This window comes from Scyliorhinus canicula, chromosome 3 (genome assembly GCF_902713615.1).
Source record: "Scyliorhinus canicula chromosome 3, sScyCan1.1, whole genome shotgun sequence".
Taxonomy (NCBI): domain Eukaryota; kingdom Metazoa; phylum Chordata; class Chondrichthyes; order Carcharhiniformes; family Scyliorhinidae; genus Scyliorhinus; species Scyliorhinus canicula.
Genome location: NC_052148.1, coordinates 259,814,452 through 259,939,994, shown reverse-complemented (window position 1 = coordinate 259,939,994; position 125,543 = coordinate 259,814,452). Strand labels below are relative to the sequence as shown.

Sequence of the window (125,543 nt, the reverse complement as noted above, 5' to 3'; positions counted from 1 at the left end):
GAGATAGTGGTGGCGTTGGACGCGGAGAAGGCCTTTGATAGGGTTGAGTGGGGGTAGCTGTGGGAGGTACTGGAAAGGTTTGGGTTTGGGGAGGGGTTTGTCAGGTGGGTGAGGCTGTTATATGAGGCCCCGATGGCGAGCGTGGTCATAAATAGGAGGAGGTCGGAGTATTTCCAGTTACACCGAGGGACGAGGCAGGGTGTCCCTTGTGCCCCCTGCTTTTTGTGCTTGCAATTGAACCCCTGGCCATGGTGTTGAGGGAGTTGAGGAACTGGAGGGGGCTGGTGCGGGGTGGGGAGGAACACCGAGTGTCGCTCTACACGGACGACCTATTGCTCTATGTGGCGGACCCGGTAGGGGGAATGCCGGAGGTGATGAGGATTCTCTGGGAATTTGGGGATTTCTCAGGATACAAGCTCAACCTGGGTAAGAGCGAGCTGTTCGTTGTACACCCAGTGGACCAGGAGGGGGGGATCGGTAGGCTCCTACTAAAAAGGACGGAGAGGAGCTTCAGGTACTTGGGGGTCCAGGTGGCCAGGAACTGGGGGGCCTTGCATAAGCTTAACCTCACGAGGCTGGTGGAGCAAATGGAGGAGGAGTTTAAGAGGTGGGATTTGCTGCCGCTGTCTCTGGCGGGTAGGGTGCAGTCAGTCAAGATGACGGTGCTCCCGAGATTTCTGTTCCTGTTCCAGTGCCTCCCCATCCTTATCCTGAAGGCCTTTTTCAGGTGGGTTAACAGGAGCATTATGGGATTTGTGTGGGCGCACGGGGCCCCGAGGGTGAGAAGGGTGTTTCTGGAGCGGGGCAGGGATGGGGGGGGGCTGGCGCTGCCCAACCTCTGCGGGTATTATTGGGCTGCCAACGCAGTGATGGTGCGTAAGTGGGTGATGGACGGGGAAGGGGCAGCATGGAAGAGGATGGAGATGGCGTCCTGTGTGGGCACGAGCCTGGGGGCGCTGGTAACGGCGCCGCTGCCGCTCCCTCCAATGAGGTATACCACGAGCCCGGTGGTGGCGGCTACCCTCAAAATTTGGGGGCAATGGAGACAGCACGGGGGAGTTGGGGGCCTCAATGGGATCCCCGATATGGGGGAACCACTGGTTCGTCCCGGGAGAATTGATGGCGGGTTCCTGAGCTGGCACAGGGCAGGTGTTAGGAGGTTGAGGGACCTGTTTGTAGACGGGAAGTTTGCAAGCCTGGGTGAGCTGGAACGGAAGTTTGGGCTCCCCCAGGGGAACACCTTTAGGTACATGCAGGTAAGGGTGTTTGTCAGGCGGCAGGTGGCGGAGTTCCCTCTGTTGCCGCCACGTGGGGTCCAGGACAGGGTGCTCTTGGGGGTGTGGGTTGGAGAGGGGAGGATCTCGGCAACGTACCAAGTGATGCAGGAGTTAGACGAGGCCTCGGTGGAGGAGCTGAAGGGTAAATGGGAGGAGGAACTGGGTGAGGAGATTGAGGAGGGGACGTGGGCGGACACCCTAGGAAGGGTGAACTCCTCTTCTTGTGCGAGGCTTAGCCTCATACAGTTTAAGGTGCTGCATAGGGCTCACATGACCGGGACAAGGATGAGCCGGTTTTTTGGGAACGAGGACAGGTGTATTAGGTGCTCAGGGATGCCCATATGTTCTGGGCATGCCCAGCGCGGGGGGAATTTTGGAAGGGCGTAGCAAGGACGGTGTCGAGGGTGGTAGGATCCAGGGTCAAACCGGGTTGAGGGCTCGCAATATTTGGAGTTGCAGAGGTGCTGGGAGTGCAGGAGGCGAAAGAGGCCGGCATTCTGGCCTTTGCGTCCCTAGTAACCCGGCGGAGGATTCTTCATCAGTGGAAGGATGCGAGACCCCAAAGCATGGAGGCCTGGATCAACGATATCACGGGGTTTATTAAATTGGAGAGGGTGAAATTTGCCAAAAGGGGGTCAGTGCAGGGGTTCTTCAAGAGATGGCAACCATTCCTAGATCTCCTGGCAGAACGGTAGAAAAATGCCAGAAGCAGCGGCAACCCGGGGGGTGAGGGAGGAGGGGGGGCGGGGATGTTTTCTTTGTTTTGGACTGAAGGGACGTGTATACTTGTTCTTTGTTAATGACGGGCATTAATTTATTTTTCTTCTTTGTATACATGGGCGGGGGGGGGGTTTGTTCTTTCTTTTCTTGATATATTTTGATATTTTGTGAAAATTTGAATTAAAATTATTTTTTAAAAAAAGGTTAGGTGGATTGGCCATGCTAATATTTCCTTAGTGACCAAAAAGGTTAGGAGGGGTTATTGGGTTACGGGGATAGGGTGGAAGTGAGGGCTTAAGTGGGTCAGTGCAGACTCAATGGGCCGAATGGCCTCCTTCTGCACTGTAAGTGTAAGTTCTATGTTCTATGAACCCCATCGCCCCCTCCATTCCAACCTCAATCCTCTCCTCATTCCATCCCTCCAACCACCTTCCACAGTTCGGCCATTTGTCCCCCTGTCTCAGCCCCCCCCCCCCCCACCCCCCCATCCTCCCTCTCTCAGGTCCAGCATTTTCTGTTTTTATTTCTGATAGCGAACATCTGTCGTGTTTTGCTTTGGTATTCAGGATGATCTAAAAACTTGGCCAAAATAGTGAGATTGAATTGAAGGAGTTAATGGAGACTGGGATGGGTCTGAGCTAAGGGATTTACAGACAGTGGGATCAAGGTGGCTGAAGGCATAACCACTGATGGGGTGAATGGGGGAGATGTACAAGAGGTTGAAGTTAAAGGACTGTGTTAAAGTTAAAGGATATGCATCACTGTAAATACACAAGGGGTTAATACTAGAGTTAATACTAAGTTAAAACTAGAGGGAGCACCGGAGATGTCATGACATACAGCTAATGAACACATAGAATAGGACACGACCAATGGGAAGTCAAGACACCCAGAGGTGACACTACCACAAGGGGGCTACCCATATATATATATATATATATATATATAAAAGGACAGGGCACACATGCTCTTTCTCTTTCCACAGGCGACACTTAGAGAGAAGGACGGGCAGATCAGAAGCATCACACCCACCACGTGGCTTAGAGCAGACTGGTTAGTTAGACTGAGTTACTACAGCAAGATTAGCAGGAGAGTCGAACTCATAGACAATGTGCTAATGGTTCAATAAATCACATTGAACTTACTTCAACGTCTGGAGTATCTTTTGGTCAAAGCTGCATCAAGTTGCAGCCTGTGTTATCCCAGTGTACGTAACACATCAGACTGGAGAGCTTGTTGGGAGGTGGGCGTGCTGTAAGTGCAGTGGAAGTTACAGAGATAGAGAGCGTCAAGGCCTTCCATTTCAAAGCTCCATCTCAGCCAATAATCTCTCAATTTAACAAAAAAAAGTATTTTCCCTATGTATACTATGATGTAGGTGTGTGTGTGTGCAAGATTCATAATAATCCTTGTGGCAGCCATTCACAAACACAATTCAACAATTCAGGAAGCCTTAATCAAGTGTGCAGACGTTCACTTCCTGTTTTTTCCTTACTGTGTGGGCTGCTTAATCCATACACCCGTGAGGTGTAGCCCTGAATGGATGTAATAATGTGTACCAGTGATGTTTCTCACCTATGTCTCAGAAATTCAATGCATTAAACAAAAGTGATTGATTACGGAAGTGTAACATAAAGAGACTATAATTTAAACATGCGCGCAGTTTGATGGATTTTAGGGATGCCATTTAATGAGCTGTCCTTCATTTGTCATCTGTGTTCTAACACAACTGCTCCTCAATTACTAATAGCCAAACTGGTAACTCGCTCAAAACGTGGCTTTTCCCCACCTTGCACCTGGTCAAAAATATCTTTCTCTGCTGTTATCTTCAAAGAGGTACCCAAAAGGATGTTACATTCACACGAGGATTTGATTTAATTCTGCTTTAAGTTAGCACAACAGCTATTTTGTTAATGGTCTTGTTTTCAACTCTGCAGCTGGCTGTCGAATAAGTTCTTTTGTGATGACAGAACAGGTATCAGAAATCAGATACCCCATATGTTCCCAAAACATTGCTGTTTGAAAGGCAAAATGGGTTTATTGTTCTCAAAGTTTTTGTATTGTGCCTTTCCAGCATTTCTCTGCCAAAGAAACTACACTTTTGAAGTGTACCTCCAGTTCTAAATGCAGATGAAATCTGCAACCAATTTGCACACAGCAAGGGCCCACAAGCAGCAATGATATGAATGACCCAGCAATCTGCTTTAATGTTGGTGCTGAAATAGTTGTCGGGTCAGGCTGGAGAAACTCTCTGTCCTTCTGAAAATCACGTCATGGGATTTACTGCATCCATCTGAGATAGCAGACAGGGGGCGGGATTCTCCGATAATGGGGCAAAGTGTTGGCGCCATTGTAAATCCCGGAGCGTTTTACGACAGCGTTTTACGAGCGCTTCACGCTGCTCCAGCTGCCGATACGAGCCCCAGCACGGGTGGCGCGGGTCCGCGCATGCGCGCCACGGGCGGTGCGGGTCTGTGCATGTGCGCGGGTTGCCCTCTCCGCGCCGGCCCCCACACAACATGGCGGAGCCCTACAGGGGCCCGGCACGGAGGAACATAGGCCCCCCCCCCCTCCCCAGAATTAGCCCGGCCACCGATCGGTAGCCCCCAATTGAGGTCCTGGCCACCGGGGAAGCCCCCCCCGGAGTTGGATCCCCCCCTCACCCCCCCCCACCAGGACAGCCCCCGCAGCCAGAACACCGAGGTCCGGCCGGGTAGGACCACACGTGAACAATGCCGGCGGGACTCAGCGGGCACTTGGCCCGTCGAGCGCGGAAAATCGCCGGGGGGGGTGGGCTGCAGTTGGCGGCCCGGCATTGGAACGACGTCATGGGATTCACACCCCCATCCGGCGATTCTCCGAACCGGCGCGGGATTGACAATCCCGCCCAGGATCTTAAATTATTCATGCCCGTCTTTCGCCTGCTGCAATTCTCCAGTGAAGCCCTTCGCAAGCTGGAGGAGCAGCATCTCATATTCCAGTTGGGCACATTGCAGCCACCGAGACTCAACCTTAACCTTTCTCTTCCACCTTTACAAAAATATTCCATACATGTATTGCCTCAATGCAGAACTCCCCCTCCTCACAGCAGACCATCTGTCTTTGTTCTTAAAGTTGTTACTTTTTGTCGCAGTTTCCCTCCTTTCAGTTCTGATGAAGAGCCTATCTACTCGAAACATTAAGTCTGTTTCTCTCCCGTTCAATGCTGGCAGACTGTGAGTTTTTCCAGCTTTCTCTGTTCCTGTCTCAAATTACTTATTGTCTGAAGACACCATCTTCAACAAGACAGCACATCCACAGTACTGCATTATAATGTTAGCTGAGATCAGCGTTCGCCAATGGAAATGCTGGCCAGCTGCAAATATGGATACCATGACCCTGTTTTAGCTGCGTGCACTAATTTTGTTAGGAACTGCTTGCCTGTAAGTGTACAACACGGGTAACTATACTTCACATGCATCTTTTCCCAAGAATCATCCACCAGCATTCAGTAACCATGGAAGCAAAACACTCACAATGATGAAGAAACATTTGCTGCCTCTGTTTTTTTGTTGTACCATTTTATTAATGAATGCACACAAAACGTACACGTACACATGTGTCTGTCGTGCGATTGAGTATCGAACTCATATTTTAAAAATTCATTCATGAGCTGTGGGCTTCGCTGGCTAGGCCAACTATTATTGTCCATCCCTAACATGCCCAACAATGGTGTCAAATATTAATACATAATGGCACGTCACAGGAGAACAGGTAGAAACCAGTCACTGGGCAATTAGAATTTAAAACAAAAAATCAGATTTTGACAAATCAATTTTGCTGAGCAACAAACAATTAACCTCGAGTTGATCCCATCATGTTATTATCTACAACAACTCCCTGCAGGGCCTTCCTGAACATAGGATCAGAGGCTACGTTTTCAAGGTCCTGCGCTGATATCCCAATGGAGCGCCCTTGTTGGATGTCCTGCGATTGGAAATTAATACCAATTCCGAGTGAATTGAAATGAAAATGAAATGAAAATCGCTTATTGTCACGAGTAGGCTTCAAATGAAGTTACTGTGAAAAGCCCCTAGTCGCCACATTCCGGCGCCTGTCCGGGGAGGCTGGTACAGGAATTGAACCGTGCTGCTGGCCTGCATGGTCTGCTTTAAAAGCCAGCGATTTAGCTGAGTGAGCTAAACCAGCCCCTATTCCCAGCCCATATGAGGTATGGTGCAAAAAGCTGCAGTAAGGGGCTATACTGGACTGTAATATGCATTACAAAAAACTACAAATATATTTTAGACTTGGTTCAGAATGTATGAAAAAATAAATGGCGAGCTGGATTTAAGGGATGACAGCCCCCTTTATCTCTGCAGATGACAGTTCAGCAGCATGCCTGCGAGATGATGACAGCCACGGTCAATCTGTGCGCATTTGGAACATTATGCTTGAAGATTCGCACGGTGGCACAGTGGTTAGCACTGTTGCTTCACAGCACCAGGGTCCAGGTTCGATTCCAGGCTTGGGCCACTGTCTGTGTGGAGTCTGCACCTTCTCCCCGTGTCTCCGTGGGTTTCCCCCGGGTGCTCCGGTTTCCTCCCACAAGTCCTGAAAGACGTGCTTGTTAGGTGAATTGGACATTCTGAATTCTCCCTCTGTGTGCCCGAACAGGCGCTGGAATGTGGCGACGAGGGGATTTTCACAGTAACTCCATTGCAGTGTTAATGTAAGCCTACTTGTGACAATAAAGATTATTAATTAATTATTATTAAGATCCCGCAACTACAAGAAGCCGCTGAAGTAAAATTAAGTGTGATTTATTCGGTCAGCGCCATGAACGTGCATGCCACAGAGTGTTGCCCGCCGACTTCTTTCTCCTTCAATTGTGGCCCATGACATAACCCTACTGGTGTTTGGTTGTTCCTTCTACTTCAGCAAGGCACACAATCGAACGACAGCCCACAACCAACACCCTTGGGAGACCTCCATCTTCTGAGGGCTTCATGCATGAAAACAGAGCAGTGTGGCCTGCTTACATGCTGCATCATCAATAAATGTCACCATTGAATAGGCTGCAGGAGGACCACACACATCCGCCACTAATAACTCTTCAGCTTTGGGAAATGTGCCACTCTGCTGTTGCTACTCAGTAAGGAGAGGAGATGGTAGTACTGTCCCCATTGGCCTAGGGACCAGTCCACTACTTGATAAATGTACGGGGCAGCATAGCGATTAAGCCTGCAGTTCATGTATTAGACTGGTCAAGGCAGAAGTCAAACCAATGAGGGAGATAGTGATCCTGCTACTTGTAGTGCTGGTCCTCTGGTATAGTGGTACTGTAGATATTGTCCTTACAGATATTGCCACAAGTTTCCAACTATCCCAACTAGCCTGGGAAGCCAGTTCATCGTGATCTCTGTCCAGTAGGTGTTCCAGGACTAGTTGCTGTCATTGGTTGTCGGCACTCTAACGCCAAGTGCCAGCTGATCTCCATGACAATGCCCACTTTCACTATGTAGCACTTCAACAACGAGGCCTTTGGAGACTTCAACAATAATCCCTGTTATTCATTTCATCTTGACTTGCCAATCTCCGCCTCTGCTAAATAGCCAAGTCCCTGTTCAACCAGTGAAGCAAGAAGTCCTGGGGTAAAGAACTCCACCCCTAACACAGGTCTTTTCCCAGCATTGCTGATCTTGCAGGGGGTGGAGGGGGAGGGGGGAGGGGGGGAGAATTAAATGTTCTTGCCCCCTCCAAGCCCAACCTTGAAACACTGGATTTGGCAGGCACCTGTCACAATAAGGGTTTGGCCAGCGCCCATTGACAGCTGAAGACGGGGTGAATGCCATTCTTCCTGCAAAAGGCACATTCAATATTGGTGGTGAGTTCTTGACTGTCAGATTGGGACCTGTGCATTGCTAAAACACAGGCAGTGGAAGAAAATCTGCATTTACAACGAGACTGATAACTATTTTTCTCAATCAACGTAAAATAAGTAATTCGAAGTAACACATGTACAAAATGACTTTAATTTGAAGTTACTGCTTTGTTGAAACCTGGGAGGGAATCCATTTTCTGGGCAGTGAGAATCGACTGACGAACTAACCCCAAATGTGACGGCTAATAAAGCGGGAGGCATTTTGCATACCAAAGTGTCAAATTGTATCAAGAGCTGTTTCTCACTTGTCGTATCACATCGTTGAGTCACAGACCAAAGGACTGCAATTTTTCCTTAACTGTAGGGGGTATTGTCCAGCATTGCTTATTAAAAAAACTCGTCTTCTGCTAACAAGATAACGCTCAAAATGTTTAGGCTGGTTTTGCTGCACAGTCTGTAGCTACATTGAATGTGTCATTCCTTTGTTCATGCATTAATGGTTTGTGGGCTAAGGGCTGGGGACATCTGAATATATTTCGCGTCAAATTATCACTGAGAGAATGAGGAGCGAGATTAAAAAGTAATTTCTTTGTGCGGAGGGTTGCTAGAGCATGGAATGCTATGCCACAGGGAGTGGTTTGGGCAGAGATCATTGCATCTTCCATGGGAAATTGGATCAACATTTCAAGCAAAGGAAAATACAAGATTGGAGTCGCAGGCAAGTGTAGCTAGTTCCTGACTGCTTTAACCAGCCCATGACACCATGGCTGACAGGCCTCTTACGAGTTTGTAAACTTCGGTTAAATGAAATCTCATACTGTAAAAAAAGCATTGATTTTTGGAGAGGGGAGTTATAGATGCGATAGTAATGGATAGAGAAGATGCACTAAAAAGATTAGTGAAACTGAATGTTGGTAAATCACCTGGTTCAGGTAGAATGTATTCAAGGTTGTTGAAGGAAGCAAAGGTAGAAGTAGCGAGGGGCTTCGACCACCATCTGTCACTGCTCACTAGATAGGTGAGTAGTGCCAGAGGACCGGGGAGCTGCTAATGTTTTACCACTGTTTAAGGGGTGAGGGATGAACTGGGAAACTGCAGACTGATCATCTGAGCTTCAGTAGTGGAGAAGATATTGTTCATTATTGGGCACATACATTTGGAAAAACATGGGTTAACTAAGGAGAACCAGCATGGAGTAGTTAAAGGCAAATTGTGTCTGACTAACTTGATTAAATTTTTTGATGAGGCAACAGAGAAGGTGGATCAATGCAATGTAGTAAATGTTGCATATATGGACTTTCAGAAGGCCGCACAGGAGGTTTAATAAGAAGAAAATGGTGGTATGCATCGATAAAAAATTGGCCCAGTGACAGGGATCAAAGGATGATAGTGGATGGATGTTTTTCGGACTTTCTACATGGCTCAGACTCAGACCAGGAAGCAACATTGTAGAGATTGCAGATGGAACAAAACTTGGAAAAGTAGTAGATCATGATGATTGTAGACCTTATAATAGAAACATGGAAACTAGGAGCAGGAGTAGACCATTTGGCCCTTCGAGTCTCATCTGCTGGTCATTATGATCATGACTGATCTTCTTTGGGCAGCACGGTGGCCTAGTGGTTAGCACAACCGCCTCACGGCGCTGAGGTCCCAGGTTCGATCCCGGCTCTGGGTCACTGTCCCTGTGGAGTTTGCACATTCTCCCCGTGTCTGCGTGGGTTTTGCCCCCACAACCCAAAAATGTGCAGAGTAGGTGGATTGGCCACGCTAAATTGCCCCTTAATTAGAAAAAATAATTGGCTAATCTAAATTTATAAAAAAAAAAATGACTGATCTTCTTTCTCAGTGCCATATTCCCACTTTCTCCCTATAACTCTTGATGCCATTCAAATATTAACCGGGGGATCTGCTACCTACTGAAGTCCAGGTCTGAGGCGTTCAAGACAGGTGATCCTGACCTATACAAGAAACCTAGGTACGACCTCCACAAAGCCATTAGGGATGCTAAGAGACAATACTAGAGTCCCAGACTAACGACACAAACGCTCGTTGTGGATGAGGATCTTGAGGATGAGGATTCTTACAGTTACGGTAAAAGAACAGAAATATTGGACGAAATGTGACTGCTCTTTCAAAGAACCAGCAGAGGTGCGACAGGCTCAATGGTCCCCTCCTATCCTGTAATTTTCTATGATGTGGTGATGCCGGCATTGGGCTGGGGTGAGCACAGTAAGAAGTCTTACAACACCAGGTTAAAGTCCAACAGTTTTATTTGAAATAAAGTCAACTGATGAGGGAGCTACGCTCTGAAAGCTCGTGATTCCAAATAAACCTGTCGGACTTTAACCTGGTGTTGTAAGACCTCTTACTGTAATTTTCTATGATCGAATAATTTTTTTCCCTGGAGCATGTCATCTATCCCAATAGTCTGGTTCAACCACTGAGAAAGTCCTGCACTAGCCTTGAAATTAGACAAGAAGCCAGGTCTGGGCTCTCAGATAAAGGATTCTGTGGTGTTTTTCACAGAAGAAGTGGAAGGGGGGGGGGGGGGTAGTCTTTGGTGTCCTAGCCAATATTTATCTGTCAACTAATATCACTAACAAAAAAGATGATCCAGTCACGATCACATTGCTATTTGTGGGACTTTGCGCAAATTGTCTTTCGTGCTTCCTACATAAAAACAAGGGCTCCACCTGATAAAGCAATTAATTGGCTGTGAAATGATTGGGGCATGCTAGGGTCATGAAGGGCGACATTTAAATGCAGGTTCTTTGTTTTTCAGGGCAAATCTAGCTATGATCTGGAAAATAGTTACCCAGTGGTCCTACCAGCTGGGAAACTACGGTTGTGATAAGGGTGGGGGGAGCAGAAGTTTTAAAATATTAGGTCGCACAGTGGTTAGCATTGTTCCTTCACAGCACCACAGTCCCAGGTTCGATTCCCGGCTTGGGTCACTGTGCGGAGTCTGTGCGTTCTCCCCGTGTCTGCGTGGGTTTCCTCCGGGCGCTCTGGTTTCCTCCCACAAGCCCCAAAAGATGTGCTTGTTAGGTGAATTGGACATTCTGAATTCTCCCTCAGTGTACCCGGAGTGTGGCGACGAGGGGATTTTCACAGTAACTTCATTGTAGTGTTAATGTAAGCCTACTTGTGACACTAGTAAAGATTATTATTATATTTTAAAGAATCAACAGAACCCTGCATGTTCAAAATGCACTTTTAAAATTAATAGTAAATGTTGCCTAAATCGTAAAAGTTGGATCACTCAAGATTGCCGAATCCAGACTCAGTATCTAAACGATTGCCGTCACAGTCCATTTCATTCACTTTCTCAAGAGCATGCCTCCACTTAAATCAAAACCGCACACTCCATCCACGGGTTATTCATTATTACCTGCATGTTGATTCACTCACGGTTAGGCAATTAAATTCCTTTCGATAGGTTTAGCAACGGGCAGCCAGTGCACAGATCCGCTGACCTCCCACACAAGCCTTCAGGGTGCAGCCGTGACTCACGTTCCCGCCAATGGTGCTTTTGTGGGAATCACATTCCAGCGCAGGATAACGTACATGCACTCTGTGGGATTGGCCTGGCCCTTCCCATGAGAATGGGTGCCAAGAATTCCTTAGCATGTTAAAACCTATTCTGCATGTGTGGAATGTTATTAGGCACAGTGGAGAGTCGAACAAGGGATTACTTCTGAATGTGTCATCAAATGGAACAAAACCAAATTTATCTTTGAGCAATGTAACACTGTGGGTTACAGGCCATGATTTTCAACACTTGGAAGCACTGTGCAAATCTCAATAGTCATTTAGAAAGGCTTTTTAAGTTTTACTTATCATTATGACTTTTATTATTTACTTACTATGAAAGCAAAAGCACCTAGGAACAGAAGTTGGCCATTCAACCCCTCGAGTCTAGTCTGTTATTCTTTGAGCACAGTAAGAAGTCTTACAACACCAGGTTAAAATCCAACAGGTTTGTTTCGAATCACTAGCTTTCGGAGCACAGCTCCTTCCTCAGGTGAATGAGGCATCTCCACATCATGGTTACTCTTTGAGATCACGGTTGTCGGTTCTACAACCCCAGTCACCCCCCCTGCTTTGCACCATATTTCCTTATTTAGAAATAAATCAATCCCTGCCTGAAAGATTTCCATGGATTTATTTTCCACAGCCTTTTGTGGGGTGAGAGTCCCAGATTTCCATTATCCTTTGAGGAAGAGCGTGCTTCCTGACAGTATCAGCCAATTTACACATAGCAAGGTTTCATGTCCAGCCATTGAATAAATGACCACATGATGTGATATTGGTTGAGGGCCGAAAATTGGCCAGTCCAGCGGGAGAACTCACATATTCATCATAACATAATGCCGTGTACGAGATCTTCCACGTCCATTTCAGAAAGCAGGCCTCTCGAAGATGGTACCCGCCTCCCAACAGTGCTGCACTCTCTAGCCCGCACTGAATTGTGCACCTAAGTTATGGGCTCGAATCTTTGGAGCGAGGCTGTGGAAGCATGTTTGGACCGTTCAAAATATTTTTGCAATGTGTGTTAAACGCTGCACTTGGCACGTAAAGTAGTACATGGTCAAGAGTGGGATGTTGACTTTGTTTTCACAAGAGAAAGCCTGTTCCTGATTTAGAGACAACTCCTACGTTTCTGTTGACTTTTCTAAGTAAAGCAGATGTCAGGGTCATGAACTTTGTTGTTCATTACATTGCAATTTTCCACATTCATGTCCATTATAATGTACTTGTCTCTTCCTTTCATTTTGGGAGCTGTAATTTGTCTCCTTTTGTCTCCAGCTTGACAGTGATGACCTTTGTAGATGGTTAATGTTGAGCAAGTGCTGCACTGGAGGAGATGCTGTCTATCAGATGTTACGTTAAGGCAGGGCCCTGTTTGCCCTCATAGGTCGATGTAGAAGATCCCATGGCTCTATTCAAAGAAGAGCAGGAGAGTTCTCCCCATTGCTCTGACTAATGTTTATTACTCCACCAATATCATTAAATAAGATGACCTGATCATCTGTCTTCTTGCCGTTTATGGGGGCTTGCTGTGCAGAAGCTGACTGATAACTTTTGCTACATTACAACAGTAATGTAAGTTAATTATCATGGGGGTATCATAGGGTAATTATGGCTCAGACAGATTAAGAGATTCAGGCTTAACTATAGGTCGAACAGGTGGCACAATGTTTGCTTTGGCCTGATTTAGCAAGGTCAAACGTGGTGGTGGGGGGGGGGGGGGGGGGGGGGAAGGGAAAAGAATATTTAGCTGGAGCTGAATAATGTGCCATCATCTGTCCCAAGATTGGATTGGAGAATGTTTTGACTCCATAGTAACTTAACGCCAGAAAGAGAGATTGATAAACCAAAACTGAATTGGAGAACAAACCGAGCAGTCGGTTAACGAGGGCTCCATCTTACCTGGTACATCCTATATCCTTAAACAATTAATTCCTTGATGCGAGGCCTCAGCAGAGAGCTGTGCCTAATTCACTCTGGGTTACTCTCACTTTCAGAGTCCCTGCCCAATGTTTCACTCCCCTTCACCCCCTCAGTGCCTGTAACTCGGGAACACGGCATTGCTCGAAAAGTATAGAATTCTTCATGGCACCAGATCTAAATGTTTAAATAATTATTCAATTAACATCGCTCTGTAATAAGCTCAGGATCATAGCTTTCCTTCATCCAGTAGGTGCTGCTAAAGCTTCAGTAAACCACTGGGGAATGTAAAGAACGGGTTTTGCAATATAAATCCGTTAAAATGAACAATTATATTGCCACATGTAGAGCTGTGCTTATTATTTATTCTACAGAGAACCTTTTTGTTCTCATTTGTAATCTGTGTAGACTGTATTGAAGAAAAACTGACGCTTTTTTATACGTCTAAGTTCTGATTCAGTCACAAAATTATGACCTATTCTTTGTGAGGAGATATTAAATTGAGGCTTTGTTTGCAAAAGATCCACAATACAAATTGAAGAAGAGTGGGGAGAGCTCTCCGAGTGTCTTGGCCAATAATTATCCTACAGACGCAAGTTGCATAAGCTCAACCTATCCCGACTGGTGGAACGAGTGAGGGAGGAGGTCCGGAGGTGGGATGCGCTCCCGCTGTCATCGGCGGGGAGGGTGCAGACTGTTAAGATGACGATTCGCCCGCGGTTCTTGTTTGTTTTTCAGTGTCTCCCCATCTTTATTCCGCGGTCCTTCTTTAAGAGGCTGAATAAAATTATTCTGGGATTTGTATGGGCAGGGAGGTCCCTGCAGGTGAAGAGGGTGATGCTTGAAAGGAATCAGAGGATTAGATAGAGTGGACAGTGAGAGCTTTTTTCCTCGGATGTCTAGCACGAGGGGACATAGCTTTAAATTGAGGGGAGATAGGTATAGGACAGATGTCAGAGGTAGGGGGCGAGATTCTCCGCAAATGTGGAGAATCGTAAAGGCTGCCGTGGGACAGGCTGTGACCCACGGCAGCCTTCACGCCCACTTCCGGGGCCGATTCTCCCCCCCCTGGGCGGGACTAGGAGCGCGGCACCGTGCGTCACGGCGGCGCGACCTTGACGACGGTCGTCAAGGCCGCACGTCAAGCGTCACGCCGGCTGACGCGGCCGATTACGTCAGCCGCGCATGCGCAGGTTGGACAACGCCAATCCGCGCATGCGCAGTTGGCGTCTTTTCCCTCAGCCGCCCCGCAAGACATGGCGGCTTGATCTTGCGGGGCTGCGGTGGGCACCGATCGCGGGCCTATGCCCCCCTTGGCACGGCCGTGGTACTGCCATGCCAAATGGGCCTCCAGATGCCCCAAACTGGCATCTGGCACCCGTTTCATGACAGCAGTGAGCAGGTGTGTTTGCTGCTGTGTTGAAACGGGCGTGAAGGCCTGGCTGCTCGGCCCATCGGCCTCGGAGAATCACCGCTCGCCGTAAAAAACGGCGAGCGGCGATTCGTGGCGTGGGTCGGGCGTGGGGGGGGGGGGTGAGAATAGCGGGAGGGCGTGAAAAATGTCGGGAGGCCCTCCCGCTATTCTCCCACCCAGCGTGGGGGGCGGAGAATCACACCCAGGTTCTTTACTCAGAGAGTAGTAAGGGCGTGGAATGCCCTGCCTGCAACAGTAGTGGACTCGCCAACACTAAGAGTATTCAAATGGTCATTGGATAGACATATGGATGATAAGGGAATAGTGTAGATGGGCTTTAGAGGGGTTTCACAGGACGGCGCAACATCGAGGGCCGAAGGGCCTGTACTGCGCTGTAATGTTCTATGTTTAACAGAGAAGAAGGGGGACTGGCATTGCCGAACTTCAGCAACTATTCGGCCAACATAGCGATGATAAGGAAATGGATGGTGGGTCGGGGTCGGTTCGGGAGTGGATAGAGGCTGCTTCGTGCAGGGGCACTAGCTTAGCAGCCCTGGTCACGGCGCCTCTGCCACTTCCGCCGGCACGGTACTCCACCAGCCCAATAGTGGTGGCGGCTCTTCGGATCTGGGGCCAGTGGAGGAGGCATGTAGGGGAGGCAACCACCGATTTGCCCCTGGGAACATGGACGGGGGTATCGACTGTGGAGGAGTGCGAGGATTATGAGGATGGGGGATCTGTTCCTGGAAGGGAGCTTTCCGAGCATGAGGGCGCTGGAGGAGAAGTTTGGGCTGGCGAGAAGGAACAACTTTAGATACTTACAGGTGAGGATTTTGTACGCAGACTGGTGCCGTCCTTCCCACGTCTCCCGCCGAAGGGGAGGCATGACATGGTAGTTTCTAGGGGAGAGGTGGGAGAGGGTAGAGTCTCAGACATATACAAGGAACTAATGGGAGCTGAGGATACGCAGACCGAGGACCTGAAGCTTAAGTGGGAAGAAGAGCTCGGGGGGAGGGGGGGGGGGAGGGGGAGAGGGGGAAAGGGGGGGTGGGTGGAGAGAGATGGAGGATGGTATCTGGGCAGAAGCCCTGAGCAGAGTAAACACAACCGCAACATGCGCCAGGCTCAGCCTGATCCAGTTTGAGGTCGTGCACCAGGCTCACATGACAGGGGCCCGGATGAGCAGATTCTTCGGGCTGGAGGACAAGTGTGCTAAGGCTGGCTAACAATGTACACCTGTTCTGGTCGTGCCCTAAACTCAGGGGGTATTGGCAGGGATTCACAGATGTCATGTCCCAGGTATTGAAAACTGGGGTGGTAATGAGCCCTGAGGTGGCAATCTTTGGGGTTTCGGAGGGCCCGAGAGTCCAGGAAGAGACAGAGAGGCCGATGTTCTGGTCTTTGCTTCCCTGGTAGCCCGGCGACGAATATTGTTTGCATGGAGGGACTCAAAGCCTCCGAAGGCTGAGGTGTGGCTATCGGACATGGCGAGCTTTCTTGGCCTAGAGAAAGTGAAGTTCGCCTTGAAAGGTTCGCTATTAGGGTTCGCCCAAAGGTGGCAGCCATTTATTGACTTCTTGGCAGAGGAGTAAGCGTCAGCAAGGGGGGGGGGGGGGGGGGGGGGCCTAGGGTAGAGTAGAGTAAAGTAGGGGGATATTGAGGCAGGTCCGTGCATGAACAGAGCCGTGGTTTGCACTATGTTTAATTTGTGTCTTGGCTTTTTTTTCTTGTACTGTACAATGTCACTTTTTCTATATGCCTAAATTACCTCAATAAAATTGTTTGTTGAAAAAAAAATTATTATCCTACAGCCATCACCTAAAGGAGATTATAGGCTATTTGCCCCATTTGCAGGAATTTGCTTTGCGTAGATTGACTGCCCTGTTTTTTTTAATACATTAATGGGACTGGCTGTACTAGAACTTAGTACCCATCCCTCATTGCCCTTGAGTCACATCGGGGCCAGACCAGGTGAGGGTGGCATGTTTCCTTCCCTCAAGGTCATTAGACTTTTAATTCCAGATTTTAATTCAAATTTCACCGCCTGCCGTGGTCAGCTTCGAACCAGGGTCCCAGAGCTTTACCCTGGGTCTCTGGATTAGTAGTTGATGAGCCATCAATTGCACGTGAGACGAGTTGCTGTACAAAAGTTAGGCTTTAATAAGCTAGAACTTAGCCCTGCGGTTGACTACAATAAATGGATACCGCCGAGCGTTCTGACTATTTATACCTCGGTATGGAGGCGTGGTTAACTCAGCCTCTCGACCAGGACCAATTGTAAGCCGGTGTTCTGCACCAATGGCAGACAGCTATGCAAATCATACCACTACAGTAGTCCAGTGATAATATCACTACACCATTCACTCCCCTATGCCTTCATTATAACAGGGGCTACTCTTCAAAAGTAACTGGCTGTGAAGCGCTTTGAGGTGTCCTGAGGATGTGCCAGGTGTTATATAAATACAAATATTTCTTTCTTTCCAATGTATGCAGTTCTCACTTTATAAATAGTATTTAATATCTTGGCGCCCAGCATGCTGGGCCACCAAGCATGAACTTTGGGGTCTAGCATCTGGAACCCTGCTCGTCCTCCGCCAAATAACTGGTCAGCAAACTTGACTGAGCTGTTTTTGGGCCAAGTGGATTAAGGGATAGATTTTGGCCACGTTCAGGGAGGAAGAGATCACATGAGGTTGCCTTATCACCTTCTGAATTGCCTCATAACATTGTCATCTCAGCAGCCAGGAGCAGTCCTTTAGCCATTACACTATGTCCCAGAGGAAGGAAAAGAAAGCAGTTAAATTCTTGTAAGATGAAAGATACCTTTTCACTACCTCCCATTCTGTACTTTCTTTCTCTCATTCCATCCCAACCGCGCCTGCTGGTCAGTAATCTCTGTGTTTAGCAGTCAGAGCAGATTTAGATGCAATCCTTGGCATTCTTTAGTTGGCCTGTCAAAAGAAATGCTGAAACAATCTATCCTGTCCCTAACTCACTCCATAACTTGGTTAAGACCAGTAAAATGACCCACATAGGCGAACAGCCAGTGTGAATTTTAGTGTCTTAGTTATATGTAGTCCATGTTCCTGATGAATTAAACTCCATCGAAGACTGAGATCAGATCAGGAGGAATTCACACTTTATGTTACTGCAAAATGGAGAAAGAGTGTAGATAGATGACATTGTACTTGACGGAAATATTACGGTTAGAGGCTCTAAAGGGTGGGACTGTCAGAAATCTTAAGGTCTCGGAAGTATAACTGGTGAGGGATATGTTGATACTTGTCCTGTACTGGTGCCAAAAACATTTGAGATAATGGAGACAAGGTAATACAAGAATCAGTAACTAAATTATTGGCTCAAATTATCTCAACATCTGGGATTGTGCGGATTTTTTTTAACCCATTAACCAACAAACATTATTGTGTTTGGCTAAGGCTGAATTGATTACTTGCTACCAGAAGAAATGAGAGGCATATTGAGATGTAAAACACTGGCTTGGTCTGGCTGCGGACATAAACAAAAAAAAAAATCACAGTGTCGCTTAGATCCAAAAGTTAATTTAACAGTTTGAAACTATTTGAAATAAGGTAAAACTAAACAGAAATGTGCTGAACTCAATATTCCAGCTGCTGAATTGCTGGTATTTGCCCCCTTGCCCCTCGTGTGGTGATCCTCAGGTTAAATCACCACCAGTCAGCTCTCCCCCTCAAAGGGGAAATCAGCCGATGGTCACCTGGGTCTACGATGACTTTACCTGAAGATGGTACATTTTTTTATTTATTTGTTTGTCTGTTTTTTTTTCTTTTTAAATTTAAAATATCCCTGATTCTTTTTTTTAACCAATTAAGGGGCAATTTAGCGTGGCCAATCCACCCAACCTGCACATTTTTGGATTGTGGGGTGAAACCCACGCAAATACGGGGAGAATGTGCAAACTCCACACAGACAGTGACCCGGGGTCGGGATCGAACCCGGGAACTCAGCGCCGTGAGGCAATAGTGGTAACCATTGATCCACCGTGCCGCCCCGGGTCTGTGATGTACAATAATAATAATCTTTATTATTGTTGCAAGTAGGCTTGCATTAACAGCGCAATGAAGTTACTGTGAAAATCCCCTTGGCGCCTGTTTGGGTACACAGACGGAGAATTCAGAATGTCCAATTCACCTCATTACAACCTTTATTAATATCGGAGGTTTATTCAAGGTCCGATGTAATTTTAGTTCAATTCCCTTCAACTTCAGTCAGAAGGAGCTGGACCCAAGTACAAATAATTGGGTTACGAACCCTGCTTGGTCTCTGAATGAAGGATTAGAATTAATCAAAATTAGTACTTTTTAAAAATCTCTCAAATAGGTTGTAATTTCTCAGACATTATAAGGGCCTGGGTGAAACCCCTCAGAAAATGTTCTCTCACTACAGGAGAACTGGAGTGGGAGCTTTGTGAACTTTTGATTTGGAAATCTAAATGTGACGATTAAAGTTCTAAGCGCACAGACATTTATTCTAATAGGAAAGCACGTCATTGGGGTAGTTATACCAAAGGTATAAATTGCAATCTAGATAAATCGCAAAAAGAAAAGATCATTATTTCTTATTTCTATAAGAGAATCCTAGATTTAGACTCTACTTGTGACAGATACAGCATTTCAAAGAAAGCAAGAATATCCATCCAATATTAAAGTAATATCACCTTCATCCCTGATTAAGTTTATTGATGGGATGTGGGGGATGCTGGCTGGGCCAGCATTTATTGCTGATCCCTAACTGTCCTTGAACTGAACGGCTTGTTAGGCCATGTGTGAGTCAAATAAAATGAAAATCGCTTATTGTCACAAGTAGGCTTTAAATGAAGTTACTGTGAAAAGCCCCTGGAGTAGCCGTACCTATTAAGAGCAGCCCCCAAGAGCTGCCGGATAATCAGCGTCCCAAGAGCCTCAGCTGGGCCAGCAGGAGTGGTGACTACTGCTCGGATCCAAACCTTGAAGAGGAGGATGGAATGTACAGATAGTGTCATCGCAGCCAGGTAAGTGGAACCTGGGGGCACTGGGACCAGTCAGGAGGGCCATCATCGCCCCTCCATGGGCCAAAGCGTGCCCGGGCGTGAGGGTGCCCCACTCCTGAGCCTGTAGGTAAGCTGTTAGGTTTCACCGGAGTGTCTCCACACTTGGTGAGGGTAAAATGTCGATGGCGGGGGGGGGGGGGGAAAGGTCTTTAATTGGACACTTAGGTGACCTCTGACTACCACCTACCTTGCCACTGGCAGGAAGACAACATTCGTGCCACCCCTGCACCCCCCCCCCCCCCCCCCCCCCCCCCCCCCCACCCACATTACCTTTCCATGCCGAATTACAAGCTTGTCCTCGCAGCCCATCCCCAAGAGGCCGCCCACATTTATTGCCCACCCCTCGCTGCACAGAGACATTAACGGTGGTGGGTTTCCTTCTTGAACCCAAGTAGCTTACCATGGCCTCAATAATTAACGATAACGTAGTATGATTGGGATCAAGTATAGGACGGAGAAATTAAAGGTTTCAGGTTTGCTTTCATTGTTTTAACATTTAGAGTACCAATTCATGTTTTTCAATTAAGGGGCAATTTAGCGCGTCCAATCCACCTACCCTGCACATCTTTTGGGCTGTGGGAGTGAAACCCACACAAACACGGGGAGAATGTGCAAACTCCACACGGATAGTGACCCGGGATCGAACCTGGAACCTCGGCGCCGTGAGACTGCAGTGCTAACCACTGCGCACCGTGCTGCCCTCAGGTGTGTTTTCGTGCGGATCATTAGTGAAACATGTTACATTTTTACAATTCAGTAAATGCCATGATCATTGTCCGGTGCCACTCCAGAATTCTACTGAATTCAGTTTTACTTGGAATGACATTATTTGACCTTCTGAATGTTGGGTTGCCGTTATAACTATTCCAATACCTTACCCACAAGCTGTGACTACATTGTGTAAGGATTCTCGTGTAAATCCTTGTCTGTCCCATGTTTTCCTTTGTAGTTTCTGTTCCTTTTGGCTTTTATAGTTTTCGCACCTCGACGGCTACTGGAGCCTCTACTTTTAAGATGGATTTCTCCTTTACTTCAAAAAGGAAACCGCTGGAAAGATGTGGGGCGCGATTCTCCGATGCCGCCGGGCATCGGGAAAGCCGTCGTGAACTCGGCCGAGTTTCACGACGGCGTCGGACGCCGCTCCTCACCCCCTATTCTTCCCCGGGGGCTAGGAGCAGCATTTCGTGAAACTCGGCCGGCGGGCCTTGACGCTGGCCTTAGTGAGGGCAGCCGCGCATGCACAGTTGTCGTCTTCCCCTCCGCTGCCCCGCAAGACGTGACGGCTTGATCTTGCGGGGCGGCGGAAGGGGAAAGACCGGCCCGACGATTGGTGTCCACCGATCGCGGGCCAGTCCCCTCCTGAGCACGGCCGTGGTGCTCGATCCCCTCTCCACCCCCCACAGGCCCCAAACTTACCTTTCGCGCTATGTTCACGCCGGCAGCGGCCAGGTGTGGTTGCCGCCGGCGTGAACAGGCCGGGAACGGCAGGCCGCTCGGCCCATCCGGGCCGGATAATCGGGGGTCGCTGTGAAAAACGGCGACCCGCGATTCTCCGAGCGGCGTGTTGAAAAACGCAACACTCCATTTTTGGGGGGGGTGGGAGAATCGCGGGGGGTGCCAGGGCGGCGTGTCGTGATTTGCCCGGCCCTCCCGCGATTCTCCCACACTGCGTGGGAGCGGAGAATCGCGGCCGTGCTGTTTGATCTGGCCTCAGGAAACCCCCAGTATGGGCAGCACGGTGGCACAGTGGTTAGCACTGCTGCCTCACGGAGCCGAGGTCCCAGGTTCGATCCCGGCTCTGCGTCACTGTGGATTGGCCACGCTAAATTGCCCCTTAATTGGTAAGATAAAATGAATTGGGTACTGTGAAATTAAAGAAAAAAGGAGACCCCTGGTAAGGTGTGCTGTTTGGTCTGGCCTCAGGAAGCCCCGGTAAGGTGTGCTGTTTGGTCTGGCCTCAGGAAACCCCCGGTAAGGTGTGCTGTTTGGTCTGGCCTCAGGAAACCCCCGGTAAGGTGTGTTGTTTGGTCTGATCTGAGCGATGACTCATTTTGATGGACTTGGCTCGATGACTCTAATTTCCATGCCTTTGTAATTTTGTGTTTCCATCTACACTGATTGCAATGCCGCCTATCGCCGTGTCATTGGGAAACTATGTGGTTTTCTGGTTCACTATCCAGAATGTTAATAAACAGGGTGAATAGTTATGGTACTAACACAGGCCCTCGCAGTACACCACTAATCTGTCAATTAGAGTATGGGACCATTATCCCAACTCTCTGCCTCATGCTTTCCTTTTCCCAACTGGGTCAGTTCTCTGTGCTACGACATCCTGGGCTAGTGCACGATCAATTCCAGACCCACTTTACCTGGAGTCTCAACATAAGTGAATTAACCAATGATTCTGAGAAAAATATCCCAACTTTCTGGCTGCCTCATAATTACAGTCATCAGGTTTGTAAGTTTAAGCACAATCACTTTTTACTTGCCCCCACCCTCTACTCACACACCAGCACAAACAAACATAGAGGGGGAAGAAAGGGGTAAAAATAAGAAATAAAATAAAAACAGTTTTTGTTTCACAGCAAGCATGACGGTTCAAGTCTCGGGTTTGCAGCCTATGCTGGTCTTCTCTGTAGATTCATTCATTCAGGTTCTCTGCAGCTTCAGAAATAGAACAGTTCTACGGCATTCCTGGAAAAAACGCGAAGGAGAGAGAGTGAGCAGGTCCTTATCTCTGCGTGTCTCGGTCTCAACTGTTCCCTGAGGTCTCTGAGACTCATCCCACTGGGGTAGGATCCAATCACCTCAGGGCAGAGCATGGCCTTTTGGCCAATTCATTGGCCACCAGCCAAGCAATCAAACCGAGTTCCATCCCATCTTCCTGTCTTTGGTGCTGAAAAGTCTGAAACTCCCATTCAAACTAGCAGAGACGAGCAGAGTGTTCGCTCCTGTAACTTCTGAAATCATCATTCTCTCTGCTGCTTGACTTAAAGATACATGTCCACTCATCATCCATGGATCAAAAATGATAACAGAAAAGTAAAGGAAAAGGGAAATAAGGGAATAAATAGGAAGAACCCTTACATCAGCCTTCAATTCTATGAACTTCAACTAACAATCTCTTAGGAGGAACATTATCACCTGCCTTCTGGAAGTCCATATAAATAACATCCATAGTTATTCCCCTGTCAATGCCTTCTTTCATCTCTTTAAAAAATTTGATAGGATCATTGGGAATGATCTCCCATTTACAAATTCTTAATGTCATTTTGACAGCAAGACAGCAATCAATAGCTGCCATGGTCATTGTTTTCTACAATTGTTGTAGATGGTATGATGTACAATATCATTATTTTTACAAATCCATTCTGTCTCTCTTGGCCGTGTGCTGCATTTGGTAGTGTTCTTACCTCTGAGCCAGAAGTTTCAGGTTCAAGTCTAACTCCAGGGCTTGATGGCCATGGAAGGTACATTCATAACATGACCAAACAAACTAATCCTTCCATTAGGCCCGTGCTTTTAACAGATGGTAAGAATGGGAGAGTCTCCTGGTCAGCTATGTTTGATGTGGAGTTGTACCCCGCATAGCATCTGGCAACAAGCTTGTGACCTGCTGCAGGAAAAGACTAGCTATGAAAAAAAAATAAGCATGTGCTTTTTCAGCCTCATACACTGCTAGACCCAGGAAACTTCGAAGTATGGGTACATGCAATTCGGACAAAATGTGTACGGGAGAGGAAGTGTATTTGAGATTGAGCACATCGTCAAGAAACCTCTCTGACCTCAAAAGCTCACAATGAACGTGGTTACATTTGCAGCAACACAATTGATGCTTCGGGGGTAGATCCAGACTGATGATGCCAGCAAAGGACAGGGATGATGAAGGTAATTTAATCGTAAAGATCAAGAAGGCCAACATGACTGGTACATTTATCAATTGCACAATAACTTGTAGCTGCAAATCCAGCAGAAAAGTCACACCCTGCAAATGTTGAAGCAGATCATACTGAACAGTTGACCGAAATGATGTTCCTCTTGAGACTAAAGACCAATAACATTTCCAAGATGAACTGTCTGTTCAAGAAGAGACCGAGAAAGCTGAGGGATTGTCCCTCGCGGCAAGAGGACAGAGATGATACAGAAAATCTACTCTGGTCATATTGGTATTTAAGGATGTTCTCTGTGAAGACAGGGAGATTATATACTGGCTTTTCATGAAATCATAGACTCCAAGGCTGAGTCCCGACTGTGTGCTATTATCTCATGCTCCAAATCTACAAGAATTCTTTGAGTTGGTGCAACATACCTGGCATTTCGATTGCCCACGTTATGTATTGTGAGTGCGTTTACAATCTTTAGTGCTCATTAAAAATGGCTGCAAAGGACAATCATTTGCAAGAATTAATGACCATTTGGTGAGTGCATTCTTAAAGGTGAGTGCCATTAGTCCCTTAATAAATTAGCTCTCCTGTAGTGGCAGCATGGTGGCACAGTGGTAGCGCTGTTGCTTCATAGTGCCAGGGTCCCAGGTTCGATTCCTGACTTGGGTCACTGTGTGGAGTCTGCATGTCCTCCCTGTGTCTGCATGGATTTCCTCCAGGTGCTCTGGTTTCCTCCCACAAGTCCCAAAAGACTTGTTAGGTAATTTGGACATTCTGAATTCTCCCTGTGTGTACCCGAACAGGCGATGGAGTGTGGTGACTAGGGGCTTTTCACAGTAACTTCATTGCAGTGTTAATGTAACAAATATTATTATTATTAATCAGTCTCTCATTGAATGTTTGCCTGTATTCTGTTAATTGCACAGGCTTCTCATAGGGCTTTCAACTCATAGGATGACACAGCTCAGGAGAAGGCCATTTGGTCCATCATATATGTTCTGGCTATTTCATAGCACTATCCAATTCATCCACCCTGGCACTCCTGATGCCACCCTGGCACCCTCGCAGTGCTACCTGGGTGCCACACTGGAAATGCCAAGATTCCCAGGTGGCACTGGCACGGGCGCTGGCAATGCCAAGGTGCCCAGGTGAAATCTTGCCCGTGCCGGAGATTGGATCCAGGGGTCCCTGGCCTTGTAGGGTGTGGGTGGTTTGAGGACCCCATAGTTGGGGGGATCAGGAGGCTGCACTGGGGGTCCTGAAATCGGGTCACCATTTCTCTTCCTGGGCTGGTGAGCTGATCTCACCAAGTTCCAGGAATGGAGCAGAGGCCTGTTTAATATTGGGGGTGTTCTTGCCGTCGTAAGCGCCGGGAAACACTGGTCTAAATGCGTCCAAAAAGGGACTCATTTCCAATAAATCGTGACCTGTATCAGGGACATACCTCAATACTCAACATCCCTAACCACACTCCCCAAGCCCCAAAACCGTCCTCATGGTTCTAAGGTTAGGAAGTCAAGGTGTGTTTGCAACTGGTAATCCTGCGAGCTGACAAGATTTACAACAAACAAAATTTAAGGAGCATCTGTGGTGATATGCATCACTGTAGATACACAAGGGGTTAATGTAAGTACACGTAGACTAGCTAGACACTCGAGGGAGCACCAGAAACATGACACACAGACACTCAACCAATAGGTCAGTAAGATAGGACACGACCAATGAGCATTCACGATACACACAGAGGTGACACTACCACAGGGGGGCATTACACCAACCCATATATAAAGGACACAGCACACATGATCTTCCTCTTTCCAGTGGAGAAACTCAGTGAGTACAGACATAGGGTTGATTCAACATCACACCCACCACGTGGATTGTAGCAGACTGGTTTGTCAGTCTGAGTAGCTATAGAAGGATTAATAGTAGAGGCGAATCCGAGTAGGGGAATTGTTAATAGTTTAATACACGTGTTGAAGTTATCTCCATGTCTGAACCTTCCTTTGTCAGAGTGAACATCAAGGAAGCAGCTTATGTTACGCCAAGAGCATAACAAGACGGCATCCTGAAGCATGGCAGCGATCGGAATAGTTGCCAAAAACAGGGCACACATTGGAACTGAGAGATTGCAAATGCTTTGAGAACCAGCAATTAATTGTTTGCACTGTTCAAATTGGGAGTATAACAGGCTTCTCTCTCTGGTTACTTCTCTTATTTACATTATGCATCATCTGTAAAACAAAGTAATGAAGAATAAAAAAGGAGGAAAAATTGATGGGATGGCTGCTGTTCAACTGCCACTGCTGGCTGACTTCTCATGCACCCGCATTACATTTGTAACAAGTTTAATGCTCTATTTAAATTTGATTGATGTGAATGTTTTAAATGATGCACTTCTGCAAGAGACTCCCAGCACATAAATGAACTTTTCCTTCACTATGATTTACTTCACAGAAAAAGAGCAGTTTGTCAAACTAGCATCTCTATTGCATTTCAATATGGATGCCAAAAGGCGTGTTCATTAACCATGAATGATGTACGGGTAATAACCTTGGAGGGAGGAGGGATTGGGAGGCGGAGGTGGGAAAGGGAGAGGGAGGAGGAGCAATGCATGTCATGATATACAAACATGCAGCTAGTGAACACATAGAATAGCAGTCAGGACACTCAGGGGTGGTATCTCACTATAAAAGGGATGAGGCACTCACACCCCACCTCTTTCCACAGACCAACATCTACAGAGTGAGACAGGGTGTATCCTCAGCATCACACCCCAGCATGTGGCTTAGAGCAAGGCTGGTTCAGTCAGACTGAGTTACTACATTTAGATTAGCAGAGAGTCGAACTCATTTAGAACTGTGCTGATAGTTCAATAAAACACATTGAACTCACTTCAAAGTCTGGAGCATCATTTACTCAAAACTGCATCAAGTGGCAGCTTGTGTTATTCCAAATTACCTAACACAACAATGCGTGGGGAGGGGTTGTGACAAAGTTGCCCTGGGAGTCCTCAACATCGACTCTGGGCCCGATTAAGTCTCATGCCTTCAGGTTAAACATGGGCAAGGAAACGTCCTGCTAATTACCACGTACCGGCCATCATCAGCTGATGAATCAATACTCCGCCATGATGAACACCACTTGGAGGAAGCACTGAGGGTGGCAAGGGTGCAGAATATGCTCTGGGTGGGGGACTTCAATGTCCATCACCAAGAGTAGTTCGGTAGTACCACCACAGACCAAGCTGGCTGGGTACTGAAGGACATAGCTTCTAGACTGGGACTGCAGCAGGTGGTGAGGGAACCAACAAGAGGGAAAAACATACTTGACCTCATCCTCACCAACCTGCCTGCTGCAGATACATCTGTCCATGACAGTATTGGTAGAAGTGAGCACCGCACAGTCCTTGTGGAGACAAAGTCCTGCCTTCACATTGAGGATACCCTCCATTGTGTTGTTTGGCCACCGTGCTAAATGGGATAGACATTGAACAGATCTAGCAACTCAACACTGGGCATCCATGGGGCGCTGTGGGCCATCAGCAGCAACAGCAGCAGAACTGTATTCAACCACAATCTGCAACCTCATGGCCTGGCATATCCTCCACTCTACCATTACCACCAAGCCAGGGGATCGACCCGGGTTCAATGAAGAGTGCAGGAGAGCATGCCAGGAGTAACATCGGGGATACCAAAAAATGAGGTGTCACAGATTCATAGAATTTACATTGCAGAAGGAGTCCATTCGGTCCATTATGTCTGCACCGGCCGTCGGAAAAGGCACCCTAATTAAGCTCATGCCTCCCTCCTATCCCCGTAACCCAACGGAACCTTTTGGACACTAAGGGGCAATTTTTCATGGTCAATCCACCTAACCTGCACATCTTTGGACTGTGGGAGGAAACCGGGGCACCCGGAGGAAACCCACGCTGAAACAGGGAGAAAGTGTAAACTCCACACAGACAGTCACCCGAGCTGGAATTGAACCCGGGACCCTGGAGCTGTGAGGGAGCAGTGCCAACCACTGTGCCACCGTGCCGAATGGATGATCCATCTCGGTCTCCTCCGGAGGACCCCAGCATCACAGGTGTCAGTCTTCAGCCAATATGGTTTACTCCACGTGATATCAAAAAACGGCTGAAGGCACTGGATACTGCAAAGGCTATGGGCCCTGACAATATTCCGGCAATAGTACTGATGGCTTGTGCTCCTGCTGTGGGAGCTTCATCGGAAGTTAGTCAACTGTAGCGTTTTTCACTCACCAACTGACCAGACGACACTCCCGAGTTAGAGTTTAGTTCATGAACTGCTTAGCAAGAGAACAAGACATTCATTAGGTAGCTTGCTGAGCACAGAAAATGATACTTTTCTCTGTTATCTCAAGTAATTAACATACACCAATCAAAATAATACATTTGCTTAGAAATTATCTATATCCATTCACAACTAACAACTAGGATTATATGATGCATTTCATATGAGCATAATTTCCAATTATAATTAAAGCACGTACATGTCATTACAATATTGACGAGCACGTGGCTGTCTGCACTTTTCTATTATTGCTAGACACCCATAAGATTAGAGCATACATTATCTGTGGTGTCTCTTACTCCCTCCCATTGTATATGCTTGCCATAATTTTAAAAGGTCCTTGAGACTTATCCGTTGTTGTGGCAACAGCCTTCTGCTGGCTTGTTCTGTCTGTGGGATTTCAAGCTTCTCAAGCAGCCCATGTGACCGCTTATGCTTTATTTTAAAGCCTGTATAGGTTTTATACATGAACTTGTATGATTTGATTTATTAACCCTTTCATTACCTATCTCCAACTGCAATCAAATTAGCTAAACTAAAATTCAAAAGCTCCCCTGCATTACAAAGCCCCAGTTGCTAAGCAATCACTGTTGCTTTATTTACTCTGCGTGCTACAGCCCTCTCTAAGCACAATAGAACCACAGTTGGAATAGAAACCAACCACCACACATACAAATACCTTTGTCCAGCATGAATTTAACTATAGGTTTTACCCTTCCAGGACACAAAAACTTTAAATTAAACCCACTTAAACCTATACCTTATTCTAATGTTTTCCAATACAAACATAAATCCCTTAAAATTACCTTTGTTTTCCGAATAAGATCAATATCTGTCTGCAAACCCTTGCACCCTCTCACTTTAGCCTTTGCTTGGTTTCGTGACAACAGCAGCAACAAAAATCATCTGCGCAACAAAGTTCTGAGTTTTGTCACAATTGTATACAACATCAGGCAGCTTATGAAAATCATACTGCTTATACAATACCAATTTTTGGACTTAAATTGAAGTCACAGAAAAGCAGAATGTCAACTATAAATTGGGGTTTGAGTATTGGAAAGTTTACTAAAAGTTCATACAGCAGGAAGTTTTCATCAAAAGCAAAATTCATCTCAGGCTGAAAGTATCATATACATGTCCATATTTTGTAATTTTACTGCTAAATGTTGAGGATTAAAATGGCATGATGTCAATTATCATTAATTATAATCTATATTCATATAATTTAAAAATTCTTAATGGCCATGATGAACTTTGATACATTTTAAACAATGTCACTTGCCAACAGTAATCATGTGACTATTTCACTTGTCACTCTCCAGCAACCATATTGATACTAGCTGATTGCATGATTGATCAGCTAGTTCAACGTTTAATTGACATTACTTTGGTCCAGTGTGTGTCCAGGCCACGAGGGGAATATGGTACATAGAACAAAAAACATTACAGCACAGGAACAAGCTCTTTGGCCCATCAAGCCTGTACCGATCCAGGTTCCTTATTTACACCTAGTACTTATTGCCTAAATGATCTGTATCCCTCCATTCCCCGCCCGTTCATGTGTCTATCAAGATACATCTTAAGCATTGCTATTGAGCCTGCCTTCACCACCTCCACTGGCAAAGCGTTCAAGACACCCATCACCATTTGCATGAAAAACGTTCCCTGCACATCTCCCCTAAACTTTCTCCCTCTCACCTTTTTAAAAATATAAATTTAGAGTACCCAATTATTTTTGTTACAATTAAGGGGCAATTTAGCATGGCCAATCCACCTACCCTGCACATCTTTGGGTTGTGGCGGTGAGACCCAGGCAGACATGGGGAGAATGTGCAAACTCCACACTGACAGTGACCCAGGGCTGGGATAGAACCCGGTTCCTTAGTGCCGTAGGCAGCAGTGCTAACCACTGCGCCACCTTCCCCCTCTCACCTTGAACCAGTGCCCCCTTGTAAGTGAGTCTCCCACCCTGCAAAAAAGCTTCTGACTTTTCTATACTTCTCGTAATTTTGTAGACCGCAATAAGGTCTGCCCTCAGCCTCCTTCTTTCCAACGAAAACAATCCAAATTATTCAACCTCTCCAAATAGATAACACCCTCCAGAACAGGCAACATCTTGGTACACCTTCTTTGCACTCTCTCCAAAACATCCACGTCCTTCTGACAGTGTGGTGACCAGAACTGCAAGCAATATTCCTAATGTGGCTTAACTAAAGTTTTATACACTTGTAATCAGTGCCCTGGCTGATGAAAGCAAGCATGCCGTATGCCTTCTTGACCACCTTATCCACCTACATTGCCACTTTCATGGAACTATGGACCTGAACGCCCAGATCCCTCTGTATGTCAATGCCCCTAAGGGTTCAACCATTTACTGTACCAGATACTGCATATATGGTAGACATCTGTTTATGCAGCATTGGTTTATCAGTCCTTGATAATCACATGGCACATTTTGTGGTTACCCCTGATAGTTCTTTCTGAGCACCGTGACAATCAGCCAGTACATCCAGTAGGAAGCCACTCAGTCCATCAAACCCATGCAGGTTCTCCGTAGGGCAATGCAATCAGTCCCATCCCCCATTCTATCCCCGCATCCTGATAAGTTTATTTCTCACAAGTGCACATCCAATTTTCTTTGGGAATCATTCATCATCTCCTCTTTCATTCACTTCATTGGCATCGAGTTCCAGGTCATTAGTACTCACTGTCTAAGAAAGTTCTTCCTCACATCTCCTCTACACTTTTTCCAAAAATCCCTAAATGTGTATCTCCTCGTCTTTGTATCATCAGCTAATGGGAGCAGAATTTCTTTGTCTATCTTATCATAATACCTGTTATAATATTGTTCACCTCTTGTCAAATCTTATCTCAATTTCCTTTGCTCTTTGGCATGTGATAACCAAAAACAATCTAATGTATCTCTGGTTCCTAGTATTTATGTGATTTTTAACAAAGCATGTGGCCATAATGGTAAATTTGTATCAAAACCTATTTTACTGGGTTGCAAAAAAATCCTGCAAAAAATAATTTGTCACAATCATAAAAATGATATAGGTTAATGAGGATTAAACAACTTCTTCTCATCTATTATAGTCCCATATTTTACAGATAGGTGTCTTGAGGCTGGTGAACAATGGATTAGTTGGAAATAAGTGAACATGATAGAAAACGTTCTATTTATGGAATAAAAGTTTTGTTTGGTTAAGTGACAGCCGTGCAAAAATCTTAATTCCTGTTGCTACCATGTTTTTTTTAAAACAAATATTTCATTTTATTAAGGCATTTATGGTTTTAGAACAACAAAAGATACAAAAACAAATGTAAACATAATTCTGTACGTTACACCCCTCCAACCAACAACCATAATGTTGCTACTGTGTTGAGCGAAGCTTCTGATGCCGACAGTTACAATAGGGACTGGTTAGGTAAATGAAAGAGAAAATGATGGAAAATCTCAGCAGGTCTGGCAGCATCTGTAGGGAGAGAAAAGAGCTAACATTTCGAGTCCAATGACTCTTTGTCAAAAACTCGCTTACTTTATAATCAGCAATTGGTTTTGGTCTGGAATGCACTGTCTGCCAGTGTGGTGGAGACAGGTTCAATGGAAACATCCCAAAGGGAATTAGACTGGAATCTGAAAAGGAGGAATGTGCAGGGTTACAAAGAGAAGGCGGAAGATTGGCACTCGGGTAAATGCTCATTCAGAGGCCGACATTTTTCAGCCGTTCTCTGAAAATGGGACTATGTCCCCACGCCAGCGGGAAAACCTGCGGCAACGACTCCGGCGACAACAGGCCCCCAAGGTGAGAAATTCTCACCTTTCTAGGGGGCTAGGTGGATGCTGTAGGGGTTGGCACAGCTCCAGTCATTGCCGAAGGGCCGGCGAGAGTTCATGAATGTGCGGAACGGCCGACGTGATCTCGCGCATGCGCGGACCGGCCGGCGTATTTCCGCGCATGTGCGGGGGTTCTCTTCTCCACGCCGGCCCCCAGAAACCAGTCTGCCCGCAATTCGGTTTGCCCCGATCGCGGGCCAGGCCACCGTGGGGGCCCCCTCGGGGTCGGATCCTCCCATGCCCTCCCGAGGTCCGTTCCCGCATACTCGCCTGCCAGGTCCTGCCGTGCGTCAGGTGAGTAATTCACGCCGGTGGGAATGGGCAAAAATGGATGGCTGCTCAGCCCATTGGGGCCCGGAGAATAGCCGGGGGGGCTGCTGTCAACGGCCCCCGACCGGCGTGGCGGGAATATCCGCCGCCGCCTGAAAAATGGTGCCGGAGAATAGGGCAGCCGGCGCTAGGGTGGCGGGGTGAGATTCGCGCCTGCCACCTGGGGATTTTCCGCCCTGGCGGGGGGTCGGAGAATCCCGGCCAGTATGTTTTTAGCCTGGAGTGTTTTTTTTCAGCCTGGGGAGATTATGTCATTTATGGGTGGAGCAAAGGTACTCAGATATTTTGAGAAAGCTTTTGTGTTGTTTCTGATCTGGCTGCCCTTTAGACCATAAGTAAAGTCTCTTGCTTTCACAGTAGCATAGTTAGGAAGAGTATTTAAAGCAGAGCAGACTTGTCTGAAGACAAGGAAGAAGCTGAACCAAACCCGTTGAAACAGCTTTTTGAAGATATCCAACCAGTGTCTGCAGCGGTTCTAACAGGAGCCAAATCCATTCTGGAAAGAAAGTATTATTCTGTGCCATTGTATTTACTTGGGAATAGAGATAATAATTAAGGGTATTGTATTTATTGCAATACAATTTATTATAAGCCGTGATGCCTTTGTATTATTTGGACAAATGATTCAATACTTCGCTCAGTCTCTACTGCACATTGATTAGCTGATTTTGTCTGTTGGCCCAAATGGACCCTGCCAATCCACAGTGTCTTCAGAAGCTGAGCTGGAACACCTCATTGCTTATGTCGGTATTTCCACTGGCCTGTAATGCAGACTGCAGGGCGGAAGCTTCAGTTAATGGTCCTTCTTTTCTCTGCCATGCCTGCAACATCTCCGAGATCTGAAAATGGGGAAATCAGTCTCATTGTGGACAGAATTTCAAACATTTCCTTTTTCACTGCAAGAGACACAAGATTAAGTTGCGCCATCACCCCTCTGCCCCTCCCACCCGCCACCCCCACTCATCCCCTGTGTTTATGACACTACATCTATAACTGTAGAACACGCAGGCTTAAGAAAATGGACAACCAAACCAATGAGAGGCAGGCAACTGTTCAACGGAGGTGAGCAAGACACGAGAAGTGCATTTTCACCAATGTTAACTGGGGAGTTGCACAAAAAAGCCTTTGTGTAAACTTTTTTTTTGCTTCAACAGGCCGATAATCAGCTCAGAAATCCTTCCACCACTCGCCCCACCCGTCCCCAAAGGGAATAACCGTGTGTGTGTGTGTGTGTGTGTGTGTGTGTGTTAAGATACGCTAAAAAAAAATTGAACTGAATGTATCATGGCTACTGCCGGACATTCCCTCATGGCAGAGGTCACATGACAATGGCAAACCAGGTAGGACATCTCTTATTGATTGCATTTCAAAACCCAAACTCTGTACAGGTTGCTGGCTGGGGAAGTACGTTTTACCCTTCATTTTTGTTAGAGTCTCACATGAAGGCTGTAGGCAAACATAATTCAAGGGTTGAACATTTTTAAATGTGTTAAGGGACCAGTGAGGAACTAATAACTAGATGGATGCATAAATTAAAGTGTTTGGAAAGAAGGCAAAAAAGACTCCCAATCAACAACCGCCTTCTGTTACCTGCTGATTGACCTCCGAATGTCTGCCTTCAAAGGCATGGCTGTCTTTCTCTAGAAAGCCCAAATGATTGGCAAGAAGCTTCCAGTCTCTCTTTTGAGCTGACATCTCACTGGCAATCCTAAAAAGCTGTGCATCTGTCACTGCCGAGGTCTCCTGTGGAGCAGCAACCTTCTGTGAGACAAACAAGCAAGGGTGTGGGATTAATTACCGACCCTCCATTTCGGAATTCACTGACAGCCCCGCAGTGTGAAAGCCCTGGTTCTGCCTGTGGTCCCAGAGTTAGGAACCTGTGTGTGTACTGTCATAATATCCACTCATGTATATAATGAGATGCAGACAGGCAATGATTGACACATAGGATGACCAATGAACACACAACACAGAACAACCAATCACCAGACAAGACACCACTACTATAAAGCTCACTGGGCATTAAGACTCCCGCTTTTTTCGGGACCCAGACACTGAGACAGTCAGAGTGCACAAATCAGTGGACATTATTGCCGTGTGGTAGCCAGTAGGTCTGGTCGAACCAGTAAGAGGTCATCAGTAGGATTAGTAGAGTGTCAACCCACAGCTGAACATGTACAGCAGTTCATAGTTTAAATAAAACTGTGTTGGATCATCTCCGGTGTTAGACGTTTGTTTCTAGCCTCCCAGCATCCAGTTGCAGTCAACATTGAATCAACCTGCCTAACACATCATGTATTAACTAGAAAACACCTTTTGGGAAATCCTAAATTACTTCCCAACCCACTTTAGAAATGGCAAACATAGCAGCCAATTTGGAGTGAGGTAAATGAACAAATAATCTGCTTTGTGTGTTCGCTGAGGGATAGGTTTGGCCAGGACACATCTCCTTGACTCTTCTCTGAATAGTGCCAACGTATAATTTGTTTACATTTGTCCAAGAGAGCTGGAGAGGTCTCAGTTTAAAAGAAAGCACATCATTTCCTCATTACTGCCCTAAAGTTCTGGCCTGGATTATTTACCAAAACCTTTAAAATGGGGCTTACACCCTTGACCTGCAACCTCAGAAGCAAGGGTTTTTCAGCACCCGTCTTATTGCTGGACCAGACTCTGGTGGTGGGGATGGGTGACTGACTATCTGTACAAAAGCTTCTTGATAGTGGTTGTTTTGCTCTTCAAGACCAGGTTATCTGTTTTTGTGTTGTTGATTGAGGGATAAATACTAGGAAGGATACCAGGGATGACTTCCCTGTTCTTCTTCGAAGTCACATGACAGGATCTTTTGCAACATCCACCCGAGAGAATGTATGGGATTCGATTCCACATCCCACCCAGACAACCGCACCTCTGACAGAGCAGCACTCCCTCACTGCTACACTGGAGTTTCCAGCTTTGATTCTTGAGCTCAAGTCGTGGAGTGTTAACTGAACCCCGGAATGTATGATTCAGACTGACTGAGCCTACAACTGCTTCTGGTCTGATACACGGTGAGTTCATATAATGATTGGGAATTGCTCAAATCAAATTTGTTACTTGGACCTGAGTGATAATATTCATTTCCCCTGAACGGAGATGGCCAATCCACCTGACCTGCACATTTTCGGACTGAGGGAGGAAACCGGAGCACCCGGAGGAAACCCAGGGAGAATATGCAGATTCCACACAGACAGTGACCCAAGCCGGGAATCGAACCTGGGACCCTGGAGCTGAGAAGTAACAGTGCTAACTACTGGGCTACCATGCCACCCTCCAACCCAAAGATGTGCAGGTTAGGTGGACTGGCCATACTAAATTGCCCATTAATTGGAAAAAAATAATTGGGTACTCTAAATTTTGAAAAAAAAAGAATTGGCCATACTTAATTTCCCCTTAGTGTCCAAACGTTGGGTGGGGTGCAGAGGATTGTACCTCGGTAGGGTGGTCTTTCGAAGATTCGGTACAGACTTGATGGGCCGAATGGCCTCCTTCTGCACTGTAGCGAATCTACAATTCTATGAAAGCGACACTAACAACATTGACAGCGATCTGGAATATGCATCTTCTTATGATTTGGGGAGGCAGTGGCGGAATGATATTGTTGCTGGACTAGTAATCCAGAGACCCAGGTTATTGTTCTGGGGACCTGGCTTCAAGTCCTACCAGGGCAGATGGTGGAATTTGAACTCAATATTAAAAAAAATCTGGAATTAAAAGTCTAATGGCGACCATGAAACATTGTCAATTGTCATCAAAACCCATCTGGTTCACTGATGTCCTGCTGGGAAGGAAATCTGCTGCCCTGGCCTACATGTGACTCCAGACCCACAGCAATGTGGTTGGCTCTTAATTGCCCTCAGGGATGGGCAATAAATGCTGGCCCAGCCGGCGATGCCCACATCCCCATGAACGAGTAAAAACGAAATTACCATAAGACCATGAGACATAGGAGTGGAAGTAAGGCCATTCGGCCCATCGAGTCCACTCCGCCATTCAATCATGGCTGATGGGCATTTCAACTCCACCTACCAGCATTCTCCCCGTAGCCCTTAATTCCTCGCGACATCAAGAATTTATCTATCTCTGCCTTGAAGCCATTTAGCGTCCCGGCCTCCACTGCACTCCGCGGCAATGAATTCCACAGGCCCACCACTCTCTGGCTGAAGAAATGTCTCCGCATTTCTGTTCTGAATTTACCCCCTCTAATTCTAAGGCTGTGCCCACGGGTCCTCGTCTCCTCGCCTAACGGAAACAGTTTCTTTGCGTCCACCCTTTCTAAGCCATGTATTATCTTGTAAGTTTCTATTAGATCTCCCCTTAACCTTCTAAACTCCAATGAATACAATCCCAGGATCCTCAGCCGTTCATCATATGTTAGACCCGCCATTCCAGGGATCATCCGTGTGACTCTCTGCTGGACACGCTCCAGTGCCAGTATGTCCTTCCTGAGATGTGGGGCCCAAAACTGGACACAGTACTCCAAATGGGGCCTAACCAGATCCTTATAAAGGCTCAGTAGCACATCGCTGCTTTTATATTCCAACCCTCTTGAGATAAACGACAACATTGCATTCGCTTTCTTAATCACAGATTCAACCTGCATGTTTACCTTTAGGGAATCCTCGACTAGCACTCCCAGATCCCTTTGTACTTTGGCATTATGAATTTTCTCACCGTTTAGAAAGTAGTCTATGCTTGGATTCTTTTTTCCAAAGTGCAAGACCTCACATTTTCTCACGTTGAATTGCATCAGCCAATTCCTGCACCACTCTCCCAAACTGTCTAGATCCTTCTGCAGCCTCCCCACTTCCTCAGCACTACCTGCCTGACCACCTAACTTTGTATCATCGGCAAACTTTGCTAGAATGCCCCCAGTCCCTTCATCCAGATCATTAATATATATGGTGAACAGCTGCGGCCCCAACACTGAACCCTGTGGGACACCGCTGGTCACCGGCTGCCATTCCGAAAAAGAACCTTTTATCCCAACTCTCTGCCTTCTGTCAGACAGCCAATCCTCAACCCATGCCAGTAGCTCACCTCGAACACCATGGGCCCTCACCTTACTCAGCAGCCTCCTGTGTGGCACCTTATCAAAGGCCTTTTGGAAATCCAGATAGACCACATCCACTGGGTTTCCCTGGTCTAACCTACTTGTCACCTCCTCAAAGAATTCTAACAGGTTCGTCAGGCACGACCTCCCCTTACTAAATCCATGTATCCATGTACTAAATCCAGTAATACCTACTGTAATGACCTCCAATTAGCATTATTGGTTGGCCAATTGGAGTATGAGCTCCCTCGATGATAGCTCATTGAGGGGGCTCATATAAGCACCTGTGTAGGCTTTGTGAGCAGTCTTAAGTTGACTGGAATGCTAGCAGCACTGTTTGGAGCTGCTCTTGTATCTAGTTATTGGCAATAAATATTGGTGTGGTGATGGGACTCCTGCCTCCTGTGGATTATTACACCTACCCATTCCAAAACATATTATAATGAACATTCTGCAGAGCATTGTATTGTTGCAAGGTGTCTTTCACTCCTAAAAAAAATGCTAAGCACACCAAATAAGGATTGTGAGTTATTTAATCTTCTTTTGCCTTTTCATGGTATGTAGGCATTCATTCTGATCATGGCTGATCATCGAGTTCAGTACTCTGTAGCCCAGTAATCCACCTCACCTTTTAATGGCAATTTAGCATGGCAAATCCATCTAACCTACACATCTTAGGACTGCGGGAGGAAATCGGAGCACCCGGAGGAAACCCACGCAGAATGGGGGAGCATGTGAAAACTCCACGCAGATATCCAAGGTCAGAATCGAACCCAGGTCCCTGGCGCTGTGAGGCAGCTGTGCTAACCACTGTGCCACGGTGCTGCCCAGGTAAAGACAGCAGATATCCTTCGAGGGACATTAGAGATGGATTTTCATGACAATTGATCGCTGACATAGTTTCCATGGTCACCATTATTGAAGCTAATTTCCAATTTCAGATTTTAATTGAGTTCAACTTCCACCGAAGTCAATGACCATTTGCATTCCTCGCGGCCATGCTTCCGGGGAACCCGTGGCAGTGGGAGGGGTCACCCGCGGCGGGACTAAAAGATCCCGCCAGCGGAAAGTGCCGGAAAATCCCAACCACGGAGTTTCATTCCTTTTCAACTTGTGCTGTACAGCTGTCGGTCTTCAATTCCTAATGCCTCATTCCCAAACAGTGCAAAACGACCTCATTACTGCACCAAGGTCCGAGAATAATCCCTGCCACTTCCCTTCAAACACTTCCCAATGTACCCACGTATACCTGAACTGGCACAGCCATCGTCAGAGACATCCACTGGATGAAACATGGTTCTCAATTTTACTGGCAGATATATCAGATAAAAATAGGATTGCTTTACTGAATTTTGATATCCTGTAAATTATATGATGCACTACATAACTGGCTCGTGTGTGATTAGTGACTCCTGGACTTTTAGTGTTGTGAGGCATGTGGACTTACAACTGAACTGGAAGGCTGGTCTTTACTTGCTGCAATGACTCCCTGTGGTATTATGGGGAAGTCTAGAATTGACTTCACAGCATCTTGGGGCAGCTTCCATATCCACGTAACAAACTGGTCCTCATCAATATAGCCTGAAAAGTATGAGAAACAGAGTCATTTGAGTTGGAGCACAAACCTTTGCCCATATCCAGCTCAGTTTCCCCATGAAACCCACTGTTTGCCTCTGAGACCCCCCCATAACTGTCTTGGGTCTCTCGCCCCGCCAGCCATAATGGGTTTCCCGACGTCGCTGATGAGCTTCCCACATCGACCTAGTGGGAACATGCAAATGGCTCATTAGCGTTGTTTAGCATATCATTGACGGGATAGGATGCTCGATTCACCTTCCAGCTCACCAGCCGATAGTCCCGCTGGCGTGAATTAGTGTAAACCCTGAGGAATGTGGACCTGGCAGCTTGCTGTCCGAGCGGTAAATACCCTCCCAACAATTGCCACCAGGGTGTTGAGGGGGGTTCCTTCATTAGAGCCGGTGATTAAAATTGTTCATTTAGGGGCTTTTCGCAGTAACTTCATTGAAGCCTAGAAGCCTACTTGTGACAATAAGTGATTATTATTATTATTTATATAGCTCTGCAGAGATCCATTAAGTGCAGATGCCAGCGTTGGACTGGGGTGAGCACAGTAAGAAGCCTTCCAACATCAGGTTAAAGTCCAACTGTTTGTTTTGAAGCACTAGCTTTCGGAGCACGTGATGAAGGAGCAGCGCTCTGAAAGCTAGTGATTCCAAACAAACCTGTTGGACTTTAGCCTGGTGTTGTCAGACTTCTCCCCGAAATCCATTAATCCAGGGGAGCACCTGTTTCCCTAACCGCGGTTATTTTTAAAGGCTGCCCCTTTGTTCTCAAGTGCTCTGGGAAAGAGCAGCCGTGGGGGCAGCCTCTGCACTTTCTCGGAAGCACTTGAGAACAAAGTGACAGCCTCTTAAAAAAGAACTGCGGTTAGAAAACCACCTGCTCACCCTGAGTTCATGGATCCTTGCAGAGCTATATAAATAAACAATCTTAATTCCCCACTGAAGCAGGGTACTGAGGGCGGGTGGGGGGAATGTCCTGCCAGTGATCCATTTCGAGATCAGGCACCCTTTAAACACGGCGCTCTGGTCTTTGAGGTGCAGGATTCGTCAGAGAGGGTAGGTCCCACCCCTCTCAGTTCCAACCTGGACCCCGGTGTTTCATGCAACCCGCTTGAGGCATGAAGAAATTCCAAGTGCCGTTGCTTGGCACGTTCTGGTCGCTCCTGGAGCCAACGGGAATCACTCTGGTTATCCCGCTTGCCAGAGCACTTAGTCGCGCTTCGGGAGAATTGGGTCCAGAATCTGTCCATTATTGTCAGGTACGTATCCATGGAGTCATTCCCTCACTGACAGGTACACTATGCAGTTTTATTCAACAGTAATAATACATTTTATTAAAGCTTAAAGTTAACCGTGAACAGCTGGTGTGGAATAGATTATTGATTGATAAAATAGTGGTCAAAAGTAGATTATTGAGCACTAACATTGTTAATAAGAAATTAATGAATCCTAAATTGTTAATAAAGGCTTATTGCTGAAACAATTAAATGAGATTATTGATTGCTGAAATGGTTACTAAGAGTTATGTGATTGATAAGAGAACAATTGATAAGTGATCATACATCAGTGAACAGTTCATAGAAAGCATTAGTTACTTAAATAGTTAATAATGTAATTTGAGGTGTTACTGTAAAGGTTCAGTAAAAGACAATTACAACCCAAATGATTAACATTCGAACACTCTTTACTGCCTCCATAGACCTTTTAGTATTAAAACGGCTAATGGTTGATGCACTTATTACGGTCAACGAACATGTACTGATATTAGGATTCTGTAAAAAAAGAGCTAATTTTTCTTTTTAAATGGGTATAAAAAGTCTTAAAGGTGGCTGCCATAAGTCACCTGACCTTTGTTTTAATAGCAGTGAGGTCAAACGCCCAGGAAGCTTTGAGCAGATTATAGGCAGCCATATCCAAATGTGAAGACATTTGAGATTCAATTCGCATTTCCACAAGGGGTGAACAGAAATCCATGGTGACTTCCCTTATCTCCTTAAACCTGGGAGAATTGAACCATTGAGCTTAATGACTGAGACATTTAAAAGGTTAATAACCTCAGCTAAAAAGACAATGGATGGGACTCTGCCCCCAAGGTAACCCGATATCTGATATAGGAACCTGATTCGACAGTCTAGGATAGCAGCCATTCTTACGTTAATGAGCCTGAATAAGGACAGATTGCGAGCAGCGATTATGGATGAAGAATATTAAGAAATGCCTTCAGGGGAAGGTATTTTTCAGAAATCAATTGCGGTTTCTGTTTGAAAGGTCCTGGCAACTGCAGAATTGGGAATGGGAAACGTTCCTCTCTCCCAAAAAACCTGCCGACCTCCGGAATCCACCTAAAAAAGGCAAACACCAACCGGTCGACTGCAGAAACCAACACAGCTGCTAATTGAATCTCAGATTCCTTTTCTTTTCATAGAATTTACAGTGGAGAAGGAGGCCATTCGGCCCATCGAGTCGGCACCGGCCCTTGGAAAGAGCACCCTACCCAAACCCACACGCCCACCCTCCCCCTCTCCGTAACCCCACCAAACCCATTTGAACACTTAAGGGCAATTTAGCACGGCCAATCCACCTAACCTGCATGTCTTTGGACTGTGGGAGGGAAACCGGAGCACCCGGAGGAAATCCACACAAACACGGGGAGAACGTGCAGACTCCCTACAGCCAGTGACCCAAGCCGGGAATCGGATCTGGGACCCTGGAGCTGCGAAGCAATTGAGCTAACCACTATGCTACCATGCTGCCCACTATGATTCCGTTTCAACCCCTTTCCTTTAGAAAGAAAGGAACTCAAGCAATGCGCCCTCAATGATATCTCACAGAGACTTGCTTCAAATCTCATCTTTAAGTATCTTTTCACCTTTCTCTGTTTTTATTCTTTGTGTCTGTATTTTTAATTAGTAATTTTATCACTTTCAACTAAGTAACTGTTGGCAGTTGTTTTCGAATAAACTAACCTTTGTCTTGTTAAAGCTTGTCTGCTGGGCTATTTCTAATCGAATAACTCATAAATTAAAAGGGAGTTACATACACACACACACATTCTTAGTTCACAGATCATTTTAAGGAACTGCCTTTTATGTGGTCATGAGGCACAACTCAAGCCCTCTAACATTACCATTTTAATCACAATAGAAATATTTTGACATACCATGAAACAACAAGGTGATGAGTTTGGAATAATGGGTGATACATTACATTTCCAGGCATCAAATACTGTGATAAAACAGCCTTGTACTGATGGAAATAGCATGTGCAGAACAGGCATTTTCCCTCAGGATAGCATGAAATAGGGCAGGTGACATGAGAAAGGATAATTCTGTACCCCACAAAAGTCACTGTCCTAGCTCAGTAGTGAGTTAGTATCCAAATAGAAACTCTTACAATGAAATGGTCTGACAGTATGGCATGATGGTGGTGTGGGTGAATGTAAATATTGATATTGCAATGATTATGACAGTAAGTTTGAATCACCAAGTTCCCATTTGTCATGAATCTGCCTAGTAACAGCAGTAAACAAATTTAACAAAACATAATAAGATGTGCAGCAACAGGCAGAAATCTGCCTAGAGACAGCAGTAGGTAGGATTCAAAAGGCCCCACTGATATGTGTCCCTCCCAATAATGAGATTAGAATGCTGTTTAGATAATAATCAGGTGTGAATAGCTTATGAGGAGAAACAGCTTATAGATGGTTGAGAACATCCATGAGGTATACATATGTTAATGGAAAGTCAAAGAAGTCGATAGGGCAGACAGCCAAATACACAGAATCAAAGAGGAATGGAGATATAATTGACCAGACCATGAGAAGCCAGGGAGACGGTTAACATCTAACAGTCTCAGAAAGCAGACAAGCCAGTCTCCAGCCGCCAAGGTTGAAGGCTAGTTCTCCAGCTAGCAACCTAGATGTCACGTTTACATAAAATAAGACTCTAAGTCTTAGAGCCAAGGCAGTGCAGAAACCCTTTGTAACGGCAGTTGTAAATATCTTTGCTGGACCAGGAAAATACATTTCTCAGACTTGAATAGCATCCCTGTAGTGTGCAGTAACTATAAACTGGTTATTTAATTTGGATGTTGCTTGGGGAAATTGGGAAGATTTACGGAGTTCAGGTATTGTAAATATATTTTCGAACAAGGAGTACGTTCTATATAAAATGCGCGTGTGTTTAGTAATTCATACATCTTAATTGCATGAGAGTAGAGCAGTTCTGGTCTTGTGTGTTTTTTTATTCTTTACTTTAATAAATAGTCTTTAATAATTGTTACAAGATGACTGGGCTGTTCGTTTTCACTGGAGTTTGACTTGTCTCCTTATACCAAACTAGAACAAAACCATACACCCCCACAAACTGGCGTTCCAAGTTGGGATACCCTTGTGGATAACATCAGTGGGCTTTGTGACAGAAAACTGGGGGCTCTAATCCGGAATCTTAAAAAACTTAAATCGTTGGGTGTAGTGTTTTTGGCTGTTGAATGTAATGAGAGTGAGAATCAAGTGAAACCAAGTGAGAACGTGTTACATTAAGTAACAAGGCTGCAGAAAATTACTCTTGATCTCACTTGATCTTATCTGGACGTAGACAATGTAACAGTAACAAGGTTGAAAAATGTGCCTGCAACCAAATTGAGGGAGTTGGCAGATAAATTGGAAGCAGTCTTATCTACAGGAGCTAAGAAGGCTGAGCTAATTGAAAGCCTAGCCATTCATTTAAATGTACAAGAGGAGTTAGCTGGACCCAGAATTTTGAGAAGTGAGGAATTTGAATTAGCGAAGCATCAGTTGAAGTGAAATGAAATGAAAATCGCTTATTGTCACAAGTAGGCTTCAAATTAAGTTACTGTGAAAAGCCCCCAGTTATAGTGAATCGTAAAAATTAAGAAGTTAGAGATGTAGGTAAAAGGGAGGGAGAGAGCTTTTTAACTGGAACGAGAAGAATTACAGAGTGCAGAAGCGACCCTTCGGCCTATTGAGTCGGCACCGACACATGAAACACACCTGGCCTACCTACCTAATCCCATTTACCAGCACTTGGCCCATAGCCTTGCATGTTAAGTGACAAGTGCTCATCCAGGTACTACTTGAAGGATGTGAGGCAACCTGCCTCTACCACCTTCCCAGGCAGTGCGTTGCAGACCGTCACAACCGTCCAGGCAAAAGGGGTTTCCTCTCAAATTCCCCCTGAACTTCACCTTGAACTTGTGTCCCCTCGTAACTGACCCTTCAACTAAAGGGAATAGCTGCTCCCTATCCACCCTGTCCATATCTTCATAATCTTGTCCACATCGATCAGGTCGCCCCCCTCAGTCTTCTCTGCTTCAATGAAAACAACCCAAGTCTATCCAATCTCTCTTCATAGGTTAAATGTTCCATCCCAGGCAACATTCTGGTAAACTTCCTCTCACATGGCTTTTTCACCCTCCTATTAACCTGTACTTCTGCCTTCAGAGATCTATTTACAAATACGCCAAGGTCCTTTTGTTCCTCAGAACTTCCGAGTGCCAGGCTATTCATTGAATATTTCTTTTGTAAGGAGCAACAAAAGGAGTTCACACCCAATATTGTTATTATTTATTGTAGGAGAGAAAAACAGAAAATTATTTTTATTTAACACGTTAACTACTATGTACAGCTCCAGTAGTTCCCTTCTGGGTCTTCTCTACTCAGTGCCTGACTGGCCAACTCTATTTATACAAAAACACATGAACTGTGTTGAGGGAGCTTGTATTCTGCAAACTCCACTGGGTAGTATATCATCCCTACCCCATTAGACTTGTGCGGGTTATAACAATTTTCTTGCTAAATTTCTCCTTCCCAAGGGCGTCACCTCACACTTTTCAGGGTTAAAGTTCATCTGCCATTCATCTGCCCGTTTGACCATCCCGTTTCTACCTTCCTGTAACCCAAGACACTCAACCTTACTGTTAATCACTCGGCCAATCTTTGTGTCACCGACAAACTTACTGGTCCTACCCCCCACCTAGTCGTCTGCCACCCACATAGTTATCTATGTCATTTATGTTGTTTAAAGGAGAAATGGGCTACGGCGCTGAGGACCCGGTTTCGAATCCCGGCCCTGGGTCACTGTCCGTGTGGAGTTTGCACATTCTCCCCGTGTCTGTGTGGGTTTCGCCCCCACAACCCAAAAGATGTGCAGGGTAGGTGAATTGGCCACGCTAAATTGCCCCTTAATTGGAAAAAATAATTGGGCACGCTAAATTTATTTAAAAAAAGAGAAATGGGGAATGCTGCATTGGAGGAAAGAGAAAAAAAGGAGAGAAACGCTAACTAAAAGGCTCGAACAAACAGCGGAGGAAGGTGGTTCTAGATGGGAACCTAGTGGGGAGATCTTCAGATTTGCACCAGCTCCACTGAAATTCAATGAGAGAGATGCTGAGACATGTTTTTTATTCTCTTGAGAAAGTAACTGAACAGATGAGATGACCACAAGACATGTGAACTCTACTCTTGCAGGCTAAACCTGTGGGTAGGGCTCGTGAAGTCTATTTGTCCTTACCAGAGGAAGGGGCTGGACACTCTGAGACAGAGAAGAAAGCTGCATTGGTGGTGGGGTAGCTGAAGGTAAGGACTTCAGGTAGGCAGGATAAAACTAGGCTTATTTACTCTATTCACAAATGCTACAATTACACCACTCCTCACTCCCTGCCAGGGTCACCCACCCTGACCTGCTCCCACGTCGAGATTTATATCCTGTGAGGTTCCTCCCAATTAGGGAGGGGGTGGGGGGAGACTCTGTCCCCCACCCCCAATCACCTGGGGAGTTTGTACTCCAAGGTGCAGGAGGGGAACCGTATACAGTATAGGTTTTGATACCTGAGAGGATAGTAACAGGGGGCATGGGAACTAGTACCGAAGCCTTAGAGACAGAAGTTTTAAGCTGTAAGAAAACAGGCTTTCTTTGAATTCGGAAGGGTTAAGCAAAGTCATTTTGATGGGTGGGTACGAGCATTCAAAATAGGAGGAACATATGACACCCCTAAAGAAATAACTCTGCTGGAGGAATTTAAAGATCCGTTGCCCACAATGATAAGAATTCATGTTGAGGAATTCACGTTAAAGCTGCCAGACAAGGCATGGAGCTGACGGACGACTATGAACTGGGCCCTGGAGCAAAACCTTTCTTCCAAACCCAATTTTAAACTGGAGGTGGCTGGAAATTGGGAAGGGTCCAGAGAGGACAGGTCGGCCCGAGAGGGAGGAGTCAGGAATTCCAAGAGATCTCACCTCAAAATACAACAGAGTCGGTTAAAGGGGTAAGAGAGGTGAAAAAGGTCAGGGACTGGATTCTCTACCGGCGGAATCCTCCGTTTCACCAGCAGCCCGCGGATTTCCCGTCGGCGCAGGGGTGCCCACAATGGGAAACCCCATTTTCCAGCTGCTGGGGCACGCCGCATCGGAAAACAGATGCGGCGGGGCGGAGGATCCTGCCCCAGATGTTTTCATTATAATAAACTGAGTCACATCAAATCACTGTGTTGGAGATTAAATTATCGGCCGGTTGGTGTTACAAATCTTAAAACGGGAAATATGAAGCCAGAGGCTGGGGAACAGGAGAGGCTGCTGGGATTTGTACGCAGAGTAAAGGGACAGACAATAGAAAGGCACATGTGCGCACAACTTCCACAGGGGCAGAGTGACCAGCAGGTGGCAGACATGTTTAAAGAGTCTGAGTGCCTGGGTAAAATATTTTCATTTTAAGTATTCAAAATATGGATATGGTCAAAGGGGAACAGATCTTAAAACCTTCTGAGATACTGGCGCGAGTCAACCATTAATGATTAGGGATAAAGGTATGTGTTGCCCAGAAGGGATATTAAAGGAAAAAGTGCTGGTCAATAGCATTCTAGGAGAAAGGATAGAAATTCCTTTAGTAAAAATAAGCTTACAGAGTAGCTTGAAGGCAGGGGAAGTAATGGTAGGCGTGGTAGAAACCTTGCCCATGGTGGACATTCAATTCATTCTAGGGAATGATCTCGCAGGATCCCATATGGTAGCGATGCTTCCTGTAGTCGAACAGCCGATAGAGAATACTACCACAGTGAATTTACGAAACCGCCCCCTGGGGTACTTCCGGATTACATGGCAATGCAACCAGAGGCTCATAAGCTAACACACAAGTTGCGAGCCCAGTGTGAGGCCTGTGATATCAGATTATCTAATACCATCTTTAGAAAGCTAAATGGCAATGAGGCAAATGCAGAAAACGAGGCAAATGTGTACGTTTCAACAAGGTTGATTGAATTGCTGCATAGTGACTCAAAAGTAAATCATTTAATGACAGCCCAGCAGGGAATAAAAACCAGGGCTGATACAAAGACCAAGACTCAAGAGCTTTGGAACCGGAGAGAGAGTGTTAGCTGTGTCAGGTGAACCCCAGAAATCTAGAATCAGTGGGCTGTGTTACATTGAAAGAAAACTGAGCAAGGAAAATTGTGGTAACTTGATCATGAAAAGGTAGTCAAAAGATGCAGTAAAAGTTAATTTTCTTTAGTATATAAAAATAACCAAGTTTGAAATACCGTATGGACTCACAAAGGTAGCAACGAGCTAAACATCGAAATAACAGTAACAAAATAATAGAATCAGAACTAAGTAAAAACAACTAATGATGTCACGGCACTTACTGATGACATCAGTGATGGATTTAAGTAAGAAGATGCATAATAATAACATTCTATGACAAAAACTACCTGGTACGCACTCCAGGTAGATCCAAATCACACAGTGTGTCATGTGAACATGTTAACAAAGTAATGGGTTCGAGGAGATGAGAATAAGCAGCAAGTCTTGTGAGTAATGAAGCAGGGGGCATACGAGGGGTAAAATTCTGACAGTGACTTCCTTATAATTCATTTGGACAATAAGGGAATACTGGACCATTTAAACCAGTGGTTGAGTCATCTCCCAGTTAAGAGCCAGAACAAAATGACAGAGTTACAGCAGTCCTACAAATAATTTGCAGGAATAAACTAGGTAGAATGGGATGAGCGACACATGCCGTGGATGTGGGGGATGCGGTTCCAATCAAACAACGTCCCGTTTGTTAACTCCTGCTAAGTTATTGCAGGTTCAGAAGGAAATTGAGTATCTGCTCAGGACTGACCTCATTAAATTGGGTTCTAGTGATTGGAGCTCCCCTATTGTCATGGTGCCCAAACCGGATGGAGCCCAGAGACGGTGCATGGACTGCAGGTGGGGGAGTGCCACAGCCCAGAGGGACTTGTCTCATATTCCACGTTTGGAAGACGACATCAGAAGTGTTGGACAATTGCAGTTCATCACCAACATAAACTTGCTGAAGGGCTATTGGCAAGCACCTCTGACTGAGAAGGGATAGGAGATTGTGTGAGACCCCAAGAACTTTATCAATCCAAAGTTAAGCGGGCGGCGCAAAGTTTTACGGCGACGCTGGTCCGACGCCCTCCCGCTATTCTCCCCCCCCCCACGCCCGCCCTCCGACACGAATCGCTGCTCGCCGTTTTTTTACGGCGAGCAGCGATTCTCCCCTGGCCGATGGGCCGATTTCCAAGGCCTTTACGGCCGTTTTCACGAATTTGAATACACATGCTATACAAGTTCGTGAAAACGGCGCCAAAGTGCCGTTCTGCACAACCATGCCACCGATTGGCACGGCCGTGGTGCGGGTGGCATGGGCCCGCGATCGGTGCCCACTGATCGCAGGCAGCGGGTACTTACCCCGCGCGCTCTTTGTTACTCCGCCACCCCGCTGGATCAGTCCGCGGGGCGGCTGAGGGGCATTACGGACGGCGCATGCGCGGGTCTGACGCATATGCGCGGATGACGTCATCCGCGCATGTGCGGGTTGGAGTCGTCCAATCCGCGCATGAGCGGCTGACGTCATCATATGCGTCAGCCGTCGCTAACTTTGGCGCGCGGGCTTAGCGAAATTCGTTAAGCCCGCAATGCCGTAGTTCACGGGGCCGCGATGCTAGCCCCGACCGGGGAGCAGAATCGGGTCCCGGGAGGGGGCGCGGAGGCTGCCGTGAAACACGGCCGTTTTCATGGCCGCCTTCACGACTCTCCGCCTTTGCGGAGAATCGCGCCCAAGGCGTTTGGGATGAAGAACGCCTCCGCAACTGTTCAAAGGCTGAGGAACAGAGCGTTTCAAGGATGGAGTCACTATGCCATACACAGTAATGACTTGGTGGTGCTCAGCCAGAAGTAGGCTGAGCACCTCCACCACATAAGGAACTGTGTGACCGCTGAGAAGAATCCAATCTTGTGATGAACCTAGCAAAAAACAAATTTGCTAAAGTCCAAACTTTTATATCAGGGTCACATGGTGGGACATGGCCAAATGGCACCACGGGTGCAAAAATACAGACCATATGGGACTTCCTGGAACCTACCACCAGAAAAAAGACTTTAAGCCTGGTACAGTCGTTACAGCATTCCAAGAATTAAGCTGCCAGCAACCCAGCAAAGACAACCACATGTGTTGTGTTTTTGGTCTTCTATACCTTACGAAGGAACCCACCAAACACCTAGACTTGTTCAAACCAGGATCTTTATTGAGTCTCGTGTGGTAAAATAGCAACCTGTTACATGGACGTTATCATGGAGTCTGCTTGTTACTCCTGTGGAAATGCACCTAGCAACGACCATTCACTTGTACCTTTTATTACCTTCTGCAATCTTCTGATGATGGCCGGATGCGTCTCCCCTTTTTTTGGAGTTACTGGTCACATGACCTTGCTCTTGAGATCGCATGGTGTGTCTGCACCGCCACCTGCTGGTTGGAAGTCGCACACCATCCATCTATGATATAGCCCCGAGGCATATCACCACAATGTGGACCACAACCCTTTCAAACTTTCTGGAGACATTTTGAGTTTGGATCACTCAGCTATTCCGATGTCGCTCAAAAATCTTTCACGTGGCCGGAAGAAAAAGGCGTCATTGCGGACATTTTACCACAAGAATAAAAGAGACTTCTGGGAACAGTGTGAAATTTTCTGGCATACCTTCTCTGTTAGTGCATGCTCTTGAATTTCGTAATATTTAATAAAATGGAACTGATAAGAAAAGGTTTGAGAAATGAAATGTCTTTCAAATTAAGACATTACATATTAAAGGGGGGGGGGGGATGTGTCATGAAGCTGCCTAGCAACAGCATAAACAAATTTAAGAAAACAAAATAGGATGTGAGGTGTCCAGCAACAGGTAGAAATCTGCCTAGAGACAGCAGTAGACAGTATTCAAAAGGCCCCATTGATATGTGTCTCTCCCAATGACGAGATTAGAATGCTGCTTAGATAATCAGATGTAAATACATTGAGGAGAAACAGCTGCTAGATGGTTGGGAACATCCAAGAGGTGTACATATGTTAATATATAAAACCATAAGACATAGGAGCAGAATTAGGCCATTCGGCCCATCGAGCAGAATTAGGCCATTTGGCCCATTGAGTCTGCTCCGCCATTCAATTATGGCTGATACATTTCTCATCCCCATTCTCCGGTCTTCCACCCAGAACCCCTGATCCCCTTATTAATCAAGAACTTATCTATTTCTGTCTTAAAGATACTCAGTGACACCAGTTCACAAAAACTTTATACCGTCAGTTGTAAATATATTTGCTGGACCAGAAAAAGAAGTTTCCCAGACTTGAGCATCATTCCTGTATTACGGTATTAGAGCAGCACGGTAGCAATGTGGATAGCACAAATGCTTCACAGCTCCACGATCCCAGGTTCGATTCCGGCTTGGGTCACTGTCTGTGCGGAGTCTGCACATCCTCCCCGTGTGTGCGTGGGTTTCCTCCGGGTGCTCCGGTTTCCTCCCACAGTCCAAAGATGTGCAGGTTAGGTGGATTGGCCATGAAAAATTGCCCTTCGTGCCCAAAATTGCCTTTAGTGTTGGGTGGGGTTACTGGGTTATGGGGATAGGGTGGAAGTGTTGATCTTGGGTAGGGTGCTCTTTCCAAGAGCCGGTGCAGACTCGATGGGCCGAATGGCCTCCTTCTGCACTGTAAATTCTAAGACTGTAAATTCTATGATAAATTATGCAGTAACTATAAACTATATGGATGTCGTTTGGGGAAATTGGGAAGTCTCACTGAGTTTAGGTATGGTAGATATATTTTGGATCAAGGAAATATATTCTATGTACACTGTGTGTGTGTGTTTAGTCATTCATTCATCTTATTTGCATGAGAGTAGAGTACTCTTGGTTGTGTGTGTTTGTCTTTTCTTTAATGAATAGGCCGGAATTCCGTTGGGATTTACTTTTCCTGCCAGCAGCATAGCCCATCCATGGGTTCCCTGGCGGCGTTGGGGTGGGAGACGGGACGGAGGGGGGACGTCTTGAGTGGGAATTCTCATTTACAAGCGATGGGAAGAGGGAATTACGCCACCAGCGAACGCCGAAGAGAAGAACATGGCTGGGGGACCGGAGAATTCAGTCTGTAATCTTTGATTATTGTTCCACGTCGCCTGGGCTGCTTATTCTCACTGGGGTTTAACTTGTTTCCTCACACCTCAAAAAACAGAAGAAAACTATACACCCCCACAAACCGGAGTCCCAAGTTGGGATACCCTCGCAGGTAATGTCAGCATGCTTTGTGACAGTTTGAAGACTGCAACAGCTGCTTACAAAGAAAGACCCCTCTCTCCCAGTCACAGTGAAAATTTGCCAAAGGCAGCTGTTGAGCATCTTTCAGCGAACAGATGTTCTTGACGGTAGAAATATTAAATCGGAGTAATCATGAAGTTCCAGAGATTGGGGTTGAAGTGAGTTTACACAAGGGAGATCGAATTCTGGCTGCTTTTCAGAACAAATTATTTTAACTAGTTTACATCAGCAAATGTCAACAGTAATACTCGGGAAGCCTTGGGGTTATAGCTAACTCTTCGTCTCTGACTGGAACGTTGTACTGGGCGGGGCACGATGATGGTGTGGGGATACATTTATCAAAACACTGAGGTTTTGCTGCAGAAGTAAAACAGTCTCGGAGTGAATAGGAGTGGGGAGTGAAATTTTATTCAAGGAGCAGAATGGAGCTTAATAAAGAAAAACATTAAGACTGAGGTCATAATTAGGTTGCAGAATTGAGCTGAGTGTGGATCGTGAAATCTAAACATAAATCAAAACGTATTGGACTCAGGGTTATAGAGGCACAGAGTCATAGGGTTTTACAGCATAAGAAGCCCTTTGGCCCATCATGTTTTCACTGACTATCAAGCACCTCTCTATTCTAATCCCATTTGTCAGCACTTGGTCGGTAGCCTTGTATGCAATGTCATTTCATGGGATCATCCAAACGAGCCTTCGTGGTTATCTGCCCCTCTACTAAGGGGAAAGTTTCCTTCTACCAAATCTGTGTCCCTCTTAATTTTGTACTCCTCGATCATGTCCTCCCTCAGCCTTCTCTGCTCTAAGTGAACCTACATGGTTGTACTGTAAGCTAGCACAATGCTCCAGAAGATCAAAGTAATGTAGGATGTAGATGCGGCCCAAGCTGTGGTTTAGGGACAAGCAGCTTGAGGAGATCACTGATGTTGCGAAGGGATTTTTCAAGCACGATGGGTAAAATTAGGGGACAGAGGTAGACAGTGGAGCTAGCGGCGGGTGGATGTGTGAATAGGTAGGGTGGTGTCGTGCTGGGGGGTGTGGTGATATGCCTGTAGATAATATCGCATGTACTCAGCAATGTGACCTCTCACCAGCAGGTGGCGTCAGATATAACTCAGGGCACATCCAGCATCCTCAGAAGGTTATAAGGCGCACATGGTACTTCCAGGAGAATCGAAAGCAACTATGATAACTTGCTCTGTATCTGATCGTTACCTTACCACGTGTACGTCAATAAAAATCTTGGTTTGGACAAGTCCCCAGCAGTTCCGTGCCAGACAACGAACACAGAACACAACAGGGGGAAAAGATCCAAGTCAAATCATTTGGAAGAATTATAGTTTACGGAAGATGTTGATGGCAGGCTTGGAAACTGGTAACGAGGCCTGGAAAAGAGTGGAAGCCAAGGGTTTGGCTGATGTTCTGGTGAAAGTTTATGATCAATGTAATGAGGCTGACGTTAGGGAGGAAACTGAGAAGAATGCAGGGTTTAGCTTCAGATGATATCCTGAAGCTGAGGCAAGCTGGCGCGGAGGTGCTAGCGAGAGCCGAAGTGGAATCGGTTTTAATTTTACCCACAAGTAGGCTTCAAATGAAGTTACTGTGAAAAGCCCCTAGTCGCCAAATTCCAGCGCCTGTTCGGGGAGGCTGTTATGGGAATCGAACCGTGCTGCTGGCCTGCTTGGTCTGCTTTCAAAGCCAGCGATTTAGCCTTGTGCTAAACAGCCCTTGTTTTGCTGCAGGGAGTTTCGTTTCATCCAGGTCAGCGTAGGAGAGGCTGTTGGGGAGGGTATAAACAATGTGTGGCTGATGGAAGAGAAGATTAGAGATAGAATGGAGTGCCATTAGCATACATTGTACTCAGTCAGAGGGTGAGCATATAAATCAGTGATGGGAAACCTCGGCTAGTGAGTGGGCCGCACGTGTGGCCTTCCTTCACCTCAGTGGGCTCTGAATAAATATGACCAAATACTTTTAATATATGCCAAATATTTCATAACCAGTTAGAGAAAATGCTTAATCATTTAGATATTAACAGAACGATCATCAATTCAAATGGTAAAAACAAAATAAATACTTTAGATACTGAGGAGGCGCACGGCTCTCACTGTCAATATCGTGAGCAATCACTACGCACCTCACTTCACTTGTCCTCGCTTTACGTGTGAATCCCTTCAGTCATAGCCATTGGAAAATAATTACATGGACGGAAATCAGCGGAACGTGGCAACCCTGTGTGTGGGCAACGGTCAACAAAATATCTCGTTGGCCGCACTCAGAACCCAGATGGGCCGCAGGTTGCCCATCACTGATATAAATGATGAGGAGAAGGCGGTAAATATATAACTGACACGAGAGGTGAAAGTATGGAGTGGGAGTTGAGACAATTGGAAGAAATATCAGGGTCCACGTTTTCCGTTGAGTTTTCCTCTGAAGTTTGCTGAATGATGCAGTGTCTCAGCTGGCAGTGTTCTGTGAGGCTGGGCAATCTAACTAAATTACACAGCCCCCGGTCTAACCTAGGATGTCGAGAATTGGGAATATGGAAAGTTACACAACGTCGGCAGAAAAGATTTGAAGCCATCGATGGCGCAAGTGTTATTTGAAGCTGAAGAGGGGTGGCCAATACATTGGAAGTATTTGGCATATGGAGGAGAAGGAATGGTTGGCAAGGTAGTCAATCCAAATGGAGCCAATGAACAATGACAATGGGATGCAGCTCTTTCAGTTCCCTTTTTGTGCTGCTATTCCAACGTTTCTGTTGTTTCTCTGACGAAATCCTGGCAGACAAGCAATAAAACCCCTGTGGCGATTCATCTTTGGAACTTACCGAGCTGACCATCCGTGGTAGAATTACTTCTGTGATATTGAAGGAAGGCAATGTCTGATGTTGGACTGATGCACGGCAACCACAGGTGAGTTGGTTAATCGTTATGTCAAATGCTAAGTTTATAGACAGGCTTCCAGTTTAAATAACGTCTTTCAAAGTGCAGCAAGGGTTAAACCTATTTAATCAGTCAGCGTAGATATTCCCAGGCTAGGTTGGTTTGGATTAAGGCCTCTCATTCAGTCACGCTCACAGCCTACCTAAAAACTTAAGGACACTTTGGCTTCAAAGATTCTCCACCACCTCATGTGCTAGAGCAACCTAGCCCTGGTGAGTTATCAGGGGAAGTGGCTGAACTTGAAAGAAGAGGGGAAATTAACACGGCCATTATCAAGCCCCTGGTGTCCCACACCCTGCGTCAGGTGGAAAGAACATAGATTAGAAAAGAAATCTGAATTTCTTGGGGATAACAAAACCATTTGTGTTCATTTTGACAAAAGATCAAAAGGATACAAAAACACACTTCTCCCAAGGAACTTTCTCATGCAACTGCAACAGACGTGACACCTGCCCATTTATTTCTTCCCATACAATTGGGATCCTAAACATACTTTCCACTTTCCACATGAGACCGTGAGTTGCGTCCAATCGACTCCACTTCATTTATTATTCATGGTACACTTTTTAAAAATTCATTTTTGTGGGATGTGGGAGTCGCTGGCTAGGCCAGCATTTGTTGCCCATCCCTAATTACCCCTGAGAAAGTAATGCTGAGCTACCTTCTTGAACCACTGTAGTCCATGTGGTGTAGGTACACCAACTGTGCTGTTAAGGAGGGAGTTACAGGATTTTAACCCAGCGACAGTGAAGGAACGGTGACCAATTCCAAGTCAGGATGGTAAGTGACTTGGGGGGCAACTTCCAGGTGGTGGTGTTCCCATGTGTCTGCTGCCCTTGCCCTTCTAGACGGTGGTGGTCTTGAGTTTGGAAGGTGCTGCCTAAGGAGCCTTGGTGAGTTCCTGCAGTGCATCTTGTAAATGGCACACACGGCTGCTACTGTGCGTCAGTGGTGGAGGGAGTGAATGTTTGTGGAAGGGGTACCAATCAAGAGGCTTCTTTTTTCTTAATGGTGTCGGGTTTCTTGAGTGTTGTTGGAGCAGCACTCATCCAGGGACGTGGGGATTATTCCATCACACTCCTGATTTGTGCCTTGTAAGTGATGGACACTTTGGGAAGATCCAATATGGATTTACTGATGTTGCCCTACATCTCCTATTTCTGTCAGGTATTCTTTGTATTATTCTTTCTTCGGATGTCAGCATCAGTGGCTGGCTGAGCATTTGTCACTCTTGTAGAGTTTCTCTTGAGAGGATGCTGGCGGGCTGTCTTCTTGGACCCTTGCTGTCTGTCTGGTGTAAGTGCACCCAGCATGCTGTTAGGAGGCTCTAGGACATGGAGACAGCGACCCAGATATAATCCTGAGCTGTATGAAATGAAAATCGCTTATTGTCACGAGTAGGCTTCAATGAAGTTACTGTGAAAAGCCCCTAGTCGCCACATTCCGGCGCCTGTCCGGGGAGGCTGGTACGGGAATCGAACCGTGCTGCTGGCCTGCTTGGTCTGCTTTAAAAGCCAGCGATTTAGCCTTGTGAGCTAAACCAGCCCCTGTTTGCCTGTATGTAGCTCCCACCTCAACTCCCTGCTCCCATTCCCATTCTGGCCTTTCAATCAGTGTCCCGTCAGAGTTAAACACAAACTTCCACCTGGAATTCTTGCTTTTTGCCCTTCTAATGCCATTTCATACCTCAGCTGAGATGGCTGTTGTTTGCCATATAGTGTTTATCATCTTTTCCCAGTTTAAAAAAAATTATTCCCATCCATTAAGCCCTTTGACAAATCATGGCCGGGATTCTCCGAGCCCGCGATGGGGCGGAGAATCGCTGGGGGCGCGCGAGACTCCCGCCACGCCGCGCTGCCGAACCTCCGGCGACCGGAGAATTGACGGCAATCGCGTCCGGCGCCGGTTTGGGGCAACTGAAATAGGCCCTCGCGGCGATTCTCCGCGGGCGATGGGCTAAACTCCCACAAGGTTTCACCGAGTCCCACTGGTGTGGTTCAAACCTGGTACCACCTGGCGGGAGCTCGGACCCGCAGCCGCTGTGGATATCCTGGTTGGGGGGGGGGGGGGTATCTGACTCTGGGGGGAGGGGGGCCTCCACGGGTACAGGCCCGTGATCAGGGGCTTCTGATCAGCGGGCGGCCGCGACCTGGAGGGGCCTACCTCCTTCCACACGGGCTCGCTGTTCGGTCCCTGACATGTTGCTCCTCGCCGGCAACCACATGCATGCGCCGGCGCAGAGACGGCCGTCGCGCACATACGCGGACCCATGCCAGCCGTGGCACGCATGTGCAGACCCACGCCGGCCGTGCAGGGCCGCCTTTCGCCGCCAAAGCAGCGCGCAGCACTCCGGCGCCGTGCTAGCCCCCTAAAAAACAGAGAATTGCTGGGCCAGGAGGCCCATTGGTGCCGGAGTACACCACTCCGGTGTTTACGCCAGCATCAACACTTGGTCGGGATTCGGAGAATCACTTCTTTCTCTTGTTCTTCCTCCTGTCATTGCTCCCTGCAGCCGTAGTGCCAAGAAGCAAGGTGGGAAAGGGTTAAAATGTAGCACGGAGACTCTAAAGGATTAGGATACAAATGGAGACAGAAAACTCTGCCTGATCATCGTTTTGAAAAAACGGATTCTACCTTCGCTCTCTGGAATGTCCAGATATGGTGCCATCTGTTTCAAACTTTGGTGAAACTTAATTACAGGATGCTCCGGAGACTTTGGGAAATTGAGGACAAAACAAACGTGCTTACTTTAATCTTTCGGTGGACGGTTGAAGGCTGAATCCACTTCATCCATATCAAAGGACCATTCTGTCACGCACGCTGTAGCAGCTCAGAAATGTACGGGCCCAAATTCTCCAGCCATTCGCCGGCGGGGCAATTTTCTGGTCCCCTGATCTGCACTGCCCCCCCCCCACCGCATGTGGGTTGCCCGGCTTCAACGAGAATATCCACTGTCAGCGGCGGGAGCAGGGAATCCCACAGCCAGCGAACGGGTGCTGCTGAGAACACTGTCTGGGAGCCCGGAGAATCCCGCCTGTAAAGCTACACGTGGTAATGCAGGCCTGACTAGGGCCTACTGGGCCAGCCAAGCGACCTAGGTATTTAAAGCGTGGCATTACCATGTGAATTGAGAGCTGAGTGACGTATTGAAATGATCAACCCCAGGGAGGTTAGGGTCATAACCTGAACAAGGAGCGTTCAGCAAACTAATAGCCCAGTCACTGTAAAAAGAAACATTTGTGTCAGGAGTACGAATTTGTTTTGTGACGGCACTGAAATGCTCAACAAGTTATTGAACAGTCGTTGCATTCATATAGTTGAACAGCAACCTGCAGTGAGCTTTACTTCATAGGTCAAGGGTCACGGGGGGGAGGGGGGGGGGCAGAAAGAAAGTGGAATTGAGACCCCAATCAGATCATCCTTGACCTTATCGAGTGGTGGAGCAGTCTTAGGACAGAATTGAATAGAATTCCTACAGAGCAGTGGAGGCCATTGGGCCCATCGAGTCTGCACCGATCCTTTGAAAAAGCCCCCTTCCTAGGCCCAGACCCCGGCTCTATCCTCACAACCTCACCTAATCTGCATATCTTTGGACTGTGGGAGGAAACCGGAGCCCCCGGAGGGAACCCAAACAGACACGGGGAGAAAGTGCAAACTCCACACTGTCACCCGAGGCCGGAATTGAACCCGGGTCTCCGGCGCTGTGAGGCAACAGTGCTAACCACTGTGCTGCCAATCTTGATGGGTCCAAATGGTCGATTCCTGCTCCTACATCCTGTGTACCTACATTGTGAGTCTGCTTGGTTCCTCCATATAAATAGGAGTTTGGTTCCCCTTATTGATGAGCTCTAAAGTTAAACCTATGGTTTGACTTGCTTGCAATCCGATTCCCAAGTATTGCTCAGAGTAAGGGGGCCCTCTGATGAAGATGCTGCCACTGTCTAGGAGTGTTCCAACCTACCTCGATTACCTGGGGTCTGTAGTCAGGATTGGATAAGAACCCTGCCCACAAATCTTTAACCTAACATTGCCGCTTAATTGGAAAAAATAATTGGGTACTCTAAATTTATAAAAAAATAAAATCCAGCACAATGCTTGGTCATTTTCAATATGTCTATTGGAGTGTCTGCTGGTGATTCGAGATAATGAGCAATTGCATACGGCCCCAACAGCAGCCTGTGGGAAACGTGCATTGCTTAACATGCATTTTGCTTCGGCTGAACAAGACATCCAGGCTGGCAAACAATGTTCTGACAGTGACCACATCTCCAAGGGGGTCTGACAACGTGTCTCCTTATTCAGTAATGAAACACTCGCTGGAGAAAACCTAATATTTCAGCCCCTTTATGAGTCATTCCATGCAATATCCTGAAAATGCACCTGGCAGCAAGCCAGGCCTCAATCAAATATTTCAAGAGGGAATCTTATTAACAACAGAACCAGATGCTGGTTATTTAATCTTTGATAGGTGTATAGAGGAAGGCCGCAGAAATCGAACGCTGACAGTAACCCAAGATAATTTAGGATGGGGTGCAGTGCGTTATTTGAGTTGCATTGAGTTCAGTTTTGAGTAGAAAATGATTTATATTTGAATTCGCTGTCAGGGTTGAGATGTGAAACTGTGCCCTCAGGTTAATCAAATATGTTCCAAAGTAAGATAGATCTCAAAAACATCTACAAATTAAAACTTCATCAGATATAAACCTGGAGGCTTTGTTTGGAGCTGGTTGGTCTGTATCCTTGGATTGACGGTTTGTATCATTGGAGAAGGTGAGATCTTTCTTTTAAAAACTTTTGCAAGATCTTTGATTTGATTTGACTTGATTTATTGTCACATGTAGCGAAGTACAGTGAAAAGTATTTTTCTGCGGCCAAGGGAACGTACACAGTACCTACATAGTAGACAAGAAGAATAATCAACATAGAACATTGACAATTGTACATCGACAAATGGTGATTGGTTACAGTGCGGAACAAGGGGCCAAACAAAGCAAATACATGAGCAAGAGCAGCATAGGGCGTCGTGAATAGTGTTCTTACAGGGAACAGATCAGTCCGAGAGGGAGTCGTTGAGGAGTCTTGTAGCTGTGGGGAAGAAGCTGTTCCTCTGTCTGGATGTGCGGGGCTTCAGACTTCTGTACCTTCTGCCTGATGGAAGGGTCTGGAAGAAGGCAATGCCCTGGGTGGGAGGGGTCTCTGATAATGCTGTCTGCCTTCCTGAGGGAGCGGGAGATGTAGACAGAGTCAATGTGAGGGCGGAAGCTTGTGTGATGCGTTGGGTTGAGTTCACCATACTCTGCAGTTCCTTGCGATCTTGGATTGAGCAGTTGCCATACCAAGCTGTGATGCAGATTTCGGGCCAGATTCTCCATTTGAGAGACTAAGGGGTGAAATCTCTGCTCGACCCAAGATCCCAAGAAACTGCAGCGTGTGGTGAACTTAGTCCACCGCATCACACCCCCAGCTTGCCCCCTCACATTGATTCTGTATACACCTCAGGAAGGCAGACAGCATTATCAGAGACCTCTCCCACCCAGGCATTGCCTTCTTCCAGACCCTTCCATCAGGCAGAACATAAGAACTAGGAGCAGGAGTAGGCCACCTGGAGCCTGCTCCGCCATTCAATGAGATCATGGCTGATCTTTTGTGGACTTAGCTCCACTTTCCGGCCCGAACACCATAACCCTTAATCCCTTTATTCTTCAAAAAAACTATCTCTATCTTAAAAACATTTAATGAAGGAGCCTCAACTGCTTCCCTGGGCAAGAAGTTCCATAGATTCACAACCCTTTGGGTGAAGAAGTTCCTCCTCAACTCAGTCCTAAATCTACTTCCCCTTATTTTGAGGCTATGCCCCCTAGTTCTGCTTTCATCCGCCAGTGGAAACAACCTCCCCGCATCTATCCTATCATAATTTTATAATATCCTTCATAATTTTATAGGTTTCTATAAGATCCCCCCCTCATCCTTCTAAATTCAAACCAGTACAGTCCCAGTCTACTCAACCTCACCTCATAATCCAACCCTTCAGCTCTAGTAGACCCGCACATCTAGACATAGGAACAGCTTCTTCCCCACAGCTACAAGACTCCTCAATGACTCCCCCTCGGACTGATCTGTTCCCTGTAAGAATACTATTCACATCGCCCTATGCTGCTCTGGCTCATGTACTTGCTTTGTTTGGCCCCTTGTTCCACACTGTAATCAAACACTGTTTGTTGCTGTACCATTTGTCAATGTACTCTTTTGATTATTCTTTTTCTCCACTCTGTACGTACTGTGTACGTTCCCTTGGCCGCAGAAAAATACTTTTCACTGTACTTCGGTACATGTGACAATAAATCAAATCAATCAATCAATCAATCACTAGTCAATTCAGAACGCTAGTGGCCAGCAATCTGCTCGCGTGAATCTAAAGAAATTCCCACTGCCAGCTGATTCGCTGGGGCCCAAATTGGCACTGGGGAGTTGGAGCTACGTATAAGCACTCCAGTCCCCACAAACTCATTCCAGCCAAGAAGATGGCCCCACGAAGAAGATGCTAGATGGAAGCGAGACGGGACATCCTCTTCCCCAAGCTGCAGCCCGCTGATGTTAACCGGGCTTGAGCGGAGGTGGCAGAGGCGGCAAGTGCTGTGCGACAAAAAGATGAGTGACCTCCTGATGCCAGCTCGAGGGGTCACCACCCCGGCACTGTGCCCCGGCATCACCCCCGTCCCTCACCACTCACTAATGGAGCTAGCCGTGGAGCTCCAGGAGAGGGTTATATCCCAGGCAGAGGTTGGAATAGGACAACCAAGTGAGCCCCTAGTGTAAAGTGATGTCCTTATAGCAAGTGAGTCACCCCCGTGCCCCAGACCACTCCTTCCTGAGATCTCACCATGTATCTCGTCTTTCGTCTTGCAGGATTACCAACAGCGTTGGTCCAGAGCATTGTTTGGGTGCTGACTTCCCTGGAACGTCACAGGGGGACCTGGCACAGTGCCAGAGGGACACGACCGAGGCAGCGAGAGATACTGGTAGTAATCTCTGGATTACATCTGGTGCCACGTGATAGTGAGCATAGAAGTAAGAGGTTAGTCCAGATGAATGCTTAGCTGGATAAATTGTGCAGGCTTTAGATTTTTGGGACATTGGGATGGGTTTTTGGGATGGCTGGACCTGTACGAGGTGGACAGTTTGCACCTGAGCCAAAATGGGACCAGTGTCCTTGCAGGGAGGTTTGCCAGTGTTGTAGGGGAGGGTTTAAACTAACTTGGCAGGGGACTGGGATCCTGAGAAAAGGTTCAGCAGGGATAGATGCACAGCCAAAATTAGAGGAGACAACAAGTGATTCAGGAAGGCATAGAATGTCTAGACCAGTTAAGTCAGAAGGGAATTTGGCAAACTTGGATGGTATTTATTTTAGTGTGAGGAGTCTGACGAACAAGGCAGATGAATTGAGAGCACAAATGAAAACATGGGAATATGCTGTCATTGCTGTCACTGAACATGGTTGAGAGAGGGGCAGGATTGGCAGATCAAAATTCCAGGATACAGAATCTTCAGGCTAGATTGGGAAGGAGGTAAAAAAGGAGGGGCTGTCGCAATTTTGATCAGTGAATCAATTACAGCAGGAAGGAGGGACGGCATCTCAGAAAGGCTCTTCAACTGAAGCCATTTGTGTAGAACCTAAAAACCAAAAAGGAGCAATCACATTGCTGGGAGTGTTCTATAGGCGCCCTAACAGTCTGAGAGAAATAGAAGAGCGGATATGTAGGAACATTTCAGAGAAATGCAAAAGTAATAGGGTAGGGATAGTGGGGGACTTCGACTTCTGCAATATTAACTGGGGTAGCCATAGTGAGAAAGGTTTAGAGGGAGCAGAATTCTTAAAATGCATCCAGGAGAATTTTTTAAACCAGTTCGTGGAAGGACCTACAAGAGAGGGGCGCGGTCCTGGACTTAATTTTCAGTAACTAAGCTGGAAAAATGTTTAAAGTATCAGTGGGGTATCAAGAAAAAGGGCGGGACCAACAAATCCAGTGACCCCTGGATATCGAGGGATACACAGCATTGGATCAGGAGAAAAAAGAAGGCTTATGGTAGATATCGAGGGCTCAAAACAGCAGAAGCTCTAGAGGCGTATAGAATGAGCAAGAAGGAACTTAAAAAGAAAATTAGGAGAGCAAAAAAGGGGACATTAAAGGATACTGACAGGTAAAATAAAGGGCAACGCTCAGTTATTTTAGAAGTACATTAAGGCTAAAAGGATAATAAAGAATCCGGCCCATTAAACACCACAGTGGTAATTTGTGTGTGGAGCCAGGGGATGTGGATAGAATTCTAAATGAATACTTTGTGTCAATGTTTACTTGTGAGAGGGACACTGTGGGTATAGAAATCAGGGAGAAGGACTGCAATAAAATTAAAGATATTAACATAGAGAGGAGGTTCTGGGTGGTCTGGCAGGCTTAAAAGTAGACAAATCTCCAGGGCCAGATGAAATGTAACCCAGGCTGCTGAGTGAGGCAAGGGAGTAAATAGTAAGGGCGCTGGCAATAATTTTCAATTCCTCTCTGGCCACTGGAGAGGTGCCGGCGGACTGGCGAATTGCCGATGTGCTACCATTATTCAAGGAAAAACCAGGAAACTATAGACCAGTCAGTTTAACCTCAATGGTGGGGAAACTATTAGAAGCAATTCCGAAAGACAGAACTAATTTGCGTTTGGAGAGGCAGGGATTAATCAAGAGCAGTCAGCATGGTTTTGTTAAGAGGAAGTCCTGTCTGACCAACTTGATTGAATTTTTCGAAGAGATGACCAGGTGTGTAGAAGAGGGAAATGCATTTGACGTAGTCTACTTGGACGTCAGCATGGCTTTTGATAAGGTCCCTCATGGGAGACTAATAGAGAAGATAAGAGCCCATGGAATCCAAGAAAATTTGGCAAATTGGATCCCGAATTGGTTGAGTGGCTGAATCCGAGGGTGATGGTGACCCTTGCTGTTTGTGGTTTATATAAATGATTTATATATGAATATAGGAGGTTGATCAGTAGTTTGCAGATAATACGAAAATTGGTGGGGTTGTAAATATTGAGGAGGATAGCCTTAGATTACAGGAGGATGTGGATGGGCTGGTCAGATGGGCTGATCAGTGGCAAATGGAATTCAATCCGGATAAGTGTGAGGTGATTCACTTGGGCAGGACAAACAAGGCAAGGGAAAACATGATAAACAACCGGACCCTGGGAAGCATCGAGGATCAGAGGGATCATGGTGTGCATGTACACCGGTCCCTTAAGGTAGCAGAGCAGGTGGATACAGTGGTTAAGAAGGCCTATGGTATACTTGCCTTCATTAGCCACGGCACAGAGTTTAAGAGCAGGGAGATTATGCTGGAACTGTATAAAATGTTGGTTAGGCCACAGCGAGAATATTGTGGGCAGTTCTGGAATTCACATTATAGGAAGGATGCGATAACACTGGAAAGGGTGCAGAGGAGTTTTACCAGGATGTTGCCTGGGCTGGAGAGTTTTAGTTATGAAGAGATTGGATAGATTTGGATTGTTGTTCTTGGAGTAGAGGAGGCTGAGGGACAACATGATTAAGGTGTATAAAATTATTGAGGGGCATAGATAGAGTAGACAGGAAGAAACCTTTTCCTCTAGTGGAGGGGTCAATGGCCAGGGGGCGTAGATTTGAGTTAAGGGGCAGGAGGTTTAGCGGGGATGTGAGGTAAAACATTTTCACCCAGAGGGTAGTGGGAGTTTGGAATTCGCTGCAGCTGGTGGAGGCAAAGATCCTCATAACATTTAAGAAATATTTAGATGTGCACTTGAGATCCCACGACATACAAGGCTATGGGCCAAGTGCTGGAAAATGTGATTAGAATGGTTAGGTGGTTGTTTTTGACCAGCACAGACACGATGGGCCGAAGGGCCTTTTCTGTGCTGCATGATTTGATGATGGTATGACTCAATGACATGTCTCACTTGTTGAGGGACATGTCCCAGTCTCAGTGCTCCATGGCTGAGGGTATCGAGACCCTGGTTGAGATGAGAGTGGGCCTCCAGGACTGGCTACGCCGGGTTAAGGTGGATCCTCCGGAGCTCACTCCGGCCTTGCCTCCATCCCAGGAAGTACCCGGTGTTGTGTTATCTGTGCAGGTCTAACATCGACTGCAACTGGATGCAGTGAGACGAAAAACAGGCTTCCGACACAGGAGATGGTCCAACACTGTTTTATTGAACCTGTTGATTGATGTACATAATCTGCTGTGGGTTGACACTCTATTAACCTAACTGATCACCTCCTACTGGCTTGACCAGACTAGCTCTCTACCACATGGTGATGATGTTCATTGGCCTGTGCACTGTGACTATTTTCCTATCCGTGTCCTGTGAGAGATGGACAGCCTTAATGCCCTGTGGGCTTTATAGCGGTGGTGTCCTGTCTGGTGATTGGTTGTTCTGTGTCGTGTGTGTTCATTAGTTATCCTGTGTGTCAATCACTGCCTGTCTGCATCTCATGATATACATGAGTGGATATTATGACACCCGAGGGCCATCGAGTGTCCCGAGGGAGTAGGAAATGATGGGGCCTGTGCCGGTGACTCCCGCAGGGGAGTTTCTGGAACACCTCATCACGTCTGAATACCACCTCCTCCCCCCCCTGAAACTGGCACATCTGATGGGCAGCGGGCTGAACAGGGTGTTGCCACGTCACCTTTCACACCCGAAAGTCGGCCTGCTCTATCCAGGTCCAGGCCCTCCAGAGGATGACATGAAAAGCACCTCAGGTCAGAGGGCGAGATACCAACAGGCGTCTCCACGTCTGATGTGCTGTCTGGGGTCATACTTAGAAGGAGCGGTAGGCCACGTAAGATAAGGAAGTTAAACAATAGTTAAGTTGGCACAGGTGCAACACATAGGTTAGAGGCAGGGGTCAGGGCATAATACTGTAAATAGTCACTCTTAAACAACTTTGCACCAAAACGGCGACCCGCCTCCACCCTCTGTCTGAAGAGTGTGAGGGATGGGCTGGGTTGGGTCTGAGGTAGGGGGTATGCTGAGTGGGAGGAGGTGTGGGAGGTTGATGGTGTTGACAATGTGCGGCGTGGGTGTTGGAGGACAGCCCCCAAGACAATTGGATGGCCCACCAGGGATGACCCTCAGAGGTGGCAGGGGATGGGGCAAGAGGTTGAGGCCACCTTTTGGACAGCTTACCCAGTGAGTGACCAATCAGCGCTCAGCATTTCCAGAACACCTCCCCCCCCCCCCCCCCAGGGTTATATGGGCCCTGGAGATGGAATGACCAGCCCACATGTAGGAATGACACTGGGCGGACAGTGGAATGTGATCCCAAAGGCAGGAGTCAGACTTTGTGGAACGATGAGGAACGGCAGAGATCATCACAGCGAGTCATCATCATCCTCCATCCCGTGGACAAGACCCGCTGATACTGCCAACCCAGCGCCAACCTCTTAGTTTGGAAATTGGGATGAGGTTTCCCTGGGTTGGGCGGCCTGCTATTCCGGCTCAGCTCCATGTCTGGATAATCCACGATTCCCTCCTTATCCTGTGAAATGAGGCCTGGTGTTCATCCTCCTCCTCCAGCAGACGCCCCCCCCCCCCCCCACCCCACACTGCGCAATGTTATGAAGGATGCAGCAGGCCCCCATGATGTTGGACACCCTCCTGGGGCTATATTGAAGAAACCCACCGGAGCGCTCCAGGCATCGGAACCGCATCTTGGGACGCCGATGATGCTCCTGGTCGCTGTAAGGATGTCGTTGTAGTGGTTCTCTGTGTCAGTCTGGGGCTTCTGGACAGGCGCCAATATCCACGTCTGCATTGGGTAACCCTTGTTGCCCAATAGCCAACCCCTCACCGGAAGGAATGCCTTGACGGTGCTGGGAACCGACGAATGCGCCAGGACGTACGAGTCATGGGTGTTGCTCAGGTATCGGCTGCAGACGTGCATAATGTGCAGCTGCTGGTCATACACCAACTGTACGTTGAGGGAGTGGAACCCCTTCCTATTTATGAAGGAGCACCCCCCGATCAGCTGGTACTTGTTGGGGGACATGTGTCCCGTATATCACCCCCTGGACCTGTGGCATGTCAGTGCTGGCAGCGAATCGTGTTGCCTGGGCACCCTGGTGGGCTTGGTCCAGATTGAAGGTTATATAGCCCGCTACCCTGGCCAATAGGGCATCCATGACAGCGCGGATGCACCTGTGAATGGGAGTCTGCGATATACCAGACAGGTCCCCACTCAGCGCCTGGAAAGACGCCGAGGCAAAGAACTTCAGGGTGACCTTCACCTTGATAGCCACTGGGAACAGTGTCCTCCTCCATAACCCCGCAGTTCAAGGTGCGCCAGCATCTGGCACAGGTGGTGCATGGTCTCCCTGAATCTTTGACAGCACATGTAGTCTGACAGGGAATGACAGTCGCGGAGGGTACAAACGCTGCCTGATGTGGCGTCTCGTTTGCACCTCCTCTTCCTCGGCCTGTTGGACAGCCACATCTCCGGCCTCAACGGCTGGCCCCTGCTCTCCTGGGGCAGGCTGCTCCTGTGCAAAGCTTCAGTCTCGGTGCATTCATGACCGTGGCTGCGGCCATGTAGTTGGCTAGCATTTCTGGCAAATGTCCAAATTCCATCTTCTGAGCAGGGAAAAGAGAAAACACTACAGCAAAATGAGTATTCCCCTGGCCATCCAGATCCAGCAGGCTACATGGTGACCCCTGAGTTGCACTTCACCTCTGCCCTCCATATGCACCCCCCCCCCCCCCAAACAGCCCCCACCCCTCAGCTGTTCCCCCTAATATGTTTCCTTCCTTCCACCAGTGAGTGGCACCGTGGCCTGTGATGTGGGGAGCCTCTAGCCTCACCACCCATCTCTCGCAGTTTGGGTACTGCTGGTTGCTGCAACCAGTGGCCATGATGGTCTCTGTGGCCCCTGTCCTGTCTCCCCAGTAGGATCTACTGTGCATGTACTTATTGGTGGGCCGTGTGTTTTCCCGTCAGCAGGGTGGCACCTCCTGTGCCATCAATCATCTCCATGCTTAGAGGCTTGGCGTGTGTGTGGGCAGGTCCTACAGAATGGGGGTGAGTAGGGAAATGTGCGTCTGCTGGGATCATAGCTGTTCTGTGTTGTGGATTCTGGGTGTGACACGCTTGTTGTGACAACCTGATCAGGGGAAGGATGGATGGGAGTAGGGGTGCAGTGGGCAGGAAGGGCTTGGAGGCAGCTGGTGGTCCTGTGGAGTGGACTAGATGCAAGTGTCACCGGAGCCTTCTGCCCTGAGGGCAGGGTGTCATGGTGGGTGCCAAAGGCCAGTGCATGTACTTTTTGTTTGGGGTAAGCTCTGCTATTCCCCTGCTTGGCCTGCTGTAGGGCTGTGCTTTTGATGTGCGCACTGAGGTGTGCCAGCACCTGGTGGGTCAGTGATTGACTTTGGCCATGCCCATTCCATACTGGTCCCACACAAATGAGGTGCCCAATTAAGTATAATGTCACACCTCATATAATGTTACTCGCCTGAGAAACCAAGGCCCCATAAACCCTCTCAGATACATGCAATAGATCCATGGCACTATTGCAGAGAACTGCCTTGGTTCTGCCAGGGTCACTCGGCTCCTGACCTCATGACAGCCTTGGTCCAAACATTACCGAAAGAACAGTACTCAAGAGGTGAGGGGACAATGACTGCCCTTGATATCAAGGTAGCATTTGACAGAAGGTGGCATCAAGGAGCCCGAGCAAAACTGAAGTCAATGGGAATCAGGAGCAAACGTCTGCACTGGTTGGAGTCATATCTAGCGCAAAGGAAGGTGGTTGTCATCGTTGGAGCTCAAACATCTCAGTACTAGGACATCGCTGCAGGAGTTCCTCAGGCCCAACCATCTCCAGTTGCTTCATCAATAATCTTCCCTCTCAGGTCAGAAGTGGCGATATTTACTGATGATTGCACAATATTCAGCACCATTTGTATCTCCTCAGATTCTGAAGCGGGCAGCATAATCAAGGATCCCTCCCACCCGGCTTACTCACTTTTCCAACTTCTTTAATCGGGCAGGAGATACAGAAGTTTGAGAACACGCACGAACAGACTCAAAAACAGCTTCTTCCCCACTATCACCAGACTCCTAAATGACCCTCTTATGGACTGACCTCATTAACACTACACCCTGTATGCTTCATCCGATGCCAATGCTTATGTAGTTACATTGTATATCTTGTGTTGCCCTATTATGTATTCTCATGTATTTTCTTGTATTTTCTTAAATTTTCTTTAATTCCCTTTTCTTCCATGTACTGAATGATCTGTTGAGCTGCTTGCAGAAAAATACTTTTCACTGTACCTCGGTACACGTGACAATAAACAAATCCAATCCAATCCAATCCAATCCTCAGATACTGAAGCAGTCCATGTCCATGTTCAGAAAGACTTGGATTAAATTCAGGCTTGGGCTGAGAAGTGCAAATACCAGTCATGTCATGAAAGTGCCAGGCAATGGCCATCTCCATAAGACCATAAGACCACAAAACACAGGAGCAGAATTAGGCCACTCGGCCCATTGAGTCTGCTCCGCCATTCAATCATGGCTGATATGTTTCTCATCCCCATTCTCCTGCTTTCTCCCCATAACCCCTGACCCTCTTATTAATCAAGAACCTATCTACCTCTGTCTCAGTGATTTGCCCTCCACAGCCTTCAGCGGCAAAGAGTTCCACAGATCACCACCCTCTGAAGAAATTCCTCCTCATCTCTGTTTTGAAGGATTGTCCCTTTAGTCTGAGATTGTATTCTTTACAATAAAATAAAATCTAACCATTGCCTCTTGACATTCAATGGCATTACCATCACTGAATCCCCTACTATCAACATCCTGGGAGTTATCATTCACCCGAAACTGAACGACTGCAGCCATATATGCAGCTATGTGGCTACAAGAGCAGCTCAGAGGCTAGAATTCTATATCAATTAAGAAGTGTTTAGAAGTGCACTTACAATGACAAAGCATACAAGGCTATGGGCCAAGTGCTACAAAATGGGTTTAGAATACTTAGGTCGTTCTTTTTGACCAGCAAGGCGCGATGGACCTTTAACATCCACTCCCTAAGTAGGCTTACATTAACACTGCAATGAAATTACTGTGCAAATCCCCCAGTCGCCACATTCCGGCGCCTGTTCGGGTACACAGAGGGAGAATTCAGAGTATCCAATTCACCTAACAACCACGTCTTTTGGGACTTGTGGGAGGAAACCGGAGCGCCTGAAGGAAACCCACGGAGACACGGGGATAACGTGCAGACTCCGCATAGACTGTGGCCCAAGTCGGGAATCGAACCCGGGTCCCTGGTGCGGTGAAGCAGCAGTGCTAACAACTGTGCTACCGTGCCACCCTTTTCTAATCCGACACTGCTGCTGGCTCCCTTTATCTAATATGATCCCAATATCTCATCTAAACTGAGCCCATTGTTCCATTCGCTTCCCATAATCTATTACCATCCATGTTGCAAAACAATCTTTATCTGGCCTCGTCTTCATTCTTTCTGTAATTGTTCTTATCTGTGCCCTCTCTTACCATCTCACTGATTTAGGGAAGCAATCTGTCACTATCTTTAACCCTGTTGAAAATCTGTGAAAGGCCATTCCTTGAGTGTATGTGTTGAATGAGTGATAATTGCTCTCGGTCCCATCACATTAGGTTTCGATTAGTTCAATACTCTCTGAAATAGGTGTCGGCACAAGCTGAATATATTTAACTATTCCAAGAACCCAGTTAGCCTCTATCCTTCTTCAAATGATGCAAAATCCAGGGAAGAGGGTTGGGTTAAATAAATGGGCGATACATTTCTGTGGGAGTTCTTCCACTTGTTTGCAGTAACCTTGACTGATGGGTCGCAAATATCCTTGAAGAACTGTGTAAATGGTTTTCATGGATTTTCCGCTCTTTCTACAAGTTTTCATTGGATGAGCGACAATGTTCTGATTGGAATTCACCCCCACGACTCGCAAGAATCCCGTGTTGTGATTATTTACATAATTAAGCGCCTTTGTGACTCAGTCCTGCATTGGAAATTTTGGGGTAGATTTTACATGCAACAGTCTCACACAGAGTGAGCATTTTATCCAAAAGTGGTGGCCACGCAGTTTTTGTCCGTTAAACTCAAAGATTGATACACCTGTGGTTTGTCAATAGGATATCAGTTGCTTGTGAGATCCCACCTCTGGCATGGAGTATCGGTGCATTTCATCCTGCTGTGTGTGCTGGGTGTGTGTGCTCTTTTCTAGATTCCAGTAAAATTTCATGTATATTATATCAACATACATATATATATATTGCTAATAAAGGAGACATTGCCAAAGACATTAATTTTCGATTGGGCAGCACTTACTGAGCAATCTTGAGTGTGTCAACAACCAATTTAAGATAATCAGTCAACATTATAACGTGGCTCATTTACGCTTCCTGCAAGTGATATATATTCATAGACAGGGACCCGTTCCCGGCAAACAAAAGGAATAAGCCTTGAGTTATTGAATTACCCAGGAGCTTGAGAAGCCTGTAGTTCCCCTTTGCTTTCTCCATGGCAATGTCTCAGTCAATCAGAGTCAATTTGCCAGCCCTTTTCTCCTGCAGGAGAAATTGTTGGAATTGTTTGAAATTTGATATTCTTGCATTTGTCCTGAGCGTGTAAGAGAGAATGCTTCTGCCTTCTCTCTGTTCAGCAATATTCTGGTTCTGTACGACCAAACAAATATATATATATATATATATATATAGGTAAGGTGAAGCGAGTATGCAATTTCCATTTAGATTCTGCCGCAGAGAGTGAATGAGCAAATTGATACTGGAGCAAATATTGTCAGTGGTGATTTCTTGGGCAGTCTGTAGAACTCCCAAATGATTGGAGTAGAACTGTGCAGTCAGGCTTACAATGTAGTTATCAGGATTGCAATGATTTGGGGATTTCTCAAGCATCTCCAGCGCACTGAAATGCTTGATCCACAAGGTGAATTCAGAGACGCAGTTTTGCTTTTTGAGGCAGCCGGTCTCCAAATAAAGCAACAGTTTGCAATTATATACCACCTTTCACAACATCGAGACACTTCAGAGCCAATAAAATACTTCCAGTCATGTCGTCACTGTTGCAATGTCGGAAACACTGCAAGATCTTAAAAACAACAATGGAATAAATAGCTAGATACATAGATACGTAGAACATACAGTGCAGAAGGAGGCCATTCGGTCCATCGAGTCTGCACCGACCCACTTAAGCCCTCACTTCCACCCTATAACCCAATAACCCCTCCGAACCTTTTTGGACATTAAGGATAATTTAGCATGTCCAATCCACCTAACCTTCACATCTTTGTACTGTGGGAATAAACCGGAGCACCCGGAGAAAACCCATGCAGACACGGGGAGAACGTGCAGACTCCGCACAGTGACCCAGCGGGGTATCAAACCTGAGACCCTGGCACTGTGAAGCCACAGTGCTAGCTATGTGTGCTACCGTGCTGCCCGAATAATCCACTCCAGGTGCTAGATTCTCTGTTTTCGGGACTATGTCCCCACGCCATCGTGAAAACTGTGGTCTTTTACTCCCCGAGTACGCCGCTTTTCGGGGGGGGGGGGGCGGAGAATTGTGGAGCCAGCGCCGGTCCCGATGTCGTGCAGGAAAACGGATTCTCCGCCCCGTCGCCAAATGCGATTTCAGCGTCGGGGTGCGGAGAATCCAGCCCCAGGTTTTGGTCGAGGGATAAATATTGGCCTGGACTCTTGGGGGACTCTCCTGTTTGCCATCAAACAGTGCCCTGAGATTTTTTACAGTTACCTGAGAGGGCAGAAGTGGACTCAATTGACTATCTCATCCAAAAGATGGCACCTCCCACAGTGCAGCACCCATTCAGTAAAAGGTAAAGTCACCATTAGGGCAGCCATTAGGGCAGCACGGTAGCACAAGCGGCTAGCACTGTGGCGTCACAGCGCCAGGGTCCCAGGTTCGATTCCCCGCTGGGTCACTGTCTGTGCGGAGTCTGCACGTTGTCCCCGTGTCTGCGTGGGTTTCCTCCGGGTGCTCCGGTTTCCTCCCACAGCCCAAAGACGTGCAGATTAGGTGGATTGGCCAAGATAAATTTCCCTTAGTGACCAAAAAGATTAGGAGGGGCTATTGGGTACGGGGATAGGGTGGAAGTGAGGGCTTAAGTGGGTCGGTGCAGTCTCGATGGGCCGAATGGACTCCTTCTGCACTGTATGTTCTATAGTCCCAGGTGAGCATAGGCTTCTCTCTTCTTTGAGGGGGAGAGCTGACTGGTGATGATCTAATCTGAGGTTCACCACAACTCAGGCGAGGGGCAAGCTTGAGAAGGCAGGTCTTCGTGAATAACCTCAGCCAGTACAGGAATTGAACCCTCGCTGCTGGCCTTGCTCTGTATCACAAAGCCAGCTGACTAGCTACTAACTAAACTGGCCCTATTCATGAAGGTCCCGCCTTCTCAACCTTGCCCCTCGCCTGAGGTGTGGTGATCCTCAGATTAAATCACCACCAGTCAGCTCTCCCCCTCAAAGGGGAAAGCAGCCGATGGTCATCTGGGACTTTGACAACTTTGCCTTACCCATAGAAACATAGAAAATAGAAGCAGGAGGAGGCTGGCCCTTTGAGACTGATCCGCCATTCATTATGATTATGGTTGTTCATCACATTCAATACCCTGACCCCACCTTCCCCCCATAACCCCTTATCCCTTTAGCCCCAAGAGCTATATCTAATTCATTCTTGAAATTGCACAATGTTTTGGCCTCAACTACTTTTTGTGGTAGTGAATTCCACAGATTCACCATTCTCTGGGTGAAGAAATTTCTCCTCATCTCACTCCTAAAAGGTTCCCTTTTCCTCAAACTATGACCCCTAGCTCTGGACTCCCCAACCATCGGGAACATTCTTTCTAAATCTGCCCTGTCTAATCCTGTTGGAATAAGTTTATATGAGATCCCCTTTCAATCTTCTAAGTTGCAATGAATATAATCATAATTGATTTAGGCTCTCCTCATCTGATAATCCCACCATCCCAAGAATCAGCCTGGTAAACCTTTGCTACATTCCCTCCATAGCAAGAACATCCTTCCTCAGATAAGGACACCAAAACTGCACACAATACTCCAGGTACAGCCTCACCAATTGCAGTAAAACACCTCTATTCCGATATTCAAATCTTTTCGCTAAGAAGGCCAACATACCATTTGCCTTCTGTCCTGTGAGAGGATTTTAGGACAGACGGCAGCTGAGTGGCACTGTCCTGGGAGAGGGATTTAGGACAGACAGGCTGCAGAATGGCTCTGTCCTGTGAGAGGAATGTAGGACAGGCAGGCTGCAGAGTGGCTCTGTCCTGTGAGAGGGTTTTAGGACAGACAGGCTGCAGAATGGCTCTGTCCTGTGAGAGGAATGTAGGACAGACAGGCTGCAGAATGGCTCTGCCCTGTGAGAGGGATTTAGGAAAGACAGGCTGCAGAATGGCTCTGTCCTGTGAGAGGGTTTTAGGACAGACAGGCTGCAGAATGGCTCTGTCCTGTGAGAGGAATGTAGGACAGACAGGCTGCAGAATGGCTCTGCCCTGTGAGAGGGATTTAGGAAAGACAGGCTGCAGAATGGCTCTGTCCTGTGAGAGGGTTTTAGGACAGACAGGCTGCAGAATGGCTCTGTCCTGTGAGAGGGCATTAGGGCAGACATGCTGCAGAGTGGCTCTCTCCCGTGAGAGGGTTTTAGGACAGACAGGCTGCAGAATGGCTCTGTCCTGTGAGAGGGTTTTAGGACAGACAGGCTGCAGAGTGGCTCTGTCCTGTGAGAGGGATTTAGGACAGACAGGCTGCAGAGTGGCTCTGTCCTGTGAGAGAGATTTAGGACAGACAGGCTGCAGAGTGGCTCTGTCCTGTGAGAGAGATCTAGGACAGACAGGCTGCAGAATGGCTATGTCCTGTGAGAGGGCGTTAGGACAGACAGGCTGCAGAATGGCTCTGTCCTGTGAGAGAGATTTAGGACAGGCAGGCTGCAGAATGGCCCTGTCCTGTGAGAGGGCGTTAGGACAGACAGGCTGCAGAATGGCTCTGTCCTGTGAGAGAGATTTAGGACAGGCAGGCTGCAGAATGGCCCTGTCCTGTGAGAGGGTGTTAGGACAGACAGGCTGCACTGTTACTGGGTGTTCAAAATGAAAGAAGACTTCAAGGCTTCACAGACTCACCACTACCCCAATCGCGGGGAAACCCCCGACCTGGCTTCTTCTCCTAGCCCCAACACCCCAACACCCAGTTCCTTGAAGGATTACCCCCTCTCCGTCCAGGCATCTGGTCATTGGCTGCTGTGCCCATGTGCTCCCTGCAGGTAAGTGGAGAGGGGTATTCACCTACTTGCACCCCCCCCCTCCCCAGGATACTGGTATGGATTGGCTGACTGGCAGAAGGTAGAGAGTGGGGATAAACATGTCTTTTTCAGGATGGCAGCCGATGACTGGTGGTGTGCCTCAGGGGTCTGTGCTGGGACCATAACTTTTCACAATATCCATTAATGATCTGGACGAAGGAACTGAATGCACTGTTGTTAAGTTTGCAGATGATACAAAGATATGCAGAGGGCCAGGTAGTGTTGAGGAAGCAGGGAGCTGCAGGCTAGGAGAATGGGCAAAAAAGTGGTAGATGGAATACAATGTGCAAAAGCGTGAGGTTATGATCTTCGGAAGGAAGAAGGGAGGCGCAGACTATTTTCTAAATAGGGGAATGCTTCGGAAATCAGAAGCACAAAGGGACTTGGGAGTCCTTGTTCAAGATTCTCTTAAGGTTAACGTGCAGGTTCAGTCGGAAGTTAGGAAGGCAAATGCAATGTTAGCATTCATGTTGAGAGGGATAGAATACAAGAGCAGGGATGTACTTCTGATGCTTTCTAAAGCTCTGGTCAGGCTCCATTTGGAGCATTGTGAGCAGTTTCGGGCCCCGTATCTAAGGGAGGATATGTTGACCTTGGAATGGGTCCAGAGGAGGTTCACAAGAATGATTCCTGGGATGAAGAACTTGTCATATGAGGAACGGTTGAGGACTCTGGGTCTGCACTTGTTGGAGTTCAGAAGGATGAGGGAGGATCTTATTGAAACTTACAGGATAATGCGAGGCCTGGATAGAGTGGACGTGGAGAAGGTTTTTCCACTTGTAGGAAAAACTACCACCAGAGGATTTCACAATTTCAAACTAAATCCTTTAAAACTGAGATGAGGAGGAATTTCTTCAGCCAGAGGGTGGTGAATCTGTGGAACTCTTTGCCGCAGAAGGCTGTAGAGGCCAAATCACTGAGTGTCTTTAAGACAGAGATAGATGGATTCTTGATTAATAAGGGGATCAGGGATTATGGGGAGAAGGCAGGAGCACGGGGATAAGAAAAATATCAGCCATGATTGAATGGCGGAGCAGACTCGATGGGCCGAGTGGCCTAATTCTGCCCCTATGTCATATGGTCTTATGGTCTACTGCACCTGGTCCACATTTATACTGATCAGTTGTCATTGGCGCCTGGCTGACCCCTGCTGGTAGGTGGTAAAATTGCGTGAGGCCGGAAGATTTGACTTCAATCTCATTAAGGAGGCTGAAATTCATTCAAGTACGTTTCAATCAGCTTCTCGCGAGATCCGGTGGGAAGGGCTAGTGAGAAACGCCTGGGAAGATCGCAAACTGTTTTGCACCTGGCTCCAATCCCGTTTTTGGACTCACACCGAATTCTCCCAACATGGTGGGATTTGCACGGCCGTGAAAATTGCCCCCATGGTTTAGGCTGACACTACAGTGTAGCAATGAGGGAGGGCTGCATTGATGCAGTTCCCTCATTTGGCGGAAGCGCTAAACTGATACCCATCATTGCTCGCAAAGGTACACAGGGGCATTAAGAGTGCGGGACTGGAGTTGCATGTCGACCAAGTCAGGAGGTTATCCGATTCCTTTTTCTGAAACACATTAGTGCACGCGTGGGTTCTTAAAATAATCTGACATTGTTCAGGGCCATTTACTCTGTTGCCACTACATGTGTGGCATGAATTGGAGTCCAACAGGGGGGGGGGGTCCATTGGAAAGATGAAGCAAAATTATTGTTATAGTTTCCTTCACGGTGTATCAGACAATGGACACAATGACATTGAAGAGAGGAAGAGGAACAAAATAAAGGCACAATCTGCTGAGGAAACAGGCTGTTCTTTTCGTACAATTTGATGTTACAACACTCGAGCGATTTGACAGTAAATCATGATTTTCCTCCTCGTTCTATTCCTGATATACTCTTGCAGAACTGTAGAGCTGAAAAGGGCACTCAGAGGGTTAAGCAACCTGTGTTGATATTGCAGTGGTGACAGAGAAGAAATAACAGCTGCTCTCCAAGTAATAGTACAAGATTTGTTCGCAGTACAACCTTTGTATTATCTGGATGTCATTAATCATGAGAAACCGGGTACAGTCCTCTCTGTATTCTCTGCATAATGATGTGTGTAAAGTTGTCTGCTAGGGACGTCTTCAGTTTGATGACATTGTTGTGATTTATTCCCTTGTTTTCGATGGCGGAGCCTGCCAGTCAGTGACAGCGGGTGTTGTCTCCTTATTAAACTATGTGGAATCAATAAGTGTTCCTCCCCACATTTCGGTCGCTGCTGAATCTATCACGGGTAATGTCTGGCAAACGTGGACCCGTTTGATTCAGCAAGTCAGAACTCACAACTTCAGTTGGAATAAAGGCTCCAACAACCCACGGGGGGCGGGCAGCTTGGTGCGAGTGTCACGATATGCCTGACTCCCGAACCCTGTGAGCGGTCACAAGGTTGCGGGGTGGTGGGGCGGGTGAGGGGGGGGGGGGGGGAGGTGGTGGTGAGGCAGTCACACTGTTTCCATGGTTTTGTCTGGCTGGGTTTCTGTAACGGGTGAACATCTCGATAACGGTTTGTGCCCTAACCTCTAACGCTGTCCTGTGTCCTGCATCCGTGCCAACTTAACTGGTCTCTTCCTCTCTGGCCTTATGGGTACAGGTGGTACATAGGGGTGGAGGTGACCTGCTGCAAATCCCGCCTATGACCTGAGTCCCCTTGGCGGCTATCCTCTGAAGCAACCAGGCCTGAATGGGCCCAGCAGTTGCTCGGATGTCCCAGGTGGTGCCACCCTGTTCTGCCCACTGCCCACCGAATTTGCCAGGGACAGGAGGGGGGTGTCCGAGGCACTGTGGTGTTCCAGCACCTCCACTGTGAGAGTCACTGGCACGGGCTCCTCCTCCCTCAGGGTGCCCGGTGGCCCCTGGGCTACTCCTTGGGTCAGGGTGTAACCAGAGTGAATTCCTGGGGCACCCCTGGCACCTAGCACTGCCAGTCCTGGAGGCCCGCTCTCTTCTCGACCAGGGTCTTTATGCTCGTGTCCATGGAGCACAGGGACTGACCATCACAGTTTCCGAAGTCAGATCGGCCTTCCTGAAAGTGAACCCACGGAAGGCGATGGGCCCGGACGGGATCCCTGGTCGTGCACTCAGAACCTGCGCGGACCAGCTGGCAGAGGTTTTCACAGACATCTTTAACCTATCCCTACTCCACTCCGAGGTCCCCACCTGCTTCAAGAAGACCACCATCATACCGGTACCAAAGAAGAACCAGGCAATGTGCCTCAATGACTACCGCCCGGTGGCCCTGACGTCAGTTGTAATGAAGTGCTTTGAGAGGCTGATCATGAAGCGCATCACCTCCATACTCCCGGAATGCCTTGACCCATTTCAATTCGCATTACGTCGCAACCGGTCCACATCAGACGCCATTTCCCTGGCCCTACACTCATCCCTAGAGCATCTCGAAAACAAGGACTCCTTCATCAGACTCTTATTTATTGACTACAGCTCCGCCTTCAACACCATAATCCCAGCCAAGCTCATATCAAAGCTCCAAAACCTAGGACTTGGCTCTCCACTCTGCAACTGGATCCTTGACTTTCTGACCAACAGACCACAGTCAGTAAGAATGAACACCAACACCTCCTCCACAATAGTCCTCAACACTGGTGTCCCGCAAGGCTGCGTACTTAGCCCCCTACTCTACTCGCTGTACACACACGACTGCATGGCAAAACTTGGTTCCAACTCCATCTACAAGTTTGCTGACGATACAACCATAGTGGGCCGGATCTCGAACAACGACGAGTCTGAATACAGGAGGGAGATAGAGAGCTTAGTGGAGTGGTGCAATGACAACAATCTCTCCCTTAATGCCAGCAAAACTAAAGAGCTGGTCATCGACTTCAGGAAGCATAGTACTGTACACACCCCTGTCAGCATCAACGGAGCCGAGGTAGAGATGGTGAGCAGTTTCAAATTCCTAGGGGTGCACATCACCAAAAATCTATCCTGGTCCACTCATGTCGACGCTATCACCAAGAAAGCACAACAGCGCCTTTACTTCCTCAGGAAACTAAGGAAATTTGGCATGTCCACATTAACCCTTACCAACTTTTACAGATGCACTATAGAGAGCATCCTCTCGGGCTGCATCACAGCCTGGTATGGCAACTGCTCGGCCCAGGACCGCAAGGAACTTCAGAGAGTCGTGAATACCGCCCAGTCCATCACACGAACCTGCCTCCCATCCATTGATTCCATCTACACCTCCCGCTGCCGGGGGAAAGCAGGCAGCATAATCAAGGATCCCTCCCACCCAGCTTACTCACTTTTCCAACTTCTTCCATCGGGCAGGAGATTCAGAAGTCTGAGAACACGGATGAACAGACTCAAAAACAGCTTCTTCCCCACTGTCACCAGACTCCTAAATGACCCTTTTATGGACTGACCTCATTAACACTACACCCATGTCTGCTTCATCCGATGCCAATGCTTATGTAGTTACATTGTATATCTTGTGTTGCCCTATTATGTATTCTCATGTATTTTCTTGAATTCTGTTCAATTCCCTTTTCTTCCCATGTACTGAATGATCTGTTGAGCTGCTTGCAGAAAAATACTTTTCACTGTATCTCGGTACACGTGACAATAAACAAATCCAATCCAATCCATCCATCTCTCTCTGGGATTGTGCCATATCACTCAGTGACTGTGCCACCTCCCTCTGGGACTGGGCCAGGTTAGCCAGCTCCTGGGAACTGCCGTTGACACCCTCAGCCATAACCCTTTGTAACTGGGCCAAGCTCTGGAGCCCCGCTGCAATGTCCAGGTGGCCCTGGTACATAGCTGCCTGAGACAGGGCAGTCCTGTCCTGTGCCTCAGCCACTGCCTGCACAGAGTGCCCCAGGCCTTGGACATCCTGTCCCATGGCTGATACCTTTGGCCCCAAGGCCTCCATTCTGGATGCCACCCGTGTGGTATCGGTCTGGGTGGCAAGCATGTTCGGCGCCTCCTCCTGCCCCTGCACATGGTTAGACTGCTCCGACTGTGCCTGCAGACGCCGGCTGGATGCTGTCAGCCCCTCATGTAGTCCCCAGCTCAATGTCTGCATCTCCATTATCAATAAGCCCTTTCCAGAAGCCTGAGACCGCTCTGGTTGGCAGACAGTCCCTGGGGTCAGGTCACCTTCCGACCGCCCACCCCTTCGGGGGTTTTACCTCCACCTGATGTACCGCTGCACACAGATAGTGCCCCAGGAGCCCTTCACTAACATGCCCTATCGAGGTGAGTGTCTCGGATGGTGGAGGGTGTTGGTGACAGCTGTGATGGAAAGTCAGTCTCGGCCCCGGACTGATGCTCCAGGGCTGGCGCTTGGGGTCAGCGCTATCTGTTGCAGACTCCTCATTGGAACCCGCTTTGGGTTGGGGGCGGGGGATACCAAAACTGTCGCCTCATCGCCAGGTGATCTTGCAAGACACAAGACATGACACATAATTGCATCGTGGTTTGGGGTTGTGGGTGGTGTGAAACTGGGCACAAAGCGCACAGTGTTAGGCAGTCAGATGCGGGCATCACGGGGGGTGGGCAGCTGCTGGCCTTAGTGGCCAGGGCACCCGGCCATGGTGGGCGGTATTGGAAACAGGATAGACCATTTAGGCCAGAGATGAGGAGAACGTTCTTCACCCAGAGAGTAGTGAGCCAGTGGAATTCTTTACCACAGGAAGTAATAATAATAATACAAATAATCTTTATTAGTGTCACAAGTAGGCTTACATTAACACTGCAATGAAGTTACTGTGAAAATCTCCTCGTCGCCACACTCCAGCACCTGTTCAGGTACTCACAACCACCGTCTCATGGGCAATTAGGGATGGGCAACAAATGCTCGCCTAGTCAGCAAAGCCCACATCCTGTAAAAATACTGATGTTGGTTGAGCTGCACAGGCCTATGGGACGAATATGCTTCTCCCATCCTCATCGCTATGCTCAACCCCAGCCATGCCCTCACCAAGAGTTCCCAAATGAACACGATACACCTAATCTGACCCCACCTATATTTGCAAGTGTGGGTTGCTTGATTCCTGTTTGAGGTACCGCACCGGCTAGGCCTGCTTGTAAAGGAGGTAATGACCACTGGCTCCCATCCAAACACAATGGGCCAAAGGACTCAAAACGTGGACAACCAAAAGGGTGTGTGAGTAAAGGGCACTTCACTTTTCCCCACCTCCACAGCCTTACCGCCTGCTCCTTTCGGCTCCCTGATCTAGGATACGGAAGGGTCTGGGTGCAAGTCCCAATGTTAACTGGGCGAGGCAGAGATGAGGCATGAGGTTTGGAGACATCACTCCAGCCTCATGAGCATGGACTTTAGCCAGCCCTGCAAAAGACTCTGGATGTAATAATTCGGTAAGAAGTGTTTGGCTTTTATTCAGACCGGTTATAATAATAATCTTTATTGTCACAAGTCGGCTTACATTAACACTGCACTGAAGTTACTGTGAAAAGCCCCTAGTCACCACATTCTGGCGCCTGTTCGGGTACACAGAGGGAGAATTCAGAATTGAGCCTGAATCTATTTTATTCCACCCAATATTACATGGAAGGTGTCTATCGTGGAAACAACTAAAAAGACCTGTAATTACAGTGAAAGTAGGAATTATATCACAGAAACTTGAAACTTACAGGATACTGAGAGGCCTGGATAGAGTGGATGCGGAGAGAATGTTTCCACTCGTAGAAAAAACTAGAACTAGCCTCAGACTGAAGGAACGATCCTTCAAAATTGGGAGGAGGAGGAATTTCTTCAGCCGGAGGGTGGTGAATCTGTGGAACTCTTTGCCGCAGAAGGCTGTGGAGGCCAAATCACTGAGTGTCTTTAAGACAGAGATAGATAGGTTCTTGATTAATAAGGGGGAATCAGGGGTTATAGAAGAAGGCAGGAGAATGGGTATGAGAAACACATCAGCCATGATTGAATTTGGTGCAGACTCAAATTCTGCTCCTACGTCTATGGTCTTACCTGTTGAAGTGAAGCACCCAACATTCTAGTTCAAGCACAAACAATTAATGATGGCCACATCTGTATATTTTTTTCCCATGTTTTTAATGTCTGATGTTTTCCCTCTCAGTTTCAGTTTTTGTTTTTAGTTATTATTTACATATTTTCTCCTTTAGCCTTACCTGCATCTGACCTGGACCCCGAGCAATTTGCCCTTGCAGATTTTTGACCCCATTGCTAGGAGATAGGGAAGATCAGGCTAAGATCAATTCTCTTTCAATTTCTCTCCCTGTGGGAAAGCACCTGGCTTCTGCTCACCATCTGTTTCCGACAACAGACCAAAGTCACGAAGGCGGTGTTGATATTTTAAACTTTTATTTGGCACAAGCAAAACTAAATGCCAGCTTTGGCTCAGTGCGAGTGCTCTTAACTCTGAGTGAGGAAGTTGTTGGTTCAAAGCCTCCATCAGCCTGCACTCCTGGTCTTTGGACACCCAATGCAAGGGGTTGGGGGAGATTGGAGGGCCCCCTCATTAGCTTGCTCCTGGTCCTGGCCAAATGGCTGTAAGCAGGTCCAGGCAGTGGGCAATTGAGGGGTGTGTACGACCCAACTGCCTGTTTCACTTCTATGCTCGGGTGCCCATGGAAAGAGAGCATGTGGTGTCCACAGGCACGCTTGAGATCTTCCACAACTGATATCTGCCAAAATGGCTGGAGTGTGTCGTCAGACTCCAAAATTATTTTATTTTAATTTTGACAAGGTTTTGTTGTGCTCATCAGTGTTTATCATGCCCAAATCTTCCAGCAGCTCAAGGATCTGATTGGTGTGTATCTATATTAAGTATGTGCCCAAACATGAGGAATAGATTTTTCTCTTTTCCCAGAAGAGTGACTGAGGCCTGAATACATGTGCAGATACAGAACCTTCCTTTGGGGAAGTTCCACTCTGAACCTGGCCTCTGCCAGTTTCACGGGGGGGGGGGGGGGGGGGGGGGGGGGGGGGGGGGGGGGGAGGAGGGGGGAATATATGAAGGACGGCATAATTTTACATAAAAAGTGCATAAACTCATTGGAGTTTTTAAAGAGTTGTCCAAGCTGTCAAAGGACTGTCAAAATGCATTTGAACTGCCAAAGCTCTCAACAAATTTAACTCTGAATTTTAAAAACTTTGTGTAGTTTTACAAAACTCAGTGCTCGCTAGTTCAATCTGTCCTTCAACATGAGCTGTAGGGTTCTCATTAAGGATTTATGCTGCAGGACTGATTTTACAACCTAATATTATCACAGTGGGGTGCCGTTAAGTGAGCAGTGTGATTGACACCTCAAAGTGGTTATAGCCAAAAAATGTTTTCTTTCATTCTTGAAGAAATGTCAATGTATTGATTTTTTTAAATCAATGAGACTGCTTTTTAAAATAGTGATGTAATCAATAGACATATAACTTTAGTTTTAGGTCAGCATTGCTCCTGGGGTTTTTCCATAGTGTATACTAGGTAAGTTGCTATGTAAGTGGTAAGAGCAAAGGGTAGCGAATGAGGGGGGGGGGGGGGGGGGGATTTTTTGGCACAAAATGTCACTAAGTTGGCATTGGGGATATAAATGTCCATAGCGGTGGATAGAGGATCACAGGGTGGTAAAAGGGATATGAGGGCTATAAAGTGCTGCTAAAGGGGGATAGGATGGCATAGGGTGTATGAGGAGACATCTGGGGTGGGTGGGAAACATAAGTTGGCATGGATGGGGCATGGGGAGTATTTGAGGTGTGAGGGGGTGTGAGATTGACGGCTGGAGGGAGGTTTTTTGTTTTGTTCATTTGTAAAAAAGATGCAACAAAGTGCCTTCTGCCTAGCCGGCCTGCGGACCGGCCAGCCTCGGTGCTGGTTCCAGGGGCAGCGGATTTTACTTCTAATCCAGCCTACCATCCAGGGATGAGAATTCAAACTTCCAGGCCTGTTTTTCCCAATTCAGGTTGGCAGAGCTGGGAAAAGTCCCGTCTGTGCATTCATGACCTGGGAGCAAACATCTGGGCCTTTGTTGCTATTGCTTTTTGTGGACAAAACGGACAAGGAAACAAGGAACTGAATTATTTTGAGGATGGATGGGCTCAATGCTTGAGCCAATCAGGGCAGCACGGTAGCACAAGTGGATAGCACTGTGGCTTCACAGCTCCAGGGTCCCAGTTTTGATTCCCCGCTGGGTCTTTGTCTGTGCGGAGTCTGCACATTCTCGCTGTGTGTGTGTGGGTTTCGTCCGGGTGCTCCGGTTTCCTCTCATAGTCCAAAGACGTGCAGGTTAGGTGGATTGGCCATGATAAATTGCCCTTAGTGACCAAAAAGGTTAGGAGGGGTTACTGGGTTCCGGGGGTAGGGTGGAAGTGAGGGCTTAAGTGGGTGGGTACAGACACAATGGGCCGAATGGCCTCCTTCTGCACTGTTCTATGTTCGATGTTTCATGTTCAATATGGTGCCACAGTCCTGATTCCAGATGTCCTTCCCCCAACCTTGGCATTCACCATTTTCGTTTGGGGAAGAGGGTTAGGTTGTACTTTGTACTTCTGTGGTTCATCGAGGCATCTACATATATAAAAGTGCAGCTGCTTTCAAAGAGACCCAATTTTCCTTCCTGGGATTTCCAAACCACGACTGGTGTGCTTCAAATATTTGAGAAAAAGATCGAATGCTGCCAGCGTTATTCAGAAAGATCGGGGGCGGGATTCTCTGATCCTGAGGCTAAGTGTTGACGCCGTCGTAAACGCCGTCGCATTTTACGATGGCGTGAACAGGCCCCCCAAGTGCAGTGATCCTGAGCCCTACGACATGGCACTGGAGCGACTCATGTAGCTCCATCTGCCAATACCGGCGTCAAACGGGCGCCGCGGGTCGGCGCATGTGCACCGCAACCAGCGCGAACTCGCGAATGCGCGCTGCGACCAGCGCCGGCCCCGATGCAACATGGCATTAAGCTACAGGGGCCCGGCGCGGAGTAAAAGAGGCCCCCATCAGGAGAAGCCGGCCCGCTGATCAGTAGGCCCCAATCGGGGGCCAGGCCATGGCGGAGGCCACCTTCCCCGGGGTTGGACCCCCCCCCCCCCCCCCCCCCGTCACCCCCACCAGACTGCCCCCCGCAGGATGAATGCTGAGGTCCACCGGGTAGGACCACATGTGAATGGAGCCGGCGGGACTCGGTCTATCTCGGTGGCCAGTCGGCCCATCCCGCGTGGAGAATCGCCGGGGGGGCAGCATAGAGTGGCCCCCGACTGGCGCCACGCCGACCGCGCCAATGGCGGCAATTCTACGGTGACCGGAGAATCAGCGGACTGGCGTCCGGGCGGCATCGCGTGAATCGCGCCCCCCGCTTGCTGATTCTCCGTCCTGGCCCGGGGTCAGAGAATCCCGCCCAGGGCATCCTTTGGTAGAGCTCAGTTATGCATTTAGGGTTGTTAAGAGTAGACATGAATGTGCATAAAAAGTGGATTATCTCAGTGGAAATATAAAGCTGAGAAGTTATTAAAATCCCCAGGCTCTTTCAAGCTTTTAAAAAAAAAATCCAGGAAAAAAATTGTTGCTTGCTATTTCACTGCTATTCGCGTAAGTATGATGGTTGTTATTATCATATTACTGCAGTTTGGCTGCTTCCACAATCTATTTTCATGTTGGGGGAGTTGTAGATTCACAGTTTAATAATTTGTCCAACTGGATATAAAAAGATGAAGCTGTCCTTGATGTGGGACTATGAATACAAATATTTGTATTCATAAGGGATCAAGTACATGAAGGGATTTAAATGTTATCAGTAAGAATCTCCATTTTGAATATAGCCTGCAACAGACTCTTAGAACTTTATTTCATCTCACGATGGCTCTTGAGGTCTGCCTTTGGAGGATTCTGTGTATGCTTGCATGGAGGGTGTGAAGGCAAAGGATGGTAGGTTGGGATCATGGGACACGAGTTGGTACTAAGTTGGCATGGGCGCTATAATCGGCCATTGAGATGAGCAAGGCAAATTTGTTGGCATGGACGGTATGAGAGGCATTGGGGGTGGTAGAGGGGCATGGAATGACTTGGAGCATATGAGGTTCATGGGTGGGGAACATGAGGTGGCATGAGATGGCATGAGATGGGGCAATGTGAGGTTTAAGAGAGAGGGGGCTATTTTTTTGTTTTATTGTAAGTGGGCCAATGTCCTTGAGTACTGAGGCGGGCCTTTTAAAAAGTTCACCTCCACGCCTGGCAGCCCTTGTCTACAAACTCTTTCTGTGGTTAGTGGGCCCAAATCCAGCTCCAGGATGAAAATCTGAAGATTTGGGCGCTTCCTCTCTAGTCAGCCATTTCTCGCACTCTGTGCTCTCGACTCGGGAACAAAAATTCAGCCCACGGAATATCCTGGATAACAATGGGTTTCGACTCTTCATAGAATGATCCAGCTTTGAAGGCGACCATAGGGGCAGCACGGTAGCATGGTGGTTAGCATAAATGCTTCACAGCTCCAGGGTCCCAGGTTCGATTCCCGGCTGGGTCACTGTCTGTGCGGAGTCTGCACGTCCTCCCCCTGTGTGCGTGGGTTTCCTCCGGGTGCTCCGGTTTCCTCCCACAGTCCAAAGATGTGCGGGTTAGGTGGATTGGCCATGCTAAATTGCCCGTAGTGTCCTAAAAAGTAAGGTTAAGGGGGGGGTTGTTGGGTTACGGGTATAGGGTGGATACGTGGGTTTGAGTAGGGTGATCATTGCTCGGCACAACATCGAAGGCCGAAGGGCCTGTTCTGTGCTGTACTGTTCTATGTTCTATGTTCTATGTCTGTGCCAGCTCTTTGAAAGCTTTGTGCAATTAGTCCCACTGCCCTTTTCCCTTAGTCCTGCAAAATGTTTCTTTCCCAAGTAAAAATCCAAGCTCCTTTTTGTAGGTAATTATTGAATCTGCTTTCGCCACCCTTTCGGGCAGCGCATTTCGGAGCACAGGAACGCATCACAAAAAGAAAGTTCATCCTCATCTCATCCTTCCATTCTTTTGCCAATTATATTAAAACTGAGCTCTCAAGTTACAAAAACAGAAAATACTGGACAATCCCAGCAGGTCTGACAGCATCTGTGGAGAGAGAAGGGAGCTAACGTTTCGAGTCTGGATGGCTCTTTGTCAAAGCTGTGCTCTCCAGTTGCTGAACCTCCCCCCACTGGAATCAGAGACGCCTCACTTAATTTAACAATATTTTCTATAATTATGAACAAATTTATTTAGGTCTCTCCTTCGCCATTTCTGTTCCAATGGGAATAATCCCAGTTTTCTACTAGTTTCTGATTTGATGTGGGGCGGAGAGCTGGGGTTGGGGAGGGGGGGGGGGGGGCACGATGAGAGGAACCCTTAAACTAACCCCTGGCCCTGGATGGTGCGTGTGGACGTAATGTTCCCCTCTGCCTATTGGTTTGGTGGGTGAACGTCCCTGTTTCCAGGAGCACGATGCCAGTAGGCGTTAAAATATGGGCGGCACGGTAGCATAGTGGTTAGCACTGTTGCTTCACAGCGCCAGGGACCCGGGTTCGATTCCTGGCTTGGGTCACCACCTGTTCGGAGTCTGCATGTTCTCCCCGTGTCTGCGTGGGTTTTCTCCGGGTGCTCCGGTTTCCTCCCGAAAGACGCGCTGTTAGGTGAACTGAACATTCTGAAGTCTCCCTCCAGGTACCCGAACAGGCGCTAGGGGACTAGGGGCTTTTCACAGTAACCTCATTGCAGTGTTAATGTAAGCCTTATTGTGACACTAATAAAGATGATTACAAAGAAATGCCCCAAGTACTGCTTGTGGGTGCTGGCTTGAAACCCACGGGACAGATGCCCTCCCACACCAAGCCCGCAAACCGTGATGCAACTGCCGGGATTGTATCCCATTGAATTTTGGAAGCATCAATCCTTTTGGCTGTTTCCTCTGCTTTAATAGATAGGAAATCAGGAGTAGGCCATTTGGGCTCCGAAGCCTGTTCTAGCGTCATTCAACCAGATTATGCCTGATCTCCATTTCAGTTTCCCTGACCTGCCTTTGCATGTGTTGACTTCGAAGGTGGCTGATGTGCTAACTGTCCTTGTCACCCCCCCCCCCCCCCCCCCCCCCCCCCCCCCCCCCCCCCCCCCCAGGCAATCTGCACCTCACAGGGGCGGTATCAAACAAAATCTGACGCACAGAATTCATGAGGCAGCCAATCATAGGCTTGGGGGCAAAGAGAGGTTTCAGGGAGTGTCTGAGAGAAGGTAGAGAGCTGGGAGCGAATTCCAGAGCCGAAGACAAAAGCAACTTCAGAATAATTAGAAATAAAGCGATCGTCACGTTCAAACGTTAACCTGTTTTTCTCCCAGGCGCTGATTTCTCTGATGTGGGTTTCCAGCACATTTTCTCTTTATTTCACAATTTTCAGCCTGAATTAGTTTTCATTTATAACTTGACCAAGGCACCCAGTAAACTTTGGCTTTGTTTTGACGCAGGCTGGTGTTTTCCACGAGGCAGACTGACAGTTCGGTGATTTCACTTGACCCTTGCTGACAGTCAGGAGTGACTTGGACCCCGTTCAACTTCAACTCCCAGAAAAAGTGACTAATCAAGAGTGAAATCACTGGCATTGCATCGTGACTAACCTCGCTTGCTTTCCCCCCCCCCCCGCTGTGAAATGTCGTTGGTTCAGCCCCTGTTTTCTTATGGAAAAGGACATTGCCTTACCTTGATGCTTACTGTCGATTTCCCTCAGTAAAAGCTGGGAAAGTTGGGAGATGGACTCTGAAGTATCACTGGGGTAGACATCCTGCAGAAGGAGCTGAAGTGTCCCCTGGTTCAGTGGACTGTTGAAAGTCAATGTCTGGTACAACCCTGCACAAAGAAACATAATAAGAATCATAATCTTTACTCGTGCCACAAATGAGCTTACATTAACACTGCAGTGAAGTTACTGTGAAAATCATAATAGTCGCGAGAGAGAAATCTGTTACGGACCATTAAGAGGTCCACAACCAGGAGTGTGAACAATTTATCCTCTGGCTTCATTAATATTTATTTTGTGTGTGGCCTCCACAAGTGGCTGGTGTATTTTACTGAGAATATCTGGGCTACCGGAGTTAAGACCTGGAATGGGGTATTGGAGAGCCAATATTGGAGAGCCAACAGAGTGTGGGACCTTCCCGAGGACTGTGAAATCAGGTACTGATGTGGAGAGAGGGGGAGACCTGTACTTCCCACCTCCTCAGCAATGCATAAAAACATGAAAAGATTATTATTCTTTTGTTGGCGACCACTGAGGATACCCGAGCAGAGCAGGGCGTCCTTTCGCAATGGGTCTAAACCAGCTATTCAAGGGATCATTTACACGTACGCAGATCTAACATCCGTTTTAATTGGCCGACAGACAGGTGTGTAAAGCTGCCTTGAGGAATATTATTCTGTATTGCAAGCTCTGTCTGGTTGCTGGGTACTGCCTCTGAAATGAATCCTTAAAATGGATGCAATAACCAATGTTCACATCAACTTGTTTGACCGTAGCAACTACAGTGTTCAATTGCTCTGAGCTGGATTCCCCATCAACGGGACCCCCATTTTGCCAGCCGTGCACTCACACTTTCAGATTCAGGGCGGCGTAGGGGTGTCCTCAATGGGAAACCCCATTGGCCGGCTGCCAGGACGGAGGATCTCGCTATCTCCGGGGGGTGCTCCGCACCAGAAAACGGGTGCTGTGTTATGGAGAATCCCACCCCCTATGTTTCATTATGTGAGTCCGATTACTGTTGATGCTCACTGTGCTTGGTTGGTTAAGTGTGGATGTGGGCTCAAGAGAAAAGTAAACAAACTGCGGATAGAACTGGAACTCAGAGCTGAAGCATGGAGGAGGCATTTTGAAGCATTGCAAATAAAACCTGGTGGACATATGGGGTGGAATTTTCCAGCCCTTCGTACCAGTCGGATCTTCCAATCCGGCCGAAGTCGACTCTCACCACGAGTTCCCCAGCAGAGGGATGGGAAAGCCATACAAAATGCCGTAGACTTCGGCGGGACCAGGAGATCCTGCCAACGTCCAATGACAAGCTACCTCCGACTTGGGAAAACCCGCCATGAGGGGAGAAAAAAATTCTGGCCATGGAAACGATCGTCATCTCTGAGTAGGTCTGAGCTATAAAATAACGAACAGCAACCAGTACTTTACTGATAAAAACATGGTTTCGAATCTATTTGATGTGAGAAAAATCTTTAAAAGAGTGATCTTGTGGTTTGAAATACTGAAAAGCAGCGGGCCCAAAACAATCAAGAAACAAATTTTCAGGAATCTACTTTTAAAAAACTCAGGGCGCCAGCCCCCCCCTTCCCGACCGGGAACCGATTCTGGTCCCCGGTCGGGGCTAGCAGCCCGACGCCGTAAGCGCCGGCATCACGGGCTTAACGAATTTCGTTAAGCCCGCTTACCCGAGTTAGCGCCGGCTGACGCGTCATATGACGTCAGCCGCGCATGCGCGGATAGGAAGACTCCAACCCGCGCATGCGCGGATGACGTCATCGCATATTTGCGCGAAACCCACGCATGCGCGGGCCGGGATGCCCCTCAGCCGCCCCGCGAATGGATACTGCGGGGCGGCGGAAGGACAAATAATGCGCGGGCATCGGGCCCGCTGCCCGCGATCGGTGCCCACCGATCGCGGGCCCATGGCACCCTTGGCACGGCCGTGGTACTGCCGTGCCAATCGGTGCCACGGTTATAAAATGCGAGTGTTTACGGCCGTTTTTACGAACGGCCAGACCAGGTGTGCTTGCCGTTCGTAAAAACAGCCGTAAAAGGCTGGGAACTTGGCCCATCTATCAGCTGTGAATCGCTGCTGGCCGTAAAAGAACGGCTGCAGCGATTCGTGTCGGGAGTTGGACGTGGGGGGGGGGGAGAATAGCGGGAGGGCGTCGGAACAGCGTGGCCGTAAAATTTTACGAGCCACGCTATTCTCCGCACCGTCGGGAGTGCGGAGAATCTCGCCCTCAATTTCCTCTCCTCAAGAGAAGTGTTAAATCCCGGAGACAAAGGTCCTGAATGAATACACAAAATAACCTCTTGCAATTGTACAGTGCCTCCCATGTCATTAAAATGATTGAGCTATGATCACAAAGAGATATTTCCATTTCAATCCTCTTCCCACACCTAGCGGGGCACTAAGGCAGACTTTCAGCCGTTTCCACAGTATGTAATGCCCAGAACAGGTCGCTAGTCTGTCGCCAGGGGCTTATAGCTTGAGAGGCGTCACTGCACATCAAACCGTGTCTGACCAGCAATCTCTCCCACCCTTCCAGCCAGCCCCTGGAGTGTTTGGAAGGATTTGCAGGTTGACACTCAACATGTTTGGCTGGGTTGTGAACGCACCTTCCTTGTCCATCACGTCCTGGGGTGGGCCTAAAACCTGGAGACTCTGGCTCAGGGGCAGGGGTGCGACTCACTGCACCACAAGACCTCCACACAAAGGGATTAACAGCCAGCTAATCTGTATTATTGAGATAATGGCTCAGGGATAATTGTTGGCTTGGATGCAAATCGAATTCCCTACCCTTTTGTCCGATAGAAAGAGCTTGCATTTACATATCAACCTTTCACTACCCAAGGACACACCCCGAAGCACTTTACGGTCAGTGAACTACTTTTGAAATAGTGTCAGTGCTGTCAGGTACAAATGGGCCAGCTAAATTGTGGCCAGCACGTGCTCACAAACAACAATGTGATAGTAATCCAGTAAACTGCATTTTTTGAAAGTATTGGTTGAGGGTTCAATATTATCACTGGGAGATCATTCTGCTCTTCTTCCACTCATGGCGTGGGATATTTTATGGCCACCAGAGAGGTCAGGCTGGGCTTCGCTTTAACATTGAATCCAAAGGGCAGCACCTGCACCAGAGTCGCACTCCCTCAGCACGAGGGTGAGATGGTTACCACTGAGCCACGGCTAATAGTTCTATTGGATCTCATAAATCCATTTAAATAGACAGACAGAGTCTTGTTTTAATGTTTCACTCAAATGATTGCACCCGTGGCATTGCAGCACTCCATCAGTCCTGTGTTGATGTATCAACCCTCAATTATTGTTGTCTCAGAGGTAAGAGTGATGCAGCTGAAACAAGCTATTGCTCAGATTAAAAGCATCAACATCCTGGGGTGGGGGCAATATTGATCAGAAACATAACCAGCTCAGCCATCTGATTCACCATCTGACTCCGAAAAGCTTGTTCCTCTCCTACGAGGTACACAGTCAGAAGGGTGATGGAATATTCTGCACTTGCCTGGCCGAATGTCGCTCCAGCAAAACTGGAGGAGCTCTGATTAGGGCTGGCAGCACCGGCAACACACTCACTGCCATTAATTGGCAGGCATTCTCAAAGGCAACCGATTAGGACCCCCCCCTGCGATAATCCCCCTGCCAGCGAATGCAGGCTCAGGATCCCCTGTTGTGTTCTGGAGCCAGAGTCCCAAAGCCCAAGGGAAAATCATTCCGCCCATGATTTTAGGGTTGTTGGTCACAGTCAGTAGACTCCTGATTGTCACATAAACATATTTATTTCCAAATAGGCCACATGCTTGAGTTGGGCTTGGGCCTATGTGAGAATTGACAATGGTTTCCCTCTTTGGGGAAACCCATGATGAGGGGGTATGCAGCCATTGTGTCACAGCCAATAGGGACACCCATACAATGAGGCCTTTCTTTCAATTAAATTGAGAGGAAAATCACCAAGAGAGATTCAAGCTGCGAGGAGACTTAGAAAGCCGTCCTGTGCAGTTAATGAATGCGAAACGAGAAGCTCGGGCCAGAATGTTAAAGAAATAGCTGTACGTGGTCGAGCAGAGCGTGTTTCATTTGTAATACAAGTTAAACTGCAATGTGATCCGAATGGATGAACTATTCCCGATTCACTGTGTGGGAACGGGAGAGAATGAGCTGAAGATCTGCAAATAGATGTAGCTCGGCAATGCAAAGTCCACTGTCAACCATTAAAGCTATTTTAATGCCACTTATTTTAAATAAATGGAAATTTTACAGGGAAGCGCACTTCAGCCACACTTTGTCTTCCCTTACAGTATAAGATCAGACATGTGGCACTTTCAGCGACAGCGATGCTCACAGTGTTCCCACTGCATGACATGAGCATCTTTTGATCGCCGTGGCTGGCTTCCAACCTTTCCTTGGCATTTGTTAACCAATTGATCACAGCGCGTCCTCACTTACCCCTCATCCATTAGTTCAAAATATTCATCAGCAACGCACCTCACCTCAAGAGCTGCAGCCTTTGACCTTAGACAAGGAAAGGCATACTGACATCGGCCGATCTGTGCAGCGGAGGTATCCGGTTTTGGTGGCCTTTCCTGCGTTGACCACCCCAGCTGTTTGCCTTGCCACCAACAGCCAAATGGTAAGTTCTGGGAGAGGGACTGGGCGGCAATCGGGTGGTGGGGGGTGCAGATTGCAAACATTGTGGAGCTGGGGGTGCAATCTACTCCTTCTAGCTCTGAGGATATGCTGTTTTTCAAACATGTTTTTTGAAGTATCGCTAGTTTTTGTTGGTCATGGGTTGGGCCCCATCGTTCACTTGAGAACCCCGACTGCAGCTGGCCTGTCCCCCTCAGTCAGAAGCAGTTTCTGCAAGGGGCCCAGTATACGTGTGAGGCCTTTTAGTTACACGTGGAAGGACTAAAAGCCTCTTTTAAAAGGCTGCCAAATCTGCCTCCAAAGTAATCTTTAACCAAAGTTTAGCACCCACAGCACAAGCACAGATCAATTGCAGGATGTTGTGCCTTGAAATTGTTCCTTTCTGCTCTCACTCTGAAAACAAACCCAAAATTGGGCCCAAATAATTTGTGCTCATACCAACTTAATGTCCTGTACCTTCACCGGCAGATTGCCGCTCCAGAGGGAATTGCAAACCCCCTGTCTCGCCTGACTTTTCTCACTCAGGCCAGGTGAGAAAGGAGCTGCAAAGTGCGCCACAGTTACAGTGTGTTTTTGTAAATTCACCACTCTGTCTTAGAATTCCCCCTATACCAAAAAGGGCCAATATTCCAAATGGTGAACAGGGATTCTCACTCCCTGACTCCGATACAGGCTTCTGTGGGTGCTATTCAGGTCAAACTATCTTTTCAAGTTATCCCCCGGTATAACCCATACCTTCACCGAAGAATTTTACCTACTTACCCCTTAATAGCATTGATGTGCTGGGTCCTGCGTTATTAAGGAAGTGAAGTAAGCTAATAACCACTTTTTCAGGTTAAATTATTTTATTATTATTATACTTTTTTTTAATAAGTTGTAAACACTTTCTTTACAGAAAGGTAAACAGATTAGTGATTTTGGATGCTGTCTGGTTGGTTGGGGATCTTCAGACCCACCTTAACATTTTAACTTTAAATCCTAGCCTTCTTTAGATCTATTACAGTTTACACTCAGCTGCTTGCCTTGCCTTTCCCATGACCGAGTTCTCTCTCTCTCTCTCTCTCCTCCTCTTCTCTCCTGATGCTGGTTCTCTGTTTTCTGTCCTCCTTCCTCTGTGCTCTGTTCTGACCTTTCCAGCTGCTGCTCCCTCGCGTTCTGCTCTTCTGATGGCTGCTGCCTCGCGCGTAGGGGGAGGAGCGAGGGGAGCCCGCGCTTAGTGATTTTTGGCGGGAGAGATCGGGACCTCCGATAGGGGATGGACTACGGGGCTTAAAGGGGCATGGTGGGACACAACCAGGCAAATGGGTCCCCCTCTATACATCAGTACATCACAGTGCTTCAACACAGCACAAAGAAATCTATGCAAACTCTCTTTTTCTTTTTCCCTTTCTCCTGCTGCAGGTTGTAATAACAATTCTGACAGACTGAAATTGACTGCATTTTTGACAGAAGAGCTGGCCACAGTTTCTGCTCTTTTCAGCTGCCACCAACCTCTTGTGGGATCTTTCCCTGCACTCTCCCAGACCAGATATTGGCAGACCTCTATGTTTCAAATGACACATTCTGTATTTTCCAGAACAAGTGGTTAGGTGTAAATGAGGTGTAGTGAATGAGGGCTCGCACCCCCCCTTTACAGACTGCGGGGGTGGGGTGGGGGGGGGGGGGGGGGGAGCGGCTGGGGGTTTGGATTGGGAGGGGCAGGAGTGTGAAGCCAGGGGAGGTTTGGACCGGAGGGGTGGGATGATGGTGGTGTCTGCTGGTCGCAAGTCGGGCCAGGGTCTGAGCTGAGTTGGGGTGGAGTGGGGCTGGACGGGGAGGGGTGGGTTTGGACCAGACATTGGGGGTGTATCCCATGTCGGGATTGGGTCGGGGTCGGACCAGGATTGTCCCTGCTTAAGGGCATGGAGGGTGTGTTCCATGTCAGATCAAGCCAGGTTCAGACCGGGATTGGCGGGGATGGGAAGCCCATGGTTGCGGGTGTGTGTGTTTGTGTGTGTGTGTGTGAGGGAGGGTGTCCCGTGCAGGTCTCAATCTGGGTCATTAAAATAGTTACTCTAAGTTAGATGTACTTTTATTTCAGGGTGGTGGGAGGAGGGCGGTTGAGTTCCTGACAAGAGTGTGGTTGGTGTGGCGCATTTGAGAAGAGACTGATGAAGGTGGACATCCGAGGGGCTGGCCTGGAGAGTCGCGACTCGCGAGCCGCCGGCTGGCTCAAAAAGGGAAATGGCTGATCGGCAGGGGAAGGAGGTGGGGAGCCCCCAATCTCCCCCCCCCCCCCCACCGACCAGGTCGGTCACATGGAACATGAGGGGGTTGAATCTGCCGGTTAAATGGTCGCGTGTGTTCACGCATCTTAGGAGTCTGAAGGGGGATGCGGTCTTTTGGCAGGAGACGCAGCTGCAGATAGGAGGCCAGAGTAGGCTGAGAAAGGAGAGAGTGGGGCAGGCGTTCCATTCGGGGCTGGATATGAAGATGGGAGGTGTGGCAGTGTTGGCTAATAAGTGGGTAGCGTCCGATGTGGGAAGCATTGTGGCCGATCCGCCGGGGAGGTATGTAATGTTAGTGGAAAGTTGGAGGGGATGCTGTTGGTTCTGGTAAAGGTCTATGCCCCGAATTGGGATGATGTGGATTTTAAGAGGTGGGTGTGAGGGAAGGTTCCTGACTTGGACTCGCAGGGGGAGGGGTCTGGGCGTTTATGGGGTTGGTTGGTTGTTCTTCTGTTTTTGTTTGTTTCTATGAAAATGTCTTGAATAAAATATTTTTAAAGAAGGGTACTTTTATTTCTTCTAACTCTTTCAGGGTAACTATCAGGGTAAAACTGGCAGAACCATCTGAAGTTAGCGAATTAAATCACTTTGTCAGATGTTTCCCAGCCGGCTGTAATACTCTAGGGGGCGTTAGCTCTTCTGGACAATTGCTGGGTAAACCCCTAGCTGGGAACCTTTCGAGAGGGATTCCCCAATTGCGATGCTGGGGGGCCAGGACATTTTGTCCCAATGTATTGAGTGAAACATGGACAGGTTGTTGCTCTAGCTGAGATATATTATTATTCACTGCGTCACACAGAGAGTTATACTGATTTACTGATGTCACAACGACAGTATACGGTGTTGCATCGTAAGTTAGTTACGAAAAAGCACCCAATTTCCTGAGGTGCTGTTCATGGGCATATGCACCTCTTTCATCCTGTACCTGTCTCCTTAATTTTGCTTTGCCACCTAATTGTCAAATCTCACCCCAGAGACAGATCCAGCACGACAGCCCAGTTCAGTACCCCAAAGGAGTGCTGCATTGTTGGAAGTGCCACCTTGTGGATGAAACATTAAACCGAGGCCTGGTCTGCCACCTCAGGGGGATGTCAAATGACCCAATTTCATGACTTTGAAGAACAGCTGGTCTTCTTGGTCCCTGGTCAACATTGTGCTCACAAAACGTACAGGTTATCAGGTAATTCATCCCATTGGTGTTTCTGGAATTTTGTTGCACGCCAATCGACTGCACCGTTTCCTTACATTCTAAAAGTGACTACCCTTATAAAATAACAAATTGGCTGTGAAGTGTTCAGGGATGCCATGAAAAGAACTAAAAAAGTGCAAATTATTAGTTCCCCCCCATTATGTTTGGCTTACTATCTACTTCTGCTGTCAACCTCTCTCACTGCTCTCACACATTGGGTGGGATCTTCCCCCTCCGTCCGTGTTCTGCAGCGGTGGAGGGCGGATTGCCATTGCCCAGCGGCTAGACCCTCTGGTCCCGCCATCGCCGTTACCCTCACTTCCGCGAAACCCGCGGCGGGGGTGCGCCGTCGGCAAGACCGCACGATTGCCCTGGCGTGAACGGCCAGAAAGTCCTGCCCATTGACTCTGCCGCTATTTAATTCCAGCTCTCTTTCTTTCTCCTGCCCTTGTTCTGTAAGAAAACTGGGAAGAGATTTCCTTTTAAATCAGTCTGTGTGACCTTGCTGCAATCTGGTTAGGGTTGCCATGGCTACACTCGTGCGCGACGCTGCAAAGGCTTTTCTTTCAGTAAAACTACAAACAAAACCACAAATGGGACTTAACCGATATCATTCCTGAACACCTTCACCACCAGATGTGCAGAGTGCTTTCTGCCAATTCCTGCAGAAGCCTGTGACTGTCTCCTTGATTTTATTTTCTAATTATGGGCTAATTTGACCGGTGCAGATGCGATGGGCTGAAGGACCTTTTCTGTGCTGTAGACCTCCATGACTCTATGTCAATCAGTCAAAAAACAAGGGGATTTAAATCCCCTTGTTTGTTGACTGATTGACAGGGAGTCATAGAGCTTCACAGCACAGAAAAGGCCCTTCGGCCTATCGAGTCTGCACCGATCAAAAACAATCACCTGACTATTCTAATCCAATTTTCCAGCACTTGGCCCACAGCCTTGTGTGCCTTGGCATCATCACAAGTGCATCTCTAAATACTTCTTAAATGTTATGAGGGTCTCGGCCTCCACCACCCTTTCAGGCAGCGAGTTCCAGACTCTCACCACCCTCTGGGTGAAAGGTTTTTCCTCACATCCCCTCTAAACCTCCTGCCCCTTACCTTAAATCTATATCCCCTGGTCATTGCTCCCTCCATCAGGGGGAAAGGTTTCTTCCTGTCTATGCCCCTCATAAATTTATATACAGGTTATCTGGAACCCTCATCCCTCAAAATTAACCAGAATGATGCCATGTTTTTTAAGAGTAACGTTGTCCAATAAAAATCACTGACTATCCAGAGATGTGGCTACGGGGAAATCTTCTTTAATCATGTCCATTAATTTTAATCACAAACCCCTTACGTCCACCCACACCATACACAGGTCAATACACTTCACATATGTATATTTAATGAACAAACATCGACCACCATTCAGTAATCAAGGAGGTGAAGCACACACAATTAAAAGTCTCTCAAAACGCTCTGCTTGGTGACTTACCATTTTACCAACAAACACGCATGCAAAAAGAATGAACGTTCACATAAATTCATTGTGATAATAAGAGTATTGAGGTTTTCTGCTTAATGATGGTGCCTATTTATTACTTACTAAACAGGAATGTGGGGCTGAATTGTCCATATCTGCGGCTAAGTGCCGGAGCCAGTGGAGAATTTGTGGTGTTCCATGACGGGCAAATCGGCATGAATCCCTCACCGATTCCAGTACTGGTGAAGGGCTAGCACCGGCGCAGCGTGGATCACCTGCGGATTGAGAGGAGAATGGCCGGGTCCCGGGATGCGCATGCGCAGGGCTGACAAGCTGCAGCCGCGCACGCCTGCAACCCCCCCCCCCCCCCCCCACACACACACGCACCGGTTGTACAGGAAACCATGGAGCTAGCCGTGCTGGACCGTGTACCCACTGACCCCGACCCCACAGCCCACCCACTGCCCACCCCCACCACTCCCCCCAGCCCAAGCTGAAGTCCCCCGGCCGAGTATGGCCATGCTGGACACTGTCCGCAGCTGGCATGCCAGATTCCTGACTGCTGGGAGCACACGTGGCCTGCGCAGTTGGGAACTCGGCCCATCGGGGGCAGAGCATCGCGGGTGGGCTGGCTGATGACGCGTCAACGGCGTTGCGGCTGCGCGCGGCGTGCATCCCGATGATGCCGATTTGAAGGGGGCAGAGCATCGGCAAGTGGCATCAAATCGGTGCCTGCCCCGATTCCGTCGGAAGCCATTACCCGCCTGATCGCCGATCCCGTTTTGGCGTCGGGCTACGGAGAATCCCGCTATATCTGGATCCCCTGTTAGTGTCACATGGCTAATATATTGGACAACCTTGTTCTTGAGGTAATTAACTTGTTTTTTTCAGTCTGTGGTCTGTAGCTGGGAGTCAGTTGACTTAGATGGCTAGCGTGCTGTTCAGACAAGTGTCAACAGCACAGGTTCGATTCCTGTTCCGGTAGAACGCACCTTCCTAATTTTGGGTCAATGTTTTAGTTTATAACAAAGTAACCGGCAGGCTAATTGGGACCTGCCTCCTCACCCTGTCCCTGAGAGGTAAGGCTAGTGATTCACCACTGCCAAGAAAAGCTCTTTGGGCTGGCAATGAGCTGAGGAACTGCCTTCAGGCAGAGCACTGATGGAATGGTGCTCCGACTGTGGTCTTACTCAGGTTTATATAGGATGGTCAAGACATCTTAGCTTTTACATCCTACTTCCCTTGTGATAAAATGTAGAATCCCATTCGTTTTTTTTATGGTCTTATCAACCTGAGTTGCTGCCTTCAATGTCCTGTGTGCCTCCTCCGAATCCCACTGCTCTTTCACGTCAAGCTGCCTCCCGTTCAGAATAATCACTGCGATATATTTGTTTTCCAAAGATCCTTATCACCCTTCCTGGTGTTAGAATTATAATGTAATGCACAGCCCACTCCACATTACCAAAGATACCCTGCCTTTTCAACTGTTACCAAAGGCCTCTTTGAATAGATGGATATAATTATTATTGTTCATAACTTTAGTGTCTTTATTTAACCACATGATAAGCTCCTGACCACATATCCACTCCATTGCTCGGACAACCTATTTGCATCTGCTTAATGTTGCCTTGACTCAATCATTTGCTGCTGAAATCCTCATTCATGCCTTTATACTTGACGACAATCCTTCCCAGCTTCCCACATGCTACTCTTTAGCAATTTGATCTCATTTAAAATTCTGCTCCCATGTCTGTACCTGCACCAAGTCCCGTTCACCTACACCCCTGCACTTATAGAATCCATAGAGTACATAAGGAGGCCATTCGGCACATCTAGAGTGCACCGCCCCTTCAAAAGAGCACTCTAGCTAGGCCCACACCCCCGCCCCATCCCTGTATCCCCACCTAACCGGCATACCTTTGGACACTAAGGGACAATTTATCATGGCCAATCCACCTAACCTGCACATCTTTGGACTGTGGGAGGAAGCCGGAGCACCCGGAGGAAGCCCACACGGACACGGGGAGAAAGTACATACTCCACACAGACAATCACCCGAGGCCGGAATCGAACCTGGGCTCCAGGCGCTGTGTGGCAGCAGTAGATTACAGTGCCGCCATGCTTTCTGACCTGCAATCAAAGAACGGCTTGATTTCAAAATTCTCATCCTTGTTTTCAAAGCCCTCCACACTCTCACCCCTTCCTATGTTTTATAATAATAATAATCTTTATTGTCATAAGTAGGCTTACATTAACAGTGCAATGAAGTTACTGTGAAAAGCCCCGAGTCGCACATTCCGGCCCCTGTTCGGGTACACGGAGGGAGAATTCAGAATGTCCAAGTTACCTAACAGCAAGTCTTTCGGGACTTGTGGGAGGAAACCGGAGCACCCGGAGGAAATCCACGCAGACACGGGGAGAGCGTGCAGACTCTGCACAGGCAGCGACCCAAGCCGGGAATTCAACCTGGGACCCTGGCGCTGTGAAGCAACAGTGCTAACCACTGTGCTACCGTCTTTTAATCTTCTCCACCCCCACAAATTGTCTAAGATAGCTGCACTCATCCAATTCTGGCTTCTTGAGCACCCTCAATTTTAATCACTCCACCATTCTGTACCTTCAGCTACTAAAGTCCCAAGCTGGGGTTTCCAGGCCCTTCCCGTTGGCAGGATCTTCCGGCCCTGCCATCGGCAGTGTACTTTGGAATGGCTCACCACAACCCACGGCGGAGACGGAAAATTCCGGCTCTCAATCTGTGGAATTTCCGCCCTAAACCTCTCTGACCCGCTACCTCCCGTCCTTCCTTCCAGACACTCCCTAAAAGTTAATCTCTTTGACCAAACCTTTGGACAGCTGGTCCAAAATCAACGTATGTGTCTCGGTGTCTACTTTTGTGTCATAAACTGCTCCTGTGAAGAGCTTTGTGAAGTGTTATTATGTTAAAGACGCATTAGAAATACAAGCTTTTGTTGAATCACGTTATTAAATTGATTATTGGAGTTTCCTGGAAGATTTTTATTACCAGACAACAAACAATCAATACCCACACTTTTAAAAGCAATTGGTTTTCTTTTGCACACTTGTGTGCCTTTGGCAATGGTTTTAAAGTTTATTCTTGAATGGAATGTGGCATCACAGACAAGGCCGGCCTTTGTTGCTCATCTCCCATTTCCCTTGAACGGAATGGCTCACTAGACCATTCCAGAGGGAAGTTAAGAGTCAACCACATGACTCAGAGTCTGGAGCCACATGTCGGGTAGACTGGGTGAGGGTGGCAGATTTCCTTCCCTGAAGGCCATTGGTGAACCAGATGGAGCTTCTGTTTTTAATGGTAATGGACAATGATGTCATGATCCTGGTCATCATGACTGAGACTAGCTGTCAATTCCAGATTTTTAAAGAAAACAAATTCAATTTTCATTCTGACAGCTCCCATGGTGGGATTTGAAACTACATCCCCAGAGCGTTAGCCTGGGCCCCTGGATTACTAGTCCCGGGGCAATTCGGCATAATAACTGATCTAATAGTAGCTTGCTCGCTCAGCGCTTCCCGATATTGCTGCTCCCTAATCCGGTTTCTGAACATCGATAAAACCTTTAGTGACAAACCATTATGGTCCTTTATGGGTAGCAGATTGAACAGCTGCTATCAGTGATTCACTGATTCAATAGCATTGTTTGCATAGGAACAGAACATTGGAATAAATTGATGGCAATTGATTTATACGGATTAGCTGCCCTCCACTGAATGGAGGGGATCATCTGGTGTGGATTTGCTCATTTAGGAGCTGGTCGATCGGGGCATATCGACTGGGGACTTGAAAGTTTGCCTTTGTTCGCGAGTACAACTCCACTTGTGCCAAGTGACACGTTTTGACAAACGTTCTCCACTTGGATTTACGGTGACAGACACTTTACCACCTTACCCCATTTTCACCCGCTTTGTTCTGGAGCCATTTCGACCTACGGTCCAATTTCTGCTTTTTTTGTATTCCAAAGCCTTTGATTATTTTCCACACTATTTGAACAGCTTGTTTGTCGTCTGCACTGGGATAAGCATCCAGGGAGTGATTAACAAGTCAGTGACCTTATCAAAGGGATCAGTTGAAGCCACTACCGGAGGGAATGAAGCCTGAGAACTTTATAACCACCGTCTCTATCAACCCTGAGGTGAGATTCTTTACTTGAATGTCAAAGAGTTGCTGGGATACTGTTTTATTATTTAAGAAAAAAAATCCTTTGCTGCTGCTGTTCACTTTTGATCTATTTATTTGTGAGATGTGGGCCTATCCCGGTAAGGGTCAAACCATGATGTAGATGCAGATGTGGGTGGGATAGGTGGTCATCTATAAACCAGATGAGAAAGTCCTTTGGAAAGTTGGAATTTTGCAATTATCTATCAACTTTTATAATAGAATCTTCCTAGGATTTACTGAACTTACCTTCCTAATTGTGGGTCAGAATTTGAGTTTCGAACTCGGTAACCGACAATTACTTTACACCCTATCCGTTGCTGGAGCGAATAATGATTGCGATGAAATCATTACGGGCGATCTTGACTTTGTACAATCATGTAAAACGAGTGACAGCGAATTGCTAACTCAAATGGAATTAAAAATTGAGAGGCACATAAAACAGGTCTGTGAACAAAGTCCCTCATTCTTTTTTTCCCTCTTCCCGTTCTGCTTCTCAACGTTGCCTCTCCCTTCATTTCAGCGTCACTTGCCCTTTCTTCCTGACCTTTGTTGGGCCTTTGAACTTAATGAATCGCATGGAGCTGGTTAGCAGTGACCCCTGCTATGCTGCAGGTTCTGCCTGACGACTGGTAGAGGAAGGTGAGGCAACTACATAATGTGCTCACTATTGGAGAGGAAGGTCCTTGTGCGATTGACTGAGCTGGGGAGCAAGGACAAAGGGTGGCACAATGGGGTAGATTTTAAAACATTTGTTCGAGATGTGGGCATTTCTGGCATTCATTGCTCATCCATAATTTCATGGAGAAGGTGGTGGTGAGCTGCCTTCTTGAACCGCTGTAGTCCATAGATGTTTACAGCATGGAAACAGGCCCTTCGGACCAGCTTGTCCATGCCACCCAGTTTCTATCACTAAGCTAGTCCCACTTGCCTGCATTTGGCCCATATCCCTCCATACCCACCCTGCCCATGTAACTATCTAACTTTTTTAAACTAAGAAATTGTACCCACCTCAACCACTGCCTCTGGCAGCCCATTCCAGATGTTCACCATCCTCTGGTCTCTTTTGTATCTCTCACCTTAAATCCATGCCCTCTAGTTCTAGACTTTGGGAAAAGATGTTAACTATCTATCTTATCTATGCTCCGCATTATTTTATAGATCTCTATAAGATCATCCCTAAGCCTCCTACCATCCAGGGAAAAAAGTCCCAGCCTCTCCTTATAAATCAGACCATCAAGTCCTGGTAGCAGCCTCGTAAATCTCTTCTGCACTCTTTCTAGTTTAACAATATCCTTCCTATAATAGGGTGACCAGAACTGAACACAGTATTCCATGTGAGGTCTTACCAATGTCTTGTACAACTTCAACAATACGTCCCAACTCCTGTATTCAATATTCTGACCAATGAAAATTAGCATGTTGAATGCCTTCTTCACCACCCTGTCCACCTGCAACTCCACCTTCAAGGAGCTATGAACCATGTAGTGTAGGTACACCCACACTGCTGTCGGAGGGAGTGCCAGGATTTTGATCCAGTGACAGTCTGAGAATGGTGATATGGAGGGATTTTCCGCCTCTGTTTTTGGCAGGCAGGAATGCCGATGCGAGCGGAGAATCCAGTGGGAGCCAGTTCTTTTGATATCTCTCCCCAAATGGCATTTATGCCAGCAGGATTTCCTGTTGCCCTTGAAAACGCTCCCCCCGCCGCCCCTGCCAATGACATAAAAGGGGTTCCCACCGTGACAAGTTCTGGAACACTATTGCAGTACATTTAAATACAATTAGCGGGAGTCCCCACTGTACTATCCCCCATGTGAGGATTCCACCCCACCCCTCCCCCCCCCCAGTGGTGTGGCATATGTACGCGGTATTTACAACAGGTCTGGACAAACGGGGACCTGGCGGATGGTCCCCGCCAGGGGTAGACAGATAAGTACAGCCCCCAGTGGGGGCACTGCCAGACAAGCTTCAGTTGGGGAGGTTTAAGGGTGGGGGTCGGGGGGGGGGGGGTCCCCCCGGAGGAAGTGAGAGCCTGCAACACATCCAGCCATGCACAAGCCTCACATGAGTTACCATGGGCGAAATTCTCCCCCCCCCACGACGGGTGGGAGAATAGCGGGAGGGCCTTCCCGACTTTTTTGACGCCCTCCCGCTATTCTCCCCCCCCCCCGCCGAAATCCCGACACGAATCGCTGCCGCCGTTTTTTTACGGCCGGCAGCGATTCACAGCTGTTAGAAGGGCCGAAGTCCCAGCCCTTTACGACCTTTTTACGAACGGCAAACACACCTGGTCCTGCCGTTCGTAAAAACGTCGTGACCACCTGGAAAAAAATAACCATGGCACCGATTGGCACGGCAGTACCACGGCCGTGCCAAGGGTGCCATGGGCCCGCGATCGGTGCCCACCGATCGCGGGCAGCGGGCCCGATGCCCGCGCACTATTTGTCCTTCCGCCGCCCCGCAGTATCAATACGCGGGGCGGCTGAGGGGCAACCCGGACCGCGCATGCGCGGGTTTCGCGCAAAAACGCGATGACGTCACCCGCGCATGCGCGGGTGGAGTCTTCCCACCTGCGCATGCGCGGCTGACGTCATATGACGCGTCAGCCGGCGCTAAATCCGACAAGCGGGTTTAACGATTTTCGTTAAGCCCGACTTGTCGGAGCCTCCGACGTCGGGCTGCTAGCCCCGACGGGGGACCAGAATCGGTCCCCCGTCGGGAAGGGGCGCGATGCCGTAAAACCCGCCCGGGTTTTACGGCAGTTTGACGATTTCTCCCGTTTTGGGAGAATTTCGCCCCATACTTCTATCAGTGTTCCCCATGCCTTGCACCAATGCCATCTCCTCCTTTGTAGGTCAATCAGTCGACCGGCCTGGACCATCCTCGTGCCCTCTGGAGATGCAGTGCTTCCAGCAGCTCAAAGAGAGACATCCCGGAGACCAGCACTGAAGAGGCATCACAGCTGTTACCCGAACCCTCCACCGGTGTAAATACTCGCACCTTGGTGGGAATGAGTAGTAGGCAGGCTTCTGGGTCACTCCTGGTGAGTACCTCACAGCTGAAGATCCACAGCAGGTGCAGTCGGGGACATCCCAAGGGTCTGGCACTCGAAGGGATCCTGGGGCCCGGAACTATGTGAGCCTCAATCCGATGACATGGCGCTGGATTTGGTTGTCCCAGGGCTGCGGGAGCTGCAAAGGCAGAGTCATGAGCATTGGGAAAGGAGAACAGCATCTCTCCTCGGACTGCAAAGCTGACTGAAGGAATCCTATCGCCTCCTGTCTGAGGAGTTGGTGCCTTCACTCCAATGCAACAAGGCCATCGCTGTGAGGTGGCGCCTGCAATGGAGATCTTGGTGTAGGACGTACACTCCATGGTGGTTGATGTTTAAAGGGCTGGTTTAGCACAGTGGGCTAAACAGCTGGCTTGTAATGCAGCACAAGGCCAGCAGCGCAGGTTCAATTCCTGTACCAACCTCCCCGAACAGGCGCCGGAATGTGGCCACTGTCCCCAGGGACAGGTGCAGCATCCTCCAGCACTTGATCCCTGATATTTGGAGGTAAGGGGCACGATTCCTGCCACGCCGCCCTTGCACCCGCACGCGATTCTCCCCCCCCCCCCCAAAACAGTGTGCTGAGTTTTACGACAGGCCACTCGGAGAATTGCCACTTGCTGTTTCTAACGGTTGAGCGGCGATTCTCCGGCCCGGATGGGCCGAGCGGCCTGCCCAACCCGACCAGTTCACGTCGGCGCCAACGACACCTGGTCGCTGCCGGCGTGAATAGCGTGCGAACGCTGCGTGTGACCTGTTTTGGGGGGGGGGAGGGAGGGAGGATCAAGCACCAGGAGGGTGCTCAGTGGGGGTCTGGCCCGCGATTGGTGCCCACCGATCGGCGGGCCGGCATCTCTAAAAGACGCACTCTTTTTCCTCTGCCGCCCCGCAAGATCACTCCGACATGTCTTGCGGGGAGCCCGAAGGGAGGACAGCAACCACGCATGCACGGGTTGGCGCTGGCCAACCTGCGCATGTGACATCATTTAAGCCCCACCGGCCGCGTCATTTATGCGGCGCCACGGCCCGGCGCGCAAAATTGGCGCGCGCCGCTCCTAGCCCCCTGGGGGTGGGAGAATAGGGGGCGAGGAGCGGCCTCCGACGCCGGAGTGAAACACTCCGGTTTTCACTCCGGCGTCGGCGCTTTGTCTCCTGTTGGGAGAATTTCGCCCATGAAGTTCTCCGACAGTAGACCTGTGGCCGGTAGTGTCTCCTCCAAGGCTTTCCCACGCACCCGGTAGATCAACGGGCCGTGCCTCCCTCTCCTGTGCAGGGCGTTGGGCCTGACCATATGCAGCTACACTTCAACATCACAGCTGCTGCTACAGCGATATCCAAAGAACTGCCAGCTCGACGGGCTCCATGATTCTTTCAAATCAAAAACTGAAAGGAAGAGAACATCAAAGTGAGCGATGAGGAATCCTGACAATGCCCCAACCCACAAACCTCTTGAGATCTGGAACATCCACCCATGCATATCCCCCTGTGTGCACACCTTTCCACTGAGCCTCACTCCCTCCACCGTTGCACAATGGCCATATCCCCACAGTTGCCCCTCTCAAATCCACACGACAAAATGTCTCAACACGTGACAACCTCAGAGTGCTGCATCCCATCCCCCCCCCCCCCCACCCACCCCCTCTCCCCACAAGGGTGAGGACTGAGGATAGTTGACTGCGTTGATTTGACCTGCCTTCCAATCCGATGGGGGAGCGAGACACTGCCACCTGTCACGTTCTGAACGGGGTGACTGACGAGCGCTGATACCCTTACTGAGTGGAAAGGCGCTACTGATTAAAAACCTATCGATCTCACCCTGGAAAACGTTCAAGGACTCGGCCTCCACAGCACCCTGGGCGAAAACATCCCAAAGATTCACCACTCTTTGAGAGAAGAAATTCTGCCTCAAATCCATCTGAAATGAGGACTCCCCTTATTCTGTGACAATACCCTTGTATGAAGGGGCCTCCTTCTCAATTTTTGGTCTCACTTGAATTCCCATGCTCATGACCTTTGGCCACCTTCATGTGAAGAAGCGGGGACTGGGGGCAAGTGTGAGGACCACTCCGCGGGACTGCTCCTGGGTCTGGCCGAGGTTCAGGCAGGGCTCGGCTGATCGAGTTGTTCAGCCAGGCCGACTGCCTCATTTCCCTAACCACGCTGCCAAACCTGCACCCGAGCATCCGCTCGTTCACTCGCTGGATGCAGTGACCGACATACACAGCCGACAGCAGGAACGATGACTTAAGGATTTTCCAACCCCTCCCGACGATGGGACCACCTGTGGTGGGTTTCCAGGCAGTGGTGCGGGCGGTGCAAAGGTCTGCAGAATTTGGCGGGACTGAATTATCCTACCGGCCGCCAATGGCTCACCACATCCACCGTCGAGGGGAGTGTCGGTAAATCCCGGCCAATGTTATGATTTGATTAGACATGTTACCTTTGGTTTCATTTATAAATTTGAGTTTACAGACGACGTGCGCCCCTTTGAAAAGGGAGAAGTTTTGTTAATTCGATTTTGACTGATGACACCTGTGTCATCCTAATTGGCATTTTGTCAGAGAAGATTGTGAGTTGCTAAGCAACGGGCAGTACAGCAGAGAGAGCTCATTCTCTGCTGCTTGGGAAACTTGTCCCTCACACCAGCAAACATGATTTTGCTTGATCAAGAATACCACAGGACTCATAAATATATTTAGATTTGGCACGCTCTTTGATTTTGCTAGCATTTGAAAGATTTTTATTTTCCGCCAGGGAAGGACAAAGTTGACTGAATTAGTATTGGTTTGCAATTGTTGAGGTTTTTAACCATAGCGATGGTTTACCAGTGGATAACGTTCCTTTTGTTTTACCGGAACCGATTCTAGAATGAAGATTTAGTTCAAAATGTGATACCTTGCATAAAATGTGTCCAAATATATTTTATAGCATTAAAAAGCGATTAGCAATTCATTCTGTGGGAGATGGAATTAAATGTGCATAATTGTTATTCTTTCATGATTTGATAAACATATTTATATTAAAGAGCGTAATTAGAGTTGTTAAACAGGAATGAAGCAAATAGCAAGTCATTTAGGATCCGATTATTTTGGGGCCCCCCTGTTTCTGGGCAGGAGATTCACACCAGAAAACCTGGGTTTGTGCCCCCTGCTGAGGCCATTTTCAAAGAGATAGGGCTACCCACCTGCACACAGCAGGTAATATTTTATTATCTTGCTCATGCCCGCCACAAGACGATTATCCATCTACCATGGTGGGCTTCGAGCCAGGTGCCGCAGGGCATTGCTCTAGCTTTGAGGTTTACCAGTTCAATGACCCGTACCCTACTTTGAGGTAGATCGAGTAACCAAATCAACTCAATCAAATAACTGGGGGACAAATTAAAGGGATGGCCCTTAAAGGAGCACAGCCTTAAACAAAAATGACAAATTAAACTTAAAACATCAAACCAAAACGTGCTGAAAAGGGTCAAGAATGCGCCTCAATCTTTGCGGGGCGCACCAGGCACGGAAGGCCTTGACAATGCCGATGTGCGCCGTGTACTCCCCCTCCAGGGACACCCAGCCACGGTACAAATTTCAGCTCACCAATGCCTGACACAGGATGATTTTTTAAACTGATACTATCTACCATGGTGGGATTCTAGCCAAAGGCCCCAGAGCATTGTTCGAGGTTTGTGGTGTTCCAGTTCAGTGACCGTATGCCACTAGGCCGCAGCAAGGAACCGACACGACTCATTAAGAGCCACTTGAGGCCAATTCAAGGTGAGGGCCACAGTTGGAAGCTGGAGACAGCCTCCTGATGACAGATTGAGGGCCCAGTGCTCACGGCAGGCCTTTAGATGCTCTCCATGCCAGCCTGGCTACAGAGGGGTTTCACCCTCACATCCAAGTGGCATCACTGTAAAGGCCATTTTTAAAATTGCAGATTCAAACAGATTGAATTGAGGCATCTCCGTATTGAAGTGCTTCCTTCCTTACTTATCCCCCAAAGCAGCCACCTGCTCCTTTCAAGCTGCAAGCTCTCTGATTGGCTCCCCAGCTTCAAGAACTCCAGCTGCCTCCCTTAATTGGATGGTTAACCTATCCCCAGGCCAATTATTAGGGCACCCCTGTGAAAAATCACAGTGACTGAACCGATCCAGAAACAGCCCCGATCTCTGTTTTCTGCCACTGGAGGGGAATGCCTGTCTGAAGTGGCCATACCTGTCGTCCAGGCTAAGGTGCATCCACATATGGTTTCCCAGTCCATTGACAAGGCCCATGGGGGTTGGAGGTGGGGCACAAGGCCCATGGGGGATGGAGGTGGGGCACAAGGCCCATGGGGGATAGAGGTGGGGCTCGAGGCCCATGGGGGGTTGGAGTTGGGGACAAGGCCCATGGGGGATGGAGGTAGGGCACAAGGCCCATGGGGGATGGAGGTGGGGCACGAGGCCCATGCGGGATGGAGGTGGGGCACAAGGCCCAAACGGGGTGGAGGTGGGGCACAAGGCCCATGGGGGGGTGGAGGTGGGAGACAAGGCCTATGGGGTGTGGAGGTGGGGGGGGGGGGGGTAGAATAGTTCTCTGACTTCATTCTACATGAGAAGTATGGGCAGAATGAAGAAGCTGTTGGAAGTTCCAGAGGCCTGTAGTTGCGAGGCCTAGCAGCCAGCCTTGAGGCCCACTAGCTGCAATGGGAGGTCAGCAGCCAGAAGGCACCCTAAGGCTTAGGCATCTGGCAAAAGCAGCCAAAATCCGTTGAGATTTGGGGCCATTCTTCGGTTGATTCAGCCGCGAAAATACTCACTGATCCACAGCTGAAGATAAAGGGATGGGAGGGCGCGAACGAATAAAATATCCTACTACTTGTTCACAGACTGTCAAAAGAAAAGGCATCTACTTTGTTCGAGATCCCACTGGTCGACAGCAGTTATCGCGACACTGGGTAGCCTAGTGTACTTGGAGCGGTCACACTGGCCACAACAACAGCAGCAGCTATCCCGTAATATCACCAGAATCCCGAGCAATTGTACCATTAGAAGAGAAGACGGACAGCCGTGGGATACAATATTGAATCATGCCCATCCACTCAGGTAGGTGCAAAATACCCCGCTGCAGTGTTCAGAGGGCAGCGGAATTCTCCTGATGCCCTGCCCAAACAAAGCAGGTTCTCTGGACATCTCACTGCTGCTCATGTTGCTTCCCTGTGTGGGTAAAAACGAACAGCGGATTTGTCTACATTAAGACGGTCGACAATCCTTCCTGTATCGTGTAATCGGCATTCTGTGTCCAATCATCACCCTTACTAGCTCAAAATTGTTTTATACCAAATGGTGGGAATTGTAAATTGAACCCACTAATTATAGACTCATAGAATCCCCACAGTGCAGAAGGCCATTCAGCCCATCGAGTCTGCACCGACCCTCCGAAAGAGCACCCCACCTAAGCTCACCTCCACCCCCCCCGCCCTATCCCAATAACCCCCTAACCTAATGTTAAAATGTATGTTAAAACTAATAAATAATGCACCAGAGGATCCCCTTATAAAGAAGCTGTCATCGTAGGATGGATTTCACAGGCCTCCGAGAATATAAACACTAAGGTTTCAGCTCTTTCAAGGATTGAAAGATCTCTCCAACAAAAACAGAACGGTGAAACATTCCAGGCTTGCTTTTAGCTTGATATGTAGCTTTATTCTCGCAGGTGCTACACACAATGTAAAAAACAGCCTATAAAATACTCACATTGAGACACAGTGTTGAACTATGTGCGCACTGTTCACTGCCTTTCTATGATGGGCATTCCACAAATAATTTGTTTCCTCTTGCAGAGCATTTTTCATGGAAAGTTTACAGTGAGCTGTCATTTTAAAACACTCAATAATGAGGATTAAATGCTCTCCTCGCTCCTCCCAGCTCCACAAAGTGGTGAGCAACATCAGCGGGAAAAAATTCAATTTACATTTTGGTGGCAGGTGTAGGTTTTTACCGGACAAGATCCAACAGGAATGGGCTCACCTTCAGAGTTTTTCACTGCAACTTCATTGCAGTGTTAATGTAAGCCTACTTGTTACAATAGTAACAATTGTTATTATTTGTTTGTGAACTTAAATAGACGTTGGATTCTCCTCGGGTCGTGCAGGGGGTCCTACCCGCCGTTTACAGGAGCCACCTAGCGCACCTGAAAGTTGCCTGAGGACAATATGGCATCAGACCTTTCGAATTTCCTTGGGGGAACCCTGAAAAATTGGTCATTTTTGTTCTTGTTTTCTAGCCCAGCACATCAAGGATCAATGTCAACCCTGTTGTACTGTTGGCAGCGGAAGAGTAGCAGAGTTACTTGGGACTTCTTGGGGTAAATTCCTCAACATTCCTGGTTGAGGTCCACATACTCCAACCTAAGACTAATGGGTGGAAAATTACAGAGCTGTAATATGAGCCAGCTCCCGACATGCACTCCTGGTACCTGACGCTCTATTGTAGGGCGTGCTAAAGGCTCTCCTCGCTCTGCGATAAGGAACACTGTATCTGAAACTGCTCCCATTGATTCCCAACGACAGGCTTGCTATCCCTCCAAGAGGGTCCTGAATTGTCTTTGGGAATGAACAACTGCGAGCAACTCCCAGGAGAAAAATCATCGTTACATTATAAAATGTTTTTATTTCAATTCCTGGCAACTTTTCTGTCTTAGTTTTGAAAATACTGGAGATGAGGGAGAGGGAAGGCTGTTCAATGGGATGCAACAGTTGAAAGAGAGAGATCATGTGCGAAATGTCCAGGAAAAAGGCCGAACCAGAGTTGGCAACCCTACCATGCAGAGCATTTAATAGTCCAGGATATCACTGTTTCGGTGGCGTGTTGATGTCAAATATTAAGTTTCAATTTAATCTGCCGGAATGACATTGGAAACTTTAAAAAAGGCAGTTTTGGCTGTTAAAACAAAGACTCTGACTCAAGATGGCAGCCACAGGTCACCTGACATGTCTGCAACTGCAAGTTGGTCAGGTTTCTGGAAGTTTCCAATGTGGATTATAACTGAGACATGTTCAGGAAGCCCTCCTGTGGAATTTCACATCTGCTGATGTGAAGGATTACTTCAAAGATGGACTGAAACTTAAAATGACTGCCACCATTTGCCTCACTGTAAAAGCCACATTTCATTCGGTGAGGCCGAAGATGGAGAGTCCACCGAGACAATGGTTGTTGATATGTTATTCCTAGCTAATTATGTGAAGGAATGCATCAACCAGAGGCGGTGGCGTGGAAATTCAAAAAATAGTCACCTAACCCACAACACAATACCAAGGTCTGTCCAGACGTGAGATATTCAATTATATTCTGTGGAATACACAATGATGATGAGCGAGAGGTCATGTGATGGGGATTATCATTTCGAAATGTCTTTTATTACAAACGCTGCTTGTTCAGGCAATCTGTTGAATCTGAAGCCAGCAAAAAAATGCTTACCTCTCTCTTTGAACTGAAGTGAACCCTGCCTGCTTATATCAGATGGAGAAATTCGAAGCACTAAAGCAGCATTTCCAGAAGGAAAACCCGATAACCACAGCCAAAGAATTGTCTTGGCCATGAATGACAGCGAAGGACTCATAATCAGTGAACTCTTTATAGCTTTGCCTTTTGTTAAGTACACTCCTGACCTTCGTACCATGTGCGTGATTGTGTGTGTGTGTGATGTGACCACACACTTTTTTTTCATAAATTTAGAGTGCCCAATTCCTTTTTTCCAATGAAGGGGCAATTTAGCGAGGCCAATCCACCTTCCCTGCACATCTTTGGGTTGTGGGGGTGAAACCCACGCAAACACGGGGAGAATGTGCAAACTCCACACGGACAGTGACACAGAGCCGGGATTGAACCTGGGACCTCGGCGCCGTGAGGCAACAGTGCTAACCCACTGTGCCACCGTGCTGCCCCCCTTGATGTGACCATATGTAATCTCACCCCATCAGCATATCCTTCTGTTCCTTTCTCCCCTGTGTTTATCCAGCTACCATGTATATACATCGATGTCATTCATGTGAGTGGGTGCAATGGGGGCCAATTTCCACTCCATGTCTGTCTGCTTCTAAACACTAACAAATAACCAAATACCAACTCGACTTAGTTGTTTATTTACATATGCTGGCTTCCTGGTTACTAGGATTTGGTACTTCAAAAAGCTAATAGTATGAGCTATTTTCTTTCTTTCTACCCTTTCTGATTTCTTCCCTCCCCATCGCCCAATAAATCTATTCCCTAAAACATTTGAAAATGAAAATGAAAATCGCTTATTGTCACGAGTAGGCTTCAATGAAGTTACTGTGAAAAGCCCCTAGTCGCCACATTCCGGCGCCTGTCCGGGGAGGCTGTTACGGGAATCGAACCGTGCTGCTGGCCTGCTTGGTCTGCTTTAAAAGCCAGCGATTTAGCCTGGTGAGCTAAACCAGCTAAACATTTCCAGTGAAGAGACCAGGAAACACAGATCTCTATTAATAGGAAGTACGTCTATCAGAGGTCGGGCTTTACCTGACTAGACCAGCTGGCTGTTCGTATCCTCTTTATCCTTTGTACATTTCCCAGGGAATCACATGGCAGATCTTACCTCGGAGTTTGGTTTCGACGTTGGCTTTGGAGAGCCACGACGCCGCACTGCAAAAGGTTTGAAAGGTCACCAGGTCGTCCAGTGCGAGAGGCATCTGCTGCACCAGCTTTCACAGTCGTGAAGACATACGGAGAAAGGACAAGTGATCAGAACGGTTTGTTCATCCGCCCCCCCCACCCAACCCCCAACATCCCTGTACATTATAAACAGACAGGCTTCACCGCATCTCTGGAGATCAGCCCCGGAGCTTTGCCTGGCACTGGAGGAGAGATGTCTTTATCGAGAGGGTTTTGTGACAGATTCCTCCTCCGTGCTCCCATTGGGGCGCGAGGTAGCAGAAAAAGGAATTTCCTGTCTCCCCAGCAGGAAAACGTGTATAGCTTATAGCGGACCCCCAAAAATAGGCCAGCAATATCCCCTCCTTAACAGCCAGGAGCTATCCTTTCATTGGCCCCACCAGTAACTGAAATCTCACCTCAAAGATGAATGATCGGACTCTGTTCTCTCCAAAAATTACTAAAGGCTGAATTCCCCGCCCCTTGGCAGCAGGATCGGGAATCGTGATTGTCATAATATACGCAGAAGTATATGATGGTGCACAGACAGGCATTGATTGACACACAGGATGACCAATGAACACACAGAACACAGCAGCCAATCACCAGACAGGACACACTATAAAGCCAGAGGGCACTAGGTTTCCCGCTCTCTTGGGATCCAGCCTCTGAGACAGTCAGAGCCTGTGAGCAACACTAAGAACATACACCATGTGGTAGTAAGATAGTCTGGTCAGGTTAGCCTCAGGTCTCCAGTCAACTCAGCATAGTGTCAACCCACAGTTTAAGTATGTATGATAGTTAAGACTTCAATAAAATAGAGTTGCATTTCTTCAAGTGTTGGAAGCCTGTCTCTCTCACTGCTGCAGTAACTGCAGTCCGCGCAGACCCAGCTTACCCAACACATCAGTGATCAGGCAGAGAATCGGGCATCCGGGCGAAATCGCGGTTCGCGCCGGGCATCGAACCGACGACTATGCTCCGGCCCCTCACTGCTGGAGGGTCAGGGTACGTGCCCGCCCACAGCAGGAGGATGTTATTGGATGCAAACGGGTCTTTAATGATCCATTTGCATCCAGTTAGGGGGCTGGGCACCGTATCCTCTGGGCCTATGTGATTCTCTTGTCGTCAGGAGCAGGAATAAAGTGGGCCGGATTTACAACAAGTCTCACCGAACCTGAGGCTGATGTGGTGGTCTGTAATTGTTTTACTGCCTCTGTCGGGATTGCTCTCTAACTTCCAAACAGGGATCTTTTTTTCTGGGGACCCCCCCCCCCCCCCCCCCCCCCCCCAGGTCCTTCTGTTTAGGGGGTCATTGCGGGGGGGTTCCTTTAGTAATGGGGTCTCTGTGGGGGAAGTTGCTCTATTTAGGGGGTCCTGTGGGGTGTTCCTTTAATTTAGGGATCCCTGTGGGGGTTTCCCTATTAAGGTGTTAAGGGGGCCCCTGTGGGGGTGTACATACTAAAGGGTGGGGGGGGGGGGATCTCCTTATTTAAGAGGTCTCTGTGGGGCTCTCTATATTAAGGTGGTCCTGGGGTGAGGTCTCCCTTTTAAGGGAGTTCCTGGCGGGTCTCCCTATTAAGAGGGTCCCTGTGTGGTCTCCCTAGTTAGGGGTCTTTGAGGGAGAGTTCTTTTAGTTAGGCGGTTCCTGTGGTGGGGGTGGGGGTGGGGGGGGTTGTTATTTAGGGGAGCCCTGGGGGCGGCGGTTTGGGTTACCCTCGTACTTGGAGGAAGGGTTACGCCCAGAAAATCCCGGGTGGGTGGCTGTTTTGGGATGTGGGGAGGCGGACCTGTGTGGGGGTGTGGCCGGCTCACGATTGAGCTGCCTGCTCAAAATGGCAGCCCGATCACGGAATTTTTCAGAGAATCCCCTTGTATTCCTTGCCCTGCATAAATTAGCGTGGCGAGGGATACTGAATTGCTCAGTGATTTGCGCTGCGTGCAATTCAACTCCGACAGGAGAACCTCTGCTCCGAAATAGAGATTATGCCCTAAGTGTCATTTTGGGTGAGGTTGATGGGGTGTTTCCCGTCACCTTTTTGGGTGATGTCTAGACCTGTATTCACCCACACTTAGTCATTTTTTGGGGGGGTTGGGCACTTTCTACCGGTTAAACCTCCACTTAGAAATCTTTTCCGCAGTGGAAAACTAAACTCTCCGGCCAGGCCGGCTCCTCGGAAATCAAGGCGCCGTTTTGGAAGGGTGCGTGATCTCAAAGTGAGCTTTAGGGTCCTCCACACCCTCTCCACACACTCCACTGATAATACGACCCCTGCAGACATGGGCATCACCCACCCCCTGCCCCTCAAGTGAGCACTTCCCGCTCTGAGGTGACTGGTCACCGAGGGCCCACCCCCACCTTTAGGGCCTCCCCCTTTCAGTCCCCTCTTTCAGATTCCCTGCCTTCAGCACTGCTCCTGAAATATAGCTGCCGTTGGGGGTGGTATAAGGAAGCCAGCCTGCCAGTGGGAACATTATTCATTCTCCACAACTGTCGTCATTAAGGGTATTTACTCCCAGCTCTGTAAAAATGTCCTTTCTCACCTCCCCTGCCACTGAAATGCTTTGCCGCATTTTTGTCACCACTAGACTCAATGGGGCAGATGTTCAATGCCATTCTTACATTGCAGATTAGCTGCGTGGTGTTGAAGCCGTTTGACATTGATTTTACCCTTCTCCAGTGCCCTCCGTCGCTGCCTCCCTTCCTTAAACTCCAACTCATCCAGATTCTACCTGTTTGGATTCTGCCCAATATTTAGTCTTGTTCACCCATCACCGTAGCCCACATCAATCTACACACACACCCTGACCCTTCCTTTAAACTTAAAATCCCAGGGATGGTTTCTCCGCACACGATGGTGAAATCGCTGCCGGCGCCGGAGCGGAGAATCCAGTTTGACGCCGTAATTGGGACCGGCGCCAGGTCGGCCATTCTCCGGGTACCTAAAAGCGGCGTCACGGGGGAGTGCACCGCGCCATGGGGGGGCCATTGCCAGAGGTCCGCTCCGACATTCTCCACCCCGACCGGCCAAATTCCCGACTGCGTGGAATGAACCTGGTATTGCCGGTCGGGATACTCGCGTGGCGGCTCAGTCCGTGGCCGCCCTGGTTGGGGGCGGGCCGATCGGAGGCCCGGGGGGGGGGGGGGGGGGGCCTTATAGGCGGCCGGGGAATGATTGTGCGAAGTCTGAGGGTTGGACGCGCGGCCGATCGGGGTTCTCCTTTGTGGTTCTATCTCCGCGGTCTGAGTCCGCCATGGAGTACGGCATGGCTGCTGGAAGCAGCCGCCGTGCACATGTGCGGCCTCTGACCCGGACGTGCGGGGGCCTGTAACCGCAGCAAAAGCTGCGGGATTTACTCCGGGTCCCTGCTCGCTCCCTGCAGGGCTGGGAATTCGTGTCCCTTTAATCCAGGAATTTCAGGAGTAAAACTCTACCTTTTTGATGCCGGCGTGGGGACAAAGTCTCAATAATGGAGAATCCAGCCCCTTGTTTACACGTTCAGCTCCTTCAAAGCCCCGTCTCTGTTACACACCCTCTCAGCTCAGTTGGCCCCGGACTGGTCTTTCCCACCACCGCACCCCCACTTCTCGTTGTATCTCAATCAGCGACAGAGCCTCCACTCGTCTCTTCATCTTTGAAAATCTTTGGACCAAAGTTTCAATGGCTCCCTTACGAACTCACACCATAATCTGGCATCAACTGCTTTAAGTCTTTTATCTCCCTGCCTTCCGCTCATGCAAAGCATCTTGAGTTATTTTCTAGGTTAAAGATGCTGTATAAATGCTACTTAGCTGGCTGATTGGAAGATAAAGCAGCTGGTCTGTAATTTACATCCCTCACTGCTCTGTCGGGAGACAAGCTTTGGATTAGTGGTAGCATTTGTCATGCCAATGGATCATAGCCCCGGATTGTTGACGGACATATTGCCCTTTACTGCATGACACATATTTTTTTTAATAAAAGGACATTGTAAGGGTCCGTCTTGCTTATTCACTGCCAATTCTCTTATTTCCCCTCTCTTTTGTTTCATCCAAAAATTACATTTTTGTTTCATGGATGATTAATGTGTCTTTAAGGAAAGTGGCCTGTGCCTTTAATTCAAGCCGAGGATTTCAGGAAGAGGAGAGATCACTGTGTTGGTCCACGCTGGAGCTGCAGATAGACTGGCACTGATGCCAGAGAATGGCTAGTACTTGGTTTGATTGGATCTGATCTCACTGGCATTTTTTCAGTCACGTGGTTTCATTTTGGTTTCACTTTTGATTCTGCCGCCTGAATGGAGGTATCTAACTAACTCTCTCCATAAAAGATCTAACTAAACCTCTCCAGAAGGCCACTGAACATAGAACATACAGTACAGAAGGAGGCCATTCGGCCCATCAAGTCTGCACCAACCCACTTAGGCCCTCACTTCCACCCTATCCCCGTAACCCAATAAGCCCTCCAAACCTTTTTGGTCACTAAGGGCAATTTATCATGGCCAATCCACCTAATCTGCACGTCTTTGGACTGTGAGAGGAAACCGGAGCACCCGGAGGAAACCCACCGAGACACGGGGAGAACGTGCAGACTCCGCACAGACAGTGACCCAGCAGGAAACGAACCTGGGACTCTGGCGCTGTGAAACCACAGTGCTAGCCACTTGTGCTACCTTGCAGCCACTGTGAGGGCTGACCATCTCTCCAGCAAATCTGGGTGTCCTTCTCTTGAAACTGCAAAGGCCTGAAGTCAAACCATGAGCCGAAAGCAAGCTTTGATGTGAAACAAAGTGTCAATGCAGAAAGATAAAGGCCTGAATGTGAAGCTCGAGCTGAGAGCCATGTTGTCTAGCCTGCGGGGACCCTGAATGAATGATTCTGCAATGAACCATTACTAGCTGTAAACCAATAACTTTGACCAACCAGCATGCTGTGAGGAAATCATGCTAAAGACCTTCCATATGAAGCAGAGTCTTATCTTTTGACCTTCATGCTTATTATTTTACCCCTTTCCACCCCTCTGTGTTTGTCTGTCTTGTGTGTGGGGCAGAGGGTACGACAGTTAAAGGTTGTAGTAGTTATTAACGTATTGTTATCGAGTTGTATTTACTGCATATTTCATGATAGTTCTTGCTATAAATAAATAATGGGCGGAATTCTCCCCCCCCCCCCCCCCAACCCCCACGCCGGGTGGGAGAATTGCTGGGGCGCTGAGCGAGTCGCGCCACGCCGCCCCGGCACCCACACACAATTCTGCCACACCCCCAAACCGGCGGGCCGAGATTCACGGCTGGCTGCTCGGAGAATCGGCGCTCGCCATTTGTAACGGGCGAGTGGCGATTCTCCGGCCCGGATGGGCCGAGTGGCCTGCCCAACACGACAGGTTCCCGCTGGTGCCATCCACACCTGGTCGCTGCCAATGAGAACAGCGCGGGAATGCTGGGGGGGGGGGGCAGCCTGTGGGGGTGGGGCGAGGGGGGATCCTGCACCGGGGGGGGCCTCAAAAGGGGTCTGGCCCGCGATCGGTGCCCACCAATCGGCGGGCCGGCCTCTCTGAAGGAGGACCTTGTTTCCTCCGTCACTCCGCAAGATCCATCCGACATTTCTTGCGGGGCGGCCGCGGGGAGGACGGCAACCACGCATGCGCCACCAGAGGTGGTTCAAACCACGGCGGCGGGAGAGGCCTCCCAGTGGCAGGACTTCGGCACATCGTGGGCCGGAGAATCGCCGCAGGGGGCTCGCCGATTGGCGGGTGGTGTTTACCGCCCACGCCAATTCCCGGGTGGCGGAGAATTTCTGCCATGGCGGGGGCCGGATTTTCGGCGGCCCCGGGCGATTCTCCGACCCTGCGGGGGGGTCGGAGAATTTCGCCTCTGGTGACTGTAATTATTGGGCAGCCAAGAGCCAAAGACCTTGGGCAGGATTCGCCGACCATCGTCAGGGGGGCGGCATGAATCCCGCCCCCACCGGCTGCGGGAATCGCGCCGGGCCAGTCGTTGGCCATTGGCAGCAGCCCCCCCCCCCCCGGCGATTCTCTGGCCCACAATGGGCCGAGCAGCCGCATGTTTTGGACCGAGCTCCATGGGCAGCCTCCAGGGTCCTTGGGTGGGGTGGGGGGGGTGGGGGATCTGGCCCTGAGAGGTGCCGCCACGGTGGCCTGGCCCACGATCGGAGCCTACCGATCCACGGGCGGGCCTGTGCCATGGGGGCACTCTATTCCTTCGTGCCGGCTGGTGTAACAGTCTGCGATGGCCGGCGCGGAGAAGAACCCCTCTGCGCATGCGCTGGGATGAGCCAGCACATGCTGGCTCTCCCGCACATGCGCCAACTGGCTGGCAGATGTCCTTTGCCTCCGGTTGATGTGGTGCCAAGCCCTTCCGTGCCGGCTGGCGTGGCGCCAAGCAGTCCGACGCCGGCCTAGCCCCTGAAGGTGTGAAGGGTTCCGCAGCTTCGGGGCGGCCCGACGCCGGAGTGGTTCACGCTACTCCTTCGCGCCGGAGTTGCCCGCCCCACCGGTTTGCAGAGAATCCCGCCCCCGTGAGTATTTTTATTGGGATTATTGGTTAATTCACTTATGTTGTGACTCAGGGACGAGTAGGGCTGGAATTCACCGCACACGTGTCCAGGGTGTCGTAAAAACATATAAGCAGAAAGCTGGCTGAGACAGTGAGGTAGCCACTGGCTGGAATTCCTATGTTTATTACACTTGACCAACTTGTCCAGAGAGAAAGGAACGTCACACTATTTTCCAAACAGAGACACTTCAAAGGAAGAGATGTAATGCAAAAACCGGACTGTAATCTCCTGTGGAGATAATGGAGGCTGATTACCACCTCAGCAGAAACCATTTCCTGTGAGTTGTATTCCAGACTATAAACGTGAGTTGAAAGAAAGTAACTCCGAGTGATGAACATGTTTGTGTTATTCTCCTTCCGGGAGTACACAAGAAAAGGGGTTAAAAGCCAACTGCAACCCTCTGGTCTCTGTTTTTCTAGTTGTATTGTGCTGGTGTGTGCTGTCAACATCACAGCTGAATAACATCCAGTATGCATCCTTGTGCTTGTAAAAAAAAAAGTATCAATCACTGATTTTTGGAAGCAAGTCACAAGTTAACAAAGTCACAAAAGAAAATGAAACAGGACACCTTTCAGCTAACCTGCAGAACTAAGAATCCTCAACCCAACTGCTCAACTGCTAAAGTCAGCACTACCGGAATCACCCAACTTATGGCCGCAACATTTCACCATCTACTCTTCATGGACAAGCCAAAGACTGATTTGTATATCTCTTTAACTTTTATTTTTGGACTCGCATCTCATTTCTAATCTGGATGTATATATGTTGTGCTTTTGTTATTTCATTCCTGCGTTTTAGTAAGCAATAAGCTCACGCTTTCTTTATCTCAAAGAAATCTTGGTTTAATTGGCTCCGATAAAAACAAATACATTTGGACTGGGGAAAGGTAACCACGAGGGAAGGGTTCCTTTTTAAATTAACCTGGTTGTGACCAACTGAGGATGCTGAATAAACAAGAGGAGGCAGTTCATCCTTCCTCACTAGGGGCATAACAATTTGGGGGTATTCCATCTGGAATTATAATAAATTAGGAAGCCTTGCCTGGGAACTGATAGCAACACATTATTATCTCTGAATCAGAAGGAGTTGGGTTTGAACCCTAATCTACATGGTTCTTCCCCTTGGAGGTCAAAGCTGTCTCTGGATTTGAGGCTGCTATCCACTGGGATCCTTCCATCTAGTGACTGTGTGCCCCCCACCACCTTACCCTATGTGTTGTGGCTCCAGTCCACCGGATTAGCGACTCTTCCAGCTGCATTTGAGAAGGTGCATTGGAGCAATGGAAGGAACATTCAAATCGCAACTTGCCAAAGCATTAATCAGCCTGTGAACCCATCTACTACTCCACAGTATTCTCCCAAGGAAAGAGAGTGAAGTTATAAAATGAAGATCATGCTGCAAATGATATGGCGGGGGAACTTTCACCAAACACTAAGTTCAAAAACCATCCACGTTTCCTCAAGTCTAATTAAAATGAGCAGATTTAGTTAGGATTATCCATTATTTCACACACACTCACAGGGGAGAGATATTATGGGCAATCGCTGGAGCAATTCAAAGCGGCCAACGTGTAGAATTGTTTGAGGGAAGCTGCAGGTGGAAGCAATAAAAGGGAGATTGAAAAGGCAGAGGGAGAGAAATGAAATGAAGTCAGAATCCAATAGCAAAGACTGAGCTGAAATAGAATGCGATGGGAACAGAGAGAGAAGAGCTCCAATAAAAAATCTGAGTGGACAGACTGAGATGCCAAGGGGATTAGAATTATTGCAGAGAAAGGAAAGGAATATCATGAGTGAGAGGTGAATGAATCAAATTCAGGGGTCATTGTTTTTCACTGACAAATATCTCCACTTTGCATTACTTGTTCGTTTTATTTTTCACTCTCGGTTAAGCTTTCGTGTGCCATGTAGCACAGCCAGTGTCCCCGTCCTCTCTGATTTCCCTGTGGCTTTCGTTTCACTTGTTTTACAGCGACTCTTTCAACAAGTCAGGACCATTTAAAAAAAAAATCACAGGATGGATTCTTCGGTCGCCGACGCCAAATCACGTTCGGCGAACGGCGGGAGAATCCAAATTCCCGACGAAATCGGGGGCGGTGCCGCTTTCAAATTGCTCCGCCCCTCTCCAAAGCGTATCAGCGTATTGGCTGATGCCCACCCCGGTATGCCCGACCGGCCGAGTTCCTGACGGCGCGGGACATGCGTGGTCTCATCCGTCGGGAACTCAGCGTGGCAGCTGCGGACTCAGTCCAGCGCCGCCACAATTGGGGGAGGGTTGCTCCGTGGGCAGGGGGGACGTTATTGGGGCTGGGGGCACTGTGGCGGGGCGGTACGGGGCGTGTGAGCTGGCCGAAGAGGGGGGCTATTTTGTGGGATCGGATCCGCGAGCGGCCTCCGCCATGAAGCACAGCGCGGCCGCTGCAGGCCGCCGCCATGCGCGACCACGGACCCAGCAATTCTCCGTGGCATATCGACAGCTAGGGCGAGGTTCACTGCGCTGCCATCCTGCTAGCCTCTAGCAAAACGGGGCATCGGTGGCCGTTTTGCACCAGTTTTCCCACCAGGTCGGCGTGGGGACATAGCCCCAGAGTTGGAGAATCCAGCCCCACACTCTCGTCATGGTGGTCTCGACGGTTGATCGGCCATCACTCACTGCCACTGAGAGGTGCACCCGTCTCTTTAGCTGTTGCTGTCCTGTGTGGTGAAGGTGAACTCCCACGGTGCTGTCAGGTAGGGGTTTCCAGGATACTGACCCAGCAACACTGAAGGAGTGTCCGAGTTGGAGGGGAACCTGGTTGTGGTGGTGTTCCCACGCCTTTCCCACCTGGGTTATTGTTCTGAGGGATGCTGTCGAAGAAGCCTGAACGGGTTACGATGTGGGCACCTCCCTGGCTTTCCTGGGTTTATGGGGGAGAGGTTCATTCCCGGAGATGGAAGAAAGGCAACTGTGTTGTCACCTTAGGCATTGAGTCCCCAGTGTCGGCAACCCAGATCAGACCCTGGCTCAACCACTTGGGAACCGGCCTTCATGTTGTTTCTGCAACAGCCATGATGTCCACAGATGTCAACATCTGCAGCAATCTGAGCTGCAGGCCACACCCAGTCCAGACCTTTAACACTGGCCCCACCGATGCCACATAGCCTTTGTACCAGTGGCTCATTGTGATGCACTGTTGGTGATAATTGCCACATCCATCCACTGACAGCAGGCAAACGTTTATGCCACATTGGACATCAAGAGGAGGAAACTACTCGAGGCAATGCCACACTTTTACCAGGTCTCAATAGTACATATGTGGCCCATGAAGGCATCATGATGTTTAATAACAACTCTGTGGAACATTGAAATCACACCTGATTCCACTTGATCATGATTTTCATGGTCCTGGACCACCACAGATGGTATACTGGCATACAGCCATGATGCTGCCACCATGTGCCACGATGCTGCCACCACAGATGGTATACTGGCATGCAGCCACGATGCTGCCACCACAGATGGTATTCTGGCATGCAGCCACGATGCTGCCACCATGTGCCACGATGCTGCCACCACAGATGGTATACTGGCATGCAGCCACGATGCTGCCACCACAGATGGTATACTGGCATGCAGCCACGATGCTGCCACCATGTGGAAGGCCAAGTGTCAACCTTATGGAAAGGAGTGGGCTGACTGGATGGCTGGTTGCTGGGAGACTAAGAATACTCATTGTCGTTCTGGCTGTTGACCAGTCATAACCCCGCCCCCTTGCACCACAATCACCCCCAACCCCCTAGTTAATCCAACCCTGATTTATCCTGTAACTGATTTACATTGTGCCTGAATTACACCATGCCTGAATTACATTGTGACTGATTTACACCGAGCCTGATTTACACTGTACCTGATTTGCACTATGCCTGATTTACACCATGTCTGATTTCCATTGTGCCTGATTTGAACCGTGCCTGAATTACACTGTGCCGGATTTAAACCGTGCCTGAATTACACCGTGCCTGATTAACATTGTGCCTGATTTGCACCGTGCCTGATTTACACTGTGCCTGATTTGCACCGTGCCTGATTTACACTGTGCCTGATTTACACTGTGCCTGATTTACACCATGCCTGATTTACACTGTGCCTGATTTACACCGTGCCTGATTTACACCATGCCTGATTTACATGGTACCTGATTTGCACTATGCCTGGTTTACACCGTGCCTGATTTACACTGTGCCTGATTTACACTGTGCCTGATTTACACCGTGCCTGATTTACACTGTGCCTGATTTACACTGTGCCTGATTTACACCGTGCCTGAATTACACCGTGCCTGATTTACACTGTGCCTGATTTACAGCGTGCCTGATTTACAGCGTGCCTGATTTACGCCGAACCTGATTTAAACCGTGCCTGATTTAAACCGTTCCTGATTTACACCGTGCCTGATTTACACCGTACCTGTTTTATACCGATCCTGATTTAAACTGTGCCTGATTTAAACCATGCCTGATTTACATTGTGCCTGATTTAAAGAATGCCCATGTACAGCGTGGCTGACTTAAATCAGGCCTGATTTACACCGTGCCTGATTTACACCGTGCCTGATTTACACCGTGCCTGATTTACACCGTGCCTGATTTACACCGTGCCTGATTCACATCATGCCTGATTTACATCATGCCGATTTAAACCGTGTCTGATTTAAATCGTGCCTGATTTAAACCATGCCTGATTTACATCATGCCTGATTTAATCCGTGCCTGATTTACATCATGCCTGATTTAAACTGTGCCTGATTTACATCATGCCTGATTTACATCATGCCTGATTTACATCATGCCTGATTTACACCGTGCCTGATTTACACCGTGCCTGATTTACATCATGCCTGATTTGCACTATGCCTGGTTTACACCGTGCCTGATTTACACTGTGCCTGATTTACAGCGTGCCTGATTTACAGCGTGCCTGA

General features: G+C 48.1%; 1 protein-coding gene across 1 annotated transcript; it reads right to left on the bottom strand.

Annotated features, from left to right (window-relative positions):
- Positions 1 to 32,689: 32,689 nt before the first annotated feature.
- LOC119963772 lies at positions 32,690 to 124,190 on the bottom strand. Its single transcript, XM_038793059.1, has 6 exons — positions 123,937 to 124,190; positions 113,972 to 114,077; positions 88,493 to 88,639; positions 38,701 to 38,834; positions 33,755 to 33,925; positions 32,690 to 33,003 (listed from the first exon to the last, which is right to left on the bottom strand). Exons 1-6 carry the CDS (start codon positions 124,153 to 124,155, stop codon positions 32,875 to 32,877), a joined length of 906 nt encoding a protein of 301 aa, XP_038648987.1. The 5' UTR covers positions 124,156 to 124,190; the 3' UTR covers positions 32,690 to 32,874.
- Between the last annotated feature and the right edge of the window lie 1,353 nt (positions 124,191 to 125,543).

Coding starts and splice junctions, on each gene's coding strand:
- LOC119963772 (XM_038793059.1), bottom strand. CDS start 124,155: ATGCCAGTATACCATCTGTGGTGGCAGCATCGTGGCACATGGTGGCAG. Junction 33,926..38,700: donor ACCAGCCTTCCAGTTCAGTT/GTAAGTCCACAT, acceptor TTTGTCTCACAG/AAGGTTGCTGCTCCACAGGA. Junction 33,004..33,754: donor ATTCGGAGGTCAATCAGCAG/GTAACAGAAGGC, acceptor CCCCATTTTCAG/ATCTCGGAGATGTTGCAGGC.